The sequence below is a fragment of the Glandiceps talaboti genome, chromosome 13 (genome assembly GCF_964340395.1).
Source record: "Glandiceps talaboti chromosome 13, keGlaTala1.1, whole genome shotgun sequence".
Taxonomy (NCBI): Eukaryota; Metazoa; Hemichordata; class Enteropneusta; family Spengelidae; genus Glandiceps; species Glandiceps talaboti.
Genome location: NC_135561.1, coordinates 22,183,342 through 22,327,520, shown reverse-complemented (window position 1 = coordinate 22,327,520; position 144,179 = coordinate 22,183,342). Strand labels below are relative to the sequence as shown.

Here is a 144,179-nt window from a genome sequence, read left to right as displayed (position 1 = left end):
GATAACATGTAGTTCTATGATGGTAAGTTATTTCTGTATGATAACATGTAGTTCTATGATGGTTAGTTATTTCTGTATGATAACATGTAGTTCTATGATGGTTAGTTATTTCTGTATGATAACATGTAGTTCTATGATGGTAAGTTATTTCTGTATGATAACATGTAGTTCTATGATGGTAAGGTATTTCTGTATGATAACATGTTCTGTGATGGTAAGTTATTTCTGTATGATAACATGTAGTTCTATGATGGTAAGTTATTTCTGTATGATAACATGTAGTTCTATGATGGTAAGTTATTTCTGTATGATAACATGTAGTTCTATGATGGTAAGTTATTTCTGTATGATAACATGTAGTTCTATGATGGTAAGTTATTTCTGTATGATAACATGTAGTTCTATGATGGTAAGTTATTTCTGTATGATAACATGTAGTTCTATGATGGTAAGTTATTTCTGTATGATAACATGTAGTTCTATGATGGTTAGTTATTTCTGTATGATAACATGTAGTTCTATGATGGTAAGTTATTTCTGTATGATAACATGCAGTTCTGTGATGGTAAGTTATTTCTGTATGATAACATGTAGTTCTATGATGGTAAGTTATTTCTGTATGATAACATGTAGTTCTATGATGGTTAGTTATTTCTGTATGATAACATGTAGTTCTATGATGGTAAGTTATTTCTGTATGATAACATGTAGTTCTATGATGGTAAGTTATTTCTGTATGATAACATATAGTTCTATGATGGTAAGTTATATAAAATAAATTCTGTCCGGTCCCTTATCCATATTTATATAAATAATCAGATATCGATCTGTAGAATATCCTAGAGGCATACAATCAATTTGTGTCAGGATGGGTGAAACTTGAAAGAAGTGTTTACGTTAGTATGTCCACAATGAACTACGACTCGTACTCGGAATATTCTTCTATCATCATCCACTCTCAGCAGTACAAGGCTTCGGATATATACTATGACGACATAGACCAGGGTTAGCAGCACAACACACGGAGAACCAGTATCCATCTTTGTTTATCGTTTGCTGGAGTCGCAAAGACAGTTTGAAAATGTATCACGCGTCATTTATATACCCAACCCAAGATGTTAGATTCCTGTCGAGAACCATGAACCAATCAGACCTAGAGGATCAAAATTTTCCTCTACCCCTCCAGGTGCACTTTAAAGGTGGTGGCAGGGAAAACTATTGTGTTTGTAAGACTAGTTGGTGTTGTTTGTTTCAAATTGGTCAATCATTTGACAAGGAGTACACGTGTTACATTTGACAGACAACCAATCAAAAGTCCAGAGTTGATTTCTCCACATTCTTTTATTTTACAGGAATACAAACTTATGTAACGTACACAGGGGTTGCACACTGTGCAATGAAGGTATAGACTGTAGCGTTCCTCGCTAAATGCGTGCAATGACGGATAAGCACTGGTATTGTTGATGAATTATGAATGTATGTGTCGACCCCCGTTTGAATGAAAGTGTAATGTATAAAATTATGTGAAAACCAGGACGTGGTGACGGGGGCTATTGTCTTGGAATAAGGTGTTGCATTTTGTTACCAATTACTCAACTTGTTGACATATAGTTTATTCATTTATTTCACGGAAGGCCGGCAAGTCCCATTTACAGGCTCCTAAAAATGCAAAATTCAAGAATACAAAACACAAGCATATCAAACAAACAAAACTAACTTAATGCACATTAAAAACACATTACGAGGCAAATATATAAAATCAATATTGTCAGGTGGACAATCTGGAAAATTCAATTTGATACATTAAAGTCAATATTCAAAATACTACAACAAAGACCACTATACGTTGTTATACATGTACATCTGTGAACGGCACAGTGTTTAAAAACATTAAATGTACTGGCATCAGGTTTGTAAACTTTCTAGTTCTCTGATCCGGCCTCTGTGGAACTTTAAAATGTAACTTGAAGAGAATATACGGACTATCATAAACATTACTTACACACTTGTATAAGAATACCATATCTAAGAACATCCTCCGCTGAGAGTGGATTGGCAAGTGCATATTATGACGGTTAAAAATGATTCCGTTCAATGAATTTTCCAGAACCCTTTCAATGCTAGCCGGTGGTTTATTTTGGCAAGGTGACCAAATGATTGAGCCCTATTCCAGAATACTCTCCATGGGTGATCAAGGGATGCTGTTCCTGCGCCAAACCACAATTGAATGGGGTTGGCTAAGTATCTCAAGTATAGATTACGATCCAACCTCTCCTTGCAAATCCCACACTTATTTGTAAAGAAATCTCTTATTATGTATGAACACTGAAGTCGATTACCACTGTTATTTTATACTTTAGTTACTAGTGTATCATACATTTGTACATCTCCAGAATACGGGAAGTATGCCATATAACTGCACAAATGAAAATCAGCGACAACGTTTTTTTTTTGTGAGCTTGAAGGGAAGAGGGAACTGGGAAACAATTTGTACAAAATATTTTCTCATCAGCCCCCACCCCTTCCCTAAGTTCTGTTCGTTCCCTCGGTTTGCATTTGCGCGGAAATGTAATTCAGGCCAGATATACTCTCTGTCTAAAATAGGTGGAACAACATTATCCACATATTAGGTCAAGAAATGGCAAGACAACTAGTTTATTAACTGTGGAAAGCTTAATAAGACAGTTGATTTCTCGGGATTCAATCACGATATGAGCAGTGAAATTTTTGGTCGCTTCTTTCTGTCTGTGAGGAGGATTTAATTTAGAAGTGTTTAAGACGATTTTTATGAAGATAGCACACTCGAGTAAACATATAACTATCAATCCAACAATATACCAATGACAACTGTCTGTCAAACGTGTCACATGAACTGATTGCTTTGTTAAATGAAAATATAATTTCATTGAGACACTGACCCGCCCCTGTGTATGGTGTCCAATCCATGACAAAATTACAACTCCTCATTTTGCTATTCTTATTTCAATTTTACAACTCAAATATCTATTTTTCTGTTCTATATTCCATTTTACAATTCGTCATTCCAAAACTGAATGCAATTAAACAACTGAACTTTCATTTCTGAATGAAATTTTACAACTCAACTTTCCATTTTTTAATTTTATATTCTATTTTCCATGTTTAATTCTGTATTCTATTGTACAGTTCGACATTCGATTACTCTGCTTCCTGTTTCATTCGACTACTCATTCTTCTAAACCCAATTTCACAGTTACACATTTGATTTCAGGGTTCCACTATTCGACATTCTATTTCTCAGTTCAACATTGCATTTCACAGTTCAACATTCTATTTCTCAGCGCATTTCGAAGATCCAAATTCAAATTTGTTATGTTAATTGTGAAATCAAATTTAGAACACTAAGATTGAAGGTAGTGATGTTGATTTGTAAGATAAAATGTTGAATCGTAGACCCGTGAAATCAAAATGTTGAACTGCCGTCAGGGTTAATATCTAATTAAGCAATAACCGCCCACCGAAGGCGGGTATACACGAGATTTTGTTACAATTCGCGAGTGGCGAGTGCTATATGGAGCGAATTGTACCAAATTCGAGTGTATACCCGCCTTCGGTGGGCGGTTATTGCTTAATTAGATATTAACCCTGACGCACTTGACTGATGGTTAAAAGTTAAATTGATGTAAGTTGCTTGATTCAACGAGAGCAGGACGCTGAGACGGCTCGTTGTACTATTCATATGCTAGTTTAGGGGCCCATTTTACCACTGCCAGCCGTGGTAAAATGGGATTTTACCACAGTTATTATCCAATCAGAATGGCACATAGTAGCATGATATAATATAATCAGTATTTTAGTAACCTGCTAACAAAACATCTATTTATTTTAGGTCCTGGATTGTCAGCACTTGATAAAGAAACCACTGAATCCATGAGTGATTGTTGAGATTGGTGGAAAGATAGTAGCAGCTCACTGATTACATGGCTGGTCTTGGTGAATGCTTTGCTCATGGTGTTAAACAAGCCTTAGATGAACCAAAATAAGAATTGAAGAGTCCTTTCCTGTGTATTTTAGACACATCACTATAAAGCTGATATGTGTGTATGCTTTTCTTAAGTGCAATCATACCGTTTCCATGCTATAAACAGTCTAGCATGTTCAAGGTAGTGGTAATCTGCTGTATTCAAAGAATTCTATAAGAATTGAACCTATGGAAATCAAGATGGTGGATAATTTGAATTCATATGATTTATCCTCAGTATATTAGTGTGAGCAGCACATTCTGCATTGTTGTTACAGTACGGGTACTTTACTCGAGGATCTGTAGACTGAAAGATCCAGTCTAAACTCCTTCATTACATCTGAATGGAATATTGAGTTGCTGCCCTGCAGCTTTATATCCTGAGAATTTAACATGTGTTACTGTTGTTGACTGTGAATGATCATGTAAAATTCTGATGTAATACTTACCTTATTGGGTATGCAAGTTTTTTATATTAAAATATAATTTTCAATTTGATTTATTTCATGTTTCTATACATTATGTAATGTAATGTAATGTAATGTAATGTACTGTACTGTACTGTACTGTACTGTACTGTAATGTTATGTACTGTAATGTAATGTAATGTAATGTAATGTAATGTAATGTAATGTAATGTAATGTATGGATGGATGGATGTACATAGGGATGTAGCTAATTTTAAATGTTATAGCCAGTAAAATGTGAAACATAGGCAGTACTGTATTATCTAAGAGTGAGACTCTTAAATCAGCCCAATGATGGAAATATGCTGGTTGAAACAATGATTTTGTAGAAATCCTTCAAAAAGGAGAATAGTAACCATGCATCCACCTATGGACACATGTTCATATGTATAACTGTGTGTACATGTAAGTTAAGACAATGGGACACAAGTGAAAATAGAAAGTTAAAAGGAGATAATGAGGGGTTATTTAGAATAACAACTACAACTGTGATTAACTAGAAATATTTATTTATAAGATGAACACCTGGTTACTTACATTTCAGCTTATTACGTCTGCATACTGATGTGATAGGTGTTTAGTACTTTAGCCTCGTATATTTCAAAACAACACAAATTAATAGGTATGCCCAATTTTATTCTAATATTGCGACCCATAGTTGACTCTAATTACTAAATGTGGGTCTCAAAATACAGTGGACACAGGCATAGGTGGCCATTACTTATAAATTCCCAAAGATTTTTTAATTCTTCATTCAGCCACAGAGAATACAAGTAAGTGAGGGGTTTTCAGTAGGAGTCATTACACAAGTAATGAAAACAACCTCTAAGGGCACGAGTGTCATCAGTCAGCCTGAAGAAGCATCCATGAAAGGATACAAAACTGAAGTGCGGTAGGATGAAACAGGATACTTTGCCACAAACGATTCTAATTATGCTTTAAGCTAATTAAAAATTCAAGCCAAGTTTTGTCATTGCCAACAATACTTATTGAAATTTAGTAAATACTGTACATGTACCTTTCAACCAGACTGAATATAATACAGTCATTATTGTCGTGAAATTTAAGTCAGTATAAAACTTCACCTTTTCATTATTAGCATCAATGGTTTAGTAAAAACAGTAAACTGTTCCTGATTCTGTTGAGTCCGTCTCGGTGCATTTCTCAAATTGTTAATCTCTATATATAAAGTTTCATTATCTCTGCATGAGAAATATCTGTACCACTGCACTGTCTGTGTTGAAATGGTGCGATGTCCCTCTTTTAAAGTCTTGGTGTCTATTAAACTCGCTACTGAATCAGCTGGTTTAATTTTAATGCTGGAAAATATGTAGAAGGAACCTCTCTGATGTCTACTGAGTTTTTTTTCTGACCTCTGCATGGTTTGTTCATATCTGTGTCTGTGGATGGGGATTGTGACACTGTATGTCTCATGTGTAGGGAAGGAACTCTGTCTGGATTTGTCGAGTAATACAACTTTGAAGGCTGACCTGTCAACATAAAACATCAAACAGAACAATGTTGAATCATCATTTTTAATCTCAAAATGAACATGAATAAAACACTCAACATAGGAACCAATAGTTGAAATTGGTGACAGAATAGCTATGTAATAGAACCCTAAGAAATTATAAGGTGGTGGGGGGGGGGGGGGGGGACTCTTTCCAAATGGGTCCTCAGGGAGGGCCATATTTTAGAATATTGAAATTGGTTTGAGGAGCAGTGTGGGTCTCACAGTAGTAATGGGGGAACAACATTACAAGGTATTGGTAATAATGTGGTGGAGTTGAGATGTTGACCAATCAGCCCTGGGGTTGTCAGTTGTGCATTCCATCTAGGCTTTGGTAGTTCTGGCCTTCAGCTCAGCCAATAGATAAAAACACAGGCTTTGATACAAACACAAACTCACTGTGATGCCTTTAAAAATTTATAAATGTGGTGGGATCGTACTACAGAAAAATAATCTGTTTCTAGTGGGATTGAACCCAGGACCTCCTAACTACTAATCTTGAGCTGTAACAACTATGCCACAGGGAGGCAGTTAAAAATGTTTTCATTACAATCTTTTTACAGGGCATGGTCATTTGTTTAATAGAGAAAGAAAATTGATGGAGGGTCACTTTTTACACCCCCCCCCCCCCAACTTAAAAAAAAAACATAAGTAGAATTACATGTTTCTCAATTTGACAACTTTCAGTTTGGATATTATTGCTTGCATTACCTGCAATGAATGTAAAACATTTTGGAATTGAAAAATGAAAATAAACACTACTACAACTTTACACTCAAAATGGAATGGGAAATAACAACTCCAAATAACAACATTGGCATTTATCACTCATCATCATCATGTCCCTGTAAACAGATTCACTTGGCAGCTCAGTATCGCATGTATTAATCTCGTTACATTGACCTTAAAAGTTCAAAAGGGTCAAGACAAAATTATTGGTTTCATGTATTAAAACTGAGTAAACGAAAAAATAAAAACTTCCAAACACTATTTCACTTTCAGTCACTGATGACATTTATCATAATAATTTGTGTTATTTATCACTCAAACGTTTGCCACTATTGCACTCTGTACTGAGCCTTAGTATAATACTCGTGTAACTACACTAAAGTATTTGCAGACTTTTCAACCAGTTACCTTGATATCTCACCCAAAACATTTTGAACAATTATGGGGAAATTGTTGGGGCTGACAACTAACAGTTAAACAAATCACACAATTTAGTCGACATCAGGAATATATATATATATATAATTGACTGGATGTAGATAAAACCACATAAAAGTGCTCAATACGGGTAGTAGAGCGAATTATATACAGGTTTTGAAAATTTGAACCAAATTATACGCTATAGACCCTACAGAACTGTTTCGTGAGGTGCGTAGTCCTCACTCATCAGGGGTAGAATGGAATATAGTATCTGCGTATCCTTACCGTTAAATTCTATTATTCTAATGTTCCTAACAGGGAATATCTACCTAGTAACATAGCGCATTAGCATAGTTAATTGTTCTGCAATAATGATTTATGTCTATGCCTACACGACGACACAAGTTCATTCCGTTTATTTAGAGTACAACGATGAGGTTGACAAATTATAATATACTTTTCAGTTATGCAGAGATTACATCTCTGACTGGAGCTGTTATATGGTCGCGCGCGTGCGATAATTTTCCATGTGATGTCGTAATCAATTTCTTTATCCTTAAGAAACCATACATACTTACTACATCTTAAACGCAGATACTATATTCCATTCTACCCCTGATGAGTGAGGAATACGCACCTCACGAAACAGTTCTGTAGGGTCTATAGCATATAATTTGGTTCAAATTTTCAAAACCTGTATATATATATATATATATATATATATATATATATATATATATATATATATATATATATATATATATATATATATATATATATATATATATATATATATATATATATATATATATATATATATATATATATAACTCGGTGAGTATCAATCTGCTAAGACAGTGCTCTATACCGCAGTGGCAGAGCGTAATAGTTTTGTTAAAACTATATATATATATATATATATATATATATATATATATATATATATATATATATATATGATATTCACATGACAGGTATTTTTTGATCATGACTCAGTGTGGACTCCTTGACTGTCTTGCATCTACTTTAATATAAGATCCTGGGTTAGCACTATCATAATTATAATTATTGACTACACAGGGTAAATATATTCCAAAAGGAGTTTAATAGCATTGTGACAGTGAAAGGTATGGGAAAGCTTGAGCAGGAAATATGTATATCTCTTATGGGGGTCCTATGGGGTCTCCCCCTATAAGCCTTGGAGGTTTTTTACTCTGAAAAGTCAATTTTGAGACTATTCAGGCCCTTTCAGACAATAATTTCCAAGCTTTACAAGACAACACCAACATGTAAAAAGCAACTACACAGGGTTGAAATACTTTTGAAATATACTTTGATAGCATCTTGACAGTAAGAGGGGAAGAGCTTGAGACTAGGATATGTCCATCTCATGTGGGGGGTACAAGGGGGTCTCCCTATAGAAGCCCTGGAGGATTTTTACTCTTAAAGCCATTTTTTAGGCTATTCAGACCCTTTCAAGCAATAACTTAATCCATGCTTTACAAGACAGCACCATCAAGTATCAGAAACTATTCTTTATAACTTACATAGGGTTGAAATATGTTCTTAAAGTTAAACAGTTAAATGGCATCATTAAATAAATGTAGTAAAGGTCAAGACATCAACTGGTAGTATAGTTGGTAGGAGAGATTTGGAGTTTAAGGCAATGTTAGACTACCTTGGCAAACATTTCACATCTTAAAAGACAATATCATCTCAAATTAGAATTGGGTGAAAATATTTAAGAAAAGTTCAATACCATTATGACAGTAAAAAGGTTGTTGGTGCATCTGATTGTTGGTTGAATGCATGAGTGACCTCTGGGGGTGAGGGAGTCCTTGGGGTTTTCCCCTGGCAGATCTGCAGTTTTGGGCTTCTATTAAGGCAATGTTTAGGTTATTCATAGCTTAGCCTTTGAGGTAATATTTCCAAGCTTCGAATAGCTAAAGTAAATGTAAGTTTTAAATGAGTTTCCCATGTCACATAAAAATTGCCCTGTAACATTGGTATAGTGGCATTAATATTGCATGTATAGTAAAGTCACTGGTATGTTAGAGAACTTTAGGAATTGTAATACCGAGTGTATAATAGAAACTGGAATCTGATGAGATGTGGTGATTTGTAGTGTCAATAACATGTAGTGTCCAAAATAGAAAGTGTATTAATCCCTTCTGACAAGTTCAGAGTGACAAGTAGGGAACATTTTAGATTAACATCTTTTATAAACTATCTATGAAGATTGCCATTACAAAACCTTCAAGTTCACTTTTGCCCCAAAGTGCAATATAAGTGAAGCACTGATTGTGAAACAGCCAAGCATTTACATGACATGTTCTGTAACTAGTGTGGTAGCTAGGTAATAAATGTATATGTATATTTATAGTTATGCTTGAACTAAGGGGTAGACCATTCGATATCCTGGGGGGGGGGGGGCTTGGAAGATTGGTGGAGAGTCATTATTTTTTTTCCCACCTGCTTGCCTGAGAATTATTTTTTTTCTCCTTCGCCTATGCTGGCAACTTTTTTTTTTCTTTGCTTCTTAGAGATATCCAGATTTTTTTAAGTCAATGTTGAACACCTACATTTGTTGCCACAATTTTCTGTTTGGTTTTCGCACAGGGTAATACAGAGAGTAAAAAGATGCTGTTTTATCACACACAGATTTTATTTAGAAAACTACATATTTCATACATGTTTGATTTTCAATTAAATAAACATATTTGACAGTTTTTATGCCATGGTATGATGACACACTGAAAATACAAATCGAAAACTTGACTGGTGAGCTCAGACATTCAGATAGACCGGTCAGTTTCTCCCGCTTAGGGGGTGGGGGGGGGGGTGTCAGTGTTTTTTTCCATTGGGTCAACAAAAAGTCACTGACCCCTGTGAATAAAGTTTCATAGCATCTGACAGTAATCTGTAGAGGGAAGAGCTTTGAAACTGGGATATTTCTACCTCTTGTGTGAGTGTGTGTGAATGGGGGGGGGGGGGGGGTTCTAGGGGGTCTCCCCTAGAAGCCTGGAGGTTTTTACTGCTAAAGGCAATGTTTAGGCTATTCACAGACACTTTCAGACAATAATTTGCAAGCTTTACAAGACAGCTCTAACATGTAAAAAGCAACTACATAAGGTTGAAACATTTTTGAAATAAAGTTCCATAGCATCTTGACAGTAAGAGGTGGAGGAAAGAACTTTGATTAGAGACTGGAACATGTCTACCTCTTATGTCGTCGGTGGGTTCTAGGGGGTCTCCCCTAGAAGCTTTTCAAGTTTTTTTAACCAATTTTGGTGAATCTTATTGTTGGTTTAACGAATGAGTGGCCTCTGGGGTGATGGAGTCCAAGGCCCCCCTCTCCCCCTCCCCCCGCCAAATCTGTAGTTTTTTGTTTCTATTTAGGCAATTTTTAGGTTATTCATAGCCTCTGAGATATATATTGCCAAGCATCGAAAAGCTAAAGTAAATATAACCTTTTTAAATAAGTTTTCCATGTTATAAAAGTGGGCCTGTAACATTGGCATAGGGGCATTGATATTGCATGCATAGTAACGTTACCGATGTGTGAGAGCACTTTAGGAGGTCATACCTAGTGTACAATAGAAACTTGAATTTGAGTTGTGGTGTCGATGTGTAGTGTCAGAAATAGGAAGCATATCATCCCTTCTGACAAATTCATACTGAAGAGACGAGAACAATTTAGATTAAGTTCTTTTATAAACTATCCAATAGTATGAAGATTACCATTACAAAACCTTCAAGTTCACTTTTGCCCCAAAGTGCAAGATAAGTGAAGCACTGATTGTGAAACAGCCAAACACTTACATGGCATGTTCTGTAACTAGTGTGGTAGCTAGGTAATACATGTATTATATGTATAATTTTATGTATAGTTATGTTTGAACCCTTACATGAAGTAATATTTAAACCATTTATGAAAGAAACAGAGACAAGAACAAATATATATACTAGTATGTACCACAGGCTAACGAAACTGACTGGTCCCTGACATGTGTTTGAAACTGTTTGTCATGATTTGACAAGTGTCCTGGTTGGAGAGGTACGAGCAGGTTGAACAGTATACTCGATCCTGTGCATCATTTCCCTGCCAAGATATTTTTTTTCTAGCAGCAGTGGTCCATCTTTTTTTTTCCATCACCCACTCATATCCGGATTTTTTTTTTAAGCAAATCCAATTGGCATCTTTTTTCCCCCCGAAATCTTCAAACCCCCCCCCCCCCCAGGATATCAAATGGTCCAATAAGGAATATTAAAGAATTCATGTAAGAAACAGGGACAAGAACAAATATTGACATTTACCACATTTCAGACAAGGCTATATGCCATTGTAGAAAAAGGATTTTTTCTTCCATCACAATCCAAAACACAATGACCCCCTGTCCACAATTTTGAAAACAGCATGACCCCCCTACTGCCAATTTCAAAAACAGGGTGACCCCCCTCCCAATCCACCCCCACTCCCAGGCCGAAGGAACTGACCGGTCCCTTAATCCTATTCAAGAATGGTGATGGGTCATAAGTAATGGTGTTATTTGGTATTTACAATATTCAAAACTATCATCAATGCTGACGGTATATTTTGAATATGACGATGCTTGAATAGAACTATTAGCTCACAAGTGACACTGACAGTGTTGTGTCACCGTGAATGTACACGGAACGATCGTCAGACAGTAATAATTTAATGGACAAGATCACAACAAATACATTAAATAATAAATTGAATATTTAGATAAAGTTTAAATTTCTGTACCTGTGACAAAGTAAATGTAATCTCCACAAACTACGTATCCGATACTTTGTTGTTTCCTTCTCGAGATAAAGCGGTAAGCCATCATGTCCTCTCTCCTCTCGGACAGCTCTGTTTTGATCTCTTTCTCCAACATATTTAGAACGTATACTTTGGTTATAACATTTGCTTCCGCGTTTCCGGGGTCAACATTGTGAGAAACCATCAGTCACTCTTCAAAAAACTACACAAAACTTTGATGATGCTCTTTGACGTAACAGCAGATTTTGTATGACGCGAAGTGACTTTTGCGCAAGAGAGCACATATTTACTGAAGGGGAGCTAGGGATGCTAAAATGTTGCGTACAAGAGAACGTCATACATGTTGACTTCAATAAGTTATGGAGGAGCCAAAGAAGTTGTCGAGGCGGGTCAAATAAGTTATCGAGGAGCCAAAGAAGTTGTCGAGGCAAAGAAGTTAGCGAGGAGCCAAAGAAGTTGTTGAGACGAGTCAAATAAGTTATCGAGGAGCCAAATAAGTTGTTGAGACGAATCAAATAAGATGTCGAGGTGCCAAATAAGTTGTTGAGACGAATCAAATAAGATGTCGAGTTGCCAAATAAGTTGTTGAGACGAATCAAATAAGTTGTACATAATAATGGCCCCAATAATGCACCATAGGTATGTTAAGATAAACATGAGCCTCCCCCATTCTCCATTTGTAAAATGTGACCCTCCCCATTGTCACATTTTGTAAAACATGACCCTCCCCATGACAATTTGCATATACTGAACGTTAATCAATATTCCCATTATATGTATACATACAAATTCAATGATTTTGACTGTGTTAGAAAGCAATATTTGTGCATATAAAGTGATAAACAGTAAGAAAGACTGACTAGTTACCTTTCTCTTATAATCATATACAATCTAGTTAGTATCTAAAACGTGCTTTCCAGGTTGCGCATACTCTGTCTGATCTGGTCACTCGTAAAAATTCCCTGCTATCATCATCATCATCATCATCATCATCATCATCATCATCATCATCATCATCATCATCATCACCTTCAGTATTGCCATTATCAGTGTCACTCTGGTCTGACTCACTGGTACTACTTGAGTCAGTACATGTATCACTGTCCGTGTTCTCTATGACATTCAAAACTAAATCATCACCACCACCACCACCACCACCACCACCACCACCACCATCATCATCATCATCATCATCATCATCATCATCATCATATTTTAACAACAACAGTGACAGTGTGAGTGATAAGGTGATATGGTATACTCAACAAAATGCATCGTTTTATTAAACAATTTTCTTACAATATATGTATTTTGTATTTTTGTATTTTGGCATGTTAAGTACTCGTAAAAATAAATGTTGAGTGCTCACCTCACTTTTACATCTCAAAACACAAAACAAATTGACTATAATTGAATCTTTAATTTGGTCACAAAACTACGGATTGTAAAATATGACCCTCCTCCAAACATTGTTATGCAAAATATGACCCTCCCCCAAGAACAGGTTTGTAAAATATGGCCCTGAATTTGTAAACAGAGCTGTACCTTCGAAATCAAAATCCAAACTTCAATTTTTCATTATAATGATCCACTGAGACACTGAGTTCTCCGTAGGGCCGTAACAGTTTTGGGAAAGACAGAAAAAAATATGTTCAAAGAAATGTTAGTTCTACTCCCCGTTGTACCTGCACAGATTGTAAGGCAAATAGCTGTGTGTGTGTGTGTGTGTGTGTGTGTGTGAACAACTTAAAGTCAAATATTGCTGGACCGATTGCTTTGATATTTGGTGGTTATATTACTTTGGGTATCTAGTTTGGAAATTGTTCAAAACAAAATGATCGCATCAGAGATGTGCGTTTTGGGTCAAAAGATGCGATTTTTGGTCAAAAAACTTAAACTCCAAAACTGTTAGGCAGATTCGCTTGAAATTTGGTGGGAACATCCTTAGGGGTGAGTAAATTAAGATTTATTCATGACATGATGATTCCATCAGTAATGTGCAAATTGGGGCTAAAAATGTGTCTTTTTGGTCAAAAATCGTTAATTCCAAAACTACTCAGCAGCGCTGAAATTTATGGGGATGCATCTGTGGGTGTATATATGAAGAAATATTAAACATGTAATGATCTCATAATATAATATGCAAATTAGGTGTAACAATGTGAATTTTGGTCAAAAATTTATATCTCAAAAAGTACTTGGTCAGTGAGAAACTTGGTGAGATGTTTCTAGAAGTGTTATTATGCAGATTTTCTTGCAAACATTTTGACCCAGTTGGTCCTTGCAACCGTGACCACGCCCTCAGCAACAACCAAACGGCAGTATATTTTGGTCAAATAACAGCATTATCTTGTAGGCAAGTGAGCAAACATTTTAAAACTGTATGCAAATATCCCTAGCAACCATAATAACGCCCATAGCAACAGTAAAACGATGGTGTGTTTCAAAAAGATAACAGGAATTAATAAACAAGTGAATAAACATTCCAAACGTGTATGTAAATTTGCTTAGCAACAAGACCACAGCCATAGCAACAGCGAAATGATCACGTTTATTGCAAAGATAACAATAGGATTAATAGACAAATAAACATTCACAAAATGTATGTAAATGTGCTTAGCAACAAGATCACGCCCATAGCAACAGCCAAATGATCACTAATATTGCAAAATAACAACAGAGATTAATAGACAAATTAATAAACATTTTAAAAATGTATGCAAATATACCTAAAAACAAGACCGTGCCAAAGGCAATAACCAAATTATCACTTATATTGCAAAAGTACCATCAGGGATTCATAGACAAGTAAACAAACATTCAAAAAATGTATGCAAATATGTCTAGCAACATGATCACACCATAGCAACAGTCAAATGATCACGTATATTGCAAAGATAACAGGGTTAGATAGGCAACAGGATAGTCATTCAGCAAATGAACACAAACCTAGCATGGATCACATGTGGATAAACATTTTAAAAACTGTACAGTTATGCTACAATACCATTGGCGCTATTTTTTTACGAAAAATCCTCCAACCCCCCCCCCCCCCCCCCCCGATCAAATGGTGTACTCCTTACTGCTAATTTAATACTCCTTCATCTCTATTCTGATTGGTTGCTAGCTAACTTACGTCGATATTAGCTGATGACAATTTTGTAAATTGGCATATATATTTATCACACAAAACAGCAGAATTCGGATATTTACAAATTTAATGTCGCTTTCGGACGCTTGTTAGTCTTTTGTTATAACTGTAGTTTTGGTTTACATGAATGTTAGTTGATACCAATTAATCGTGACAATAATTATGGGCAATCTATAACAAATATATACTGTTCTTGATGGGTGTATACCGTAGACTAGATCTCTGGTATCACCTATAACAAATCTTTGACTTTGTTGGTTATCCAAAACAACAATTTATACCAGTTTTTATTTGTATGTCTGTACTGTCGATCTGGTTGTTTTACTAACATAAACTAAACTAAGCTAAACTAAACTAAACTAAATCTACACTGATTTTGGTGTATACCGTAGACTAGATCTCTGGTATCATCTATAACAAATCTATACCGGTCTTGATGTATGTTGACTGACATGTCATTTATGTTGGAATTCAGCCAGTAGTGCAAAATATGTGACTCCTAAACCAGCCATCTGTGTAGAGATAAAAGCAGGGTTTAAATCACAGTGAACAGATAGAACAATGACATTGGTTTGTTTGAGAATGTCGTAAGACAACTCTCCAGTGAAAGACTTACTTGCCATGTGTGTTATTCTCTATTCTTAGCTGCATTGGGCCTAACCAACATATCTACAACTTATTTTCTAAAATCACTTTAGACTATAGATCATGAATTGCTCTTTTCTGAAATAGGCGTATACGATTACTACCTGACTTGTTTGCAACGGTTATTTACTACAATACTGGCCTTGGGGTCAAGTACGAAATTGGGATTCTAAGCTTCCTGCATTCATCTTAGCAACTTTAGAAAATCCAATGACTATGAAATCAATTGAAAACTGCTTACCGTCAGGATGAAGGGTTTGGTTAAAGTGACAAGGTCAATGACCGTATATCCAACTGGATGACCATTCAATCTAGACAAAAACATGTTCATCTGAAAACAATCACACGTACACTTCACAAAGATATCAACATTCAGAGACTTAAAGGAAATAATTAGAATGTATGTCAGTGGTGAATGAGGAGAAAATAGAAAGCATAAATTGAGGATAGAATTGTACATACAAGTATTAAACTCTCTGTGTAGTGATCGGGATCGGGGGAGGAGGGGAGGGGGGCATACAAGTATTAAACTCTCTGTGTAGTGATCGGGATCGGGGGAGGAGGGGAGGGGGGACATACAAGTATTAAACTTTCTGTGTAGTGATCTACTGAAGGGGAGCTAGGGATGCTAAAATGTTGCGTACAAGAGAACGTCATACATGTTGACTTCAATAAGTTATGGAGGAGCCAAAGAAGTTGTCGAGGCGGGTCAAATAAGTTATCGAGGAGCCAAAGAAGTTGTCGAGGCAAAGAAGTTAGCGAGGAGCCAAAGAAGTTGTTGAGACGAGTCTCTCTAAATGACCATTCAATCTAGACAAAAACATGTTCATCTGAAAACAATCACACGTACACTTCACAAAGATATCAACATTCAGAGACTTAAAGGAAATAATTAGAATGTATGTCAGTGGTGAATGAGGAGAAAATAGAAAGCATAAATTGAGGATAGAATTGTACATACAAGTATTAAACTCTCTGTGTAGTGATCGGGATCGGGGGAGGAGGGGAGGGGGGCATACAAGTATTAAACTCTCTGTGTAGTGATCGGGATCGGGGGAGGAGGGGAGGGGGGACATACAAGTATTAAACTTTCTGTGTAGTGATCGGGATCGGGGGAGGAGGGGAGGGGGGACATACAAGTATTAAACTTTCTGTGTAGTGATCGGGATCGGGGGAGGAGGGGAGGGGGGGCATACAAGTATTAAACTTTCTGTGTAGTGATCGGGATCGGGGGAGGAGGGGAGGGGGGCATACAAGTATTAAACTTTCTGTGTAGTGATCGGGATCGGGGGAGGAGGGGAGGGGGGACATACAAGTATTAAACTTTCTGTGTAGTATTCGGGATCGGGGGAGGAGGGGAGGGGGGCATACAAGTATTAAACTTTCTGTGTAGTGATCGGGATCGGGGGAGGAGGGGAGGGGGGACATACAAGTATTAAACTTTCTGTGTAGTGATCGGGATCGGGGGAGGAGGGGAGGGGGACATACAAGTATTAAACTTTCTGTGTAGTGATCGGGATCGGGGGAGGAGGGGAGGGGGGGGCATACAAGTATTAAACTTTCTGTGTAGTGATCGGGATCGGGGGAGGAGGGGAGGGGGGACATACACGTATTAAACTTTCTGTGTAGTATTCGGGATCGGGGGAGGAGGGGAGGGGGGACATACAAGTATTAAACTTTCTGTGTAGTGATCGGGATCGGGGGAGGAGGGGAGGGGGGACATACAAGTATTAAACTTTCTGTGTAGTGATCGGGATCGGGGGAGGAGGGGAGGGGGGCATACAAGTATTAAACTTTCTGTGTAGTGATCGGGATCGGGGGAGGAGGGGAGGGGGGACATACAAGTATTAAACTTTCTGTGTTGTGATCAGGATCGGGGGAGGAGGGGAGGGGGAACATACAACTGTACATAAAAAATCTCTATATATCTTAAAGGCTGCACAAAATAATTTTGACCAAAATAATTGTTGTCACAGCCGCCCTTCCCTCTAATATCTACTCGTTCCCTAATTGAATGCTTATGATAGTACTAGCATAAACTAGATGATATGGACATTTCTATTTTTCATCACAAGTCATGGTATTAAAGTCTCCGTCCGTCTGTCCGTCTGTCTATCTGTCTGTATGTCTGTCTGTCTGTCTGTCTGTCTGTCTGTCTGACTGTCTGTCTGTCTGTCTGTCTGTCTGTCTGTCTGTGTGTGAGTGTGTATGTGTGTGTGTATGTATGTATGTATGTATGTATGTATGTATGTATGTATGTATGTATGTATGTAGGTGTGTGTGTGTGTATTACACTGACTATCAATATCACCCATACCCATGACGTCACACTTATCATTGATATGATACTTACCATCATTTGATCATCGTTTCCTATTGACTTAACACGTACATTGTATATTAGGTTAATACACTCATGTGCCTGTAAGAAATAATCATGTCTGTCAAATTAAACGTTATTGTGAAAAACTTAGTTGTGCTGTCAGTGAAATGAAATGAAATTAGTCTTGTATATCGTTCCAAATCTCTCTCTCTCTCTCTCTCTCTCTCTCTCTCTCTCTCTCTCTCTCTCTCTCTCTCTCTCTCTCTCTCTCTCTCTCTCTCTCTCTCTCTCTCTCTCTCTCTCTCTCTCTCTCTCTCTCTCTCTCTCTCTCTCTCTCTCTCTCTCTCTCTCTCTCTCTCTCTCTCTCTCTCTCTCTCTCTCTCTAACTGTGTAGAGTTATTGGGAAACTTCATCCGAGAAAGATCACAACGATCCAGAAACTAAATGACTGATGTGAACAAATGGAAATCAAAACTCTGTGGATACGAGTTGTAAATATTTATAACTAAGGTTTCAAATACATATATTTATTAGTGGAAAAAGTAAGTCGTGTGACTTGTGTATGTCTTGACATTTGTCTTCAGCAATTCATTCTTTGCTTATATTGACGCGTATACGTACGTCATTCTTACATCATGTTGACGATTACATCAATATTAACCTATGTTTCGGTTACGTCATTCTCAGCCTATGTTTCGGTTACGTCATTCTCGGCCTATGTTGAGAATTTACGTCATTCTCAGCCTATGTTGCCAATTTACGTCATTCTCAGTCTATGTTGACGCTTAGTCATTCCATAGACAATGGAGAAGAAATTTCTTCTCTACTGTCTATGCTTCATTCTTACTTCATGTTAACAATTACGTCATTCTCAGCCTATGTTGCCAATTACGTAATTCTTACGTCATGTTGACGTTACGTCAATCTAAACCTATGTTGACGCTTACGTCATTCTTACTTCGCGTTAACGATTATGTCATTCTTAGCCTATGTTGACCAATGTGTAAATGGCAATTTTTACTTGCAATACTGTCGTCATCGGTTAGTTTCATGATCAGACCTTTAAATTCAAACTAGCGATAGTATCAGTTATGTCTATTTCAGGAATTGATAAGGTTTCTGGTGATGGAGATCGATTGAGATTGAAGGAGGATGAAATCATTTCCCTCTCGGAATGCTGGAACCCCATGGAATTAATAGATTATTTACATCATTCCCTGAGATCTAACTACGCTTATTCTATCATTTAAGCGTATTCTGGGTTTATTTTTTGGTTCGCGTGACTTTTACATTTTTCTTTGTATTTTACCGTTTATTAGAACTTGTGGTGTTTCATCACCGTGTCATAACACATAGATATAATGTTAGGTGGTAAGCTACTTATATCTTGTCTTGGTATCCTTTGTTAAAGAATATTCATTCGAAACGCCAGGATTGAATTTATTTATTAGGACTGTTCTACTCATTACTTTTGCACTCCCGGTAGCGATAACAATATTTGGTTTTAAGCGTTGGTGTCACAAGTTGATTTCTGTAATAAAATAACATGGCAATACATATAATTTGTGTGTATCAGATACTTACCCTTGTATTAACAATTGCTGCGATCCACGACACCACGGGTACGTTGATAAATATAGATACCAGCCAAACCACGTACATTAATAATGCTGACATATTTCCACGGTGTGTATCAGCGAATAATAGTTGATAGAGAAGAAAGCAGGCCAGGGGTAACATAGTGCCGTATGCGATTGCGTTGATGTACGTGAACAGGCCTTTATTAGAATGCTCAACAGCAAGGCATAATTCCTGGTGCTGATACCGACAACGTTCAAAATTCAATGGCAAGCCTTTCTTTGAGTATACTTTCAGAATAGCGTTGTCAAATCTCTTGGTGAAATCTCCAAATCGGTTACCTATTATCATACATATCTGGATGAAATAGAAAATGGGGAAAATCCAGGCGGCAAAGTCATAGACATCAACTAGTAGAATTAGAAGATGAAGAACTGGGTTGTCGGGAAATGGTGCTACAAATACTTGTGATGCATTACGAATAGACTCAATAGGCCCAAATACACTGAAGCCTTGGTTGAGGAAATGAAATACTACAAATAGAACTGCTTGTGTGGTGAATATGATGGACCAGCGTCTTACGAATTTAAGACTGACAGCAGTCTCAGAAGATGACTGGATCCGATCCTCCCAATGGTGATAAAATCTTGGCATGTTATGCATCTTTTCCGATGCAACAAACAGAGCAGTTGCGTTGCAGGCACATTGGAAGGTGAACAGTAGATATATCACTTTGAAGAAAAGTCTTTCCGGCACCATTGCTTGGTCTGGACCAGTTACGAATGCCGGCACAAAACGGATAAAGTTCAACCACAGTAAACTTGTAACAACTATGCCGTAGTTCCTCAGATTGAATATTTTCCTGATTTTAGATTTACGTTTGGTTTCTAAATGTTGAAAGTCAGATTTGTAATATTTAGCCTCGACTTGATGTTCATGCCACAATCCAAAGATTTTCATAGCTTTGATAATTGGACCCATGGCCTCGTATAATGTCAATCTTTCTGGTATGGTATAATGTAACAGTTTTTCATCTCTATGTCTCACGAATTCCTCATCTCTTACTCTTTCATCTCCATGGTTACTCAAATAACTGTCTTGGTGTACTGTTGATTTGTTTTCGCTGACAATCACGTCGTTTCCACCGTTGCTTATTTTGTCCTCGTTATTTGACCCTGTCTTCATTCCATACACACCAGTGTTGTCAGTCAGTTCCACGGTCTCAAAGCCATTGTTTGACATGTCTACTTTAACACTCTTGTCATCATTGGAGACTTTCATATCACCACCAATGGGTGCTACTGCATTTGCTCGACGAAATTTGACGTCCATCATTCCTGTAATCGGAAGTATAGGATACATTGTTTTGCATTTGTACTCATTTAAAAACGTGTTGTTCGTACATGTATGACATAGTCTATAATCGTATGTCATTTGAGATCATTACTTTGTCTAAAAACTTGTCTTACATCTGTATATCTTCATATTAATCTTACTATCAAATATAGTGAATCATGATTGACTTCTGTTATAGCGCCCTCTCCTGGTATTTAGATGTATTGGTTACCAAACTATTACTTGATTTGATAGGTGTACATGCATGGCAGGAGACTAACCAATGGGAAGTAGTGTATACACAGTATTATTTAAGACTGATAAGAACCTTTTATGACCCACAACGTGAATGAAACTGATATGTAGGGTGTGTGGTATGAAGACGAAAGTTGTTAGACAATAAAAGAAAGTTACATGTATATGTATTTGGTAAACAAACGTAAAATAGTGAAACAAACAAGTTACAACATATTTATGTTTTAGCTGTATTATCCACGATTGTGGTGTACCATTCAAAGAAATAAAGATGATAAACACAGTACGGTAAATACACACTTCAAACTGGAAAGTTACAGTCTTCATTGCTTTGTCAGGAATAGTCATGGACAAACAACGTGGAGAGCCCCAGGATACATATAGATTGTACTCAATAATCAATGTGAAAAGAATAAAAGATCAATGAACTCTTTTGAACTGTAACACGGCGTGAAGGTCTTCATACATTTGCATAAGGTTGTTTTATTTGACTTGAAAGAGGATTCTTTGTACAGACAATACTATGAAATAGGTAATCCGTTGGTTAATTGTAAACAAATGGAACCAATTAGAATGATTACAGTGTCGAGACTGTGTCATCACTCCTCATTAGGCTGTACTCAAAATTTACGGCGGGGGGGGTGAATAGAGGGCCATGAAAAAACAGGGGGTGCGAAATGGGGGGCATGAAGATTCTGATAGTCTGAAAGTGGGGCCGCGAAATTTTTGCTCGCGAATTGAACCAAATCGAACCTCAGGAGAGGTCGTTTACCGAGTGCATTTGAAAATATCTTGCGGTGGGTGATGAGGTGGGGGACTGCCATGCTCTCTCTCTCTCTCTCTCTCTCTCTCTCTCTCTCTCTCTCTCTCTCTCTCTCTCTCTCTCTCTCTCTCTCTCTCTCTCTCTCTCTCTCTCTCTCTCTCTCTCTCTCTCTCTCGTACAAATGACTTTTCAGACATAGCCATACAGTTGTATGATCTAAGTAAATTTTTTAAAGTAAAACTGGGGTATTGAAGACAATAATGGCTTTCAACAACATGTTTGATTTGAAATTTTATGCAGGCCCACTAAATGGCCTCCTACATGTAATTTCCAACAAAAGTGCTCATAGAGGGAGGGGGTGTCATGGGGGGGGGGTTTCTTCCCAAATCAAGATTGAAATTCTTGCTGGCTATTAAGTATCTCTTGGTACAGGTTACAGCCAAATGGAGACATTTGATGCAAAAAGCACATCTATTTGTAAAGAAATCTCTTATTATATGTGGACGCTGAAATTGACTGCCACTGTTATTTTATTGTTACTGTACCATGCAATTGCACATCGCTAGAACGCGGGAAGTGAGTGTGTGTGTGTGTGTGTGTGGGGGGGGGGGGGGGGTTATTGTATATTTACATATATCAAATTATGTATAACCTGGGGGGCTACGAAAATTCTGGGGTTCATTTCGGAGGGGGCATGAAAATGTTTGAAAGTGCGGGGGGGGGGGGGGCTGTGAGAAAAGTTTTGACCAAAATATTTTCTCGCCCTACCGTAAATTCTAATTCTTTAATAGAGAGAGCGCGCGCGCGCACACACACACACACACACACACACACACACACACACACACACACACACACACACACTAGCAGTTCATGGTGACATTAGCGGTTCACATGGAACTATTGACAATGCTAGATTCTAATATTGCTGCACTACATGACCAGTGACAACCACTGTTATATCTGGTATGAAAACTTACGAATAGCTATTGTTAAGGTTAACTATAGACAGTGTGCGTGTATGAATGTTCTCATAATCCAGACCTGAAGTTAATAATTAAATGATTACAATCTTAAAACAACAATATTAGTCCAGTAGCATACATATCATGAAAACAGTAATTACTTCATCATAGACAGTGTCTCTTTATGGGTTAACTTGAAATCTCAAACAAAATTCCTTCGTTTAAATCAAACCCCTCCCCTCCCCTCCCCTCCTTAATAGGTAATTCACAAGTGTGACATTTGAATGTCTGGGGGCAATTTATTTCGCTATAGTTATCTATCAAATGCTGATGAAAAACCACATACAAACATAAAATCACGATCGCGATGTTCCTCTTCCGCAACTGGCTAGGGAGCTCGATGGTTGTTACAGACGATTCTTGTGCCTATTTAACCGTTCTGATATTTATGCATTTGTGGGCTTATCATATTCATTTCTTTTCTACGTATCTCATCTTCTTTCTTTCTTGTTTGTTAAATGTTAAATGTATGTAATTTATAATGTTTCTTTGTCCAGATTTGTAAAGTCTATATATATCTCCAGTAAACAGTTGGGAGTATGAGTTACATGGTAAAATGGAAAATCAAGTACATTTGAATAAATCTTGAATAAATTGACGTTTCGTATTGTACAGCTTATTGGCTTTCCATTTCGTCCATTTCTGTAATATATTATTGTCTAAATACCTGTCTGTACTTCAAGGTACACTGTGGTTTTACTCGTCAAATAGTTTGCAAGTGAAAAATGAAGAAACAAAGGAACTCCCTAAACCCGTTTCGTTGTTTGTTATCACTAGTAAATATCTCGGCTCTCATTTTGTCCTTTGAAGTATATTTTGTGATAAAAAGTGTGAAAGTGGAAGAAGAAGAATCGAATATCGTAATGTTGTAATGAAGTTCAGCAATCGAAATGAACCAAAACCCCCACCCCCACCCCAACCCCAACCCCAACCAAAACGAAGGCACGTTGTTTCCTGTGCTTATATGACATTCTTGGATCGTCCCTAAAGGGTATAATATGTTCGTGCAAAAATCGTTGGTCGTTTTGGAAATCCTTGTTATCGTCCCTTTTTCAAGACATGTGTAAAAGATGGAAGGTTTAAACATTGAATAAACTCACCACTGCCGTGTATAGCTACATGTAAGGTATTGTAGAGCAGTCGGTAACGATATCCATACGTTTCGTCAACACCCTCTTTTGTGTTTCAACTGGCAAGGAAAATGGCGATTTGTTGCTCGATACGATATTGATTCCTTTCAAGATGGATCAAAGATCTGACGTCTTGAATGTTCTCCAACTTCCAATTCCGAAAAAGTTAACAAAATGTACCAAGCCTGCAAAACAGATTGTAAATACTTTTCAGCTAGAAGCTCTCTCGGGCTACAGAGTGATGTTATGGTAAAGGAGTGCAATTAAGATGGTGTCACTTCTATGTCTAACCGTGGGTTATACTTCCATGGTCTAACGAAGGTAAAGCACAGACAGATACAATATCTATTGTTTATTGGTCGGCACCGTTACCTGGGCTTGGGATTTGTTCATCGATTGCGTAACAGATCAGAATGTGGACTGTTTTGTATCATGTCACCAGACGTGAGCTTTGATAGGGGTTATAAGTCACCAAGTGTGTGCATATATAAACAACAGATCAAATCTTAGACCTCGTTCACTTATGATTTACAAACGAAATGTAAGCTGATATAACTTATTCTTGATACCAGCAGCTACTGACTACATGGACGATAGATGATGTAAGCTGACGTCATATTGTTGACTGCTCGTCTTCTGCATAACATGATCACAATAAAAGCAGTTATTACGTCATAAAAAGAAACGTTGCTTTGGGAGATTGCCATGTGACAGGAACGCTTTCTCTCATTTCCCTGTTGAATGGGCCTGTCATTTTTCACTGGATGGGGAGGGGTGATTTGGTGTGTGTGTGTGGGGGGGTCATTTTGGAAAACACTCTCGAGGTGGGAGTGCAAATTAGCAAACAACACTGCAAGTGGGGTAGGGGAGGTGTCACTTTCCTCTCAGTAATTTTTATAGCAAGTACTAGTAAAACAAGAAGGGAATATCACTCCAGGAAATAAATGTATTTTCATAATCGTTTCGTTCCACAGTCACATTTCTGATTTCACATCACATAATTTCGCTTGGATGAAAAGAAACACCGAATAGAAAGTCTCCTTCACCTTCTATTTTTCTACATCAGGTCTACTTTTTAATGTGATTTAGCAGGCAGCCATATGTATTAGATGAATAAGGTATATCCGTGATTCCTAAATGCCTCAGATAAAAGTCGAGTAGTAAATCAAGCGTGTTTATATAGTCATTATCAATTACTAATTGTTTGACACAAGATGGAGGCAAGATAATCGTGGGCGAACTACGACGAAAACATGTGTAAGACAAAGGTACACCGAAAAATGTTTTAAAAAACCCAGCAATGTATGTACGTACGTACGTACGTACGTACGTACGTACATACATACATACATACATACATACATACATACATACATACATACATACATACATACATACATACATACTTCCTTCGGGAAACAGATTTTTACAAGCTACACTTTAGCTTTTCCCTGTTTTCCGGTCATAGAACTCTCAATTGTATTCTATACAGATGTGTTGTGCAATTTCTCTAGTTTGTCAATTTCTGTATATGTGTGGCATACTGTGACAAATTCATTCTTTCTATGGCAAATAAACGGTTACCACATACATACATACATACATACATACATACATACATACATACATACATACATACATACATACATACATACATACATACATACATACATGTATTACATACATACATACATACATACATACATACATTACATACATACATACATACATACATACATACATACATACATACATACATACATACATACATGCATGCATATTTTTTCATGTTTTTGGCCCTAAGAACAGTGTGCCTGTTACGGGTAGATTTGCTTGTATTAGTACTATAATGTAGCGTATTGCATTACATACCAGAAATGTGGTTTTTTTATATAGGTTCGATTGTCCGTCGTCTTGGTGATCGTTTCGTGGAACATCTTCACCTGACCAGACAAAAGAATCGTAACTATCCTGTATCTATGCATTTTATTACCAACGATCACAGTGTATCAGATCTGTCTATTTCAGGAATTTGTAAGGTTTCTGGTGATGAGAAAGTATTGAGGTTGAAGGAAGAGGAAATCATTTTCCGTCTCGGAACGCTGGAACCCCTTGGAATTAATCGATTATTCTCGTCATTTCCAGTCTAATCAGGTTTTTTTTTAAATTTCAGGCCTGTTCTATTGGGTTCTATTTGGTGCGTGCGAATATTACTAATATTATTAGAACTTTTCACACGTATAACCGTTAATCACGCGCGGTTGTCGTTCTGTTCCATAACGTTTAGATATATTCAGGTGTTTAACTAATATGTTCTGAAAGTTGCCGATAAATACCTTGATAAAGAATATTTATTCGAAACGTTGGATTACATCTATTTATACGGACTGTCTCACAAGTACCTTATGCATTTCTATGTATGTATGTATGTATGTATGTATGTATGTATGTATGTATGTATGTATGTATGTATGTATGTATGTATGTATGTATGTATGTATGTATGTATGTATGTCTGTCTGTCTGTCTGTCTGTCTGTCTGTCTGTCTGTCTGTCTGTCTGCCTGCCTGCCTGCCTGCCTGCCTGCCTGCCTGTCTGTCTGTCTATCTATTTATTTATTTACCCATTTTTATTTATCCATCTTCATTCATTCATTCATTCATTCATTCATTCATTCATTCATTCATTCATTCATTCATTCATTCATTCATTCATTCATTCATTCATTCATTTATTTATTTATTTATTTATTTATTGTTTATTTTGTTTACTTGTTTGTTTGTGTGTTTTCGTAAACATAACTAACTATGCCTGAGTGCCCTATGGTCTTACATAGCTCAGTACAGTACAGTACAGGTTCTTCTTTGAATAAATGTTGAGTGCTCATCTCACTTTTACATTTCAAACACACAAAACAAATTGACAATAATTGAATCTTCAATTTGGTCACAAAACTGCGGATTGTAGAAATGTGACCCTCCCCAAACATTATTGTAATGCAAAATATGACCCTCCCCAAGGACAGGTTTGTAAAATGTGACTCCCCCCCCCATCGATTCCTCCGGCCCTTCCCCTGTAAATACTGAAGGCTCCCTTAATAGCAACTACATAGGGGGTGGTGGGGGTGGTGGTGAAATATTTCTAGTTAATAGTTCAGTGTCATTTTATAGTACACACATCACTACCGCTGTTGAGCGAAACTTGGAATTGTGGGTAGGGTTGGGACCTGTAAGCACTGAAATCACAGATAATGTATCGGCATATACATATGTCAGTCCAAACACGTTCATAAATACCGTGTTTCATCTCTTGTGTGTTTTAGAAGATGAATTGACAAAATGGGTGTTGGTGAAGTGTATTTGTGTAGAATATCCATCATATTACAATAACATACCAGCTCGAATACACTTAACATGAACTTCCGGTTGACCAATCATGGACAGTGGCTGTTCCAGTTATTAGGAATGTACCCGACATGTTAAGGATAGTGAATGCAAAAATAGAACAACATTTTCAAAAACTATGGGTGATTATAGTATATTAGATATAAGGCATAGTATAGGAAATGTTTGCACCATGTGTCAACCTCTCAATGTTATTTATCGTAGATAACGATACATAATTATTCAAACAAACAATCTGTCGGTTGGGGGGAAAACATTTATGTTAATCAGCTGTAGTAATGGACGGCGCTTTGTATCCTATATGCTGAGGAATACTTGAAAATGTCTAAATTTCCACAGTTTTTACGCTGAAATTGACGACGAAATAGTAGCAATCTTCACTAAATGGTATTAGTCCAATCTGCAGCATACTTATCAATGTTTATGGATGAAGACTACAGTGTAAAATAAGGTAAACGGTAAGATGTGTAGCCACATTCCTCTACCTTGTTCGTCTGTACGTACTTGCCGTTTGTGTGAAATGCAATCATACTAAGTACTACTAGAGTGCAATGTAGATTGGACATACATCAATATTATTCTAATTTACTAAAGATGTAAATATGAAATGTAATGTGAATGTTGGTATGAAATCTGTACAAAGGTCTAGCAAACAAGAGTTACTGAAGTCACCAAGAACAGTGCACCGTTGGTTTTTGAAATTAGATCAATCTGTGAACCCTTTCCACAACGTCGTTCTTCTTGAGTTGAACAAAGCACCTCGGCGTTCACACGGAGTGTTTTCACAAACTGTCTATTCATTCTATTCCAGGTTTGACCTGTTTTACGGAGTGTTTGGCAAAATAACAAAACTGTTTTCCTCTGACTGTGGCAATCAGTAGCGGTGAAGAACAGAAGCCGACCACAGCTCTCGATGTCACGACACATTGCGTCTACTTTCCGCGTAAAATATCCAGTAAGGGCGTAGGTGAACTGTCTTGGTCAAACCCTGTGTAACCGTCATCAGTCAGAGCCCACGTTTCGTATGTCGTGAGAATAAAGTAAATAGGACAGGTTTATGAAGGAAGATCTCATTCTACATCCGAATTTGACAGACTTTCTACAGTGTTTGCCGTATTGAACCCGTGTGTTATGTGTTATTATTACCGAGGTACGTACAGCGGAAGCCATTTTGATTGATTCGACACGAGGTCAAGTTGTTAAACTCGACAAGCGATTGTTGGATCTACTGGTGTATTTCAGTCAGGTATGTATATTGAAGAGCTATTTGTCTGGTGTGATTGTGTGTGTGTTTGATATTTACAAAGAATGTATTTGACGAATAGCCAGTAAAGATCGTCCGTGTGCTATTGAATGAAGGTCAGTGTAATGAAACCATACAATATATTAATGGTGGTGATATGTGTATGACCTCGGCTACTGTGAGTGTTACAAGGTTGGTAAAGAGGTATCACATTTGTTCCATTTAGCCATGCATGCATGTATGTCGTTTCTGTGTGTAATTCTCTCTCATATTGACATTTAATTGTAAAGATAAGTCAGCATACTACTTTTCATTCCAAAGTGACCTGTATATCAATGTAGAGATGCCATAACCATAACACGGATTTATACTTATCTCAGATGGACACAACAGTGACTCAAAGTGTAATATTCGTTTTAAATATTCAATCTTTATTGCATAACAACATGCCATAGTCAGCATAGTATTAATATTACAACTACAGTGTTTTTAATAGTTATCAAAGTCTGATTGAAAATGTAATTCTTATGATAGACACCCCCTCCCATCCCATAACAAACCAAAGAAATTTTGAAAAATTCAGCTTGAGCAGTTTTACAGTTTTGTGGCTTTGAATGTCTTGCATAATGCTTAATAACTTGATGAAAGTCAGTGTAATACACTTCATTTGGCCAAACAGTGTCTTTCCTACACCACTTCCTGGCAATGGGTAGGGTGGCAATTTGTCACTGTTGTTCCATTGGGAGCAGCTATCATATGAATGAGTTTATTCGTAATTGTTTGTGACGAATAAAACAGATTTTTCTGTAGATGTTTACCTTCCCAATGCCAATTTTTCTCACATTTTGCAATTTTGCAAGTAAACAGTTGAAATTCAAATGTTGCTTGACAGTACAGATCTAGTGACGTGTGAAGCAAGGGAGAGTGGAACAACAAATGAGTTGACATCATTTTGTCTGTGTTGTGAATGTAAAGGAATTGTTTAGGGTTGGTGGTTTATTTGAATTCTAAGGTAACTGAAAACATGATTTATTTTGTTTTGTTTTAACAGCAAATTTATTAATCAAATGTCCTCATTTTCTTTCAATAAAAGTTTCAAATGATACGATAACTCCAAAGCTGTTAGTTTATAAAATAATATTAGGAAGTCAAACAGTTTTTTCAAATCGGGTACTCTCTTTGTATCAACAATACTTTGCCATTTCAGAATAAGACTTTGATGCTACACTGTATTTTGTTTATATAATACATATACAATCAGTACAATCAGTACTTGCTCTGCAGTAGAACTGTGTTGGTCATGTCTTGATACTTACCTTGATGTTAAGATTGTAGGTTGTGTCTTGATACTTACCTTGATGTTAAGATTGTAGGTTGTGTCTTGATACTTACCTTGATGTTAAGATTGTAGGTTGTGTCTTGATACTTACCTTGATGTTAAGATTGTAGGTCATGTCTTGATACTTACCTTGATGTTAAGATTGTAGGTTGTGTCTTGATACTTACCTTGATGTTAAGATTGTAGGTTGTGTCCTGATACTTACCTTGATGTTAAGATTGTAGGTCATGTCTTGATACTTACCTTGATGTTAAGATTGTAGGTTGTGTCTTGATACTTACCTAGATGTTAAGATTGTAGGTTGTGTCTTGATACTTACCTAGATGTTAAGATTGTAGGTTGTGTCTTGATACTTACCTAGATGTTAAGATTGTAGGTTGTGTCTTGATACTTACCTTGATGTTAAGATTGTAGGTTGTGTCTTGATACTTACCTTGATGTTAAGATTGTAGGTCATGTCTTGATACTTACCTTGATGTTAAGATTGTAGGTTGTGTCTTGATACTTACCTAGATGTTAAGATTGTAGGTTGTGTCTTGATACTTACCTTGATGTTAAGATTGTAGGTTGTGTCTTGATACTTACCTAGATGTTAAGATTGTAGGTTGTGTCTTGATACTTACCTAGATGTTAAGATTGTAGGTTGTGTCTTGATACTTACCTTGATGTTACGATTGTAGGTCATGTCTTGATACTTACCTTGATGTTAAGATTGTAGGTCATGTCTTGATACTTACCTTGATGTTAAGATTGTAGGTCATGTCTTGATACTTACCTTGATGTTAAGATTGTAGGTTGTGTCTTGATACTTACCTTGATGTTAAGATTGTAGGTCATGTCTTGATACTTACCTTGATGTTAAGATTGTAGGTCATGTCTTGATACTTACCTTGATGTCAAGGTTGTAGGTTGTGTCTTGATACTTACCTTGATGTTAAGGTTGTAGGTTGTGTCTTGATACTTACCTAGATGTTAAGATTGTAGGTTGTGTCTTGATACTTACCTTGATGTTAAGATTGTAGGTTGTGTCTTGATACTTACCTTGATGTTAAGATTGTAGGTTGTGTCTTGATACTTACCTTGATGTTAAGATTGTAGGTCATGTCTTGATACTTACCTTGATGTTAAGATTGTAGGTTGTGTCTTGATACTTACCTTGATGTTAAGATTGTAGGTTGTGTCTTGATACTTACCTTGATGTTAAGATTGTAGGTTGTGTCTTGATACTTACCTTGATGTTAAGATTGTAGGTTATGTCTTGATACTTACCTTGATATTAAGATTGTAGGTTGTGTTTTGATACTTACCTAGATGTCAAGGTTGTAGGTTGTGTCCTGATACTTACCTTGATGTTAAGATTGTAGGTTGTGTCTTGATACTTACCTTGATGTTAAGATTGTAGGTCATGTCTTGATACTTACCTTGATGTTAAGATTGTAGGTCATGTCTTGATACTTACCTTGATGTTAAGATTGTAGGTTGTGTCTTGATACTTACCTAGATGTTAAGATTGTAGGTTGTGTCTTGATACTTACCTTGATGTTAAGATTGTAGGTCATGTCTTGATACTTACCTTGATGTTAAGATTGTAGGTTGTGTCTTGATACTTACCTTGATGTTAAGATTGTAGGTTGTGTCTTGATACTTACCTTGATGTTAAGATTGTAGGTTGTGTCTTGATACTTACCTTGATGTTAAGATTGTAGGTCATGTCTTGATACTTACCTTGATGTTAAGATTGTAGGTTGTGTCTTGATACTTACCTTGATGTTAAGATTGTAGGTTGTGTCTTGATACTTACCTTGATGTTAAGATTGTAGGTTGTGTCTTGATACTTACCTTGATGTTAAGATTGTAGGTTGTGTCTTGATACTTACCTTGATGTTAAGATTGTAGGTTGTGTCTTGATACTTACCTTGATGTTAAGATTGTAGGTTGTGTCTTGATACTTACCTTGATGTTAAGATTGTAGGTTGTGTCTTGATACTTACCTTGATGTTAAGATTGTAGGTCATGTCTTGATACTTACCTTGATGTCAAGGTTGTAGGTTGTGTCTTGATACTTACCTTGATGTCAAGGTTGTAGGTTGTGTCTTGATACTTACCTAGATGTTAAGATTGTAGGTTGTGTCTTGATACTTACCTTGATGTCAAGATTGTAGGTTGTGTCTTGATACTTACCTTGATGTTAAGATTGTAGGTTGTGTCTTGATACTTACCTTGATGTTAAGATTGTAGGTTGTGTCTTGATACTTACCTTGATGTTAAGATTGTAGGTTGTGTCTTGATACTTACCTTGATGTTAAGATTGTAGGTTGTGTCTTGATACTTACCTTGATGTTAAGATTGTAGGTTGTGTCTTGATACTTACCTTGATGTTAAGATTGTAGGTTGTGTCTTGATACTTACCTTGATGTTAAGATTGTAGGTCATGTCTTGATACTTACCTTGATGTTAAGATTGTAGGTTGTGTCTTGATACTTACCTTGATGTCAAGGTTGTAGGTTGTGTCTTGATACTTACCTTGATGTTAAGATTGTAGGTTGTGTCTTGATACTTACCTTGATGTTAAGATTGTAGGTCATGTCTTGATACTTACCTTGATGTTAAGATTGTAGGTTGTGTCTTGATACTTACCCTGATGTTAAGATTGTAGGTCATGTCTTGATACTTACCTTGATGTTAAGATTGTAGGTCATGTCTTGATACTTACCTTGATGTCAAGGTTGTAGGTTGTGTCTTGATACTTACCTTGATGTTAAGGTTGTAGGTTGTGTCTTGATACTTACCTAGATGTTAAGATTGTAGGTTGTGTCTTGATACTTACCTTGATGTTAAGATTGTAGGTTGTGTCTTGATACTTACCTTGATGTTAAGATTGTAGGTTGTGTCTTGATACTTACCTTGATGTTAAGATTGTAGGTTGTGTCTTGATACTTACCTTGATGTTAAGATTGTAGGTTGTGTCTTGATACTTACCTTGATGTTAAGATTGTAGGTTATGTCTTGATACTTACCTTGATGTTAAGATTGTAGGTTGTGTCTTGATACTTACCTAGATGTCAAGGTTGTAGGTTGTGTCCTGATACTTACCTTGATGTTAAGATTGTAGGTTGTGTCTTGATACTTACCTTGATGTTAAGATTGTAGGTCATGTCTTGATACTTACCTTGATGTTAAGATTGTAGGTCATGTCTTGATACTTACCTTGATGTTAAGATTGTAGGTTGTGTCTTGATACTTACCTAGATGTTAAGATTGTAGGTTGTGTCTTGATACTTACCTTGATGTTAAGATTGTAGGTCATGTCTTGATACTTACCTTGATGTTAAGATTGTAGGTTGTGTCTTGATACTTACCTTGATGTTAAGATTGTAGGTTGTGTCTTGATACTTACCTTGATGTTAAGATTGTAGGTTGTGTCTTGATACTTACCTTGATGTTAAGATTGTAGGTCATGTCTTGATACTTACCTTGATGTTAAGATTGTAGGTTGTGTCTTGATACTTACCTAGATGTTAAGATTGTAGGTTGTGTCTTGATACTTACCTTGATGTTAAGATTGTAGGTTGTGTCTTGATACTTACCTTGATGTTAAGATTGTAGGTTGTGTCTTGATACTTACCTTGATGTTAAGATTGTAGGTTGTGTCTTGATACTTACCTTGATGTTAAGATTGTAGGTTGTGTCTTGATACTTACCTTGATGTTAAGATTGTAGGTTGTGTCTTGATACTTACCTTGATGTTAAGATTGTAGGTTGTGTCTTGATACTTACCTTGATGTTAAGATTGTAGGTCATGTCTTGATACTTACCTTGATGTCAAGGTTGTAGGTTGTGTCTTGATACTTACCTTGATGTCAAGGTTGTAGGTTGTGTCTTGATACTTACCTAGATGTTAAGATTGTAGGTTGTGTCTTGATACTTACCTTGATGTCAAGATTGTAGGTTGTGTCTTGATACTTACCTTGATGTTAAGATTGTAGGTTGTGTCTTGATACTTACCTTGATGTTAAGATTGTAGGTTGTGTCTTGATACTTACCTTGATGTTAAGATTGTAGGTTGTGTCTTGATACTTACCTTGATGTTAAGATTGTAGGTTGTGTCTTGATACTTACCTTGATGTTAAGATTGTAGGTCATGTCTTGATACTTACCTTGATGTTAAGATTGTAGGTTGTGTCTTGATACTTACCTTGATGTCAAGATTGTAGGTTGTGTCTTGATACTTACCTTGATGTTAAGATTGTAGGTCATGTCTTGATACTTACCTTGATGTTAAGATTGTAGGTTGTGTCTTGATACTTACCTTGATGTCAAGGTTGTAGGTTGTGTCTTGATACTTACCTTGATGTTAAGATTGTAGGTTGTGTCTTGATACTTACCTTGATGTTAAGATTGTAGGTCATGTCTTGATACTTACCTTGATGTTAAGATTGTAGGTTGTGTCTTGATACTTACCCTGATGTTAAGATTGTAGGTCATGTCTTGATACTTACCTTGATGTTAAGATTGTAGGTTGTGTCTTGATACTTACCTTGATGTTAAGATTGTAGGTTGTGTCTTGATACTTACCTAGATGTTAAGATTGTAGGTCATGTCTTGATACTTACCTTGATGTTAAGATTGTAGATTATGTCTTGATACTTACCTTGATGTTAAGATTGTAGGTTGTGTCTTGATACTTACCTAGATGTCAAGATTGTAGGTTGTGTCTTGATACTTACCTTGATGTTAAGATTGTAGGTTGTGTCTTGATACTTACCTTGATGTTAAGATTGTAGATTATGTCTTGATACTTACCTTGATGTCAAGGTTGTAGGTTGTGTCTTGATACTTACTTAGATGTCAAGATTGTAGGTCATGTCTTGATACTTACCTTGATGTTAAGATTGTAGATTATGTCTTGATACTTACCTTGATGTTAAGATTGTAGGTTGTGTCTTGATACTTACCTTGATGTTAAGATTGTAGGTTGTGTCTTGATACTTACCTAGATGTTAAGATTGTAGGCTGTGTCTTGATACTTACCTTGATGTTAAGATTGCAGGTTATGTCTTGATACTTACCTTGATGTTAAGATTGCAGGTTATGACACAACCATAGAATTGATTCCACTGTACATAGGTAGTGCCAGTCATATGAAAACAATCAATGTCAGACAGAAAACAAGATCATGGTTTGACCATATGATCCCTTATGTCTTTCTTACCAGACCATAATAATTTGAGAGCACTCCTAACTTTGCAGCAGCTCTGTGTTTTGGTCAGTCATAGCTATTTGAACCCCAGTCTGTCTGTAGTAACGTATTCTCCAAACTGATGTACCAATATGTAGAAATATCAATGTGGGTTATCCATTCAGGTACATGTATGTTTCTCGACCTGACTGACCTTATATTTCATAAATATCACTTAGAAAAGAAAAAAAAGGTGACACCCGCTATAGTTGAATTGATTTGAATAAAAAAAACCAACAGATTACTATCATTACTGATAATAAGATTGTAATACAATGAGTATGGATAATGTGGATGAGATCAGATCAGATTATATAGTGTTATAAATCCAATTGTTCATAGTATCTGTTTCACTTTAACTGTCATTTTAAAGACTGTTGCAGTCGTTACACTTGTGGGTCAGCCGACCATCTAGTTTCACTAACATATTAAACCATTTTCTGAAACTTTTAGAGAGCTTACTCTAATACCAATATTGTATATTTTTAATAATTATGGAAAGTTACACCGAAATCTGATAAAAATTGACGATGGTCGGAGCAGGTTGAGAAGGGTCAGCAAACTATGTACATGTGAATGTCACCTGATAACAGGTCACATGACACACGAAGCACAGTCTGCATAGCAAGCCGTGCTCCTTTTATTTTTTGTATTTTTGTCAATTTGTTTCATGATACGATCCAATATGGCCACCTAGCTGCCATTTTGTTTGCAAATTTTCCCTGTCTAAAGCCATAACTCAGACATGCTTGAACAGATCTCATTCAAAGTTGGTATTAGGACAGTGTTCTATGGCATATATGTGCATATTCATTGTTGTCATGATACGATCCAATATGGCCGCCTGGCAGCCATTTTGTTTGTGAATTTTCATGTCCAAAGCCATAACTCAGACATGTTTGAACAGATCTCATTCAAAGTTGGTATTAGGACAGTGTTCTATGACATACATGTGCATATCCATTTTCATTGTGATACGATCCAATATGGCTGCCTGGCAGCCATTTTGTTTGCGATTTTTCTATGTCCAAAGCCATAACTCAGACGTGCTTGAACAGATCTCATTCAAAGTTGGTATTAGGACAGTGTTCTATGACATACATGTGCATATTCATTGTTGTTGTAATACGATCCAATATGGCTGCCTGGCAGCCATTTTGTTTGCGATTTTTCAATGTCCAAAGCCATAACTCGGACATGCTTGAACAGATCACATTCAAAGTTGGTATTAGGACAGTATTCTATGACATACATGTGCATATCCATTTTCATCGTGATATGATCCCCCATACCCGACCAATCCGTTATTGTTTTAGGCATGTTCCATGTCCAACAAGCAGACACAACATATCTAAGTCTGTTTGATTTAGGTTCACAAGTGTTGTTGCGTGATCAGAGTAGTGATAATTCCTTAAAACCCAATCATAGCGGGGACTATGTCATTCTCAATGACTTGTTTGTTCTTGGAAATATAGCCATCATAACATTTATAACTGAATGACAAAGTTAATGTGTTCTGACAAAACTATTCCATTTAATAATTAGATGTAATACTTGCACGTACTTGTTACATGGTGTTTATAAAAATAACTTTATACTTTATAGGACACATTTTGTTGGCATGAAAGCTAATTAGTGGATATAATACATGACTACTATTACAGTACTAATTAGTGTTTACTACAAATCAAAATGTACAACATTGAATTAAAAACAAACAGAACAAGTAGTTCTTTGAGTTAAAGGTCATTATCAACTTATCTAAGGCATACATGGGTAGCAGTCTTACCATTTGCATGTCAATTTGTCATGCCATTGATACGTTTTATGGTCACACACACATAATCAGAGGGTGTATGGCAGGGTCACACAGACACAGGATGTATTGTAGGGTCACACAGACACAGACATAATCAGAGGGTGTATGGCAGGGTCCCACACTGACATCTTCAACAACAGGGTGTATGGCAGGGTCACATACTGACAAGGCTGCAACCACAGGGTGTATGACAGGGTCACACACTGATCGACACAACCTCAATTTTAACCTAAGGGTGTGTGGCACTGGTAGGGTCACAAGCCGACATGGCCACAACCACAGCGTGTATGGCAGGTTCACAAGCCGACATGGCCACAACCACAGGGTGTATGGCAGGGTCACACACTGACATGGCCACAACCAAAGGGTGTGTGGTAGGGTCACACACTGACATGGCCACAACCACAGGATGTATGGCAGGGTCACACACTGACACAGCCTCAACCAAAGGGTGTGTGGTAGGGTCACACACGGACATGGCCACAACCACAGGGTGTATGGCAGGGTCACACACTGACAAGGCTGCAACCACAGAGTGTAATGTAGGGTCACACACTCAGAAGGTCAGACTGAAACAGCTGGAGGGTGTATCATACAGTATAATATGGTAGAGTCACACACTGTAAAAGTGTCTTTTTTGTGACTTGCTGGACATCAAGTACTAGTAAAAGAATCAGTTTCGTCTTGTTCATTTTTGAACACAGGGTTGTGGTTCATGGTCACAGGATGTACATGTATTCAGTATTGTAGGGTCACATATCCACACTTTAATTTGCAATACAACATACAGTGTGACTTCAGTGTATGGTATTATCACAGGATGTGTATAATTATTTTGTCAAAAGAATTGGTTTGTCATGTTACACAGTAAATTGAGAGAATACAGTGAATAGTAAATTAGTGAATAGAGCCATTACTGTGATGACTCATCTCATCTCATCTTAGTTGTATTGAGAATTCAAGACAAGTGATAACTAGATGACTAATACATTTGTACAGTTGCCATTTTAGCATATTGTCTTCTTCTATCAATCTGTGGTCAATTGATTCCAACCATCAGTCATCACCACTTCTATTCTATACATCCAGGTTCCTTTCCTGATCAATACACTTTGTTCCTATCTGTGTAATGTTGTACATGTACATGTATACAATGTAGCATATTGTTATAGCTAATTTGCATTTGTACTGAAAACTACATGTATGTACAATGTAGCATATTGTTACAGCTAATTTGCATTTGTACTATTTAAAAAAATGATATGCATCACATTTGTATGGTAAGAGATGTTGAGTGTAGTATTTATACCGTCTTACATTTTTGCACAGCTGAACTGAGATTCAGTTATCACTTGTGCTTTAGGCATGGTGAAATGTATGTGTGTGTGTGTGTGTGTGTGTGTGTGTGTGTGTGTGTGTGTGTGTGTGTGTGTGTGTGTTTTAGTGTGTATGATTGTGTGAGTATGTTTTAGTGTGTATGATTGTGTGAGTACATGTATGTACAAGTGTGTGAGTATGTATGAGTGTGTATACATGTGTGAGTGTATACATGTGCATTTATGCATGTTTAAATGACTTGAAGTACTGCCAGACTGAGTGCACAGAGGCCCTTGGGGGAACATTACTATGGACATGTAGATGGGAAAGTTTTAAAATGAAGATTATTGCATCACAGATACATGATAAAAACACTGATTTGGATAAAAAAAAGGTGATTTTAAAAAACAACTTAAGTTAAATTAAAAACTGTTGGTCAAAGGGAGATGGGGTGTCTACAAAACCCCAACTTTGAAAGTACTTAATGCAGATTTTACATGTAATCAGGATGTAGCAAGGATTACTGAACAATAATTTGTAAGCTACACACATGGATGATGTTTTTGTGTCATTCTGTCAAATAGACGTGTGTGTACCTTCAAGTGAAATGAATGGTGCTTTGTATGCAAACCCTGATGAAATGACCAATGGAAGCAACTCAAAATACAGATCAGTACACTTATTGACTGACTGGGGTTATTGTAATTTCTACGTCAATAATGACTGTATTTTCATGGTTTTAGAAGACAAATGTGTCGATCTTTGACCTAAATACCCGTAGATATTGCTTTAGGGGGAATAGTCAACAAGATGTTGGTTATTGTATCATAGCATGAGATAGTTATCTCGTTTGGTATACTTATACTTTCGTGACTAATCCTGATCAGTATAGCAATGGCTACAGGTACATTTTGTATTTTGACCAAAAACCGACATATAATCTGTCTTCTAAAATCATGAAAACACCATAGTTATTGATGCAAAAATTTATTCACCTGTGCAAAAAGTTTGTAATTATGTCATCGCCATGCATGAGCTCTTAAGAGAATGTTCAGGTACACACATGACGAAAAATTCACATGAGGTCAAAAATATCAAACATGCTAGCTCATGGCCTCAAATAAACAAATTCTCATTAAAAGTTGTCCGCGCTTGAGAGAAATCAGCGTGAGGACAGTGTTTTATTTAAGGGCGGTAAGTAGGTAAAATCTACCGGGGTTCCCACATCATTTTACCGGGGTTCCCCACCTAAACTATGATACATTGCATGGGAAGCACTACCAGTTTTACCTCTTTCCCCTTTTCTGTTACCGGGGTTCCCAAACCTTAGCAAAAACACTGGAGGAAATAGCCTTGAGTGAAATTTTGCTCTGCTGATTCCTGTATAGTGTGCAACTGGATGTGCTAAATGTGGCAATGTCCTAGGGATAGCATGGTAAACTAATGTTGGCTTTATCAATGGAGATGTGGGGTAACATTTTGAATTAGACTTGGCTATACATTACATAATGTATTATGGGCAAGCTGTGATTACATGCAAAGCTAACCTTGTCATTTCATTTGTGTAAAGTTACTAAATACATGTAACATTGATTTATTTGATTAGATGGTAATACTTTGGTAAAACATGGACAGTGATTCAGGACATTCAAGAAGCAGTCACCACTCCTCACATTCCCACCGAAGTCGGCGTAAAGATAAACATCGCGACAGATCCAGGGACCGAGAAACTGACAGGGAGTCAGACAGGGAACATGGTCGAAGAAGATCAAGGTCACGGGATCGTGACAAGCATCGTGATCGAGACCGTGATCATGATCGAGATCGTGGACACGAGAGTGATGTGAGTCATCGAAGTCATAAAGTGAGAGGTGACCGATCGGTTACGATACGAACACCACCTATGACAACAGATGAGGAAAGAGCTGAAGATGAGGTCAGTATATGTTTTGTTAGTACATAAATTTACCTTTACATAGTGTCAGATATAAAGTTTGTATATATATTTTATTAGTTAGTTTCCCCCCATCACCCCCCCCCCCTCCCCCCCACCCCACCAAATGACGGCTGAAGGAAGGAGGTGGGTATTATAATATTAATGTATAGATCGATCTATACGTTTTCATTGCAGAACAGTAACATGCTGGAAGGGCCATATGCACAACACTTTATGTCGTGCCATATGCAAATTTGACCGATGGCAGCCATATTTGTAGCCTAGTCACTATATATACTGAATAACTCAAAAACTGATAAACACAGAGGTTCCATTCAAGTGCACACCCCATACACCCATACATTACTTTCTGTTGTGACTTTGAATTACAGATTAACAGTAAATTGTTTGAAGCCCATTTTTGCATATTTTCCTACCAATATTTCTACAAGGTAGACATTGAATCGTATGTGTGTATAAAACTATTAGCACAGGCTTTGGTGAAGCTTTGTGTGAGACAGGAAAATTAAATGAAAAAAACATAGTAGGAAGTGAGCGTGTAGTAGTGCGTGGTCTTTGCTATAGTCTTTGAGTGGGTGAAGAGCATGGGTGGGGATTATTTTGTAGTTCGTAATGATTCTTTATTCACTACTATGTACTGGGTGGACGCAAAGACCACACTCTACTATGTACTGGGTGGACGCAAAGCCCCCACTCTACTATGTACTGGGTGGACGCAAAGCCCCCACTCTACTATGTACTGGGTGGACGCAAAGCCCCACTCTACTATGTACTGGGTGGACACAAAGACCACACACTACTATGTACTGGGTGGACACAAAGACCACACACTACTATGTACTGGGTGGACACAAAGACCACACACTACTATGTACTGGGTGGACGCAAAGCCCCACTCTACTATGTACTGGGTGGACGCAAAGCCCCACTCTACTATGTACTGGGTGGACGCAAAGACCACACACTACTATGTACTGTGTATACTATGTATACTTTTCATTGAATTCTTGCGTCCCACACAAAGCTTAACCAAAGCCCCATGGTATTAACAAGTAAAACATCACATTTTTAAATTTGTTTTTCCCTTCAAGTGGAATGATTTGTTTTATGCAATGTCAACCTTAGTGTAGAGTAAATGACAACTTAGGGAGTCATAGACTTACCAATATTAATATGGCTTAGAGGTCCTTAAGTTTGTGGACTTTATTATTGATGTTACAGTTACATTGTACAACATGATATCCCGTTCTTGAATATCTTTTAGATTAACTTACTTGATTGAAATAGATTTGCAAATTGAAATGGCATATCGTGATGATATGATGTCTTGTATTTACAGGTGATTGAAGTCCAGATTTTACCCCAGGATGATAATTGGGGTGAGAATACTACAGTCATAACAGGTGGTACATCAGAATACAGTATCTCCAATGAAGACTTGTCTCAGTTTGCTAAAGATATGGAAGCCAGTGTAGGCTTTGACTGTAGTCGTTATATTGGAGGCATTATAGCTCTACTCCTGGCACTCCTGGCTTTCCTGACACCGATAGCATTTATCATAATTCCATTGATTGCATGGGAGAAACATGAATGTCCACCTGTCTGCCAAGGACTTCTCATCAGTTTTTCATTCAAACTTGTCATCCTTCTCATAGGCAGTGTTGCGCTGTTTTTTCGAAAACCGAAAGCTACCATGCCACGTGTCTTCTGGCTCCGTGCCCTTGTGATGCTGTTAATCCTTGTCTTCGTGGTCTCCTATTGGTTGTTTTATGGATTCCGCATTGCTAATTCTGGTAGTGTGGAGAGTACAGCGGGTAATCCTGACCAATCATCAACACAGACAGAATACTATGAAGATTATCAAAGTGTGGTTGCGTATTCATTGTCATTAGTTGATGCATTACTGTTCATTCATTATCTAGCCATTGTATTACTGGAGATCAGACAAATTACAACCCAATTCACCCTCAAAGTCATACGAACAAATGATGGTGAGAGTCGCTTCTATTGCATTGGACAATTAAGTATTCAACGTGCGGCCGTCTGGGTGTTGGAGCAGTACTATCGTGAATTCCCAACGTACAATCCATTCCTACAGCAACTTCCATCATCACGAGCATCAAAACATATTTCAAGTTTCAAATTTTATGATGTTGATGGCGGTGTTAATACAACTGTTACTGGACGCTCACGGGCTATTCTTGCAGCAAATGCAAGGAGAAGAGATGCCAGTCATAATGACAGGTTTTATGAAGAACAGGAATATGACCGTCGTGTAAAGAAACGCAAAGCTCGTTTGATTGTTGCTGCAGAGGAAGCATTTACTCATATTCGGCGTATGGGTGAAGAGCATGGGCCGGCCAATCCTATGGATCCGTATGAAGCTGCTCAAGCTATCTTTCCCTCTATGGCTAGAGCATTGCAAAAATACCTACGCATCACAAGACAACAACCAAGATGGACAATGGAATCAGTTCTCAATCACCTTGCAAATTGCGTTGGTCACAATTTCACTCCCAAAGCATTTCTCGAACAATTTTTTAATCCAGGGCCACCCATTTTGGAACATATCAGGGATGGGAGAGAAAGTCAACAATGGGAATTAATTTGTGATCAAATGGCAAACTGGCCACTGAAAACAAATACATCATTCATGCTACGTCAGGGTGATGTTGGTTTGTTTGTCTATATTATGGGAATACCTCATTTCCAAGTATCAGAAGAGGCTTTTGATCACAAAAATAACAAATTTGTGTTGCGTCTACAATCAGAAACATCTGTGTAAGGTGTAAGTATGTATCTATCATGCCCAGTGTATATGTAATTTATTGTTACTATGGAAATTTTATGTTTTAGAAGTATTGTTCATAGGCTGGGTTTGTGACTGCAAGGTGGATTTGTAATGTTTGTGTCAAAAGTAGCATTGTAATAGACTTCTGGTCCAAATATACACTGACCTCAAAAAAAAAAAAAGATGTGATGGAATAGAATGAATCTGAAAATTGTGGCGATATATTGTAAAGATATGTTGAAGTGTTAGTAAAATGTTATAAACAGCATTATAAGATTGTTAGCTGAGTGAATTGTGTTGTAAATACAATCACTATTATGAATAATAACAATGTACATGTCTACAAATTACAATACTAATCTTAACTATTACAGTAGATTAGAAAATAAAAAAAAAACATTGTTTGTGAATCTGAGTAGATACCAGATTTTATTAATGTATGGTACAATTTTTTTTTAATTTTAAAAATGAAAGTAAGAAATAATGTTTGAGACAGTCATGATACTTTGTCATACTGTTTTGTCAAATTTAAGATGTTGATGAAATAAGATATTAATTAATTACTGTTGTACTTACATGAAATTCAAGTTATTGTAATACAGTATTTTTGTGCTGTTAGACAATTGACAACTTCCATATTCAAGTTGTACTGCCCTCAAACACCTGTGTACTCAAGCCACACACAAAGTCTGTGTACCTGAGCTACATCCACTTTTGAAATTTCTTATTGTTGAGGAGAGTAAATATTTTGTATAGTTTATCTTGTGCTCATGTTCAAGATGGAATCTTTTGTCAAAACTTAAAGTCATGTACCAGGAATATTGCTAAAGTAATCCAAGTTGAATTCATTAAAACCAAAAACAATGCTGGAAGTCTTTATAAGTCAACAACAAATCAATTGTTGATTGATATTAAGAAACTTATCATTTTTGAATACAATGCTGTTGTCAAAGTGTTTGATGACATTTAACACAACTACAGTTGGTCCCGAGATACATTGAATGAGATAACATTGTTAATTCTGAGATACATTGCATGAGATAACATTGTTAATTCTGAGATACATTGCATGAGATAACATTGTTAATTCTGAGATACATCACATGAGATAACATTGTTAATTCTGAGATACATTGAATGAGATAACATTGTTAATTCTGAGATACATTGCATGAGATAACATTGTTAATTCTGAGATACATTGAATGAGATAACATTGTTAATTCTGAGATACATTGCATGAGATAACATTGTTAATTCTGAGATACATTGCATGAGATAACATTGTTAATTCTGAGATACATTGAATGAGATAACATTGTTAATTCTGAGATACATCACATGAGATAACATTGTTAATTCTAAGATACATTGAATGAGATAACATTGTTAATTCTGAGATACATCACATGAGATAACATTGTTAATTCTAAGATACATTGAATGAGATAACATTGTTAATTCTGAGATACATTGAATGAGATAACATTGTTAATTCTGAAATACATTGAATGAGATAACATTGTTAATTCTGAAATACATTGAATGAGATAACATTGTTAATTCTGAAATACATTGAATGAGATAACATTGTTAATTCTGAGATACATCACATGAGATAACATTGTTAATTCTGAGATACATCACATGAGATAACATTGTTAATTCTAAGATACATTGAATGAGATAACATTGTTAATTCTGAGATACATTGAATGAGATAACATTGTTAATTCTGAGATACATTGAATGAGATAACATTGTTAATTCTGAGATACATCACATGAGATAACATTGTTAATTCTGAGATACATTGAATGAGATAACATTGTTAATTCTGAGATACATTGAATGAGATAACATTGTTAATTCTGAGATACATCGCATGAGATAACATTGTTAATTCTGAGATACATTGCATGAGATAACATTGTTAATTCTGAGATACATTGCATGAGATAACATTGTTAATTCTGAGATACATTGCATGAGATAACATTGTTAATTCTGAGATACATCGCATGAGATAACATTGTTAATTCTGAGGTACATTGAATGAGATAACATTGTTAATTCTGAGATACATTGCATGAGATAACATTGTTAATTCTGAGATACATCGCATGAGATAACAGGAACCAGAATAAATGGCATTGTATTGGTAGACTTGCAGTGCATCTTGGAACCAGCAAAAAGTGTATTGGGCTTGGTGTTGATGAATTCAAAATCATTTAGTTGAATAATAACATTGTACTTGACTTTGTGATGATTGTAGATTTTGAGGACCCAGGTACCTTGAAGTCTTCACTTCCATTTCCTAAATCAGTCCACCAGGGACTGGACTGAGAAGGTTATAGAAAACATCCACAATTATGGATTCATGTTTCAAGGCACAATAGGAATTCATTCACACAATTCATCATTTGACCTTTGACCTCTCAATAACTGGTCTATTTCTATAGGTGTAATGTAGTGTATATTATATATCAAACACACCAACTCACTACTTCTAAAAAGTAAGTTGACACTTTGAAGTCTTGCATCCAACTGAAAATCCAAGTCTCTTCAGTTTTGTTGGTGGTAACAAGGCTAGTCCATGCATTCTCTGTTAGTGCAAGCAAGGAACAAAAGATCCTTTTTATGATGGATGGATGGATGGATGGATGGATGTTATGTTAACAAAGTAATATAGCTTTAAGTATACAATGTCACTGACTACATTACCACACTGTGTTTAAATATACCGAGTAATTAGTTCCATCAACAGATGTGTATTTCTTTACTTGCAATTTGTAACTGTGGGTGCTAAGCTCCAGTGAAATTGTAGGGTAACAATTTGTAACTAAATATTGTCATCTCACTACATTTTCAAATTCTCTCTAAATGTAATTTCAAATATTTCATCTTTGCTTTAAGTAGAAATGTTGTTCACTAATTCGTCATTTTGTCACTCTTGTAGCCTTGGTCAGCTGTAAAACTATAGATTTGCAAGTTGTTTTATCCCTATGTCTAAAGATTGTGTAGCATTTTGTTCAAAATAGCCTAATTTTAACGATCCTTCGGTTGGTACACTAGTGGGTGGTGTGTACAGAAGTCCTGTGTTTGTACACACTGTGTACAGAAGTCCTTTGTTTTGTATGCACTGTGTACATCAGTCCTGTGTTTTGTACACGTTGTGTACCACACTCCTGTGTTTTGTACATGTGTGCAGCAGTCCTGTGCTTTGTACGCAAGAAACCAGTCTTGGAGTGTTGTCTTAGCAGCATCCATCTAAGCTTAATGACCTTGCAAAAGATTTGTAAACTGTTTGTTATTTTATCTTTCTCTGTATCATTGTCTTTCTCAATGGTAAGTGTTAGTATCGTCTAGTTTTATAAAATGTTAAATGAGTACTTCCACCGCAGATTGGGTGATGTTGAACTCTGTAGGCCTCACAAGATGGTCAATATTGCTGTTGTAGTTGTTAACAGTTGTACAGTAGTAGTTTTACATAGATTGTGGACATTGAAAACATTTCTTAGTCACTTTAAACTAAGTGATGATTATCTCTAATAGTAAATGTAATGTGATCTGTCAATGTTTTTTTTGGATTGTTATAATACTGTTTTCAATCCCTACAAACTGGACGGTCAATAGTAAACATACTGACAAGGTAATTTCAGCCAAGTAAGCATCAATGTAGATTTTAATATTGAAGTGTTCAGTATGGTAATTGCAAGTTGCCACTGTAGTGTGATATGTTCTGCTGTATTGTAAACTTCTCATCCTTATACACTGGTATTCCCTCTCTTATATCTGATAAATTTGCATATCCTAAGCTTGATAGTTTGGGTAGTTGACATAGCTTGCATCAAGTGAATAGTATGACCTAAGCTGAGTACATAATGCACTGCACAATTTTAGCTAAGAGCCCCCCCTCCCCCCTGCACCCAGCACCCCCAGCACAGCCTGGAGGGTTATAGGAATAACTGTAACCCATGTCTGTTTATGCATTCATTTATTTGTTACCATCCCTGAAAGTCTATGAAAGCTAATATGGATGATTTTAATGTAGAGAAAGAGTTATTGATGACACACTGATCCAGTTACCACGTCACTTATTGTAGTGGGGTGTTACTTTTTTGAGCTAGTCAATGGATCGTTCAAAAATAAGGTGATAGAATTTTGGGGAATTTTGGTAAAGAGGAAATGGAGTTATGTAAACACTGACTTTCTTAAGAGAGTTCAAGTGTTTACAAAACTTTTAAAGTACTTGATGAGAAGGCATGTCATTAAACCATTACTATCATAGCTTATAGAAGTTATCATCATACTGCCTCTCAATGTAAGTTTAGGTTAATATATAATTTCCTGTAAGTATGCTAATTACTTTGCCAACTTTCAATCACATATATAGTTGGACTACAATGTCATTGGCACTATTTTTTGTTTAAAATCTGACCTTACACCTTAACCTTCAAACTTTAGGCTCACATAGTACTTTACCTGATAGAAATTCAAGTTATTTCATCAAGACCATTCAAGTATTTATCAACATCCGTATTATCAAAAACTGTGTTGTCAAACTGACCTTGTTTCATATAACAGTGTCTTATGTACACTTGATGTCCATATCCTGTAGTTTACCATGGTTAGTTTAATAACATCATATATGTTATGAGTTGGGGGGTGGGGGTGGGTGGGTGGGTTGGTGGGGGGGGGTATATGTCTTTATACATAGAAAAGACTTGTTTAAATTATATTCATGAATGTTGTGATATTTATCTTTAATTACTGACAAGTTACCAGTACATGATATTTCATGTCCTCTTGTATCATTAGGTAAGCCATGTCATTTGCCTGAGTTCAGTCAAATAATGGTGCTTGTCTTCAGCCCTTTAGACTAAGATACATAGTGTTACTCAACCCTCACTGGCCTCCTCTCTCTGGATTGGTTGACCGATGTGTGAGGGCGCCCTGTCATGGTGTACCTTACAGACTATCAGCCATAGAGCTTCTCTAGATTCTCATCCACATTGAATTAAATGTAGTTCTCTACCTTCCAAGCTATTCTTCTTCCAAGCTATTCTTCTTCCAAGCTATCCTTTTTCCAAGCTGTCCATCTTCCAAGCTATTCTTCCAAGCTATTCTTCTTCCAAGCTATCCATCTTCCAAGCTATCCACCTTCCAAGCTGTCCATCTTCCAAGCTATTCTTCCAAGCTATTCTTCTTCCAAGCTATTCATCTTCCAAGCTATCCATCTTCCAAGCTATCCATCTTCCAAGCTATCCTTTTTCCAAACTGTCCTTTTTCCAAGCTATCTTCGACCAAAAAGCTTCCGTAAGACCTCTTTACTGACCTCACATTGTATACACAGTCCTTTCCCAAACTTCCATTGAAATAAGTGTATATGTTCCAATCCTTATTATTTCCTCCAGTAATTTATACCTTGAACTAAACCATTTTTTGTAATAATGTATTTGTCAGCTTACCATTATGACTATATAGGGATGAGAAGTTAGTTTCATAAGGAGTTTTTTTTTCAGCACCAATTTTCTTCAGTATTTTGTAATATAATAATTTTACTATTGTACTGCATTTTCTGCTTACTTTTGTCATAATAAATGGTAACAGCTTACATGTAATAGTGTTTGTGTCAATGTGTTTATTTTGGTAGTTTCTATATTCATCACAAACTATTCAGACCAGACTAGTCTGTACTTTGAATATGTACAAACTATTCAGACCAGACTAGTCTGTACTTTGAATATGTACAAACTATTCCCACAGCAATATATCCCATAATTTCTATATCCCCAAACTATTCAACAAGAATATCCCATCATTTTATATCTGAAAACTATTCCCATGAGATTATCTCATTATAATCACATGGAGCTCAGTAAACATGTTACAAACAAACAAACAAACAAACAAACTGAACTAGACAAATGAAATATACATGAGTATTCTTGAAAAGTCCATTTTAATTTTTATAAAGACTTAAATAATCTATACAGGTAAAAGATAAGCCTGTACAGTTTTGAAATAATGTTTTTATATATATTTATCCATACAAAAACCACTTCATTGTTTTAATAGAAGACAGGCCTTTGTATACCTTTATAATAAAGATCAGTTCTTCATTTACTTTGTAACACAGTTTTTTGGGCTCCTGCATGGTCTAGTCTTGATTAGTGTAATGTAAGGATGACCCTATTTTTTCTCTCTCATTACCTGACCGACCCAGATTTTCAGCTCTGACATCAAAATAAAAAAATTGATTTATTTTCGTTTATGAAAGTGTGTCCCAACAATTAAGCAAGTGTCTGGACTATCAATGTTATCTACAGTCATGGCAGTGACGACGACACTTGTTCACGAACAGAGCATTTATTCAATGACAGAAGTTTAATATTCAAGTGTGAGGGGGTGGGCTGAGAACATGTCAATTGTGTAGAGAATTAGAAGTGGGGAAAGGGCTTTTTTACCAGGAATTCAATAAAAAGAAGATAGAGAGGAGGAAAGGGAGACGTAGAGAAACATGAAGATGATTGTTTATTTTTCTTAACTTTCTAAATTTTTAATCGACCGACCGACCGATCCATACTTACAATTAAAAAGTAACGAGACACAAAAAAAGATAGGGGCATCTTAACACCACTCCCCCCTCCCCCCAACACACACACACACACACACACACAGATTCCATATCTGGACTTGTCTATGAATAGTATATAGTCTGTGTATCCCTTGACGAACTTGATGTGGGGAAGATTGTGATACAGGCATGGCTGATGTGGGGAAGAGTGTGATACAGGCATGGCTGATGTAGCAGTGCAGTGGTATCCATCATGTAGACTCCTTTTTTCGTGATAGACATAATTTTTGGACAAATACCGACGCATGCGCATATCATACAAATGGAAATTTTGTCGTAATGGATTCTTTGCGTGTGACACCGTTTCGCGTTATGGGTTATCAACTTCCGGCGTCTGGTAAAAAGGTATTATGGGTAAATTCAATGGAGCAGATTACGGTTGTGTGTTATGATCTGATCTCTGTTTGAGTCAAACCGCCTGCACAGAGAACACAATTACAAGGTTGTTGACGTCCCTGCGTTACGTAGTACGCCAAACAGAAGTAGCTGGACCTGCCCAAGAAAAGCCAAGACACCACTAATGTTAAGGTACATATGAATTTTTGGTACACTCGTCATGTTTATTTTGAAATTGTCCACGCATCTATCGACTGATAATAATATTGTATCGTAGATTCGTACAGTGACTAGTCACATTGAATGTACTAACTACCTAGTTTACATGTAACATTACATGAATTAGGTCCTACTATTATTGTCGGAGACAAAATTATACTGCTCAATGTAAAACCAGGGGTTAAACTACACTAATTGATTACATTGATAGTAATATTAATAACCTGCCTGTGATAAAAACACAATAATTCGAGCCCAATAGTTATGGTATTTTTAGTCCCGTTCAACTTGTTGTGCAGACTTATTATTATTATTTTATTATTATTTCTTTAATTCAGGCCACCAAGATGTCCCATAAAAATATAAAAAACATACAGACACAAAGAAAGAGACAGATAAAATAATGTTAAACTAGCAACTATCTTGTAGTATACATGACAATCCTATACTTTCTCCAAAAGTTTGAATGAAAGTATGCATCAGAGTCTATGCAGGGTGTTACTCTGCAAATTTTTAGATGGGTCGGGTGAGTGACACAAGTTCAAAACATCTACATGTTTATAATCCAAAGAACAAACCCATTGTTTGGATTTCCAGTCACAATCATCTGTTTAATTTGATTTATTCTGATGCTGGGAAGGTATTAATTAATGAACATATGTTTCCTATGTTATCAACCACATGGTTAGGGAATTGTCAGATGAAAAAGTGATCCTCAGGCAATAATTAGTAGGACTACTGGAGCTGATGGATGTACACAAAATGATTATCATAGCATAATTCCTTTAGAACAAGGTACATGTAAATGTAGATAAAATGTAAAAAGTTAGTATAAAGGAATATAGTACTGTATTATAGTAGTTGTCAAGTCCATGCTTTCTAATTTCAAACTGACTCATTTACCAAATCATGGTTTTTATTAATTTTTGTAAATTATCAATTCAGGCAATAATTTCTATCTTCCTTTTTGATAAATATAAATGAGACAAATCTCTTCTGTAACTGCATAGCCACTTGTAATGTTGTTTTATTTTGTCTATGCATTTACATTGTGTATAGTACACTGTACATATTTTTCATAGGTTTGTAGGCAAGCATTTCTGCACATTTTTATTCCTGCATAGGCAAGTTTGTACATTGCTAAAAGAGCTGTTACATAGCAGTAGCAGTAATAATATATATGGTATGATGACTAGCGTTCCTGTACTTATCTTTGTAGATTTAAATACTGGTATGTACGTATACACATATCAAAGTTATTTATAGAGTTAAGAAAAAACTGACAATCAGACAAAAGTATGATATAAAAATCCAGTTATAATCACTTGTATATAGGTGACATACACAATGTACATGTAGTGGTATTTATATATTCAGCTGTTACACAGAAAGGTATTAATAACAGTTGCACTGAATGTGTATTGTTTGCTGGATTTAAAACACAGACAACTTAGACAAGTTTATATTTTCTTTGTCTATGTTAACAAGAAGTATTAGCACTAAAAGTGAGTGTCTTATTTCCCTTTGTACTGTCAATTAATTCACCAAAATTTTGCCAAATGCTTATCGTGAATGCTTTTGATTAGTTTCAACATAAATTATTAGAATACCAAATTCTGAGCTACTGTAGATGTACTACAGTAATAATCCCATTCATTCGGTCATTTATAATTACGATTTTTGTGGTTGAATTACTGAAAATTAATTTGCAATTTTGTCAGTTGAATGGCAAGACACGAGTAAGTCAAACATTCTAATCAGTTTTCTTCTTTGACAGTCATTTTTAATTTCTTCGGTTTTATTTAGAATTTGAAAAAATATGTTCCCCATCGATGGTTATATTTGGTTGTTAAAATAAAAATATAAAAATAAATGCATTGATTTTGTTGTGGTTGAAATGCAAGAATTAGAAAAATAATTACATTTCCGGACTCTGTGGGTGGTTGATTTAAAATTGTTGAAATGACGGAATTATTATGGTAATACACAAATGTGATATATCCCTTACTTGGACAATTTCATTAGTTATGCAGATGACTCATAAAACCAAAAAGTGTATATCACCAAGCTTTTAATAAACATTTTTGTTATCATCAATGCATTTACAAAATTATATGATATGTGAAACTTGCATCTTTATTTTAAGATAGTGACGATTTACAAAAAGCATGCAAATTAAGTATGCAAATTAGGTATGCAAATTAAGTATGCAAATTAAGTATGCAAATGACTCAAACTAGTCACAGTTTTAAGCTACATCTACATTCACAAGGTTTATAATGAGACACTTGCTTTTTAGTATCAATTATTAATGTATACATGTACACCAAATTACATACATTATATTTAAATTGTACATTCCAAAGATATTGCCAAATTAGGGAGAACACCACTCCAGGAAATATACACATTTCTATATACCTTTCTGTCTAGCAGTTTGATAAATTAGACGTGTCCAATCATGTAAAGCTACTTTTTCCTAATCCTAAATTGTTTCCTGGTATGTGGAAACTGCAGTGTTTCCTAGTACATGTATGTGGAAACTGAAGTGTTTCCTAGTATGTGGAAACTGCTGTGTTTCCTAGTATGTGGAAACTACTGTGTTTCCTAGTATGTGGAAACTGCTGTGTTTCCTAGTTCATGTATGTGGAAACTGCTGTGTTTCCTAGTATGTGGAAACTGCTGTGTTTCCTAGTACATGTATGTGGAAACTGCAGTGTTTCCTAGTACATGTATGTGGAAACTGCTGTGTTTCCTATTACATGTATGTGGAAACTGCAGTGTTTCCTGGTATGTGGAAACTGCTGTGTTTCCTAGTATGTGGAAACTGCTGTGTTTCCTAGTATGTGGAAACTGCTGTGTTTCCTAGTACATGTATGTGGAAACTGCAGTGTTTCCTAGTATGTGGAAACTGCTGTGTTTCCTGGTATGTGGAAACTGCTGTGTTTCCTAGTACATGTATGTGGAAACTGCAGTGTTGCCTAGTATGTGGAAACTGCTGTGTTTCCTAGTACATGTATGTGGAAACTGCAGTGTTTCCTAGTATGTGGAAACTGCTGTGTTTCCTAGTACATGTATGTGGAAACTGCAGTGTTTCCTAGTATGTGGAAACTGTTGTGTTTCCTGGTATGTGGAAACTGCAGTGTTTCCTAGTATGTGGAAACTGCTGTGTTTCCTAGTATGTGGAAACTGCTGTGTTTCCTAGTACATGTATGTGGAAACTGCAGTGTTTCCTAGTATGTGGAAACTGCTGTGTTTCCTGGTATGTGGAAACTGCTGTGTTTCCTAGTACATGTATGTGGAAACTGCAGTGTTTCCTAGTATGTGGAAACTGCTGTGCTTCCTAGTACATGTATGTGGAAACTGCAGTGTTTCCTAGTATGTGGAAACTGCTGTGTTTCCTAGTACATGTATGTGGAAACTGCAGTGTTTCCTAGTATGTGGAAACTGCTGTGTTTCCTGGTATGTGGAAACTGCTGTGTTTCCTAGTACATGTATGTGGAAACTGCAGTGTTTCCTAGTATGTGGAAACTGCTGTGTTTCCTAGTACGTATGTGGAAACTGCAGTGTTTCTTAGTATGTGTAAACTGCAGTGTTTCCTAGTATGTGGAAACTGCAGTGTTTCCTAGTACATGTATGTGGAAACTGCTGTGTTTCCTAGTATGTGGAAACTGCAGTGTTTCCTAGTATGTGGAAACTGCAGTGTTTCCCAGTATGTGGAAACTGCAGTGTTTCACAGTATGTGGAAACTGCAGTGTTTCCTGGCATGTGGAAACTGCAGTGTTTCCTGGTATGTGGAAACTGCAGTGTTTCCTAGTATGTGGAAACTGCAGTATTTCCTAGTATGTGGAAACTGCAGTGTTTCCCAGTATGTGGAAACTGCAGTGTTTCCTGGTATGTGGAAACTGCAGTGTTTCCTGGTATGTGGAAACTGCAGTGTTTCCTGGTATGTGGAAACTGCAGTATTTCCTAGTATGTGGAAACTGCAGTGTTTCCTGGCATGTGGAAACTGCAGTGTTTCCTAGTATGTGGAAACTGCAGTGTTTCCTGGTATGTGGAAACTGCAGTGTTTCCTGGTATGTGGAAACTGCAGTGTTTCCTGGTATGTAGAAACAGTGTTTCTATTTGTAATTAAGGATTATAAAATACAAACTCAAAAACTACAAGAAACTGGAAATCGATTGAAGGATTAAAATAAGTACAAAGAAAAAAATGTTTGATTGTTTTCAAAATTGTCTTACTGTAGTTCATATTTATACTAGGTACGTGTACATTGTATGTTTGATATTATCATTTGAAATCACTAGAAGAACACATGTACATGTACTTGCAATACATGTACATATGGACATGTATGTCATATGGGACGACTGTGTCCTAGCTTCACATGATTGATACATTTTTAAAATTGCTCATATGGGAAGCCATTCCATACATGTACATGTATATGACCAGATGACAGTTATCTATTTTTGTGTATACATATTTTGTGACAATGTTTGTTAAATACTTCCTTCCATTCTGAATAATGTTTCTTTTTATGTTGTGAATTTGAGTTTGTTTTCCAAAATGACCTGTCTCAGTCATATCAACATATTTATACAGTTACTCTTTACATGTAAAGAGTAATAAAACCAACATGTAGTACTTGGCTTTCAGTGAAACAGTATTCATTAATTATGCATGACATGTCCACTATGCCTATACATTGTAGCAAAAGACTGTGACTAATTTGTAACAGCTGTGTTTATGATGCATACTGAAATGTAAGGGTACTGGATATAAATATTATAACATATCATTCTATATAAGATGTACATGTATTCCTAAACCCTCTACTACAAATCTAAGATCAAATTCTTCTATTTTTAGCCCAACTCAACAGAACTGTAGTAGTGCTATAGGCATGTTGAAGTGTGTTTGTGTGTGTGTGTGTGTGTGTATGTGTGTGTGTGTGTGTGTGTGTGTGTGTGTGTGTGTGTGTGTGTGTGTGTGTGTGCGCGCGCGCGTGTGCGTATGTGTGTTGTATCTACATGTACATGTATGTCACATTGTGTAAACACCTTACCGGTAATGTAAAAACTGCCTCACCAATTGGTTCTCTGTTTGGTGGGTGGGTGGGGGGGGGGGGGGGGTGAAGGAAAGAAGGAAGAAATAGTGTGTACATGTAGATGTTAAATTGATTAAATGAAAATGATTGCAACATACTAAATTAAGTTACTAAGTACATGTATATGGTTTGGGTCAAAAATGTGTTTTTAGCACAACTGAACGTGGGTTAAGTAGTGCTAATGGCATGGTGAAATGTCCATGTGTATACATGCCAGTGTACATGTATGTATATGTATGTATGTATGTATGTATGTATGTATGTATGTGTGTGTGTGTGTGTGTGTGTGTGTGTGTGTGTGTGTGTATGTTTGTATGTATGTATGTATGTATGTATGTATGTATGTATGTATGTATGTATGTATGTATGTATGAGATGTAGGTACTATAACAACCAGATATCAAGTGAACGTTTGTCATAAGTGACCAAGAGAAACTCGTTCACTAGTCAGTATGATTTTCTGCAAGGTATTGTGTATGTTCATGTATTAAAGTTGGAATTAAAAGAATTTGATATGTATGTATGTATGTATGTATGTATGTATGTATGTATGTATGTATGTATGTATGTATGTACATGTATGTATGTATGTATGTATATTATACACGTATGTATGTATATATGTATGTACATCTATATTGATTCTATATAGTACTAGTCTGTATTGGTAGTATTAATTTGTCACTGTAGTCTAGTGATTCTATGCAGTACTAGTCTGTGTTTGTATTCTAGTATTAATTTGTCACTGTAGTCTATAGTGATTCTATATAGTACTAGTCTGTATTGGTATTCTAGTTGTGATATTTCACTGTAGTCTATAGTGATTCTATACAGTACTAGTCTATATTGGTATTCTAGTTGTGATATTTCACTGTAGTCTATAGTGATTCTATACAGTACTAGTCTATATTGGTATAATTCTAGTTGTGATATTTTACTGTATAGTGATTCTATACAGTACTAGTGTGTATTGGTATTCTAGTTGTGATATTTCACTGTAGTCTATAGTGATTCTATACAGTACTAGTCTGTATTGGTATTCTAGTTGTGATATTTCACTGTAGTCTATAGTGATTCTATACAGTACTACCGGTAGTCTATATTGGTATTGTAGTTGTGATATTTCACTGTATAGTGATTCTACACAGTACCAATTTATTGCCTATATTTGTTGATGATTTTAAAACTAAGGGCACACTTTTTCTCTAACGAGGTATATGTATTTCATTCAGGTCTTTTGGGAGATGTTAATTGTTCTTGAAATCTAAATAATGATGTTTGGTGTATATGTGTATCATCCACTGATATATTTGCAACTTATTTGGGCAATTTTTCTCTCAGGTAAGTTCAAAGTTGTATTTCATCAATTGTAATATTTTACTTTTGAAAGGTTACAACTTACAGTGTAGATTTTGGTATTATTTGAAATTATTTGTAAGTTTAATTGTGGATTAGAAAGTGATGGAAAACATGATATATATCTGTATTAGTAATAATTACAATAAGATAATATAGGGTGTAGACAATGTATCTGTATTAGTAATAATTACATTCAGATAATATAGGGTGTAGACAATATATCTGTATTAGTAATAATTACATTCAGATAACATAGGGTGTAGACAATATATCTGTATTAGTAATAATTACATTCAGATAATATAGGGTATAGACAATGTAGCTGTATTAGTAATAATTACATTCAGATAACATAGGGTATAGACAATATATCTGTATTAGTAATAATTACATTCAGATAATATAGGGTGTAGACAATGTAGCTGTATTAGTAATAATTACATTCAGATAATATAGGGTGTAGACAATGTATCTGTATTAGTAATAATTACATTCAGATAATATAGGGTGTAGACAATGTATCTGTATTAGTAATAATTACAATCAGATGATATAGGGTATAGACAATGTATCTGTATTAGTAATAATTACAATCAGATAATATAGGGTGTAGACAATGTATCTGTATTAGTAATAATTACATTCAGATAACATAGCTTATAGACAATGTAGCTGTATTAGTAATAATTACAATCAGATAATATAGGGTATAGACAATGTATCTGTATTTGTAATAATTACATTCAGATAATATAGGGTGTAGACAATGTATCTGTATTAGTAATAATTACATTCAGACAATATAGGGTGTAGACAATGTATCTGTATTAGTAATAATTACATTCAGATAATATAGGGTGTAGACAATGTATCTGTATTAGTAATAATTACATTCAGATAATATAGGGTATAGACAATGTATCTGTATTAGTAATAATTACATTCAGATAATATAGGGTATAGACAATGTATCTGTATTAGTAATAATTACAATCAGATAATATAGGGTATAGACAATGTATCTGTATTAGTAATAATTACATTCAGATAATATAGGGTATAGACAATGTAGCTGTATTAGTAATAATTACATTCAGATAATATAGGGTATAGACAATGTAGCTGTATTAGTAATAATTACATTCAGATAACATAGGGTATAGACAATGTATCTGTATTAGTAATAATTACATTCAGATAACATAGGGTATAGACAATGTATCTGTATTAGTAATAATTACATTCAGATAATATAGGGTATAGACAATGTAGCTGTATTAGTAATAATTACAATCAGATGATATAGGGTGTAGACAATGTAGCTGTATTAGTAATAATTACAATCAGATGATATAGGGTATAGACAATGTAGCTGTATTAGTAATAATTACAATCAGATAATATAGGGTGTAGACAATATATCTGTATTAGTAATAATTACAATAAGATAATATAGGGTGTAGACAATGTATCTGTATTAGTAATAATTACATTCAGATAATATAGGGTGTAGACAATATATCTGTATTAGTAATAATTACAATAAGATGATATAGGGTATAGACAATGTATCTGTATTAGTAATAATTACATCCAGATAATATAGGGTGTAGACAATGTAGCTGTATTAGTAATAATTACAATCAGATAATATAGGGTATAGACAATGTATCTGTATTAGTAATAATTACATCCAGATAATATAGGGTGTAGACAATGTAGCTGTATTAGTAATAATTACATTCAGATAATATAGGGTATAGACAATGTATCTGTATTAGTAATAATGACAATAAGATGATATAGGGTATAGACAATGTATCTGTATTAGTAATAATTACATTCAGATAATATAGGGTGTAGACAATATATCTGTATTAGTAATAATTACAATAAGATGATATAGGGTATAGACAATGTATCTGTATTAGTAATAATTACAATCAGATAATATAGGGTGTAGACAATGTAGCTGTATTAGTAATAATTACAATCAGATAATATAGGGTATAGACAATGTATCTGTATTAGTAATAATTACATTCAGATGATATAGGGTATAGACAATGTAGCTGTATTAGTAATAATTACATTCAGATAATATAGGGTATAGACAATGTAGCTGTATTAGTAATAATTACATTCAGATAATATAGGGTGTAGACAATGTATCTGTATTAGTAATAATTACAATCAGATAATATAGGGTGTAGACAATGTATCTGTATTAGTAATAATTACAATCAGATAACATAGGGTATAGACAATGTAGCTGTATTAGTAATAATTACATTCAGATAATATAGGGTGTAGACAATGTATCTGTATTAGTAATAATTACATTCAGATAATATAGGGTGTAGACAATGTAGCTGTATTAGTAATAATTACATTCAGATAATATAGGGTGTAGACAATGTATCTGTATTAGTAATAATTACAATCAGATAATATAGGGTGTAGACAATGTATCTGTATTAGTAATAATTACATTCAGATAACATAGGGTATAGACAATGTAGCTGTATTAGTAATAATTACAATCAGATAATATAGGGTATAGACAATGTAGCTGTATTAGTAATAATGACAATCAGATAATATAGGGTGTAGACAATGTATCTGTATTAGTAATAATTACAATCAGATAATATAGGGTATAGACAATGTAGCTGTATTAGTAATAATGACAATCAGATAATATAGGGTATAGACAATGTAGCTGTATTAGTAATAATGACAATCAGATAATATAGGGTGTAGACAATGTATCTGTATTAGTAATAATTACAATCAGATAATATAGGGTGTAGACAATGTAGCTGTATTAGTAATAATTACATTCAGATAATATAGGGTGTAGACAATGTAGCTGTATTAGTAATAATTACAATCAGATAATATAGGGTGTAGACAATGTATCTGTATTAGTAATAATTACATTCAGATAACATAGGGTGTAGACAATGTAGCTGTATTAGTAATAATGACAATCAGATGATATAGGGTATAGACAATGTAGCTGTATTAGTAATAATTACATTCAGATAATATAGGGTATAGACAATATATCTGTATTAGTAATAATTACATTCAGATAATATAGGGTGTAGACAATGTATCTGTATTAGTAATAATGACAATCAGATAATATAGGGTATAGACAATGTATCTGTATTAGTAATAATTACATTCAGATAATATAGGGTGTAGACAATGTATCTGTATTAGTAATAATTACATTCAGATAACATAGGGTATAGACAATGTAGCTGTATTAGTAATAATGACAATCAGATAATATAGGGTGTAGACAATGTATCTGTATTAGTAATAATTACAATCAGATAATATAGGGTGTAGACAATGTAGCTGTATTAGTAATAATTACATTCAGATAATATAGGGTATAGACAATGTATCTGTATTAGTAATAATTACATTCAGATAATATAGGGTGTAGACAATGTAGCTGTATTAGTAATAATTACAATCAGATAATATAGGGTGTAGACAATGTATCTGTATTAGTAATAATTACATTCAGATAACATAGGGTGTAGACAATGTAGCTGTATTAGTAATAATGACAATCAGATGATATAGGGTATAGACAATGTAGCTGTATTAGTAATAATTACATTCAGATAATATAGGGTGTAGACAATGTAGCTGTATTAGTAATAATTACAATCAGATGATATAGGGTATAGACAATGTAGCTGTATTAGTAATAATTACATTCAGATAATATAGGGTGTAGACAATGTATCTGTATTAGTAATAATTACATTCAGATAACATAGGGTGTAGACAATGTAGCTGTATTAGTAATAATTACAATCAGATGATATAGGGTATAGACAATGTAGCTGTATTAGTAATAATTACATTCAGATAATATAGGGTGTAGACAATGTAGCTGTATTAGTAATAATGACAATCAGATAATATAGGGTATAGACAATGTATCTGTATTAGTAATAATTACATTCAGATAATATAGGGTATAGACAATGTAGCTGTATTAGTAATAATTACATTCAGATAATATAGGGTATAGACAATGTATCTGTATTAGTAATAATTACATTCAGATAATATAGGGTATAGACAATGTATCTGTATTAGTAATAATTACATTCAGATAATATAGGGTATAGACAATGTATCTGTATTAGTAATAATGACAATCAGATAATATAGGGTATAGACAATGTATCTGTATTAGTAATAATTACATTCAGATAATATAGGGTATAGACAATGTAGCTGTATTAGTAATAATGACAATCAGATAATATAGGGTGTAGACAATGTATCTGTATTAGTAATAATTACATTCAGATAATATAGGGTGTAGACAATGTATCTGTATTAGTAATAATTACATTCAGATAATATAGGGTGTAGACAATGTATCTGTATTAGTAATAATTACATTCAGATAATATAGGGTGTAGACAATGTATCTGTATTAGTAATAATTACATTCAGATAATATAGGGTATAGACAATGTAGCTGTATTAGTAATAATTACATTCAGATAATATAGGGTGTAGACAATGTAGCTGTATTAGTAATAATTACATTCAGATAATATAGGGTGTAGACAATGTATCTGTATTAGTAATAATTACAATCAGATAATATAGGGTGTAGACAATGTAGCTGTATTAGTAATAATTACATTCAGATAATATAGGGTGTAGACAATGTATCTGTATTAGTAATAATTACATTCAGATAATATAGGGTGTAGACAATGTATCTGTATTAGTAATAATTACAATCTTATAATATAGGGTGTAGACAATATATCTGTATTAGTAATAATTACATTCAGATAATATAGGGTGTAGACAATGTAGCTGTATTAGTAATAATTACATTCAGACAATATAGGGTGTAGACAATGTATCTGTATTAGTAATAATTACATTCAGATAATATAGGGTGTAGACAATGTACTTTCCAATCACTTTAACTGTTAGATCATTGTCGAGGGCTTCATCATTAATTCATAGTGTTTGTTTGTTTGTTTCATAATACTTTATGCGTAGGCATTGTGAAGTGTTTGCTTGTGTTTACATGTAGGTGTGTGTTTGAATGTTTTCTGTATTCTCCCCAGGATAGATATGACTCTGATTCCCTAATTTACATAATGATTTGCATACTTGTGCTGTTGAGGGAATTCAAAGCCTTAACCTGTGAAGTTCAAGTTGTAACAAATGCAGTCCAAAAACAACATGCCACATACATGTAGGTGCTAGATGCAATTGAAGCAATTTCAAAATACATTGATTTTATTAATTAATTCATCACCTAGTAGAGTCAACCAAGTCCTGCTCTATTGGTCCAGCTGAGGTCATGCTAATAACTTCAGTTGATAACATCATAATATAATGTCTGTAGGAACATATTTGATGAAAGTCATGTTTTAGATTAACCAACTAAACTGACATTGCCTGTTTTGTCCCTGCAGGAACACTCTGTATTGAATTCATCTCACAGCCAACCAGTCACATCACAGCAGAACTTACTCCCACCTGGTTTCATTGTTCCGTAAGAGGAGCAGCATCTGTTACATACACCTGGTATTTCAATATTGAACCAATAAGTGGAGATAATTTTCATGTCTATGAAAATGGCACTCTCCTCATTAAACAGGCAAATCAAGGAAATGTTGGATCATATCATTGTGAAGTGACCAGCACAACAGAAAATATTGTCAGCCATGAAGCTGTCTTAACTCTTGCCTGTAAGTATTTACTCATATTTATTAGTCCCCAACGAGCACAACTCGGAGGGGACTCATACATGTACATTGAGTTCTGTTCATCCATCCGTGCATGCATGCGTGTTTTCACCTGTACATCTCTGGTATGCACCAACTGATTTCACCCAAATCTTGTAGAAAGGTATCATACTATGTGATACATATGAATGCCACTTTGTTTTACAGCCAAATTAATAATGTCCGAATGACAGCCATGTTTGTTGTTAAATTTCACAGCATGCACCATAACTTTGAGGTATAATACATAGTGACTTTTATTTAAGTGCCTACACCCATATTATCAAGTACCAGCTTTATTTTATTTTCAAGGTCAAATCACCAAACTTGGGTTATCTTGCACAATAACTTTGCCATAAAACACAGAAGTTGGGACTATGTTTTCAATGGAAGACTTGTTTATCCACATGGCCACTAAATACCCCTTTGTGATCCATATGGCCACTAAATACCCCTTTGTGATCCATATGGCCACTAAAATACCCCTTTGTGATCCATATGGCCACTAAAATACCCCTTTGTGATCCACATGGCCACTAAAATACCCCTTTGTGATCCATATGACCACTAAAATACCCCTTTGTGATCCACATGGCCACTAAATACCCCTTTGTGATCCACATGGCCACTAAAATACCCCTTTGTGATCCATATGGCCACTAAAATACCCCTTTGTGATCCATATGGCCACTAAAATACCTCCTTGTGATCCATATGACCACCAAATACCCCTTTGTGATCCACATGGCCACTAAAATACCCCTTTGTGATCCATATGGCCACTAAAATACCCCTTTGTGATCCATATGGCCACTAAAAATACCTCTGCTAATCACTATCTGTTTGACAAGATTTTAACTTTTTTCCTTCAAAATAGATATCGCTGAAAGTTTTTCAGTGAATCCAACATCTCATGTCAAACACATTGGAGACGACGTACAACTACAATGTAATATTTACAGTTCACCACCACCAGAAATACAGTGGTATTTCAATGGACAACCATTCTCAGATGGTATGGTTACCCTGGCAACAACACTGAGTGTGTTAACAGTTACTCCAGTACAACATCATCATATGGGTGTGTATACTTGCGTAGCTAATAATCCATTAATATCAAATGAAGAAAGGACGAGTGAATCAGCTGTTGTAACAGTTATAGGTGAGTTGTCTAAAAATTGCAAAACGTACTGTACTTGACTATATTATATTGCATTGCATTTATAGTGCTGTGCTGTTCACTATTACATGTACATTACCTTACATTGCAGTGTTATCCACTGTGCTGTTCACTTTTACATTACTTTACATTGCAGTGTTATCCACTGTGCTGTTCACTTTTACATTACTTTACATTGCAGTGTTATCCACTGTGCTGTTCACTTCTACATTGCATTACATTGCAGTGTTATCCACTGTGCTGTTCACTACTTTGCGTTGCAGTGTTATTCAGTATACTATTCACTTCTACATTACATTACATTGTAATCATTGTATGTATGTATGTATGTATGTATGTATATATGTATGTATGTATGTATGTATGTATGTATGTATGTATGTACAATGTATGTATGTATGTATGTATGTATGTATGTATGTGTATATGTGTGTGTGTGTGTGCATGCATGCGTGCGTGCCTGTATGCATGCATGCATGCATGCATGTATGTATGTATGTATGTATGTATGTATGTATGTATGTATGTATGTATGTATGTATGTATGTATGTATGTATGTATGTATGTATGCATGCATGCATGTATGTATGTATGTATGTATGTATTATCTGTGATGGTGTTGATATTATGTTTGGTATACAGGTCGTCCTGGATTCATTACCACCCCTTCCCCAGAGACTGTGCCAGTAGGTTCTGTTGTGGAGTTCCAGTGTGAGAGTATCTCTATACCAACAGCCACAGTTGATTGGTTGGATCCACATCAGAATGTTATCGTGGTATGTGACTTAATTTATGTAAATAATTAATATTTTTTAATTAATAATTTATTATGACTGACCCGCATGTGATCTGTTCTGCTTACAGGGGAATGCCACTCCAGGAAATAAACTTTAAGGTATTTCATAAACTTTGGGTTCTGGCGAGTCATTTCATGATTTCAAACCTCATACATTTCATGTGATTGCCAAGAAACACCAAATGGAATCTCTATGACACCTTCATTGTTCTAGTAATGGTACCTTTGTTGCATCATGGGAGTTTTCAGTTATGCATATGTATTTGATGAGCAAGGAATATTCATGACTCATAAGTGGCTGTCAAATACTGTTGTCTCCGTATGCACATCACTGTCTTCTGTGATATTCATGAAAATGACCAAATGAAAACTTATTTTACAACAGCCCAGGAACGATAAGACCATAGATTACAGCAAGTGCCCATATAGCCATATGATGAGATTTGATCTGTGTATGGGTTTTATTGTATTTGACCATGACTTTGATCTGTGTATGGGTTTTATTGTATTTGAGTATGACCATCACAGTCAAATATCTAAAAACAACCCATTTCATCCATTAGACATGCTTAAAGTCTATATCAACACACAATTGAGAGGTATTTAATATTGGTCAATGTAAGTCAGTCAACATTTGAAACACTGTCAATCCTATTATAATTGTAGGACTCTGAAAGATTTCATATTTCACTGAAGAAGTTGACGATAACCAGTGTAATCAAATCTGACGAAGGATATTATACTTGTAGAGCCACCAATGAATGGGGTGAAAATACTGCATTAGTGTTACTAACTGTAGAAGGTAAGTTAGTTATGAATGGGGTGAAAATACTGCATTAGTGTTACTAACTGTAGAAGGTAATTTAGTTATGAATGGGGTGAAAATACTGCATTAGTGTTACTAACTGGAGAAGGTAATTTAGTTATGAATGGGGTGAAAATACTGCATCAGTGTTACTAACTGTAGAAGGTAAGTTAGTTATGAATGAGGTGAAATTGGGGTGCTACTAAAATGGGCGCCATCTGTGTGTCTGTGCATTTGTGCATGTGTGTATGCGTCCATAATATGTCATTTCTACGAACTACAATGACCAATTTGTTTTAAAACTTACACAAAATTGTCGTATCATATGGAACATATGCACATCATTTTATTTTGGAATATACTAGTATGCAAATTTGACTGAATGGTGACCATCTTTACCGTAGTATTTACATAATAATTTATTGCCAATTTCTATTCAATCTTGCTTACAACTTATTTTGAAGAAAAGAACTATACACAAACATTGTTTTTGGTGCTCACATCACAATTACGGAGTGGCAGCCATATTTGTAGTTAAAAATCATTATCTACTGCATAACTCAAAAAGTGTAATACATAGAGACTCCATTCACATGTCTATACCTCCATATTATCAGATGCAAGCTATCTTTTGAGACCTTTGACCTTTGATCTTTTTGATCAATTTCCTGCATTTTCAGACACTTTGCAGTATTTTTTAGTTGCCACTAATTTTTTTAAAATCATGTCTCCATTCAGTCACATAGAAGTAATGTATTTGAGGGGGGAGACTTGTTTGCATATATCATGAGCTGTAACCTCTTATGACACAAAATAATATTAGTGTAGTCTTATCAGCCAGCTGTACTATTTCAGTGTTTCAAATTTTGACAACATGTCTTCAATCTTGCAAGTTGAATGTGCAATGCAATACATTGGCCATGATAATTTAGTACTGAATGAGTATCAGCAGAGAGTGATCGACTGTGACAAAAGTGGGGATGATGTCTTCATATGTGCTCACACTGGCAGCAGTAAGTCGCTAACATATGGACTCAACACTTTTTGTGTTGATTTCAAACACACCACAGCAAGCACCCTGGGTCAAACATACCACAGCAAGCACCCTGGGTGAACAACACCACACCACAGCGATCACCCTGGGTCAACCACACCACGGCGAGCACCCTGGGTCAACCATACCACACCACAGCGAGCACCCTGGGTCAACCACACCACAGCGAGCTCCCTGGGTCAACAACACCACAGCAAGCACCCTGGGTCAACAACACCACACCACAGCGGCTTATAGATTGCATAGAGATTTACACTTATAAAGTAGGGTGAAAATAAAGTTAACGTGGCTTATAGATTGCATAGAGATTTACACTTATAAAGTAGGGTGAAAATAAAGTTAACGTGGCTTATAGACTGCATAGAGATTTACACTTATAAAGTAGGGTGAAAATAAAGTTAACGTGGCTTATAGACTGCATAGAGATTTACACTTATAAAGTAGGGTGAAAATAAAGTTAACGTGGCTTATAGACTGCATAGAGATTTACACTTATAAAGTAGGGTGAAAATAAAGTTAACGTGGCTTATAGATTGCATAGAGATTTACACTTATATAGTAGGGTGAAAATAAAGTTAACGTGGCTTATAGATTGCATAGAGATTTACACTTATATAGTAGGGTGAAAATAAAGTTAACGTGGCTTATAGACTGCATAGAGATTTACACTTATAAAGTAGGGTGAAAATAAAGTTAACGTGGCTTATAGGTTGCATAGAGATTTATACTTATATAGTAGGGTGAAAATAAAGTTAACGTGGCTTATAGATTGCATAGAGATTTACACTTATATAGTAGGGTGAAAATAAAGTTAACGTGGCTTATAGACTGCATAGAGATTTACACTTATAAAGTAGGGTGAAAATAAAGTTAACGTGGCTTATAGATTGCATAGAGATTTACACTTATATAGTAGGGTGAAAATAAAGTTAACGTGGCTTATAGACTGCATAGAGATTTACACTTATATAGTAGGGTGAAAATAAAGTTAACGTGGCTTATAGACTGCATAGAGATTTACACTTATAAAGTAGGGTGAAAATAAAGTTAACGTGGCTTATAGACTGCATAGAGATTTACACTTATAAAGTAGGGTGAAAATAAAGTTAACGTGGCTTATAGATTGCATAGAGATTTACACTTATATAGTAGGGTGAAAATAAAGTTAACGTGGCTTATAGACTGCATAGAGATTTACACTTATAAAGTAGGGTGAAAATAAAGTTAACATGGCTTATAGACTGCATAGAGATTTACACTTATATAGTAGGGTGAAAATAAAGTTAACGTGGCTTATAGACTGCATAGAGATTTACACTTATATAGTAGGGTGAAAATAAAGTTAACGTGGCTTATAGATTGCATAGAGATTTACACTTATAAAGTAGGGTGAAAATAAAGTTAACGTGGCTTATAGATTGCATAGAGATTTATACTTATATAGTAGGGTGAAAATAAAGTTAACGTGGCTTTTAGATTGCATAGAGATTTACACTTATAAAGTAGGGTGAAAATAAAGTTAACGTGGCTTATACACTGCATAGAGATTTACACTTATAAAGTAGGGTGAAAATAAAGTTAACGTGGCTTATAGACTGCATAGAGATTTATACTTATAAAGTAGGGTGAAAATAAAGTTAACGTGGCTTATAGACTGCATAGAGATTTACACTTATAAAGTAGGGTGAAAATAAAGTTAACGTGGCTTATAGGTTGCATAGAGATTTATACTTATATAGTAGGGTGAAAATAAAGTTAACGTGGCTTATAGATTGCATAGAGCTTTACACTTATATAGTAGGGTGAAAATAAAGTTAACGTGGCTTATAGATTGCATAGAGATTTACACTTATATAGTAGGGTGAAAATAAAGTTAACCTGGCTTATAGACTGCATAGAGATTTACACTTATAAAGTAGGGTGAAAATAAAGTTAACGTGGCTTATAGACTGCATAGATATTTACACTTATATAGTAGGGTGAAAATAAAGTTAACGTGGCTTATAGACTGCATAGAGATTGACACTTATAAAGTAGGGTGAAAATAAAGTTAACATGGCTTTATATAGACTGCATAGAGATTTACACTTATAAAGTAGGGTGAAAATAAAGTTAACGTGGCTTATAGGTTGCATAGATATTTACACTTATATAGTAGGGTGAAAATAAAGTTAACGTGGCTTATAGGTTGCATAGATATTTACACTTATAAAGTAGGGTGAAAATAAAGTTAACGTGGCTTATAGACTGCATAGAGATTTACACTTATAAAGTAGGGTGAAAATAAAGTTAACGTGGCTTATAGACTGCATAGAGATTTACACTTATAAAGTAGGGTGAAAATAAAGTTAACGTGGCTTATAGACTGCATAGAGATTTACACTTATAAAGTAGGGTGAAAATAAAGTTAACGTGGCTTATAGGTTGCATAGAGATTTATACTTATAAAGTAGGGTGAAAATAAAGTTAACGTGGCTTATAGACTGCATAGAGATTTACACTTGTAAAGTAGGGTGAAAATAAAGTTAACGTGGCTTATAGATTGCATAGAGATTTACACTTATAAAGTAGGGTGAAAATAAAGTTAACGTGGCTTATAGACTGCATAGAGATTTATACTTATATAGTAGGGTGAAAATAAAGTTAACGTGGCTTTTAGATTGCATAGAGATTTACACTTATATAGTAGGGTGAAAATAAAGTTAACGTGGCTTATAGATTGCATAGAGATTTACACTTATATAGTAGGGTGAAAATAAAGTTAACGTGGCTTATAGATTGCATAGAGATTTACACTTATATAGTAGGGTGAAAATAAAGTTAACGTGGCTTATAGATTGCATAGAGATTTACACTTATAAAGTAGGGTGAAAATAAAGTTAACGTGGCTTATAGACTGCATAGAGATTTATACTTATATAGTAGGGTGAAAATAAAGTTAACGTGGCTTTTAGATTGCATAGAGATTTACACTTATATAGTAGGGTGAAAATAAAGTTAACGTGGCTTATAGATTGCATAGAGATTTACACTTATATAGTAGGGTGAAAATAAAGTTAACGTGGCTTATAGACTGCATAGAGATTTACACTTATAAAGTAGGGTGAAAATAAAGTTAACGTGGCTTTTAGATTGCATAGAGATTTACACTTATAAAAGGTTATGAAGAGTTCAATGTTGTGTGTGTATGCTTTCAGAAAATGAAAAAAAGAAGAGTTATCTTGATCTCAAATTAAAAAATCTGGAGATAACTTCTCATTTTCCAGCAGGAAAAAAAGGACATCTTGAGATCTCAAGAAAACTAGTGACACATTGCAATAAAACCAATGGTGGATGGTGGCTTAATAAACTTGAAAAAGAAAAAAAAAGAAAGTAGTAAACCTAGTTTTTGGGGATGTATTGCATTTGTTGGAACACAAGAACTCTCTTATCAATATGTCGGCAAATATTAATCAGGTAAAAGGTACTCAGTTTAGTAAATTGACACTTACACTCATAACATTTTGTAATGTACCTTGGCAGTGAAAGAATTTAGGGAAAGTCTGGGAAATATGTGTGGATTAAAATTGGTACAACAAAACAGTTTTTGAAATGAAATATAAGGCTACACATAAAAACCTACAAAATGTAAACAAGCCATATCACTTCTTATTTTATATCAATGATGCCCGAACGATATTTTCTTATCCTGGTATAGAAGACAGACATTGTAACTCTCCACACAGTGGGTATGATCCTTCCACTGTAAGATTACGATATTCAGACGTCAAAAGAAGGCTATTTACCTCTTGTTGACAATTGATTGTGCCAAATTGTACATTGCAAACAGACACATATTTCATTCTTACAAGAAGCATTAATTTAGACTTGGCCAATATCAGTTTTTTTGTCTTGTTATGCCAAGCTACAATCTTGTAGTAGAGGTGGTGGTAGTGGTAGTGTTGGTAGTAGTAGTAGCAGTAGCAGCAGCAGCAGCAGCAGCAGTAGTAGTGGTAGTAGTAGTAGTAGTAGTAGTAGTAGTAGTAGTAGTAGTAGTAGTAGTAGTAAGATTGGTGCTATATGCAACTTAAGTTTATATAATGTTCAGGAGACTTATACATCGTTGTTGACTGTATGAAGTTTGATAGTAGGGTTACTGTCTGTTTACTCCGTATAACTCTAAATGTTGGCTCATAGTCTGGTTCCTGTCGACACTGGCTCATAGTCTGGTTCCTGTCGACACTGTGACTGCTCATTGCAGTTAGCATGGTTATTCAAAAGTAACAGAAAGTTCATTGTAGAAGAGTGAATTTATGTTCTCAAGACGTGTCATAATTTGATGATGAATAAAAGATAACTAACCTGGAAATGGTTGGTTATGTTGTCCAAGTATTGCACACCTGCCACCTTGCCTGGGCACCCCCCCCCCTCCCATTAATGAACTGACGACACCGTTTCATTGTCCAAAAACAGTGAGTTTTTACTGATGCAGCTAAATAAAAAGAAGACAAATAAACTCATTGAAAAAAAGACATGCAAACAATAATTGTTTATGTTCCTTGTAATCGTTTCTTTCCAAAAGAAATAATACATTTGTACCTGCTCTTACTTCTATTTTCATGTTCGGATAGATACGTTATCTATCTGAACATGAAAATAGAAGTGCGCATGTATATCACAATTTACAACAGAAATCGCAATGAGATGGAAGTGGAGTGAACTTCTCTGCATTTACATGCCATGCAAGACAACAGGTGTACATGTATTGTATTGTAAACTCTAATAAACCTTTATCAGACAGGTCTGCATGCCAGGTCCTGCCATCATTTCTGCAGCTCCCACTTGTTAGTTTTTTTGCCTGCTTTCCAATTTGCTTCGTTACTAAATGATGAAGGGAAAAAAAGAGCAGAGTAATTTTGCATTGTTGATGCCATATACGGAGTAGAATTGCCAGTGTATGATATGATGTCAGAATTCATTACTTACCATGCCTTACCATTCTCATAGGAACTGATGGTGTCATGCCTTGTGTCTCTCAGAAATTTTTTTCACAGACGCATTCCTGTCATGGGTATGGATTAATATTGGAATGTCCAAAAAAAAAAAATGAACAATTAGTTCACCAAGAGTCGAAAGATTATGAAAACCACACCAAGCACTTTGACATCAGACTTTACCTATATTAATATAAACTATACTGAGAATAAATCATGCACAGTGTATAAACTGACAATAGTATAAGTATACATCATTACATGTACACTATCACATGCCCTTACATCGACAACTATACTATCAAAGGTGCACATGTTCGCCAAAACCAAATCAATAATAGATATATTGATCTCATCACTTACTTTTGTCGTCGGCCCATTGGTAGAAATGCCTCACACCCTGCATCTCATGCCATTGGCTACAAGTATTATCAACTTTAGTGATGCACTCTTTGTGGGTACATTTGTCGGCCCATTGGTAGAAATGCCTCACACCCTGCATCTCATGCCATTGGCTACAAGTATTATCATCTTTAGTGGTGCACTCTTTGTGGATACATTTGTCGGCCCATTGGTAAAATGTCTCACACCCTGCATCTCATGCCATTGGCTACAAGTATTATCAACTTTAGTGATGCACTCTTTGTGGGTGCACATAACATGTTTTTCTGCCATTCTCTGCTCTCAGCTAGTCTGCAATCACTGAAGCCTTCATTTTGAATTCACTCACATTGTTTTCCTTGGAGATATGTAAGTACAGTTATCTCCCATTTGACAAATACTCCATTTTCATTTTATAATCATTTCGGATAATGTATAGGAGAATACATAGTTTAGCAGAACATGATTTGTGTTTGTAATGGGTATCATTGTTAATTTTTCCATACCTCATTTAAAGCATAAAGGATTCCGCTGTTAATAGTGTAACGACTGGATTGGCCAATCGAACTGTTACAAATAGGGAAACAACAATTGTTACTCTAAACATCTAATGTATCACCAATACAATAAATATACTCCAATTACACACATGTACAAGTTCTCAGATAGCAAATACTTACACAATTTTCTATAACTTATTTGCATGGAACCCATGGCAGCAGTCTCACACGGGACACTGTATTGTTCTTCTCTTAGACCACCAGTTGATACTGTGTGCATCATTCTGTGTAATGAAAGGGACTAATTTATTTTATCATTTGGAAAAATAAATATACGACAAATTCTTAGAGTGTGAAAGTAGAACATCATGAATTTCAATGACTGAGGTATTTTCTTGTAATGGTAATTATTGAATTCAATTCAAATCAAAGAAAAGTGCTTACCGGTAATTCACCAACATCTTTCCATTTGGCAAATATGGTGACGAATGCCATGATGAGCATGGACTTCCTCACAGTAGTCAGCTGTGGGCATTTATCTAAACTAGCAAGCACTAAAAAAAACTGCTGTCTGCTACAAAACATTCTATTGTTCTTGGACATTACTAAGTGCATAATATAAATACTAATACTAACACAATAAGCTGGCCTGAAGTCCTTCTATAGACACCTGTGGGTATACAAGTGAAAGTCATATTATGGTAGTGAAATATATTTATTACTTTAGTTGCTGTAAAGGTCTGAGTGAATACAGATCACTACGACGGGATGGCTTTGGATAAGTCCCTGCCTTGAGCTTGAATTGTCCCAGGAAAATACTTCGTCCCAAGTTAATATCCCAAGACTTATGTCCCAAGTTATCCTAAGATATGCAGTGTCCTGAGGTATAGAATCTTCTCAGGGCAGGTTCCCAGGACTTCTCAGTAAACTTGTCTGAAGGCTTCAGGCTTCATCCAATTCTGACTATTTATTACTTATTACTGGTGGCTTTTTTGGACCCCCTATCTCAGCCTTTTTGCATACGGCTCAAGGCCATAGTTGAGGGCGCTGCCCTAATTTCACTACACTCCTCCCCGTTTTATTAAAGGGGACCAGATACCCCTTTATTTTTGTGAAGGGTGGGTAGAGAAATCCGGACAACTCCCTCCTGAGCCAAACCAAAATGAAGAGACAATAAACAAGAACTATGTACATTTTATTTAGAACCATCCGAGATAGGTCGGTTCCTTAATTTTAAGGGGGGGGGGGGCAACCATCAGAGATAGGTTTGGTTCCTTAACATTAGGGGGGGGGGGCAACCATCCCCCAGATAGGTTTGGTTCTTTAATGTTCAGGGGGGGGGGGCAACCATCAGAGATAGGTTTATTCTTGCTAGGCCTACTCTATACCTAATGTTACTGGTTCTAAGTGAAGCCATAGAGGTGCCAAGTATTGGCAACTGTAGACTCTAGCAACCTGACAAGCTCCCCTTGTTCCACAGATATGGAGGATCAAAGGTTTCTTGACAGTGCACACTTCCAGTGCTCACTGCAAGAGTTGTTTGTGCTGGCCAGTTCTTGGGATCATGACAGGGAGATTCCCAACTGGCTCCACTATGTAGTCTGGCATTGGTTGTTGCATGATGAAGTGTTTTTGGTAAATTTGTTAGAAAATTGAAATTCGAATTGTTTATTTTAGATCCTTAGTTTATTTCATTCATCATTAAAATTTTCCAGGGTTAAAGCTGTAAGACACTGGAATTATTTATAGCCAACCTCAAAAGTCTTTGTGTACATGTGTGTGTGTGTGTGTGTGTGTGTGTGTGTGTGTGTGTGTGTGTGTGCATTTCCCAGTCATTATTTTTCTGAGATTTTATGTAATTTTCATAACAGTAGATTTTTTTAATAAAATGGTGACTGTGGTATAAAAGTACAATATTTTACCAACTTTCTGTGTAAAATGTGTTTTATAGTGAGACATCATATGACACCACTAACCACTTTATTTCATCGCTTCCAAAATAAAAACTAAAAAGAACAGCAGAGCTATTCTGACCGATAGGTCGCTTGTATTCCTTATACACTTCTCATAAATCTAATGATTATGGCGGGTACTTGCTGTTCTTTCTTCTTGGAAAGACGGTGGCATATGTCGATGTCACTTTCCAATACTGGTACTCCTACTACATTTGCTACCCTCGTTACAATTTCATCTGTGTTTTCATTTTTTGCTCCCTTGTGGGAGGTAATGTCGTGGCGATGTCTGTCTGTCTGTCTGTCTGTGTGTCTGTGCAGAAATATTGTTCCACTAATATCTCAAAGTACTGAAGCAAATGTTTTGCAATTTACTGTACTGCGCTGATTAGTTTTTGGTGGGCATGGCTTGCATAATTAATGATAATTTCTATAATTAATTACACATAGTGAAGCCCTATTAATAGTAGGCACCCAGCCAGGCCGTAATCAGTCTTTGTATCCCACTTGTATTTGATCTTGAGGCAGACTTTGGACTTGAAGGAAATGACACCATGTGTGTGTAGATCCAGCTAGGAAGTCAACTGCTTATTTTATTACATACTCATACAGGTTTTTTGTACTCCCAAATATTGATATTTCCTTTCCAAAAGTATGGGAAGGCATACTAAAGATTCAAATTCGTTATTTTATATGTCTTGGCTTGTTTCATTGTGATGTTTTTCAATGTTGCTACACACAGTAAAGCCCTTTAATAGTAGGCACCCAGCCTGGTCGTAATCAGTCTCTGTAATACCCTACTTGTATTTGATCTTGAGGCAGACATTGAACTTGAAGGAAATGACGCTATTATGTAATAGTTAGTGTAGATCCAGCCAACTCCATGATACACTTCGCCTACAGAATGTGAATATACAGGTTCACTACAAATACCCCAGGAAAATGCTAAAATGATATCTCTGAACAGGAGCGTTTTTAGTTTACTTCTAGTGACTGACTGGTATACCATGTATTTCCAGGTTGTTTCTGCGGGTATACCGTTGCATGTCTTCAATTTTGTTTTCTGCCTGTTTGAGTTTGTCTTCTGCCATGTCCAACTTCTTATGTAATGTTTTATTTTCTGATAGGAGGTCTTGTATATGTGATATGATAGGAGGTATATGTGATATGATAGGAGGTATATGTGATATGATAGGAGGTATATGTGATATGATAGGAGGTATATGTGATATGATAGGAGGTATATGTGAAATGATATCTGATATATGTTAGTGAGTCATTTTATGCAGTGCCATGTGATGTTAATGAATCATTTTATGCAATGCAATGCCATGTGATTTCTATGTGAAAATGTTGAATTCCTTGTTTATAGCAAGAAAATATTGTGTTTTTTGTTTTAAATAGACTCAGTCATTGTGACATTCACAAGAAGACCATCAGACCAAACTGTATCTATTGGCAGCAGAGTTACCTTTCCTTGTGAAGCATCTGGCAATCCCAATCCAGTTATTACATGGTCCAAGGTAAACACAAAGAAAAATATCATACTGAGGCAATGTGTAGACATAAGATATATCAAACTGTAGACAAATATATATCAAACTAAGGCAATGTATAGACATAATACTGTGGAAGACTTTATAAACGCTGGAGTCTATTTTCGCTTAGTTACTAAAACTGACAGGTTGGCCTGAATTAATTTTCGCTCAACCCACTTCTATTCCTATTGTTCATCTCGGTAAAGAATGGAGCGATCATCAACTCCACTTGTCAGTCATCATTAGCCTGCATAATTTGGTCACACGGTCACAAATTTGAATAAACACAATGGTGATTTACGCTATCAATCAAGTCGGCAAAGTCTTTGATACTGTTGTTTTCATGGTGTCATGTAAGGAAGTGTGAATGTTGTGATATTGTCGGGCGAATCTACAAAGTACATTGTACAAAGAACGGGTAAAGGTGGTAATTTTGACGGTTTTAGTAAATTTATCCTTTATTTTCTTACCTTAGCGGCAAAATTTTGTGTTAAATGTTTGAAACTTACACTCAATGTTCAAAACATTCTAAAGGAATATTAACAGCTTGCCGCATTGATCAAACGAATTTCATGCTTATAAACCCATGGATTACAACGTTTTTTTACCATAGTACTCGTTGTCTTCAACGTAAAAACATGTCGCTGTATCGCTGGTTAAAACAAGCAAATCCTCCACGCACTCCAGGTTTACCTGATCCCAGACTTTGTATGACCGAAGAAGAGGCAATTTTGACTGAAGCTGCAAATAACGAAGTTGAAAAGGTGATCGCCGATGTCGTGAATCCAAGGAAGAGAAAGCGTGGTGACTACAAATTCTACACTGATGAGCAACGAATCATCGATGCTACGATACGTTCAGAAAGTCGTCATTCCGTACATCACAAATCAACGCCAACGGCTCGGCCTGTCAACTGATCAGAAGGCACTCGCACTGTTCGACATTTACAAGGCTCATCGTGGAGAAGAACTTAGGAAGCTGCTTGACGAAAACAACATCAAAATCGTCTACATCCCAGCCTGTTGCACAGACAAGTTACAGCCACTAGATTTATCTGTTAATAAAGAGTACAAGAATCTCCTGAAGTCAAACTTCAATTCCTGGTATGCAGAGAGAGTAATGGAATCACTACCCAACGATGACACTGACACTGATGACGGGAACGCATTACCCGCACCACATATCGATATGAGGACATCCGCCCTAAAACCAGTCCATGCCAGATGGCTGATCAAGTGCCATGACGACATTGCCCAGCGAATCGATTTGCTTCGTGATGGTTTTCATCAAGCTGGACTTTTGTAGATGAAAAGTGAGCACATATTGTGAGTGTGTACTTCAAGGTTTTTGATTTCAAGACGCTATTCTAATTTTCATTTACTAGCAGCTAGTACTTTAAATTTTGTTATCGAACTTTATATGACGAACACTTGAGTTATCATTTTAATTTATTGACATTACTAGTATGACAAGCAACTAAGATTTTTTAAAAGTTATTTCTGTAAAATTTCAATTTGTCTTTATGTCAATACAAGTACATACAACTGTGATTTTTTGCAATGAATCTGTGTGTTTAAAATTGCAATAAAGACGACAAGTATTTTTTCAATGAAACTTTATTCATGGAATATTTTGTTTATAAGTTTGTTTGCGTGTGTGCCCGTGATTGTGTGTGTTGAACATTTGTTGAATGTTTAGACGTTGAATTTCCGTTGAGAACGATGGAACAAAGATAAGGAAACTGTAATGAGAGGTCAAGTAGAAGTAGGTCATAGTGACGTCCCATACTTCACACACCATTCCGCTGTAATGAATTTTCGCGTATTTTTTCCTCCAGCGAAATAAGCCAAAATAAATTCCCAGCGTTTAAAAAGTATACCACAGTAGCTATCAAAAATTAAAGTCAATGTATAGACATAATACATATCAAAGTGTCTATTGAGATATAATCATAGTATTAAACTACCTGTATATTGATTTTGTAGCAAAGTGGCAGGTTACCTGAAGATAGGGTTGAAGAACCAGCCTATGGTTGGCTAAGGATAGTTGATATTCAGAAAGAAGATGAAGATATATATACCTGTACAGCTAGTAATAGTCAGGGGTTTATTACAGCCACTGTACAACTCAATGTGCAAGGTAAGAAACATGTTAATTTGTTACAGGAACACCATGTTTGGTTTGCTAACAAAAGTAAGGCAATGTCAGTGATTGGCTAACAAAATTAAAGCAATGTCAGTGATTGGCCAACAAAAGTAAGACAATGCTGGTGATTGGCTAACAAAAGTAAGGCAATGTCAGTGATTGGCTAACAAAAGTAAGGCAATATCAGTGATTGACGAACAAAAGTGGAATTATATCACTGGATTAGCTAATAAAGGTAAGACATGTATGATGTACATGATTCACTAACGAGTTAAAGGTGATTCAAAATGCTCACATTCACTATTGCTATTTAGCTAGACGACATGTGTGCTCTCAGAGTCCATACGTACATGCACTACTTCAGCTTTGATCGGCGGAAATATCCTCCTTATATTGCTGCAGCCGCGGTGACTGCCTGCGAAACGAAACTTGACAACACTACCCTCCTACCGATAATTAAATATATAATAATCACCTGTACACCGTGATAAAAACACGCAATAATTCGAGTCCCCAACAAGTTGATGAGACCTACTTCTGTTCAGTCCGAATGCAAGTTTTTGAGGTTTTACATGGGTCTCAGACTCGGACTAGAGTATCGTGCCCTAGGCCCTAGACAGCCCTGGCAGAAAATAATATTATGTAAACTTGCGTTCATAAGCGAAACATGTGACAATACAAGACCACAACGAAAACTTTGAAACATTTACAGGTAACTCTCATTTTATATATGGACAACACAATTAGGTCAGCCTCATTTTTTGTTTCGCCAAGGAAGTCAAAGGCCTCTACTGCAAAACCACTGAACTTTAGTAGCAATAAACATCTGCGACTGGAAAGAATCAACAATCGAAACATTATACTTGATTAAAATTATTACTAGTCAGTACATTCTGGTTTATATCATTAGAGGCATTTTGATATTGACTTGTAACAGCTCCTAGTTTTATCGAGGGCTGAATAGGCAATCAACTTGAACCCTGTATACTCTCCAACACCACACCAGCATTTTCACTATTGTTGCTAATATCGTAGGACATGACACCTACATAACAAGCCAGATCAATCTATTGAACATTGTAAAATCATCATTGCCAGAAGATTCATCACTCTGAGATTAATTCTGACAAGTATCAAAGTCAAAATTACTATTGTCTGCCATTGCTTACTATACTAACTGAGTATCAAAGTCAAAATTACTATTGTCTACCATTGCTTACTATACTATTAACTGAGTATCAAAGTCAAAATTACTATTGTCTGCCATTGCTTACTATACTAACTGAGTATCAAAGTCAAAATTACTATTGTCTACCATTGCTTACTATACTATTAACTGAGTATCAAAGTCAGAATTACTATTGTCTACCATTGCTTACTATACTATTAACTGAGTATCAAAGTCAGAATTACTATTGTCTACCATTGCTTACTATACTATTAACTGAGTATCAAAGTCAAAATTACTATTGTCTACCATTGCTTACTATACTATTAACTGAGTATCAAAGTCAGAATTACTATTGTCTGCCATTGCTTACTATACTATTAACTGAGTATCAAAGTCAGAATTACTATTGTCTGCCATTGCTTACTATACTATTAACTGAGTATCAAAGTCAAAATTACTATTGTCTGCCATTGCTTACTATACTAACTGAGACGAAACGGTTCTCTCTATGACATCATAATCCCCCAAAGGGAGAACAATAGGCAGTGTAACTGCAAGTTCATGGCTGTTTGGGTCACCGCTGATCGCCAATTTTAACACTTTTTTTCTCACTTATCATGCAATATTGAATAGTCAGCTTTGCATTTACTGGTTATAAGACGTATAAAGAACATTTTTCAAGGTTGTGGTATAGAGCATTTTGAATCACCTTTAAGCCCTGTCTGTGATTTGCCAACAAAGAGAAGCAATGTTGGTGATTGGCTAACAAATTTAAGTACGACAATGTCAGTGATTGGCCAATGAAAATATTGTCTGTGATTGGCTACTAACAAAGTAGAGTAATGTCACTGGATTGGCTATTAATGTAGCCATGTGGATGATTAGGTAACAAGAGTTAAGACATGTCTGTGATTGGTCTACAAAGGGAAGCAATGTTGGTGATCGGCTAACAAAACAAAGGTCATATTGGTGATTAGCTAACAAGAGTTAAGCCATGCTGTTATTTGCTAACAAAACTAACACCTTATTGGTGATTGGCTAACAAAACTAAGGCCATATTGGTGATTGGCTAACAAAACTAAGGCCATATTGGTGATTGGCTAACAAAACTAAGGCCATATTGGTGATTGGCTAACAAAACTAAGACCATATTGGTGATTGGCTAACAAAACTAAGACCATATTGGTGATTGACTAACAAAACTAAGACCATATTGGTGATTGGCTAACAAAACTAAGGCCATATTGGTGATTGGCTAACAAAACTAAGACCATATTGGTGATTGACTAACAAAACTAAGACCATATTGGTGATTGGCTAACAAAACTAAGACCATATTGGTGATTGGCTAACAAAACTAAGACCATAGTGGTGATTGACTAACAAAACTAAGACCATAGTGGTGATTGGCTAACAAAACTAAGAACATAGTGGTGATTGGCTAACAAAACTAAGACCATATTGGTGATTGGCTAACAAAACTAAGACCTTATTGGTGATTGGCTAACAAAACTAAGACCATAGTGGTGATTGACTAACAAAACTAAGACCATAGTGGTGATTGGCTAACAAAACTAAGAACATAGTGGTGATTGGCTAACAAAACTAAGACCATATTGGTGATTGGCTAACAAAACTAAGACCTTATTGGTGATTGGCTAACAAAACTAAGACCATAGTGGTGATCGGCTAACAAAACTAAGACCATATTGGTGATTGACTAACAAAACTAAGACCATAGTGGTGATTGGCTAACAAAACTAAGACCATATTGGTGATTGGCTAACAAAACTAAGACCATAGTGGTGATTGGCTAACAAAACTAAGACCATATTGGTGATTGGCTAACAAAACTAAGACCATAGTGGTGATTGGCTAACAAAACTAAGACCTTATTCGTGATTGGCTAACAAAAGAGAATTATTTGATTAAAGAAATAATAGCATTATAAGAATTGAACAGAAATATTTTCACTTTGTTTTGAGGGATGCTACAAGTATTGTGTGAAATTTTGTATAATCAGTGACACATTAACATAATGTGTTATATTTGTTTATAGACTGTAAGATATGTCGTGTCATTCTGCCCTCACCAGTCTCCTCTTACTGACTGAATCAGTCTGAAAAAGGGTAACGGAAACTTCAAAAGATTTAGGCCCTACCCTGAACTAGTGACTAGAAGGTTATACAGAGGTCGTCATGTAGATTAGAAAGCATATATGTAGAATAGCTACGTAAATAAACACACACACGTGTTGAACTTCTTGTAGGTTTAAATATATGAAAATGTTTACAATTTTTCTTATGTCAAAGTAAGCATTCAACATCTTTATTTGTCCTGCGCACGTATCCATACTACAAGATTACAGGGCTTACATTTGAAATAAGGTTCCCATTACCATTACCATGGTAGAAATATACCACCATGCAATAATGTTACCATTACCATTACCATGGTAGAAATATACCACCATGCAATAAGGTTACCATTACCATTACCATGGTAGAAATATACCACCATGCAATAAGGTTACCATTACCATTACCATGGTAGAAATATACCACCATGCAATAAGGTTACCATTACCATTACCATGGTAGAAATATACCACCATGCAATAAGGTTACCATTACCATTACCATGGTAGAAATATACCACCATGCAATAAGGTTACCATTACCATTACCATGGTAGAAATATACCACCATGCAATAAGGTTACCATTACCATTACCGTGGTAGAAATATACCACCATGCAATAAGGTTACCATTACCATTACCATGGTAGAAATATACCACCATGCAATAAGGTTACCATTACCATTACCATGGTAGAAATATGCCACCATGCAATAAGGTTACCATTACCATTACCATAGTAGAAATATACCACCATGCAATAAGGTTACCATTACCATTACCATGGTAGAAATATACCACCATGCAATAAGGTTACCATTACCATTACCATGGTAGAAATATACCACCATGCAATAAGGTTACCATTACCATTACCATGGTAGAAATATACCACCATGCAATAAGGTTACCATTACCATTACCATGGTAGAAATATACCACCATGCAATAAGGTTACCATTACTATGGTAGAAATATACCACAATGCAATAAGGTTACCATTACCATTACCATGGTAGAAATATACCACCATGCAATAAGGTTACCATTACCATGGTAGAAATATACCACCATGCAATAAGGTTACCATTACCATAGTAGAAATATACCGCCATGCAATAAGGTTACCATTACCATTACCATGGTAGAAATATACCACCATGCAATAAGGTTACCATTACCATTACCATGGTAGAAATATACCACCATGCTATAAGGTTACCATTACCATTACCATGGTAGAAATATACCACCATGCAATTAGGTTACCATTACCATGGTAGAAATATACCACCATGCAATAAGGTTACCATTACCATTACCATGGTAGAAATATACCACCATGCAATAAGGTTACCATTACCATGGTAGAAATATACCACCATGCAATAAGGTTACCATTACCATTACCATGGTAGAAATATACCACCATGCAATAAGGTTACCATTACCATTACCATGGTAGAAATATACCACCAAGGAATTACTTATAAATGTATGTTACTGAAGTCACATTTTATTAGAGAGTATTTTTTAACAGTTACTTGACTTTGTAACCCTTTTTATAGGAAATGGTGACATTTGTTGTGGAACTGCATACACAAACTGTACAGTAGACATCGACAGTGTGTTTTACATGTATCGCAATGTGTGGTTTGCCAGTTGTAAGGCAATTTTAATTCATGTCACAAAATATATGAGTTCAGAGAGCACTTGCCTTGCACTACAAAATTCATCGGGATCTGATCAAAAATTTTTACAGACCCTACACGTGCATTTAGCAGAGAAATATAAAACTTTTTTTTTTCAAGTTTCAAAAGTTCTATCATTTTCGACCATGTGCTGGCATTAAAAGTGGGATCATTTCGTGTTCTGTGAGTGAACATCCGCTCTGACAGTCTGGTGATAACAACGTGCAACTTAGCTTTTGTACATGTCATGTGTTGGGTTAACTTGGTTGACTTACGTGACCGATTACCAATTTTTGCCATCATTACCGATTAAATCAAGTCACATTTGTAAAGATATTGAATGGTAACAAAACACAAGACAGTGTGTAGATTTCAGGTTACGCAGCCCAGGGAAGTGGAATTTAAAGGTAACTAAAAGCGTCTAACCACTTTCACCACATCAGATTTTAATGAGATTGGTTGAAGGCCAGCCAACTGGTCTGACTTGTGAAAATAGGATAATTGTAGACAGTGTCTATTTTAAAAAGTGACACAAACTAAAATGTATTCCAATGTATGTCGCCAACATGTCCAATGTCTATGCATGGAGGTAAGAAGGATTGCTACCTCCATGGTCTATAAACATACTTGGTCTGAGAACATACTTGATACTATACTACTTGTATGTTTGTATACAAGTGTGAACAGATTACTACATTAGGGTAGATCGCACGATGTCACACAAGCTCAATTAGCAAACTTCATTCATTTAGATTACTACATTAGAGTAGATCACACAATGTCTTACAAGCTCATTAAGCAAACTTCATTCATTTAGATTACTACATTAGAGTAGATCACACAATGTCTTACAAGCTCATTAAGCAAACTTCATTCATTTAGGGGGAGGGGGTCTGGCTTCAATGCAATTACTGAACTTCATTTTCACACTTCTAACCAAATGTGGACAGAAAATTTTCACTCCTTCAATGATAACACCTTTTGTATTTACTATTGAGTGTTAATAAATTGATAAAAAATTTACTTCTGATGTGAGATATGGTGCTTGGTTTCTGGTAGTATTTTAATGTGTTTACAATCATGTTTTTACATTACATCGATCGTAGTGGTGTGACCGCTTCAGTTTACTTCATATATAAATGTTTGATGTCACACTTGTGAATGTTCAATTAGGTAGAGGGGGAAGTGGGTTTTGACCTAATCAATGTTTGTTTGTTGAGCTCGTGTGACATTGTGGGATCATCCCCTTTTTACATATGATAAGATACAAGACGGTGAATTGTGAGTGGAACGTATGTTACCACCAATGATGCAATGTCTGGTTATGTCGTTAGGGAAATCAAACTAAAGTTTGACATCATGGTCATTTCAATGCCTTTTATCATGTACATTTCTGTGATTGTATGCAACCAGCTGTGGTTGGAATATGCTGGAAAGAGCCCAGTTTGATACAGATGTGGGGGGGGGGGGGGGGTGTTGTGTGAGGGCACCCCATCACGGCATACTTTACAGGCTAATTTGTTTACTACTTAGTACTAAAATCACTGTGGATCTAGGTGTACTAAAATCACTGTGGATCTAGGTGTACTAAAATCACTGTGGATCTAGGTGCATAATATGTGTGATTGTATTTTCATTAACCCATCATGTAATACCAAGTTACACTATGTTTCATGTTCTGTGAGTTGGTGTACATGTAAGCCAGTGTTAAGTTTGTAAAAGTTTGAACATTTGTTTGCACATAGCTATTAATGATGTGTTCTGTGATTCATTTCCCCTGAAACATATAAGCTGCACAAATGGGGCGAGGTACAGTATGATTTCTTCATTGTGGTTGACCAGCATGGCTTTGGTACTACATATTGTACTTGTAGTTGACTTTCTTACTTCCCTTTCTAATGTATGTCATGTTTACAATATTCCAAAGGATAATCATAAAGCTATGAACACATGGACCTTTGACTAGAGTAGACTATCTGGCTCTATAGACTGTCATGGTGAATTAGATGTCTTTCCTTTCTGTGGTAATGTCTGCCTTCATCACAGCAATGTTTGAGTGGCATGCAAGGAGACAATTGGTATATTTCTAGTCAGTGGATGTATATAACCATGATTGGTATATATTACTAGTTAGTGAATGCCTATAACCATTGGTATATTTCTAGTCAGTGAATGTCTATAACCATTGGTATATTTCTCGTCAGTGAATGTCTATAACCACTGGTATATTTTTAGTTAGTGAATGTCTATAACCATTGGTATATTTCTAGTCAATGAATGTCTATAACCATTGGTATATTTCTCGTCAGTGAATGTCTATAACCACTGGTATATTTCTAGTCAGTGGAGTCTATATCCATGATTGGTATGTTTCTAGTCAGTGAATGTCTATAACCATTGGTATATTTCTAGTCAGTGGAGTCTATAACCATTCGTATATTTCTAGTCAGTGAATGTCTATGACCATTGGTATATTTCTAGTCAGTGGAGTCTATAACCATTGGTATATTTCTAGTCAGTGGAGTCTATAACCATTGGTATATTTCTAGTCAGTGAATGTCTATGACCATTGGTATATTTCTAGTCAGTGAAAGTCTATAACCATTGGTATATTTCTAGTCAGTGAATGTCTATAACCATTGGTATATTTCTAGTCAGTGGAGTCTATAACCATTGGTATATTTCTAGTCAGTGAATGTCTATAACCATTGGTATATTTCTAGTTAGTGGATGTCTATAACCATTGGTATATTTCTAGTTAGTGGATGTCTATAACCATTGGTATATTTCTAGTTAGTGGATGTCTATAACCATTGGTATATTTCTAGTTAGTGGATGTCTATAACCATTGGTATATTTCTAGTTAGTGGATGTCTATAACCATTGGTATATTTCTAGTTAGTAAATGTCTATAACCATTGGTATATTTCTAGTTAGTGGATGTCTATAACCATTGGTATATTTCTAGTTAGTGGATGTCTATAACCATTGGTATATTTCTAGTTAGTAAATGTCTATAACCATTGGTATATTTCTAGTTAGTGGATGTCTATAACCATTGGTATATTTCTAGTCAATGGATGTCTATAACCATTGGTATATATCTAGTTAGTGAATGTCTATAACCATGATTGGTATATTTCTAGTTAGTGAATGTCTATAACCATAGGTATATTTCTAGTTAGTAAATGTCTATAACCATTGGTATATTTCTAGTCAGTGGAGTCTATATCCATGATTGGTATGTTTCTAGTCAGTGGATGTCTATAACCATTGGTATATTTCTAGTCAGTGGAGTCTATAACCATGATTGGTATATTTCTAGTCAGTGGATGTCTATAACCATTGGTATATTTCTAGTCAGTGGAGTCTATAACCATGATTGGTATATTTCTAGTCAGTGGATGTCTATAACCATGATTGGTATATTTCTAGTCAGTGGAGTCTATAACCATGATTGGTATATTTCTAGTCAGTGGATGTCTATAACCATTGGTATATTTCTAGTCAGTGGAGTCTATAACCATGATTGGTATATTTCTAGTCAGTGGATGTCTATAACCATTGGTATATTTCTAGTCAGTGGAGTCTATAACCATGATTGGTATATTTCTAGTCAGTGGATGTCTATAACCATTGGTATATTTCTAGTTAGTGGATGTCTATAACCATTGGTATATTTCTAGTTAGTGAATGTCTATAACCATTGGTATATTTCTAGTCAATGGATGTCTATAACCATGATTGGTATATTTCTAGTCAGTGGATGTCTATATTAACCATTGGTATATTTCTAGTCAGTGGATGTCTATAACCATTGGTATATTTCTAGTTAGTGAATGTCTATAACCATTGGTATATTTCTAGTCAGTGAATGTCTATAACCATTGGTATATATCTAGTTAGTGGATGTCTATAACCATGATTGGTATATTTCTAGTCAGTGGATGTCTATAACCATTGGTATATTTCTAGTTAGTGAATGTCTATAACCATTGGTATATTTCTAGTCAGTGAATGTCTATAACCATTGGTATATATCTAGTTAGTGGATGTCTATAACCATTGGTATATTTCTAGTTAGTGAATGTCTATAACCATTGGTATATTTTTAGTTAGTGAATGTCTATAACCATTGGTATATTTCTAGTCAGTGGATGTCTATATTAACCATTTTTATATTTCTAGTTAGTGGATGTCTATAACCATTTTTATATTTCTAGTTAGTGGATGTCTATAACCATTGGTATATTTCTAGTCAGTGGATGTCTATATTAACCATTGGTATATTTCTAGTCAGTGGAGTCTATAACCATTGGTATATTTCTAGTTAGTGGATGTCTATATTAACCATTGGTATATTTCTAGTCAGTGGAGTCTATAACCATTGGTATATTTCTAGTTAGTGGATGTCTATATTAACCATTGGTATATTTCTAGTCAGTGGAGTCTATAACCATTGGTATATTTCTAGTTAGTGGATGTCTATATTAACCATTGGTATTTTTCTAGTTAGTGGATGTCTATATTAACCATTGGTATATTTCTAGTTAGTGGATGTCTATAACCATTGGTATATTTCTAGTTAGTGGATGTCTATAACCATTTTTATATTTCTAGTCAGTGAATGTCTATAACCATTGGTATATATCTAGTTAGTGGATGTCTATAACCATTTTTATATTTCTAGTCAGTGAATGTCTATGACCATTGGTATATTTCTAGTCAGTGAATGTCTATAACCATTGGTATATTTCTAGTCAGTGGATGTCTATAACCATTGGTATATATCTAGTTAGTGGATGTCTATAACCATTGGTATATATCTAGTTAGTGAATGTCTATGACCATTGGTATATTTCTAGTTAGTAAATGTCTATAACCATTGGTATATTTCTAGTCAGTGGAGTCTATAACCATTGGTATATTTCTAGTCAATGGATGTCTATAACCATTGGTATATTTCTAGTCAGTGGATGTCTATAACCATTGGTATATATCTAGTTAGTGGATGTCTATAACCATTGGTATATATCTAGTTAGTGAATGTCTATGACCATTGGTATGTTTCTAGTCAGTGAATGTCTATAACCATTGGTATATATCTAGTTAGTGGATGTCTATAACCATTTTTATATTTCTAGTCAGTGAATGTCTATGACCATTGGTATATTTCTAGTTAGTGGATGTCTATAACCATTTTTATATTTCTAGTCAGTGAATGTCTATAACCATTGGTATATATCTAGTTAGTGGATGTCTATAACCATTGGTATGTTTCTAGTTAGTAAATGTCTATAACCATTGGTATATTTCTAGTCAGTGGAGTCTATAACCATGATTGGTATATTTCTAGTTAGTGGATGTCTATAACCATTGGTATATTACTCATTTGGGGATGTCTATAACCATTGGTATATTACTCATTTGGGGATGTCTATAACCATTGGTATATTACTCATTTGGGGATGTCTATAACCATTGGTATATTACTCATTTGGGGATGTCTATAACCATTGGTATATTACTCATTTGGGGATGTCTATAACCATTGGTATATTACTCATTTGGGGATGTCTATAACCATTGGTATATTACTCATTTGGGGATGTCTATAACCATTGGTATATTACTCATTTGAGGATGTCTATAACCATTGGTATATTACTCATTTGGGGATGTCTATAACTATTGGTATATTTCTAGTTAGTGAATGTCTATAACTATTGGTATATTTCTAGATAGTGGATGCCTATAACCGTTGACTTGTTATTTCTAGTTAGTGAATGTCAGTAACCAATTGGTATATATTTGTAGGTGTTTCTAATTGTCTGCAGTTTTATATTTTAGTGGGACCAAGTTTTATCATTGAACCCAGTGACCAGACAGTTGCTGCTGATGAAGAGGTGACTTTCCAGTGTGAGGCTGATGGGGACCCTTCTCCATTCATGACATGGACAACACCAAATTACGGTGGGTTTACTAACCCAACACTTGACTAGAAGTTAACAATACCAAATTTACTAACCTTACATTTGACTATAACAATACCAAATTACAGTTAATTTACTAACCTTACACTTGACTATAACAATACCAAATTACAGTTAATTTACTAACCTTACATTTGACTATAACAATACCAAATTGCAGTTCATTTACTAACCTTACACTTGACTATAACAATACCAAATTACAGTTAATTTACAAACCTTACACTTGACTATAACAATACCAAATTACAGTTAATTTACTAACCTTACACTTGACTATAACAATACCAAATTACAGTTAATTTACTAACCTTACATTTGACTATAACAATACCAAATTACAGTTAATTTACTAACCTTACATTTGACTATAACAATACCAAATTACAGTTAATTTACTAACCTTACATTTGACTATAACAATACCAAATTACAGTTAATTTACTAACCTTACATTTGACTATAACAATACCAAATTACAGTTAATTTACTAACCTTACATTTGGCTATAACAGTACCAAATTACAGTTAATTTACTAACCTTACATTTGACTATAACAATACCAAATTACAGTTAATTTACTAACCTTACATTTGACTATAACAATACCAAATTACAGTTAATTTACTAACCTTACATTTGACTATAACAATACCAAATTACAGTTAATTTACTAACCTTACATTTGACTATAACAATACCAAATTACAGTTAATTTACTAACCTTACATTTGACTATAACAATACCAAATTACAGTTAATTTACTGGTGACGGATCAACTCGTCCCAATTTCAACTCGTCCCATTCCAACTCGTCCCACTCAACTCGTCCAATTTTCAACTCGCCCCAATTTCAACTCGCCCCATTTTCAACTCGCCCCAACTCTTGCAATATAATTTACCTGTGCATATATGAAATCGAAGCTAGTAGTACTCAGTTTGAAGGGTCTGTGGTATCTCGTATTCCACTAATGAAGTACCTACCACTTGCGCTGTAAACACATACTACAGTACTTAGTTGCGTTAACTAGGGAGAGGAGACACGTCTCCAAAACCCGTACGCGCGGAAGTCGTAAGCGTGTCAGTCACTAATATTCTCCCTGGTTATTATCATTATTATTTCTTATTTGGGTTGTAAACATTAAGTCCTAATGTGAAAAGTGATATTCCATGACTGAGGAAATTTAAAGTTGTTGTGCTAGTATAAGTTCTAGATCTACCAAACACTTAGCCAAAACCCACACCACTTTCTGCTACGAAATGTTACATTTGCTACGCTTCGACTGCCTACGTAGGTAAAATCATGTAAATGTTTCGGTCTCCGTACTTCGAGTCCATGTATCGTTTAGATTTATAAACGTTTCCTAGTGTTGTTGGGGCGAGTTGAAAATGGGACGAGTTAAAAATGGGGCGAGTTGAAAATGGGGCGAGTTGAAATTGGGGCGAGTTGAAATGGGACGAGTTGAAAATGGGACGAAGTGAATCGCAATCAATTTACTAACCTTACATTTGACTATAACAATACCAAATTACAGTTAATTTACTAACCTTACATTTGACTATAACAATACCAAATTACAGTTAATTTACTAACCTTACATTTGACTATAACAATACCAAATTACAGTTAATTTACTAACCTTACATTTGACTATAACAATACCAAATTACAGTTAATTTACTAACCTTACACTTGACTATAACAATACCAAATTACAGTTAATTTACTATCTTACACTTGACTATAACAATACCAAATTACAGTTAATTTACTAACCTTACATTTGACTATAACAATACCAAATTACAGTTAATTTACTATCTTACACTTGACTATAACAATACCAAATTACAGTTAATTTACTAACCTTACACTTGACTATAACAATACCAAATTACAGTTAATTTACTAACCTTACATTTGACTATAACAATACCAAATTACAGTTAATTTACTAACCTTACATTTGACTATAACAATACCAAATTACAGTTAATTTACTATCTTACACTTCGCTATAACAATACAAAATCATATTGATGTTCACTCATACAAAATCAAATGGCCAACTGTAAATTAAAAATTAGTGGGTAACTGAATGTAATGTTGCTCTTTCTGATCAATTTTAGGTGTTTATGAAGTCCCTAGTGGTGAACGACAAGGTGTAATAGTTAATGTTAATGGTAGTCTACATATCACTAGTGTGCAGTTAGAAGATGCTGGTGTTTATACATGTACTGCTACTAATGTAGTTACTACAGTGTATTCAAGTGTTACTCTACAAGTACTTAGTAAGTCTTGCCTGCTTGTATTGTTAATCTTTTTTTTCAATCTTACATGTTCAGAGTTCAGTCCACATTTTATACCAGGGATGTGAGTTAGAGTCACATCCCTGGTCAAAGAGAAGAATTTTATATTCTCTAAATTATCAATTTTGAAATGAAAGTAAAAAAAACCAGTGATACTGAAAATATTATCTTGTGTACAATATATGAATTGGAATAATGAATCAGTTTAAGCAGCAAAGATGGGTCCACCCAAATAGCAGAACTATGTACCACTAGTTCCTACAACTACATACCACTAGTTCCTACAACTACATACCACTAGTTCCTACAACTACATACCACTAGTTCCTACAACTACATACCACTAGTTCCTACAACTACATACCACTAGTTCCTACAACTACATACCACTACTTCCTACAACTACATACCACTACTTCCTACAACTACATACCACTAGTTCCTACAACTACATACCACTAGTTCCTACAGCTACATACCACTAGTTCCTACAACTACATACCACTAGTTCCTACAACTACATACCACTAGTTCCTACAACTACATACCACTAGTTCCTACAACTACATTCCACTAGTTCCTACAACTACATACCACTAGTTCCTACAACTACACTACAACTACATACCACTAGTTCCTACAACTACATACCACTAGTTCCTACAACTACATACCACTAGTTCCTACAACTACATACCACTAGTTCCTACAACTACATACTGTACCACTAGTTCCTACAACTACATACCACTAGTTCCTACAACTACATACCACTAGTTCCTACAACTACATACCACTAGTTCCTACAACTACATACCACTAGTTCCTACAACTACATACCACTAGTTCCTACAGCTACATACCTCTAGTTCCTACAACTACATACCACTAGTTCCTACAACTACATACCACTAGTTCCTACAACTACATACCACTAGTTCCTACAACTACATACCACTAGTTCCTACAACTACATACCATTACTTCCTACAACTACATACCACTAGTTCCTACAACTACATACCACTAGTTCCTACAACTACATACCACTAGTTCCTACAACTACATACCACTACTTCCTACAACTACATACCACTAGTTCCTACAACTACATACCTCTAGTTCCTACAGCTACATACCACTAGTTCCTACAACTACATACCACTAGTTCCTACAACTACATACTGTACCACTAGTTCCTACAACTACATACCACTAGTTCCTACAACTACATACCACTAGTTCCTACAACTACATACCACTAGTTCCTACAACTACGTACCACTAGTTCCTACAACTACATACCACTAGTTCCTACAACTACATACCACTACTTCCTACAACTACATACCACTAGTTCCTACAACTACATACCACTAGTTCCTACAACTACATACCACTAGTTCCTACAACTACATACCACTAGTTCCTACAACTACATTCCACTAGTTCCTACAACTACATACCACTAGTTCCTACAACTACACTACAACTACATACCACTAGTTCCTACAACTACATACCACTAGTTCCTACAACTACATACCACTAGTTCCTACAACTACATACCACTAGTTCCTACAACTACATACTGTACCACTAGTTCCTACAACTACATACCACTAGTTCCTACAACTACATACCACTAGTTCCTACAACTACATACCACTAGTTCCTACAACTACATACCACTAGTTCCTACAGCTACATACCACTAGTTCCTACAACTACATACCACTAGTTCCTACAACTACATACCACTAGTTCCTACAACTACATACCATTACTTCCTACAACTACATACCACTAGTTCCTACAACTACATACCACTAGTTCCTACAACTACATACCACTAGTTCCTACAACTACATACCACTACTTCCTACAACTACATACCACTAGTTCCTACAACTACATACCTCTAGTTCCTACAGCTACATACCACTAGTTCCTACAACTACATACCACTAGTTCCTACAACTACATACTGTACCACTAGTTCCTACAACTACATACCACTAGTTCCTACAACTACATACCACTAGTTCCTACAACTACATACCACTAGTTCCTACAACTACGTACCACTAGTTCCTACAACTACATACCACTAGTTCCTACAACTACATACCACTACTTCCTACAACTACATACCACTAGTTCCTACAACTACATACCACTAGTTCCTACAACTACATACCACTAGTTCCTACAACTACATACCACTAGTTCCTACAACTACATTCCACTAGTTCCTACAACTACATACCACTAGTTCCTACAACTACACTACAACTACATACCACTAGTTCCTACAACTACATACCACTAGTTCCTACAACTACATACCACTAGTTCCTACAACTACATACCACTAGTTCCTACAACTACATACTGTACCACTAGTTCCTACAACTACATACCACTAGTTCCTACAACTACATACCACTAGTTCCTACAACTACATACCACTAGTTCCTACAACTACATACCACTACTTCCTACAACTACATACCATTAGTTCCTACAACTACATACCACTAGTTCCTACAACTACATTCCACTAGTTCCTACAACTACATACCACTAGTTCCTACAACTACATACCACTAGTTCCTACAACTACATACCACTAGTTCCTACAACTACATACCACTAGTTCCTACAACTACATACCACTACTTTCTACAACTACATACCACTAGTTCCTACAACTACATTCCACTAGTTCCTACAACTACATACCACTAGTTCCTACAACTACATACCACTAGTTCCTACAACTACATACCACTAGTTCCTATTGGATTATGTCACAAAAGTATATAATTGAAATACTAATAGTAAACATTGTATTTAAGGGCAGATTTGTTCATAAACAATACAAATATGATTAACCATTTCTGCTTTGCAATATATCTGTATCAATAGAATAATATTTTGGAAGATGTGTAAAGGAACACTGGTGGCTGGTTGACATACCAACTACTAAATTTATATATATAATTATATGTTTTATGTTAAATATGCATTTTCAAAAAAGTAGCAAACGTGTGACATAAACTCTGCCATTGAAGGCAGCGATGTATATCACTGATGCGTAGGAGCATGCTACATACATTGTATATACCAGTGAGGGTGGTTTTATTAGGTTGACACAGCCATGGCATCAATATATTAAAATACATTTGACATAGAATTTAGATTCCATTAATATCTTTACATAGGTAAACCTAAGTTTGTCCAAACTCAAGAAAACTTGCGAGTAGTGGAGGGTGATAGTCCATACCTACATTGTCAAGCCAGTGGAAACCCTACACCACTGATGACATGGTATTTTAATGGTGTACAATTGATGACTTCACCACGACAAGATGTCTACAGTACTGGTGATGTACAGCTTCATAATATTGAAAAGAATCAAGAAGGGGTGTATGTGTGCAAAGGAGAGAATTCCCTTGGTTTTATACAACATGCTGTCTTTGTCATTATTCTTGGTAAGTATAGAGACTAACTTATTGGCACATGTCTACTCTAACTGTTGCCCCATTTTCATCTTTTAAACCTGCACTTGCCTCAATACCTATATGTGGTAGACTGCAATATCAAGCCACAAGTTAGATCATACACTATCAGACAACAATCTCCATATATTATTTGATGACATATCACACAGCAATCTCCATATATTATTTGATGACATATCACACAGCAATCACCATATATTATTTGATGACATATCACACAGCAATCACCATATATTATTTGATGACATATCACACGGCAATGACCATATATTATTTGATGACATATCACACAGCAATCGCCATATATTATTTGATGACATATCACACAGCAATCACCATATATTATTTGATGACATATCACACAGCAATCACCATATATTATTTGATGACATATCACACGACAATGACCATATATTATTTGATGACATATCACACAGCAATCGCCATATATTATTTGATGACATATCACACAGCAATCTCCATATATTATTTGATGACATATCACACGGCAATGACCATATATTATTTGATGACATATCACACAGCAATCGCCATATATTATTTGATGACATATCACACAGCAATCACTATATATTATTTGATGACATATCACACAGCAATCGCCATATATTATTTGATGACATATCACACAGCAATGACCATATATTATTTGATGACATATCACACAGCAATCACCATATATTATTTGATGACATATCACACAGCAATCACCATATATTATTTGATGACATATCACACAGCAATCACCATATATTATTTGATGACATATCACACAGCAATCACCATATATTATTTGATGACATATCACACAGCAATCACTATATATTATTTGATGACATATCACACAGCAATCACCATATATTAATTTGATGACATATCACACAACAATCACTATATATTATTTGATGACATATCACACAGCAATCACCATATATTATTTGATGACATATCACACAGCAATCACCATATATTATTTGATGACATATCACACAGCAATCACCATATATTATTTGATGACATATCACACAGCAATCACTATATATTATTTGATGACATATCACACAGCAATCACCATATATTATTTGATGACATATCACACAACAATCACTATATATTATTTGATGACATATCACACAACAATCACCATATATTATTTGATGACATATCACACAGCAATCACTATATATTATTTGATGACATATCACACATGAATCGCTATATATTATTTGATGACATATCACACAGCAATCGCCATATATTATTTGATGACATATCACACAGCAATCGCCATATATTATTTGATGACATATCACACAGCAATCACTATATATTATTTGATGACATATCACACAACAATCACTATATATTATTTGATGACATATCACACAGCAATGACCATATATTATTTGATGACATATCACACAGCAATCACCATATATTATTTGATGACATATCACACAGCAATCACTATATATTATTTGATGACATCACACAACAATTGCCATATATTATTTGATGACATATCACACAGCAATCACCATATATTATTTGATGACATATCACACAGCAATCACTATATATTATTTGATGACATATCACACAGCAATCGCCATATATTATTTGATGACATATCACACAGCAATCGCCATATATTATTTGATGACATATCACACAGCAATCGCCATATATTATTTGATTACATATCACACAAACCTTGTAAAACTTGTGTAGGAACAAATCAGTATGAACACTGTGATAGAGTTGGATGAGTACATGTATGTATAGAGAGGTTTGGTATCAGGTTTTTAGTACAACTGAGCTTCTTGAAGAAATTTCATTAGTGCTATAGGCATGGCAACGTTTCTGTCATTATGTTTTATTAGACTTAAAGTCAAAAACCACTGAACCGATTGCCATGATATGTTAGGTATATTACCTTGGGTGTCTGGTTTGGAAATTGTTCAAATCAAGATGATCTGAAATTTGATGGGAACGTTCTTAGAGGTGTTTACATTAAGAATTGTTCCTGACACGCTGATCCCATCAGTGATATGAAAATTGAGAATAAAACATGTATTTTTTGGTCAGAAACCTTTAATATCAAACTTGTTAGTCACTATGTTGCTGCTAGTCATTATGTTGCTGCTAGTCATTATGTTGCTGCATCATTACGTAGCTGCTTTGCTGCTAGTCATGTTGCTGCTAGTCATTACATTGTTGCATCATTGCGTAGCTGCTAGTCACTACTTTGCTGATAGTCATTATGTTGTTGCTAGTCTATTAGTAGCTGCTAGCCATTACTTTCCTGTTAGTCAGTATGTTGTTGCTAGTCACTACTTTGTAGTCATTACGTAGCTGCTATTCATTACGTAGCTGCTAGTCATTACGTAGCTGCTATTCATTACGTAGCTGCTAGTCATTACGTAGCTGCTAGTCATTACGTAGCTGCTAGTCATTACGTAGCTGCTATTCATTACGTAGCTGCTAGTCATTATGTTGTAGCAAGTCACTAGTTTTGCCAGCATTAAATAATGACAACATAGAATTCAGTATGTCTTGTAAAACCGATCATGCCAATTAAAACTATTTTCACTTTTTCCTCATGTTAGAAATACTTCTGTAAATTTTCAATATGTAAGTTTTTTTTATATATTAACTTATACTTGTTGTTTTTCAGTTCCTCCAAAATTTACATTACATCCTTCTGATACAATAGTTGAAATTGGCAGTCATGTAACTCTGTCTTGTGCTGCTGATGGATTTCCAGCACCTACATTACAATGGACGAAAGATGGCCAACCGTTGGCCTTTGGTAAGTTGTTATCTATTTCATACCCAATCATTGGCCTTTCATAAGTTGATGTCTATTTCATAACCAATCATTGGCCTTTCATAAGTTGATATCTATTTCATAACCAATCATTGGCCTTTCATAAGTTGATATCTATTTCATAACCAATCATTGGCCTTTCATAAGTTGATGTCTATTTCATAACCAATCATTGGTCTTTAGTGCCGCTGTCAGCAAAAGCTGCACAGAGCTTAAGGGTTAGGTTCAGTGTTGCAAGCCAGCCTTTTGAAAGAGTGGGACATGGTGTCCCGAGACTTTCATTTTTCTGGGTCATCATAAATTTTTGGGGGACATTATAAAAAATGCGCCAATGGGGTTTTAGCGCAACTGTACAGGTTTTAAAAATATTTACCCATATGCTGATCCATGCTAGATATTTGCTGAATGATTATGCAGTTGCCTGCCCAACCTTGTTGTTATCTATGCAATACAAAGTATACGTGATCATTTGGCTAGTGCTATAGGTGTGGTCATGTTGCTAAACATATTTGCATACAATTATAGTGTGGGTCATCTATGACCCGTCACTTCCAAAATTGTGGGTCAGTTCCAAAAAATGTGTGGCAAATGACCCAAAAACCCCCTCTGGCTGCAACACTGAGGTTGATTATCCATTGGCGTCTGTTGTTCACTGTCTGTCATCTGTCAACTAGCTGCTAAGCGAAGCTTAAGGGTTAGCTTGATTCTCCATCTTTGTTCATCGTCCATATGTCAACTTTTTATATTTTCATCTCCTTCTACAAAACTGACAGTCAGAATACTTTAATATTTGGTGTTCATGTTGCTTGGCAGGAGGCTATTTATATTTGTTCATGCCAAGTTGATCTGTGCCATTTTCAGGGTTTTCTGCATTTTTGTCAAAAATGATTTTTTCAATTTAAAAACCCCCACAAAAACTGAAGAAAAACCCCTCAAAATCACAACAAACGCTAACATTATTGCAGCTATGCTGGTCTGTGTAGGTTGACGATCCTGTGAATACCCCCAAAAACTGTTGTTTATCTAAAAGATCTCGAACAAAGTTTGGTAGGTTGAGTTGTAACACTGTTCCAACAGTGTTTGGAGTGTAGGAATGTTTATTTAATTGTTTTAATTTGAATCAAAATGTCACAAATAACAGAATTTATGATCATATGGTGTTATCATGAATATGTATTCAATCATAGACAGTCTGTGATTCCATGTAGCCTGTAGGTTGACATTGTAAGGTTGATAGACAGTCTATGATTCCATGTAGCCTGTAGGTTGACATTGTAATGTACAGTTGATAGACAGTCTATGATTCCATGTAGCCTGTAGGTTGACATTGTAATGTACAGTTGATAGACAGTCTGTGATTCCATGTAGCCTGTAGGTTGACATTGTAATGTACAGTTGATAGACAGTCTGTGATTCCATGTAGCCTGTAGGTTGACATTGTAATGTACAGTTGATAGACAGTCTGTGATTCCATATAGCCTGTAGGTTGACATTGTAACATACAGTTGATAGATAGACAGTCTATGATTCCATGTAGCCTGTAGGTTGACATTGTAATGTCCAGTTGGTAGACAGTCTATGATTCCATGTAGCCTGTAGGTTGACATTGTAATGTACAGTTGATAGACAGTGTATGATTCCATGTAGCCTGTAGGTTAACATTGTAATGTACAGTTGATAGACAGTCTGTGATTCCATGTAGCCTGTAGGTTAACATTGTAACATACAGTTGATAGACAGTCTATGATTCCATGTAGCCTGTAGGTTGACATTGTAACGTACAGTTGATAGACAGTCTATGATTCCATGTAGCCTGTAGGTTAACATTGTAATGTACAGTTGATAGACAGTGTATGATTCCGTGTAGCCTGTAGGTTAACATTGTAATGTACAGTTGATAGACAGTCTATGATTCCATGTAGCCTGTAGGTTAACATTGTAATGTACAGTTGATAGACAGTCTGTGATTCCATGTAGCCTGTAGGTTAACATTGTAATGTACAGTTGATAGACAGTCTATGATTCCATGTAGCCTGTAGGTTAACATTGTAATGTACAGTTGATAGACAGTGTATGATTCCATGTAGCCTGTAGGTTAACATTGTAATGTACAGTTGATATACAGTCTGTGATTCCATGTAGCCTGTAGGTTAACATTGTAATGTACAGTTGATAGACAGTCTATGATTCCATGTAGCCTGTAGGTTAACATTGTAATGTACAGTTGATAGACAGTGTATGATTCCATGTAGCTTGTAGGTTAACATTGTAATGTACAGTTGATAGACAGTCTATGATTCCATGTAGCTTGTAGGTTGACATTGTAATGTACAGTTGATAGACAGTCTATGATTCCATGTAGCCTGTAGGTTGACATTGTAATGTACAGTTGATAGACAGTCTATGATTCCATGTAGCCTGTAGGTTAACATTGTAATGTCCAGTTGATAGACAGTCTATGATTCCGTGTAGCCTGTAGGTTAACATTGTAATGTACAGTTGATAGACAGTCTATGATTCCATGTAGCCTGTAGGTTGACATTGTAACATACAGTTGATAGACAGTCTATGATTCCATGTAGCCTGTAGGTTGACATTGTAATGTCCAGTTGATAGACAGTCTATGATTCCATGTAGCCTGTAGGTTAACATTGTAATGTACAGTTGATAGACAGTCTATGATTCCATGTAGCCTGTAGGTTAACATTGTAATGTACAGTTGATAGACAGTCTATGATTCCATGTAGCCTGTAGGTTGACATTGTAATGTACAGTTGATAGACAGTCTATGATTCCATGTAGCCTGTAGGTTAACATTGTAATGTACAGTTGATAGACAGTCTATGATTCCATGTAGCCTGTAGGTTAACATTGTAATGTACAGTTGATAGACAGTCTGTGATTCCATGTAGCCTGTAGGTTAACATTGTAATGTACAGTTGATAGACAGTCTATGATTCCATGATCACTTCCCTCCCTGGCTGTCCAAACATTACTGTAAGTTTGTACTTTGTTTCATTGCAAATCAAGTTTGTGATTGATAATTCTGTTTGTTATTTCAGACATGAATGTGATAGTATTTTCCAACTACACTATCCTTATCAGCAGTATATTAACCAGCAATCTAGGCTCCTATACTTGTATTGCAAGCAATGAAGCTGGGATCAACCAAGTCACAGGCAGTTTGTTAACTAGGGGTAAGTATCAACTAAGTCACAATTTGTTAACTAGGGGTAAGTATCAACTAAGTCACAATTTGTTAACTAGGGGTAAGTATCAACCAAGTCACAATCTGTTAACTAGGGGTAAGGATCAACCAAGTCACAGGCAGTCTGTTAACTAGGGGTAAGTATCAACCAAGTCACAATCTGTTAACTTGGGGTAAGTATCAACCAAGTCACAGGCAGTCTGTTAACTAGGGGTAAGTATCAACCAAGTCACAGGCAGTTTGTTAACTAGGGGTAAGTATCAACTAAGTCATAATCTGTTAACTTGGGGTAAGTATCAACCAAGTCACAGGCAGTCTGTTAACTAGGGGTAAGTATCAACCAAGTCACAGGCAGTTTGTTAACTAGGGGTAAGGATCAACCAAGTCACAATCTGTTAACTAGGGGTAAGTATCAACCAAGTCACAATCTGTTAACTAGGGGTAAGTATCAACCAAGTCACAGACAATCTGTTAACTAGGGGTAAGTATCAACTAAGTCACAATCTGTTAACTAGGGGTAAGTATCAACTAAGTCACAATCTGTTAACTAGGGGCAAGTATCAACCAAGTCACAGGCAGTCTGTTAACTAGGGGTAAGTATCAACCAAGTCACAATCTGTTAACTAGGGGTAAGTATCAACTAAGTCACAATCTGTTAACTAGGGGGTAAGTATCAACCAAGTCACAATCTGTTAACTTGGGGTAAGTATCAACTAAGTCACAGGCAGTCTGTTAACTAGGGGCAAGTATCAACCAAATCACAATCTGTTAACTAGGGGTAAGTATCAACTAAGTCACAATCTGTTAACTTGGGGTAAGTATCAACCAAGTCACAATCTGTTAACTAGGGGGTAAGTATCAACTAAGTCACAGGCAGTCTGTTAACTAGGGGCAAGTATCAACCAAGTCACAGACAGTCTGTTAACTAGGGGTAAGTATCAACCAAGTCACAATCTGTTAACTAGGGCTAAGTATCAACTAAGTCACAATCTGTTAACTTGGGGTAAGTATCAACCAAGTCACAATCTGTTAACTAGGGGTAAGTATCAACCAAGTCACAGGCAGTCTGTCAGCTAGGGGGTAAGTATCAACTAAGTCACAATCTGTTAACTTGGGGTAAGTATCAACCAAGTCACAATCTGTTAACTAGGGGTAAGTATCAACCAAGTCACAGGCAGTTTGTTAACTAGGGGTAAGTATCAACCAAGTCACAGGCAATTTGTTAACTTGGGGTAAGTATCAACCAAGTCACAATCTGTTAACTTGGGGGTAAGTATCAACCAAGTCACAGGCAGTCATGCAAGTGTTATCAGATTGGTCAATGTAAATGTTATCAGATTGCTATATGCAAGTGTTATCAAATATAAAGTTCCAATCTAATTTGTAAAAATTTCAGCTCTGAAATCTCTGTGGTAGCATCATTTTCTTCAGTGATCTAATGAAACTGTTTGTCAATTTTTTCCAGATATTCCAGTGTTTACAGTACAGCCATCAAATGTTACAGCCAATCTTAGTTATCCCATTTCATTACCATGTCAAGCAATGGCCAGAGAACCTCCAACTATAACATGGTATATCTCTGACTTTGATGGATCCAAAATATACCCAGTTGGTGATGGCAACACCCCATCTGACTTTCCAGGGGCCAACAGCTATATTTCTACAAGTGGACATTTATATATTTGGAATGTGAGACTGATTGATCAAACATGGTATGTTTGTGAAGCAGCCAACTCAGTCGGTGTCATAACAACTAATTTATACCTGTCAATCAACCAGCCACCAAACATATACTCATCACCATCGGTTCTTGCAACTGAAAACAATCATGCTATTCTACATTGTCATAGTTCAGGCAAACCCACTCCTACCATAACATGGCATGGACCACATGGTGAACAATTACAACAACAAACATATTATGTGTTTTATTCAAACAGTTTAGTCATTTCACCTGTATCAGTTGTTCGAGATACTGGAAATTATAGCTGCATTGCAACCAATCTACTTGGACAAGATGAGGCTACTGTACCACTAACAGTGCAAGGTATTAAAGATGCCGTTATATTATATTTTAGCCATGCCACAATGGGCTTTGTCTGTGCATGTGTGCATCCATGTGTGTGTTTATGTGTCTACATGTGATTGCATGTGTGTGTTTATGTGTCTACGTGTGATTGCATGTGTGTTCTATCATGTAATTGCATGTGTGTGTCGATCTGTGTGTTTATGTGTCCATCATGTGATTGCATGTGTGTGTCCATCTGTCCATAATATGTCGTTTCCCTGACATGCAATATTAAATTTCACACACACATACACACACACACACACACACACACACACACACACTCACACAAACCAATGCGCACATACACACACACACACACAAACCAATGCACACACACACACACACACACACACACACACACACACACACACACACACACACACACACAAACCAATGCACACAAGTACACAATCATATAAACACACAATCACATTGTAATTTAACATTGACACAAATACACCACACACAGACAATATTATATCAAATGTACCATAGATATTCACATTGTTACAAAAGTGTAAAATATATTTGTTTTGTTGACATTTCAGGGAAACCAGTACTAGTAGGAGTTGATATCAAACATGATTTTAATAAGACAACCATAGAATGTAAGTCCATTGGATCCCCCCAACCTATCACACAATGGCTCCTGAATGGAATACAAGTAGATACAAGTAATACAATACCAGGTCACTTTGTAACTCCAAATTATCAACTCATTATCTATGATGATGTTTCCATGGATGCATCTGTGTACAACTGTTGGTCAACCAATAAATTTGGTGATAGTCTTGACAGTTACACTCTCACAGGTATGTATATGTGTGTTTTATACTAGGTATATGTCTGTAATGTGTGTTTTATACCGGGTATGTGTCTGTATTTTTAGCTCCGCTGTCAACGAAAGCTGAAAGCATAGCTTTAGGTATAGGTTGTATTAAGGTATAGAGTATAGGTGGAATCATTGGTGTCCGTCAAACTTTTATATTTTAATCATCTTCTCCGAAAGTGACAGTCAGAATTCTTCAATATTTGGTGTGCATGTCCCCTTGGGGGAGGCTATTCAGATTTGTTCATGCCAAGTTGATCTCTGCCATTTTCAATTTTTTATGATTTTTTTTCAAAAAATGATATTTTCATCATCTCCTCGAATACTACTTATCAGATTGCTTTGATATCTGGTGTGTTGATGCACAGAGGGTAGCTTACTTAGATTTGTTAATTTCAAGTCAGCACGTCTTCATTTTTATTTTTTATGATTTTTTTTTTGGTAATTTGAAAAAAAAATGAATATGTTAATGAGCATTATGACCGCCACCATATTGGAAATCAGTCGACGAGACTTTAAGTAAACTGCCACTTTTCAAAAGACACTATTGACGTCAAACAAGCAATGTAATATGTGCTATAGTCATAATTCTACGTATTGGGCACCCAAATGACAAGCGTTTGTTCGAAACAGGGTTGTAAACTTCAAATCCAAATTCTGCACCCCTTCTACATAATCAGCCAGTCCGCAACGTCCTCATTTGCGTACTCTATCCTTCAGTTTGCGACTAGTGTTACATTTTGAATGGCTGCTCATGGGCCTTATTTTTTGGTATTTTCAACTCGCCATAACTTTCACTAGAGTCCAACATTTTAGATACTGTAAACGCCTAAACCTCAACTGACATCTCTTCTTTCGTACCAGCAACATAAATTTTGGAATTACATTTAGGAATACCAATTTTCCGACGAATTCGGGACACATACTTGAGGCCCTAGGTCCTGAAACCTCGACCCAGTTTTTCGCCCATACTACTACCCTAGTAGTTTACTTAATACAGACCGGGAAGTTTTACAAATTTCACAAAAAGGTGGATTTTTATGTGTTTTAAATAACTATGGCAAGTAAATTTAGTAGGATCGTTGTGTAACTCTCCGTTCAAGAATTTTTGGTAGAAAACAACTGATTTGACCAGAAGCTGAAGCTGACCTCATTTGACCGGGCGATTTTCCACCGCAAGTAACAACACAGGACGTTCTTGGTACTCACTAAAATCACACTTCAGACCCACTATAAAAGTGTGATGTTTTCAGATAACATGTAACTTATGATTAATTCTATATTGTCGTGCAATTTGGAGTGACAGTGAACCAGAATGAAGACAACTTGCGTAAGGAAGGCATGCGGTTGAAGTTATGCAAGAGCAGTGCAGTCTCACTGCCGACTGTGAATCGACCAAACTTTGTTTATTGGCCAACAGTTCACATGTAAAGTTAAACAACATGAACGTGTCTTGCCATTTCCAAAATGCAAATATTTGGCAAGGAAAAATAATTAAAATAATTACAACTTTAATTTGGCTTCAGACTTTGCATTATGTTTTGCATATCTTTCCCCGTTTTACACATAAATCCGAAAAGGTTCTCTCTAGTCATGTCAGTGATCATACCGGGGCTGCTTTGAGTACGAGCGAAGTGAGGCATGTTGAGGTATTTTGTTGAGAATTATAAATATTGCGAAATGTCAAGTACAAGGTTTAAATACAATGGAATGATGAAAAAAAAATTGGCAGAGTCTGCTGACAGGCGCTGGTCACAAGAAACTTCATAAATTAAAATATCAGACGATGTATGTATTAATCGCCATCCGCACGGCGACAATCCCAAGTACCTGGATGCACGAGGGACTAACCCGGAAGCAAGTCGTTGTAAGCCATACGTTACAGTGGTAACATCGTCCGAGAAATTGCTGTGTTCAGAGTGTCATTATTCACAGAATTGTTGTTTTCGAGTGAAAACCCATCTTGAATTGTATAACTCTAACAGATGAAGACATGTCAAGTTATATTTTGAAAGTTGTATCGCTAGTTTGAGACGATTTTCTCACGTACTAATAGTACTATCAAGGCTTACTTGGACTTGGACCTTACTCCAATTCATCGGGAAGTTTAGCCAGTCCGATAATTCTTTCTGGTTTAGTTTACAACACTTTTGATCACACAGATTTTGTTGTTGTGATGAAAAGAAATTAAAAAAAAGATCACTTCAACCATTTTCGTTGTGTTTTCTTAATGAAAGGTAACCGAACATGAACGAGTGTTACCACTGTAACGTGTGGCTGAGAATGACTCTCTTCCGGGTACTTGGGATTGTCGCCGCCGGTACGGAAACTAAGATGGTGATTAATACATTTCTTCCCTATATATATCTACTACAACTAGTACAAGTTGAATGTTGTTGACTTGGTAAATTTGTTAGAAAATTGAAATTCAAATTGCCTCAAAATTATTTTAGATCCCTAGTTTATTTCATTCATCATTAAAATTTTCCAGGGTTAAAGCTGTAAAACACTGGAATTATTTATAGCCAACCTCAAAATCCTCTTTTTTTCTTTTTCTTGTGTGCATTTCCCAGTCATTTTTTTTCTGAGATTTTGTGCAATTTTTCATAACAGTAGATTTTTGTTATAAAATGGTGACTATGGTATAAAAGTACAATACATTACCAACTTCTGTGTAAAATGTGTTTTATAGTGAGACATCATATGAAACCACTAACCACTTTATTACATCGCTAAAACAAAACTGCATAGTGAAGAGCTGAAGAACTGAACCACTTCTACATGTCACCAAAATAAAAAATAAAATTAAAAAAAAACAGTGGAGCTATTCTAACCGATAGGTCGCTTGTATGTTTATACCAGGTATATGTCTGAATATTTTTTTTTATGTGTATAACAGTATGATAACTTACATCATAGGATCCTTATAGGATATATCTTAATGCCAGGTTTGAGTTCAGTCATTTTTCAAGTGTTCATTGAGTGTGTTTCAGTGAGTACCTTTGAAATATGCAGCAAAAACTATGCCAAAATACATATAGACTCAGCTTGTGCCCCTTTAATATACTCTGTGAACAGATCAAGTCACTTATAAATATATTATAATGATGTGTAGCAAATAAATAGTGGTTCCTCTACAAGCAAGCATTTTGTATAATCAATCCGTTATGTTTTATTTCAGTTCCCATGATGCCAAGTAGTCCAGCTGTTCAAAACATAACAGCAAGTACAGTTGATATTACTTGGAGTGATATACCCACAGCAGAACCACTGTTAACACTCTTGTATAATCTTGAAGTTGATGAAAATAATGAAGGATTTTTTGAAGTGTTGGCAAGTGATATCAGAGACAGTTACTACACTGTGGATAAACTTAAACCATATACAAGTTATTCATTTCGAGTACAAGCTGTGAATGAACTAGGAGCTGGAAAATTTAGTATGTCGTCAAACATTATAACCAAACAAAGTGGTAAGTATACAAATTTATGTAGAATTATGAATCAACTTTAGAATACAAAATGTCATATGTATTTATAAACCACCAAATATTGTATGATATGAGATAGTATACATCACATAGTATCATATATAAACCACCAAATATTGTATGATATGGGATAGTATACATCACATAGTATCATATATAAACCACCAAATATTGTATGATATGGGATAGTATACATCACATAGTATCATATATAAACCACCAAATATTGTATGATATGGGATAGTATACATCACATAGTATCATATATAAACCACCAAATATTGTATGATATGGGATATTATATTATACCAGTATATTGATGGTGGAAATCGAGGGATCTGATTGGTCTAGACATCGAACTAGCGCGTCTAAAACGAGTGATAATGCACTGCTGGTACGATAATGCACTGCTGGCACGCGTCCAAATTTTGTTCGTCTACGAGCGTTGAGTTGTAGTCCGCCGTGATACTGATAGTGAACTCTTCGAATTGTCAGAGGAGGATTTTCTCTCAATGAGACAATATTTTATGAGAAATTATGAAGGAAATTTCGAAAGCAACCCAGTCATCGCGTATTTGTTCAAATCATCGCCTACTACATGTACTGAGGTCGAGGCGCTAGGCATGCACGAGATCGGTCGCGGTCCCAGCCTCGGCGCGGCCGGCTGGAGTGGAAACATTGGTGAGCTGTCCTGTCCTGTCATAAAAATGAAGCAAGTGAAAGAGGTTACACTGGCCGACTTACCATTAATCTAAATAGAAATTTGTCTGGGATCCTGTCCTAGAGTACCAGTCATCAATCCGAGAGGGAAATCCTCAAACCCGAAAATCTACTGACGTAACTTCCAGTAATATAAATACATTGTAAATATCAACCTGCCGCCATGCCTATCGTCTCACGCGATCACTTCACCGAGTCGCGAATTCGGCCGGGAACGATCGAAGCACGCTGTATTTAATAAACCACTTCAAGTTTATACCTTGAGTCAAACAGGTTGTTTATTCATCACTGTGCACTTTTAATGAGCCGATCAATGTACAGATTATCCCTAGAAACGACGAGCAGATAAAATAAATCCAGTCGCTGCATGACGTTCACATTGAGGCCAAGATCAGCTGTCTTGAAAAGCAGCGTTATTGTTATGCAAATTAGACACAGAGGCGCATATGAAACGAGAAAACGTTAGTTCTTATCTTGTTTCCGATATTTTCAATATACTGGTATAATATAATAGCGATAAACCACCCCCTGGGGAAGGTATACCACTCGGTTTTGACCAGTGAACTCAATATATGCACTCGCTATCGCTCGTGCATATATTTCTCTTGGTATACCATCCCCAGGGGGTGGTTTATTGCTTAAGTATACATCACATAGTATCATATATAAACCACCAAATATTGTATGATAGATAGTATACATCACATAGCATCATATGTAAACCACCAAATATTGTATGATATGAGATAGTATACATCACATAGCATCATATATAAACCACTAAATATTGTATGATATGGGATAGTATACATCACATAGTATCATATATAAACCACCAAATATTGTATGATATGGGATAGTATACATCACATAGTATCATATATAAACCACCAAATATTGTATGATATGGGATAGTATACATCACATAGTATCATATATAAACCACCAAATATTGTATGATATGGGATAGTATACATCACATAGTATCATATATAAACCACCAAATATTGTGTGATATGGGATAGTATACATCACATAGTATCATATATAAACCACCAAATATTGTATGATATGGGATAGTATACATCACATAGTATCATATATAAACCACTAAATATTGTATGATATGGGATAGTATACATCACATAGTATCATATATAAACCACCAAATATTGTATGATATGGGATAGTATACATCACATAGTATCATATATAAACCACTAAATATTGTATGATATGGGATAGTATACATCACATAGTATCATATATAAACCACCAAATATTGTATGATATGAGATAGTATACATCACATAGTATCATATATACCTAGGATGCCCATATAAACATGAAATCTTACATGTGATATTGTTACATATGACCAAACATCACAACTGTCATGTCAAACATAATTGGGAGTATGTTTCTGATACCACAAGACATGTCACTAATGGCTGTCGACAATTTTTCACAGCAATATGGGAAGTATGTGAGAAAAAAAATATTGTTTCACCTATGACTTATAATATATACAAAATGAGAGGGAATTCTCACAGCCAGCCTATTGGCTATAGAAATATCTCAAAACTCTCCTATGAGGAAAAAATGCCCTTAGGGTTGCAGGTGAAGTGTTGACATCCTAAATCATCACAGGATATACCAGCAAGAAAGTGAACTATGTCATTGTAACTATGTAAAGTAGTAAGCATATAGTCATGTGAGAAATAGTCTTTGTCTTTGTCTTTGGCACACAACTATCACATATAGCTAGCTTTGTGTCAGTGTCAGTATCAGGCAGAACTTACCAGTCCATTATCTACAGTAATAATTACACAAATAGAGTCATTGTCAGTACCAGGCAGAACTTACCAGTGCTTTATCTACAGTAATAATTACACAAATAGAGTCATTGTCAGTACCAGGCAGAACTTACCAGTCCATTATCTACAGCAATAATTACACAAATAGAGTCATTGTCAGTACCAGGCAGAACTTACCAGTGCATTATCTACAGTAATAATTACACAAATAGAGTCATTGTCAGTACCAGGCAGAACTTACCAGTGCATTATCTACAGTAATAATTACACAAATAGAGTCATTGTCAATACCAGGCAGAACTTACCAGTCCATTATCTACAGTAATAATTACACAAATAGAGTCATTGTCAGTACCAGGCAGAACTTACCAGTGCATTATCTACAGTAATAATTACACAAATAGAGTCATTGTCAGTACCAGGCAGAACTTACCAGTGTATTATCTACAGTAATAATTACACAAATAGAGTCATTGTCAATACCAGGCAGAACTTACCAGTGCGTTATCTACAGTAATAATTACACAAATAGAGTCATTGTCAGTACCAGGCAGAACTTACCAGTCCATTATCTACAGTAATAATTACACAAATAGAGTCATTGTCAGTACCAGGCAGAACTTACCAGTGTATTATCTACAGTAATAATTACACAAATAGAGTCATTGTCAGTACCAGGCAGAACTTACCAGTGCATTATCTACAGTAATAATTACACAAATAGAGTCATTGTCAGTACCAGGCAGAACTTACCAGTGCATTATCTACAGTAATAATTACACAAATAGAGTCATTGTCAGTACCAGGCAGAACTTACCAGTCCATTATCTACAGTAATAATTACACAAATAGAGTCATTGTCAGTACCAGGCAGAACTTACCAGTGTATTATCTACAGTAATAATTACAAATAGAGTCATTGTCAATACCAGGCAGAACTTACCAGTGTATTATCTACAGTAATAATTACAAATAGAGTCATTGTCAATACCAGGCAGAACTTACCAGTGCTTTATCTACAGTAATAATTACACAAATAGAGTCATTGTCAGTACCAGGCAGAACTTACCAGTGCTTTATCTACAGTAATAATTACACATTGTCAAATAGAGTCATTGTCAGTACCAGGCAGAACTTACCAGTCCATTATCTACAGTAATAATTACACAAATAGAGTCATTGTCAGTACCAGGCAGAACTTACCAGTGCGTTATCTACAGTAATAATTACACAAATAGAGTCATTGTCAATACCAGGCAGAACTTACCAGTGCTTTATCTACAGTTATAATTACACAAATAGAGTCATTGTCAGTACCAGGCAGAACTTACCAGTGCTTTATCTACAGTAATAATTACACAAATAGAGTCATTGTCAATACCAGGCAGAACTTACCAGTGCGTTATCTACAGTAATAATTACACAAATAGAGTCATTGTCAGTACCAGACAGAACTTACCAGTGCGTTATCTACAGTAATAATTACACAAATAGAGTCATTGTCAGTACCAGGCAGAACTTACCAGTGCGTTATCTACATTAATAATTACACAAATAGAGTCATTGTCAGTACCAGGCAGAACTTACCAGTGTGTTATCTACAGTAATAATTACACAAATAGAGTCATTGTCAGTACCAGGCAGAACTTACCAGTGCGTTATCTACATTAATAATTACACAAATAGAGTCATTGTCAATACCAGGCAGAACTTACCAGTGCGTTATCTACATTAATAATTACACAAATAGAGTCATTGTCAGTACCAGGCAGAACTTACCAGTGCGTTATCTACAGTAATAATTACACAAATAGAGTCATTGTCAGTACCAGGCAGAACTTACCAGTGCGTTATCTACATTAATAATTACACAAATAGAGTCATTGTCAGTACCAGGCAGAACTTACCAGTGCGTTATCTACAGTAATAATTACACAAATAGAGTCATTGTCAGTACCAGGCAGAACTTACCAGTGCGTTATCTACAGTAATAATTACACAAATAGAGTCATTGTCAATACCAGGCAGAACTTACCAGTGCGTTATCTACAGTAATAATTACACAAATAGAGTCATTGTCAATACCAGGCAGAACTTACCAGTGCGTTATCTACAGTAATAATTACACAAATAGAGTCATTGTCAATACCAGGCAGAACTTACCAGTGCGTTATCTACAGTAATAATTACACAAATAGAGTCATTGTCAATACCAGGCAGAACTTACCAGTGCGTTATCTACAGTAATAATTACACAAATAGAGTCATTGTCAATACCAGGCAGAACTTACCAGTGCGTTATCTACAGTAATAATTACACAAATAGAGTCATTGTCAATACCAGGCAGAACTTACCAGTGCGTTATCTACAGTAATAATTACACAAATAGAGTCATTGTCAATACCAGGCAGAACTTACCAGTGCGTTATCTACAGTAATAATTACACAAATAGAGTCATTGTCAGTACCAGGCAGAACTTACCAGTGCTTTATCTACAGTAATAATTACACAAATAGAGTCATTGTCAGTACCAGGCAGAACTTACCAGTGCGTTATCTACAGTAATAATTACACAAATAGAGTCATTGTCAGTACCAGGCAGAACTTACCAGTGCTTTATCTACAGTAATAATTACACAAATAGAGTCATTGTCAGTACCAGGCAGAACTTACCAGTGCGTTATCTACAGTAATAATTACACAAATAGAGTCATTGTCAATACCAGGCAGAACTTACCAGTGCGTTATCTACATTAATAATTACACAAATAGAGTCATTGTCAATACCAGGCAGAACTTACCAGTCCATTATCTACAGTAATAATTACACAAATAGAGTCATTGTCAGTACTAGGCAGAACTTACCAGTGTATTATCTACAGTAATAATTACACAAATAGAGTCATTGTCAATACCAGGCAGAACTTACCAGTGTATTATCTACAGTAATAATTACACAAATAGAGTCATTGTCAGTACCAGGCAGAACTTACCAGTGCGTTATCTACAGTAATAATTACACAAATAGAGTCATTGTCAGTACCAGGCAGAACTTACCAGTGCGTTATCTACATTGATAATTACACAAATAGAGTCATTGTCAGTACCAGGCAGAACTTACCAGTGCGTTATCTACAGTAATAATTACACAAATAGAGTCATTGTCAGTACCAGGCAGAACTTACCAGTGCGTTATCTACAGTTATAATTACACAAATAGAGTCATTGTCAATACCAGGCAGAACTTACCAGTGCATTATCTACAGTAATAATTACAAATAGAGTCATTGTCAATACCAGGCAGAACTTACCAGTGCTTTATCTACAGTAATAATTACACAAATAGAGTCATTGTCAGTACCAGGCAGAACTTGTCTTACCAGTGTATTATCTACAGTAATAATTACACAAATAGAGTCATTGTCAATACCAGGCAGAACTTACCAGTCCATTATCTACAGTAATAATTACACAAATAGAGTCATTGTCAATACCAGGCAGAACTTACCAGTCCATTATCTACAGTAATAATTACACAAATAGAGTCATTGTCAGTACCAGGCAGAACTTACCAGTGCATTATCTACAGTAATAATTACACAAATAGAGTCATTGTCAGTACCAGGCCGAACTTACCAGTCCATTATCTACAGCAATAATTACACAAATAGAGTCATTGTCAGTACCAGGCAGAACTTACCAGTGCATTATCTACAGTAATAATTACACAAATAGAGTCATTGTCAGTACCAGGCAGAACTTACCAGTATATTATCTACAGTAATAATTACACAAATAGAGTCATTGTCAATACCAGGCAGAACTTACCAGTGTATTATCTACAGTAGTAATTACACAAATAGAGTCATTGTCAGTACCAGGCAGAACTTACCAGTGCTTTATCTACAGTAATAATTACACAAATAGAGTCATTGTCAGTACCAGGCAGAACTTACCAGTGCTTTATCTACAGTAATAATTACACAAATAGAGTCATTGTCAGTACCAGGCAGAACTTACCAGTGCTTTATCTACAGTAATAATTACACAAATAGAGTCATTGTCAGTACCAGGCAGAACTTACCAGTGCATTATCTACAGTAATAATTACACAAATAGAGTCATTGTCAGTACCAGGCAGAACTTACCAGTGTATTATCTACAGTAATAATTACACAAATAGAGTCATTGTCAGTACCAGGCAGAACTTACCAGTGTATTATCTGCAGTAATAATTACACAAATAGAGTCATTGTCAATACCAGGCAGAACTTACCAGTGTATTATCTACAGTAATAATTACACAAATAGAGTCATTGTCAGTACCAGGCAGAACTTACCAGTGCTTTATCTACAGTAATAATTACACAAATAGAGTCATTGTCAATACCAGGCAGAACTTACCAGTGCTTTATCTACAGTAATAATTACACAAATAGAGTCATTGTCAGTACCAGGCAGAACTTACCAGTGTATTATCTACAGTAATAATTACACAAATAGTCATTGTCCATTTTGATATTTATAGCTCCCACAAAACCACTTGATGTGATAGCTAAAGTCACAGTTGACTACATCTTGTTGCAGTGGAGCCAACCAGAACCATTGAATGGCAAACCAGGTAAATATTTCATTTTCAGTATTTTAGTTTGTTCTTGTGTATTGGTATATTGGCTACCTTCCTTGGATTGAATAAAACAATGTGTTTGTTGTATATTTTTACCATAACTACAAAGGTAGTCCAGTATAAAACAATGTGTTTGTTGTATATTTTTACCATAACTACAGAGGCAGTCCAGTATGAAATCATCTACCATGATGTGAATTCTTCAACCACTAGACAAGTGTTCGTAAACTATCACCCTGGTGCATTACAAATTGAATTAATAGATGCCATATACAGTCATCATTACAACATATCAATCAGAGCTGTCAATGTTGATGTACATGAATCAAGTGATTATATCACTGTTATCAGTAAGATGGTAGATCCAGGTATGTTATCATCTTAGATGCTATCCTGTTATGTGTCAGATACCAAGGCATGTTAGCATGTTATGTGGCACATACCAAGGTATATTATCATGTTATGTGTTGTGTGTTACATACCAACTTATGTTACAATGCTGGGTCACTTACCAAGGTATGTTATCATGTTATGTGTCACATATCAACTTATGTTATCATGTTGGGTAACTTACCATGGTATGTTATCATGTTATATATCACATGATTACATATCTTGGTATGTGACTCATAACATGAAAAGCCAAAAAATGATACAGAATACACACAAGAAGCAGATAGTTTGCATGTAACATACAATGTTTAGTTTCATAATTGTGTCTGTATTCTTATACTGCTACCATTCTACAATCTTCTTCACTGTCTTTTACACTCTGTACGTAAACAAATCAACAATGATATTGTTTCCTATCACCTGTAAACAGCACCAGTAAACATGGTAGAAGGGTTAAAGGTCATACCCACTGATACAGATGCAGTCTTATTATCATGGCAGGTCAGTACATATCACATAGATCAATACATATCACATAGATTTCACCTATCAATAGATCAATACATATCACATAGATTTCACCTATCAATAAATCAATACATATCACATAGATTTCACCTATCAATAGATCAATACATATCACATAGATTTCACCTATCAATAGATCAATACATATCACATAGATTTCACCTATCAATAGATCAATACATATCACATAGATTTCACCTATCAATAGATCAATACATATCACATAGATTTCACCTATCAATAGATCAATACATATCACATAGATTTCACCTATCAATAAATCAATACATATCACATAGATTTCACTTATCAATAGATCAATACATATCACATAGATTTCACCTATCAATAGATCAATACATATCACATAGATTTCACCTATCAATAAATCAATACATATCACATAGATTTCACCTATCAATAGATCAATACATATCACATAGATTTCACCTATCAATAGATCAATACATATCACATAGATTTCACCTATCAATAGATCAATACATATCACATAGATTTCACCTATCAATAAATCAATACATATCACATAGATTTCACCTATCAATAGATCAATACATATCACATAGATTTCACCTATCAATAGATCAATACATATCACATAGATTTCACCTATCAATAGATCAATACATATCACATAGATTTCACCTATCAATAAATCAATACATATCACATAGATTTCACCTATCAATAGATCAATACATATCACATAGATTTCACCTATCAATAAATCAATACATATCACATAGATTTCACCTATCAATAGATCAATACATATCACATAGATTTCACCTATCAATAGATCAATACATATCACATAGATTTCACCTATCAATAAATCAATACATATCACATAGATTTCACCTGTCAATAGATCAATACATATCACATAGATTTCACCTATCAATAGATCAATACATATCACATAGATTTCACCTATCAATAGATCAATACACATCACATAGCCACCATTCGTCAATTATGATAGTTCTATTCACTTGTCGATAGTTGTTACGAAGAGTTAGTTTAATGTTGCATTGAATATAGTTTTTTAGCACAACTGAACTGATAAGGTTCAGTAGTGCTTATGGCATGGTGCATTGTCTGTCTATCTGTGTGTGTGTGTGTGTGTGTGTGTGTGTGTGTGTGTGTGTGTGTGTGTGTGTGTGTGTGTGTGTTTGTGCTCGACTCAAATTTAAAAAATGCTAGGCCAATTATTTGATATTTGGTGGGGACGTTCCCTTTGGTGTCTAGTTAAGAAATTGCTCAAAGCAAAATGATCATGTCACATCGCAGGCTGAAATTGAATGGGGATGCCTATGGAGATGTGTATATAGCAAACTATTTAGCATGTAATGATTTCATCAGTGATATGCAAACTGGGTGTATAATGTGCATTTTGGTCAAATTACATCTCAAAATGTACTCAGTTGATGGGGCTGAAATTTGGTGAGTCAGAGATGTTTCTAGACATGTCATTCTGCAGATGTTGTTTTAAAATGTTGAAAAAATTGGCCCTAGGAACCATGACCACACCCTTAGCAACAAACAAATGTCAGTATGATAAAGATAACAACAGGGCTGGATAGGCAATTGGATAAACATTCAACAAATGAAGTCTTATACCTAGTATGGATCAGCATGTGGATAATATTTTTAAAACTGTACAGTTGTGCTAAAAAACCATTGGAGGTATTTTTCAAATTTTCTTTTTACATTTCTGTTATGGAGAAAAATGATATTGAAAGTCACAAATGAACTGAGTCCAAATTATGTCATATATAAATTATATATGTAATCTCCTAACAATGATTTCAATGTGGGAAATTCTATACATATCAACAAAATTATTTGGAAATGTAGCTACAGTTTTTCTTTGTTGTACTCCATGTAGAAATGACATATCAATTAATATTTTTATTGACAGGTCGGAGATCTGAAGGATATAGATGGGTACATTGTAGCATATCGACAATCCAATGAAAGTTCCTATACTGTTATTGAACTACAAATAGTTAGTATAGACAGCTACAAATTGAATGGTTTACAGAAAAATACTAAATATTGGATAAAGATGGCTTACTCTAACAGTGGTGGAGTTGGACCATACACATCAGAGATCTTAGTCAAAACTCTACTAGGTTAGTTGTGTCTCTGTTCATCTATTCAAAACCCTACAAGTTAGATAGTAACACACCAATCAATCAAACACATTACAATCTACTAAAAATCATTAAAAATGTAAAGTGCTATTATAACTAAAACCAACAGTGACCTCTTTTAAGCTTTATAACAAATGACTACTTTGTGTTAATGTACCGTATGTACAAAATTATGTGAAATTTGGCACTTACAACCTTAAGATACTACCTAGTTACCAAACATCATTACCAGGTAATTAATATGCAAATGACACATTACAATTAAAATCTACATCAACATGCTGTTTAGAACTCTGACACTGACAATGCTGACTGACGGTAACCAATCAAATACTGACAATGCTGACTGACAGTAACCAATCAAACACTGACAATGCTGACTGAAGGCAACCAATCAAACACTAACAGTGCTGACTGACAGCAACCAATCAAATACTGACAATGCTGACTGACAGTAACCAATCAAATACTGACAATGCTGACTGAAGGCAACCAATCAAATACTGACAATGCTGACTGACGGTAACCAATCAAATACTGACAATGCTGAATGACGGTAACCAATCAAATACTGACAATGCTGACTGAAGGCAACCAATCAAATACTGACAATGCTGACTGACAGCAACCAATCAAATACTGACAATGCTGACTGAAGCGACCAATCAAATACTGACAATGCTGACTGACGGTAACCAATCAAATACTGACAATGCTGACTGACGGTAACCAATCAAATACTGACAATGCTGACTGACGGTAACCAATCAAATACTGACAATGCTGACTGACAGCAACCAATCAAATACTGACAATGCTGACTGACAGCAACAAATCAAACACTGACAATGCTGACTGAAGGCAACCAATCAAACACTGACAATGCTGACTGACAGCAACCAATCAAACACTGACAATGCTGACTGACAGCAACCAATCAAATACTGACAATGCTGACTGAAGGCAACCAATCAAACACTAACAGTGCTGACTGACGGTAACCAATCAAACACTGACAATGCTGACTGACAGCAACCAATCAAACACTGACAATGCTGACTGACGGTAACCAATCAAATACTGACAATGCTTATTACATAAGTTCACTTACTGTGATTTGATTTGTTTTGGTAGATCTGTTGGATCCTGAAGAGATGAATAGAACCAGTAATGATGATGACACTATCATCACACCAGGCATACTAGGGGCCATTGTTGGTGTTATGTTAGCATTGGCAATGCTGCTTTTGGTCTTAGCTATCTGTCTATGTCATAAACAAAGATCAACACATGGTCTACGTAAAGCTAGAAAAGATAAACTGTGGATTACAACAGGGTATGTCTTTCCAATAGATCATAAAATATGAGATCATTATAATTAATATTTGGATAATAAAAACAGTTGTCTGGTAGAACAGTAGAAAACTGTAATCCTATACAAAAGAGTTGATCTTTATTATTTCACTGATAAGATATGCATGATTGTATTCCATTGTCTCAATCCAGGGATCTAACCAGGTACATTGTAACAACACCATTTTAATAGTTTAGTCTTCAGTTAGAGTCCCAAAGCTTGTCACACTGAGCATACAGCTTGTATCACAATAAAGAATCAATCATACTGTTACACCTTCATTCATTCTAGACACAGTGAGTGAATGTGTTGGTATACAAACTCAGTATACACACTCAGGCATGCACGCACCCAATGAGCACCCTCCATGACTTACTTTTTAGCCCCTAACTGGTGAAGCCTGAGGGGGCTCCTATGTTAGGTCCCATCTGTCCATGCATCCAACCATGTGTGTATCCACAAGTATCTCGCTTATGCATAGGCCAATTTCAACCAAACTTTCAACAAATGTCAGATGCTATAGTCTGCAAATGTGCATCATTTTGTTTCATTACCTTTCGTGACCAAATAGTTGTCATTTTTTGTCATGAAAAATCACATTTGCCCATTAACACAGGAAGTTTAAAGGGGCCATCTGGAATAGACTTTCATTTCCAAAACAACTTTGGTATGTTTTTTTACTTGAAAAAATACCAAGTCCATGTTCGCAAGTTATGCAACTCAATAAATTGCAAAGAGATGTAAAAGGTTTGTTATTGTACATACAATAATAAACATTTACCCACTTTTTTAATGCTGTACAATTTATTGCATTATTTGGTATATGTTATTTCACATTGGTTTTTTATCAAGTAGAAAAAGTAGTAAATTTGTTTTATAAATTAAAAATCTAATTTATATTTACTGTATATATATATATACTAAAAATGAATACCCCAATTGTCATCCTTATGACTATTTGAATAGATAATACATGTAGACTTTATTTATGTGTTTACACCAGTGTTATCAATTGCAATCTTTCTAATAAGAACTTGACCTTTGAACTTGACCCTTATCTTGAAGGTCAAATATGCACAGTGTTCTTGATTACCAAAGTATCTTGTTGGTAACCAGGTGAACTTTTAATTTTACTAGGAACTTGTATGATGAGACTGGTTCTTTGTCTACGGGTGGACTGTCTGGTAGCCAGGGTCATGATAATATCACTTTTAGCTCCAATGAAAACTATCACCCTGATAGCAGTTATGATACATCAACTAACTCAACTCAGCTGTCATATGAAGCACAGCTAGGTCAAAGGTCAAAGAAAGGAAGATTGAACTTCCGTGCCAAATCATCTGATATGTATAACAAGTAAGTCTGAATACAGTCTTAATATAGTTTTATTTATTTTGTGTTGCTAAGTAAGTCTGTATATAGTTTTATTACCTCCCGTAAAGGTACGGGAGGTATTTAAAGGGGAATGTCTGTCTGTTTCTCTGTCTCTCTGTCTGTCTGTCTCTGTCTGTCTGTCCATGTGTGTGTCTGTGTCATCATTTTCTAAAAATCGGCTGGCTCAATTGTAATGAAATTTGGAATATATAATCTTTAGGGTAATGGCTAGACCTGATTAGGTTTTGAGCCAGATCTGTTAATGTTTAATTAGAGAAATTTGCATATTAATGAAATCAATGATTCTTGGTAATTAGACTATATCTTACGACTGCATACTTCAATTTCAATACAATTCAGTACATACATTAACCATAACAAATTGTGTATGTCCTATAAAGTTAGTTGATGTACCTTAATACAGTATTAATGAATAATTTGCATAATTAATGATTTTCGGTAATTAGGCTATATCTTAAGACTGCATACTTCAATTTCAATACAATTTAGTACATACGTTAAACATAACAGAGTGCATATCTCCTATAAAAGTTGTTTTCGTTTAAAGATTTAGTGAATAATTTGCATAATTAATTATTTCCGGTAATTAGGCTATATCATAAGACTGCATACTTGAATTTCAATATAATTTAGTACATATGTTAACCATAACAAAGCGGATATGTCCGATGAAATATTTGATGTAGCTTACAGTCAGTTTTAATGAAGCATTTGTATAATTAATGATTTTAGGTAACTAGGTTGTATCTTAAAAATGCAAGCTTCAAATTTCGTATAATATGGTACATATGTCAACCATAATAATAATAATGAAACATTTGTATAATTAATGACTTTAGGTAACTAGGTTGTATCTTAAAAATGCAAGCTTCAAATTTCGTATAATATGGTACATATATCAACCATAATAATACGCACCTGTCCTATGAAGTTTGTTCCTACAACTTTTACCTTTAATGAGTATTTTGAATAATGAACGATATTCAGTAATTAAGCAGTTTCATGCACTCTTCAAATTCCGTATAATTTGGCACATACATTAACCTAAGAAAGCACGCTTGTCCAAAAACAAAGCCTGTTACCATAGTTTTTTTAGTTTAATGAGTTATTTGCATAATTAGTGATTCCCTTAAGAGAGGCATTCAATTTAAATTTTGTTTATTCTGTGAAATAAATGAATGACTTTTGTACATGCAGACATATTGTGGACAGTAAGTGTTGACAAATGCATGCACTGAACGTGAACTATGCCTGGGGGAACTATGTAAACAGGCGATTCTAAGCCTGGGAATCAATGTAAACAGGCAATTCTAAGCGTGGGGAACTATGTAAACAGGCAATTCTAAGCGTGGGGAACTATGTAAATAGGTGATTCTAAGCCTGGGGAACTATGTAAACAGGTGATTCTAAGCCTGGGGAACTATGTAAACAGGCGATTCTAAGCCTGGGGAACTATGTAAATAGGTGATTCTAAGTCTGGGGAACTATGTAAATAGGCGATTCTAAGTCTGGGGAACTATGTAAACAGGCGATTCTAAGCCTGGGGAACTATGTAAATAGGCGATTCTAAGCCTGGGGAACTATGTAAATAGGCGATTCTAAGCCTGGGGAACTATGTAAACAGGCGATTCTAAGCCTGGGGAACTATGTAAATAGGCGATTCTAAGCCTGGGGAACTATGTAAATAGGTGATTCTAAGTCTGGGGAACTATGTAAACAGGCGATTCTAAGCCTGGGGAACTATGTAAACAGGCGATTCTAAGCCTGGGGAACTATGTAAACAGGCGATTCTAAGCCTGGGGAACTATGTAAATAGGTGATTCTAAGCCTGGGGAACTATGTAAACAGGCGATTCTAAGCCTGGGGAACTATGTAAATAGGCGATTCTAAGTCTGGGGAACTATGTAAATGGGCGATTCTAAGCTTGGGGAACTATGTAAATAGGCGATTCTAAGCCTGGGGAACTATGTAAATAGGCGATTCTAAGTCTGGGGAACTATGTAAACAGGCGATTCTAAGCGTGGGGAACTATGTAAACAGGCGATTCTAAGCGTGGGGAACTATGTAAACAAGCGATTCTAAGCGTGGGGAACTATGTAAACAGGCGATTCTAAGCCTGGGGAACTATGTAAACAAGCGATTCTAAGCGTGGGGAACTATGTAAACAGGCGATTCTAAGCCTGGTGAACTATGTAAACAAGCGATTCTAAGCGTGGGGAACTATGTAAACAGGTGATTCTAAGCCTGGGGAACTATGTAAACAGGCGATTCTAAGCGTGGGGAACTATGTAAACAGGCAATTCTAAGCGTGGGGAACTATGTAAACAAGCGATTCTAAGCGTGGGGAACTATGTAAACAGGCAATTCTAAGCATGGGGAACTATGTAAACAAGCGATTCTAAGCCTGGGGAACTATGTAAACAGGCGATTCTAAGCCTGGGGGAACTATGTAAATAGGTGATTCTAAGCGTGGGGAACTATGTAAACAAGCGATTCTAAGCCTGGGGAACTATGTAAACCGGTGATTCTAAGCCTGAGGAACTATGTAAACAAGCAATTCTAAGCCTGGGGAACTATGTAAACAAGCAATTCTAAGCCTAGGGAACTATGTAAATAGGTGATTCTAAGCCCGGGAACTATATAAACAGGTGATTCTAAAGGCTTGTGTAAAAGTTACTAGTCTCATTCAAAACCACTAGGATAACCAACATTTGAAGGAGTTAAAGAGTATAAAGCAAGAATGAAGGAAGATTCATTAAAAATTGTCAATTTAGTGCTGGTATACAGGCACTGCACTGAGTAGTATGGGGCACCATGAACACAATCCCTGAGTTCCAGAGTCGTGGTCCAGGAGAGCACACTGCTAAAAGGTCATACTTATTTGTAGCATACATGCCTTTTAGTGTTCAGCCCAGGTTCAGTTCCTTGTAAAATCAAGAAAAGTATTGTAATTAACACTTCAATAACTACAGGTTGTGAATGAAATTATCTCTTGCATGAACTGGCATGAATTGGCTGATCGCAGCTTGATTGGCTTTGCCCTTTGGGGGCTACTACTTTGGGCTCCCGTCTGTCCGCCTGTCCTTCCGCCCATCCTTCTGTCCATATCCACCTGTATCTCCAATATGCAATATGCATGTGCCAATTTCAACCAAACCTGGGACAAATATCAGATGTTGTAGAGGGTATATGCACATTACTTGGTTTTACAACCCTCGCGACAGTAGCAAAATGGCAGCCATATTTGTCGTAAATAATCACACTATGCAGACAGTACCATCTGGCATTTGTACCAGGTTTGGTCGAAATCAGTCCATGCATATAAGATATATATATATATACACTTTGACAATAATATGGCTATTTGACCTTGAAGATGGAGGTCAAGGTCAAAAGTCAATGTGCTATTAAAAAGCTCATGATTGATAACACAGGTGAAGAAACTTGAATGAGGTCTCTATCTGTTAAACTTCAAGAGTCATTGGGCAAAGTGTGATTATTTATGACAAATATGGCCGCCATTTTGCTACTGTAGCGAGGGTTGTGCCCACGATAATGGCAAAATGGTGGTCATATTTGTCATAAATAATCTCATTTTGGCCGATAACTGTTAACACTAGATAGAGACCCTATTCAAGTGCCTTCGTCATGGTTATAAATGATGAGCCTTCTAATGACACACTGACATTTGACCTTCATCTTCATCTTCAGGGTCAAATAGCTATGTCTTCCTATTTTGAAATCATGAAGATAATATAAATATTAATGCTAATATGCCTGAAATTGTCAAGGAGCTGTCGTTCTTCTTTGACCTACATTACCCCAGCAACCAATCATTATCTTTCTTCTTTGACCTACATTACCCCAGCAACCAATCATTATCTTTCTTCTTTGACCTACATTACCCGAGCAACCAATCATTATCGTTCTTCTTTGACCTACAGTACCCTAGCAACCAATCATTATCTTTCTTCTTTGACCTACATTACCCCAGCAACCAATCATTATCTTTCTTCTTTGACCTACATTACCCCAGCAACCAATCATTATCTTTCTTCTTTGACCTACAGTACCCCAGCAACCAATCGTTATCTTTCTTCTTTGACCTACAGTACCCTAGCAACCAATCATTATCTTTCTTCTTTGACCTACATTACCCCAGCAACCAATCATTATCTTTCTTCTTTGACCTACAGTACCCCAGCAACCAATCGTTATCTTTCTTCTTTGACCTACATTACCCCAGCAACCAATCATTATCTTTCTCAGTTCTTTGACCTACAGTACCCTAGCAACCAATCGTTATCTTTCTTCTTTGACCTACATTACCACAGCAACCAATCATTATCTTTCTTCTTTGACCTACATTACCCCAGCAACCAATCATTATCTTTCTTCTTTGACCTACATTACCCCAGCAACCAATCATTATCTGTCTTCTTTGACCTACATTACCCCAGCAACCAATCATTATCTTTCTTCTTTGACCTACATTACCCCAGCAACCAATCGTTATCTTTCTTCTTTGACCTACATTACCCCAGCAACCAATCATTATCGTTCTTCTTTGACCTACATTACCCCAGCAACCAATCATTATCTTTCTTCTTTGACATAGATTACCCCAGCAACCAATCATTATCTTTCTTCTTTCACCTACAGTACCCCAGCAACCAATCATTATCTTTCTTCTTTGACCTACATTACCCCAGCAACCAATCATTATCTTTCTCAGTTCTTTGACCTACAGTACCCTAGCAACCAATCATTATCTTTCTTCTTTGACCTACATTACCCCAGCAACCAATCATTATCGTTCTTCTTTGACCTACATTACCCCAGCAACCAATCATTATCGTTCTTCTTTGACCTACATTACCCCAGCAACCAATCATTATCTTTCTTCTTTGACATATATTACCCCAGCAACCAATCATTATCGTTCTTCTTTGACCTACATTACCCCAGCAACCAATCATTATCTTTCTTCTTTGACATATATTACCCCAGCAACCAATCATTATCGTTCTTCTTTGACCTACAGTACCCCAGCAACCATTCATTATCTTTCTTCTTTGACCTACATTACCCCAGCAACCAATCATTATCTTTCTTCTTTGACCTACAGTACCCCAGCAACCAATCATTATCTTTCTCAGTTCTTTGACCTACATTACCCCAGCAACCAATCATTATCTTTCTCAGTTCTTTGACCTACAGTACCCTAGCAACCAATCATTATCTTTCTTCTTTGACCTACATTACCCCAGCAACCAATCATTATCTTTCTTCTTTGACATATATTACCCCAGCAACCAATCATTATCGTTCTTCTTTGACCTACATTACCCCAGCAACCAATCATTATCTTTCTTCTTTGACCTACATTACCCCAGCAACCAATCATTATCTTTCTTCTTTGACCTACAGTACCCCAGCAACCAATCATTATCTTTCTCAGTTCTTTGACCTACATTACCCCAGCAACCAATCATTATCTTTCTCAGTTCTTTGACCTACAGTACCCTAGCAACCAATCATTATCTTTCTTCTTTGACCTACATTACCCCAGCAACCAATCATTATCTTTCTTCTTTGACCTACATTACCCCAGCAACCAATCATTATCGTTCTTCTTTGACCTACATTACCCCAGCAACCAATCATTATCTTTCTTCTTTGACCTACATTACCCCAGCAACCAATCATTATCGTTCTTCTTTGACCTACAGTACCCCAGCAACCAATCATTATCGTTCTTCTTTGACCTACATTACCCCAGCAACCAATCATTATCTTTCTTCTTTGACCTACATTACCCCAGCAACCAATCATTATCGTTCTTCTTTGACCTACATTACCCCAGCAACCAATCATTATCTTTCTTCTTTGACCTACATTACCCCAGCAACCAATCATTATCGTTCTTCTTTGACCTACATTACCCCAGCAACCAATCATTATCGTTCTTCTTTGACCTACATTACCCCAGCAACCAATCATTATCGTTCTTCTTTGACATATATTACCCCAGCAACCAATCATTATCTTTCTTCTTTGACCTACATTACCCCAGCAACCAATCATTATCGTTCTTCTTTGACATATATTACCCCAGCAACCAATCATTATCGTTCTTCTTTGACATATATTACCCCAGCAACCAATCATTATCTTTCTTCTTTGACCTACATTACCCCAGCAACCAATCATTATCTTTCTTCTTTGACCTACATTACCCCAGCAACCAATCATTATCTTTCTTCTTTGACCTACAGTACCCCAGCAACCAATCATTATCTTTCTTCTTTGACCTACAGTACCCCAGCAACCAATCATTATCTTTCTTCTTTGACCTACAGTACCCCAGCAACCAATCATTATCTTTCTTCTTTGACCTACAGTACCCCAGCAACCAATCATTATCTTTCTTCTTTGACCTACAGTACCCCAGCAACCAATCATTATCTTTCTTCTTTGACCTACAGTACCCCAGCAACCAATCATTATCTTTCTTCTTTGACCTACAGTACCCCAGCAACCAATCATTATCTTTCTTCTTTGACCTACAGTACCCCAGCAACCAATCATTATCTTTCTTCTTTGACCTACAGTACCCCAGCAACCAATCATTATCTTTCTTCTTTGACCTACAGTACCCCAGCAACCAATCATTATCTTTCTTCTTTGACCTACAGTACCCCAGCAACCAATCATTATCTTTCTTCTTTGACCTACAGTACCCCAGCAACCAATCATTATCTTTCTTCTTTGACCTACAGTACCCCAGCAACCAATCATTATCTTTCTTCTTTGACCTACAGTACCCCAGCAACCAATCATTATCTTTCTTCTTTGACCTACAGTACCCCAGCAACCAATGTGGTTCTAATGAGGCAATCTAATACACTAGATGATGACAGACAAGATGGTAAGTCTAGTGCTTATAATGGCTAATAGATATTTATAAACATTCCACCAAATCAACGGTAGTATTATATTATCATTGGATTTTATTCCCCAATATTTTTCTTCTCTCAGCCAAGGAAAATACAAGTGACATAAGGGGCCTTATCACTATGAGTCACTCCCTAGGTCACAAATATTTTCCAGCTGAATGAAGACAAATATTGGGGAATAATATAGTTATACCTAACATTAAGAAAAATAATGTGGTTATTGAGATGTTGAACAACCAGGGTATGTAATCCATATTTCTATTCAAAAACAGTATAATGGCTTGTGTGTGGTATAATGAGATGGGTATCATTTTTGAACAGATACACTATGGGAGCTTTAGGTGAGATGGTATATGGTGTACAGTCCATGAATTATATGGATACACCATGGAAGCCATAGGTGAGATGGTGTACAGTCCATGAGTTATATGGATACACCATGGAAGCCATATGTGAGATGGTGTACAGTCTATGAATTATATGGATACACCATGGAAGCCATAGGTGAGATGGTGTACAGTCCATGAATTATATGGATACACCATGGAAGCCATAGGTGAGATGGTATACAGTCCATGAATTATATGGATACACCATGGAAGCCATAGGTGAGATGGTGTACAGTCTATGAATTATATGGATACACCATGGAAGCCATAGGTGAGATGGTGTACAGTCCATGAATTATATGGATACACCATGGAAGCCATAGGTGAGATGGTGTACAGTCCATGAATTATATGGATACACCATAGAAGCCATAGGTGAGATGGTGTACAGTCTATGAATTATATGGATACACCATAGAAGCCATAGGTGAGATGGTGTACAGTCTATGAATTATATGGATACACTATGGAAGCCATAGGTGAGATGGTGTACAGACCATGAATTATATGGATACACCATGGAAGCCATAGGTGAGATGGTGTACAGTCCATGAATTATATGGATACACCATGGAAGCCATAGGTGAGATGGTGTAAAGTCTATGAATTATATGGATACACCATGGAAGCCATAGGTGAGATGGTATATGGTGTACAGTCTATGAATTATATGGATACACCATGGAAGCCATATGTGAGATGGTGTACAGTCCATGAATTATATGGATACACCATGGAAGCCATAGGTGAGATGGTGTACAGTCCATGAATTATATGGATACACTATGGAAGCCATAGGTGAGATGGTGTACAGTCCATGAATTATATGGATTCACTATGGAAGCCATAGGTGAGATGGTGTACAGTCCATGAATTATATGGATACACCATGGAAGCCATAGGTGAGATGGTGTACAGTCCATGAATTATATGGATACACCATGGAAGCCATAGGTGAGATGGTGTACAGTCCATGAATTATATGGATACACCATGGAAGCCATAGGTGAGATGGTGTACAGTCTATGAATTATATGGATACACCATAGAAGCCATAGGTGAGATGGTGTACAGTCTATGAATTATATGGATACACTATGGAAGCCATAGGTGAGATGGTGTACAGTCTATGAATTATATGGATACACCATAGAAGCCATAGGTGAGATGGTGTACAGTCTATGAATTATATGGATACACCATGGAAGCCATAGGTGAGATGGTGTACAGTCTATGAATTATATGGATACACCATAGAAGCCATAGGTGAGATGGTGTACAGTCTATGGATACACTATGGAAGCCATAGGTGAGATGGTGTACAGACCATGAATTATATGGATACACCATGGAAGCCATAGGTGAGATGGTGTACAGTCCATGAATTATATGGATACACCATGGAAGCCATAGGTGAGATGGTGTACAGTCTATGAATTATATGGATACACCATGGAAGCCATATGTGAGATGGTATACAGTCCATGAATTATATGGATACACCATGGAAGCCATAGGTGAGATGGTGTACAGTCCATGAATTATATGGATACACCATGGAAGCCACAGGTGAGATGGTATATGGTGTACAGTCTATGAATTATATGGATACACCATGGAAGCCATATGTAAGATGGTGTACAGTCCATGAATTATATGGATACACCATGGAAGCCATAGGTGAGATGGTGTACAGTCCATGAATTATATGGATACACCATGGAAGCCATAGGTGAGATGGTGTACAGTCCATGAATTATATGGATACACCATGGGAACTTTAGGTGAGATGGTGTGCATGAATTATACAATAGCCAAGATTGTGTAGCCTTGTAAGATATCAAATTGAATCTGAAACTTCAGTAAAATTTGTCTGAATATAGCCATGTTTGTATTCTGGGAATTTTGTATATTTGGAACTGAAGTTCAGAAGTTGGAAAAAATGTGTACACATGTCAACTTGAGTTGTGACTAAAGTCCATCATCTGTTGAGTGACATTTTAGATGGTATTCACCAATTTTTGTCTTCGTTTAGTCAAGGAAAATATGAATTACCTATTAAAGCTGTGTTTTGTCACTATGTATGAGTCAGTACATGAATAGTGACAACCCTTAGGTCATGAGTATTTCCCGGCTGATTGAAGAACAGCATTGGAGAATAATATCATTTTACCAGTGCCAGTAATATCAAAGAACATTTGGGGAAAGCAATGGAAGTTTTAAACAGTTTGACTCATATTTCAAACACAGCAGAACCAGTAGATTTATATTATTATCTTTATCTAATCAGGAGCTGATGATGTACAGCGTACCGTTGGTGGCAGGACCCATACTACTGATATCAAACATGTATATGAAGATGTTGATTCAACACCCTCAAGAGGTGAAATGAAGAGAGGTGATTCAGCAGAACACATCTATGCTAAGGTTAACAATGAGGCCAAGATAAATTCCAAAATCAAACAGGAACAAGAGAGACTAAAGAAAATTGGAAAGAAAGCAGAAGAAGACAGACACAGAGCCATTGAGAAAGCAAAAAAGAACATTGAAAAAGAAAGAAAAAGTGACAAGAAACATGGGAAAGTACAGGAAATGCAGCAAAGAAGCAGAGAAAATGCTGCCATGTACTAATACAGCTGACACATGAAGTTGTCAGCCATGCTAATAGTTGATAATCAGCTCTGCTAATAGTTGATAATCAGCTCTGATAATAGTTGATAATCAGCTCTGCTAATAGTTTATAATCAGCTCTGCTAATAGTTGATAATCAGCTCTGCTAATATTTGATAGTCAGCCATTCTAATTTTTGATAGTCAGCTGTGCTAATATTTGAGTCAGCCATGCTAATAGTTGATAGTCAGCTATGCCAATAGTAAACATGCCTCTATTAGCCTTAAGACATCTTCTCCACTTAAGGAAGGGGGTACATGTATCTAGCCAATCACCTTGAAGGAAGGGAGTATCTAGCCAATCACCTTGAAGGAAGAGAGTGTCTAGCCAATCACCTAGATGAAATCTAATTATGTTGTCACATTGCTACTAATCTGAGCGTGTGGGACAACAAGTGTTTGATGGATTTTATCCTACAATTTGTGTCAATTCACAAGTTAAATGACATTTTATATAGCTAGTGTCTTTAGTAATCAGTTGATGTGGGGTATATACATACATACACACAGCAGATGATAATGACATCAAAGCCATTTAATGGATTTGTTCTCCAATGACTGAGAAAACTTATCACAGTGGCACACTATAGTAAATTTGATAAATGGCATGTGACTTAGTACTGTTAATCACTCATGTCGGTTTGGTATTATTTTTATATTTCAAAATAAGTGGAAGGAAGACTTTAGTATATTTTGATGTGAAATAATGTAAATCAAATATGAAAATGACAGACTGATACTATTCATATTGATGTCTTCTTATCTGTCAATGGATGAAGCCTCAATAAGCATAGCCTATACAATGGCACCTGTGAATGTTAGACAATATGTCATACTTGTGTCTAACAGGTGAGTGTTAAACAATGTAGTCAGTATATCTGACCAGTCAGCATATCCTGTTACCATAGCAACAACCCACAATTTGTAACTCATTGCATCAGTATTCATCAGAAGGTCTTTTAAAAACCTTTTACTTTATATTTGATATTTGTTTTAATGTATCCATAGTTTGTACAAAGTGTCACAAATATTGATTTTAACAACTGCAGCATTCCAAACATATCAACTTTAATAACAAGTGATGTATACCCTATATCACTAATACAATGAATATTACTATGTAGTATACATCACTTGTTATTAAAGTTGATATGTTTGGAATGCTGCAGTTGTTAAAATCAATATTTGTGACACTTTGTACAAACTATGGATACATTGTATCAAGCAGAAGCCTCTAAAATAAAGTTGGGTTCTGGGATGAAATTAGCCTGAACAATTGAATTTGTCAAGACTGACACTTTATAATCAAAAGGTCTCACCTTATAAAATAATAATGTGTATTGGTTAAATTTTAGTACTAATGGAAATAGTATTTTGCTACTAAAATTTGTACTAAAGTCTTGTTTTATCTTAGTAAACATAAAGTCTTGTTTTATCTAAGTATGTAAACATAAAGTCTTGTTTTATCTTAGTAAACATAAAGTCTTGTTTTATCTAAGTATGTAAACATGAAGTCTTGTTTTATCTAAGTATGTAAACATAAAGTCTTGTTTTATCTTTAAACATAAAGTCTTGTTTTATCTAAGTATGTAAACATAAAGTCTTGTTTTATCTAAGTATGTAAACATAAAGTCTTGTTTTATCTAAGTATGTAAACATAAAGTCTTGTTTTATCTAAGTATGTAAACATAAAATCTTGTTTTATCTAAGTATGTAAACATATCAACAAGATTTCTATTTTATTAATTTTCAAATAAATATACTGCTGTGGTTTTGATGTATTAAATGGGAAGGTGTAGTTTTGTACTTTTATTTAATTATTCACTTCAGTTCAAAGAGTATAAAAATTATGCAGTATGGTTTTGAAATTGATCTGGTATGATGTTTATATTTTTATGTTATTATACATTATTTTAATATATTGTTAAGTATAATATTCTATGAGGTATACAGATAATCCATGTGGATTACCTGGTGGTATGTGTCTTTGAACTGTACTACCATATACATTATGGTGGTATGTGTCTTTGAACTGTACTACTATATACATCATAATTGTCTCATTAAATAACCTTTCTACACAGGAGTCAAATTATAGTGGTTTTTACATAACATTAATATGTCCAATGCATGTCTGTAGCCCCAACGGTCACTGCCCATAGAGGGTTATTAGCCCCAACGGTCACTGCCCATAGAGGGTTATTAGCCCCAACGGTCACTGCCCGTAGAGGGTTATTAGCCCCAATGGTCACTGCCCGTAGAGGGTTATTAGCCCCAACGGTCACTGCCCGTAGAGGGTTATTAACCCCAACGGTCACTGCCCATAGAGGGCTATTATCCCCAATGGTCACTGCTCGTAGAGGGTTATTAGCCCCAACGGTCATTGCTCGTAGAGGGTTATTAACCCCAATGGTCACTGCCCATAGAGGGTTATTATCCCCAACGGTCACTGCCCGTAGAGGGTTATTAGCCCCAACGGTCACTGCCCGTAGAGGGTTATTAGCCCCAACGGTCACTGCCCATAGAGGGTATTACATTGGTATTACATCAACAGAGTAGAGATTGTCTATAGATACTGAATATACATCAACAGAGTAGAGATTGTCTATAGATATTGAATATACATCAACAGAGTAGAGATTGTCTATAGATATTGAATATACATCAACAGAGTAGAGATTGTCTATAGATACTGAATATACATCAACAGAGTAGAGATTGTCTATAGATACTGAATATACATCAACAGAGTACCTGACCTAATTTAACCTGACTCTGAGCTGACATAACTTTGTTGTTGTTTTTTATGTCTGGATAAGATTAGAGCCGACTCGGAGTCAACATAACTATTAAAATGTGAACCCAATATATGTGGTACTATGCACAAATGTGACATTTTGTTATTAAATCTTATACGAATATTTATGAAGTATGTAAACTATATTTTCTTAATTTATGATGTGGAGTACTATTTTGTGAACCTAGACATATTTACTGGCATCTATACATATCAGTGTCTGTGCATGGACATAGTTCTGTTTTTTATTGAATGTATTTATTGTATTTTGAACCGTCCCATAGTTTGATAGATATGGTTTAAAAGTGACTGTCCGGTGTTAAAATCAATATATAGCAACTTCTAGAAATATTTTTATGAAAAGAGTACATTACACAGGACTGGTCTAGAAATGTTAATATAGAACCTGATAACAAATGTAAGGTAATAACTCTCATAATGTATGCAAAGTGTGTATGTTATCACATTATGTATGCAAAGTATGTATGTTATCATATTATGTATGCAAAGTACGTATGTTATCATATTATGTATGCAAAGTGTGTATGTTATCACATAATGTACGCAAAGTATTATGTTATCACATGTATGCAAAGTATGTTTGTTATCACATTATGTACGCAAAGTATTATGTTATCACATGTATGCAAAGTATGTTATCATATTATGTATTCAAAGTGTGTTTGTCATCACATTATGTATGCAAAGTATGTATGTTATCACATTATGTACGCAAAGTATTGTTATCACATGTATGCAAAGTATGTTTGTTATCACATTATGTATGCAAAGTATGTATGTTATCAAATTGTGTATGCAAAGTGTGTATGTAATCACATTATGTATGCAAAGTATGTATGTAATCACATTATTGACGCAAAGTATGTGTTATCACATTATGTATGCAAAGTGTATGCAAAGTATGTATGTTATCACATTATGTATGCAAAGCATGTATGTTATCACATTATGTATGCAAAGTATGTATGTTATCAAATTGTGTATGCAAAGTATGTATGTAATCACATTATGTACACAAAGTATGTATGTTATCACATTATGTACGCAAAGTATTATATTATCACATGTATGCAAAGTATGTTTGTTATCACATTATGTATGCAAAGTATGTATGTTATCAAATTGTGTATGCAAAGTATGTGTTATCACATGTATGCAAAGTATGTATGTTATCACATGTATGCAAAGTATGTATGTTGTCACATTATGTATGCAAAGTATGTATGTTATCACATTATGTATGCAAAGTATGTATGTTTAAAGTATGTTTGTTATCATATTATGTATGCAAAGCATGTATGTTAAAAGTATTTTTGTTATATTATGTATGCAAAGTATGTATGTTATCACATGTATGCAAAGTATTATGTTGTCACATTATGTATGCAAAGTATTATGTTGTCACATTATGTATGCAAAGTATGTATGTTTAAAGTATGTTTGTTATCATATTATGTATGCAAAGTATGTATGTTATCACATTATGTATGCAAAGTATGTATGTTTAAAGTATGTTTGTTATCATATGTATGCAAAGTGTTTGTTATCACATTATGTATGCAAAGTACGTATGTTATCATATGTATGCAAAGTGTGTATGTTATCACATTATGTATGCAAAGTATGTATGTTTAAAGTATGTTTTTTTATATTATGTATGCAAAGTGTTTGTTATCACATGTATGCAAAGTACGTGTTATCATATTATGTATGCAATGTACGTATGTTATCATATTATGTATGTAAAGTGTTTGTTATCACATTATGTATGCAAAATACGCATGTTATCATATTATGTATGCAAAGTATGTATGTTATGACATTATGTATGCAAAGTACGTATGTTATATTATGTATGCAAAGTGTGTATGTTATCATATTATGTATGCAAAGTATGTATGTTATGACATTATGTATGCAAAGTACGTATGTTATATTATGTATGCAAAGTGTGTATGTTATCACATTATGTATGCAAAGTATGTTTGTTATCACATTATGTATGCAAAGTATGTTTGTTATCACATGTATGCAAAGTACGTATGTTATCAAATTGTGTATGCAAAGTATGTATTATCACATTATGTATGCAAAGTATGTTTGTTATCACATTATGTATGCAAAGTGTGTATGTTATCACATGTATGCAAAGTATGTTTGTTATCACATTATGTATGCAAAGTATGTATGTTATCAAATTGTGTATGCAAAGTATGTGTTATCACATTATGTATGCAAAGTATGTATGTTATCACATTATGTATGCAAAGCATGTATGTTATCACATTATGTATGCAAAGTATTATGTTATCACATGTATGCAAAGCATGTATGTTATCACATTATGTATGCAAAGTATGTATGTTATCACATTATGTATGCAAAGCATGTATGTTATCACATTATGTATGCAAAGCATGTATGTTATCACATTATGTATGCAAAGTATGTATGTTATCACATTATGTATGCAAAGTGTGTATGTTATCACATTATGTATGCAAAGTACATATGTTATCACATCAGTCTAGTCATAATTATGTTTCATCAGTGTACTAAAACTGTACTAGCTGTAACTGGAGTGTTATTTATCAGTCAGACAACAACATTTTTGCACCATATCAGGTGTACTGGTGTAGAATGTTATGAGGAAGTCACTTTTATTTAACGAAACAGTTTTCAGTAATCGTTATAGTTGCAGCAAGTATAGCTTTAATTAATCAGAGGTTGCTACACTATTATTGTGTTCTGGTGATTAATTTTCTTTATTTTACCAACCACTTGTGTAATGTATTTTCTACAGCTCAACTTGGTATTGGTAACTTGGTTTTGATATTTAAGAAATTTGGAATAAACTAAGTCTTGTTTTATTCTAAATTGTCTATTGTAACTCATTTTTAGCACAACTGAACCTAAGAAGGTCAGTAGTACCATAGGCATGGCAAAGTGTCTGTCCAAAAAGTTGTCCAAATCAAAATTATCTTACCACTGGTGTGTGATTTGGGTAAAATAAAAATGTTCAGTAGTGCTATTGACATGGTGTGTGTGTGTGTGTGTGTGTGTGTGTGTGTGTGTATACAACTTAAACTCAAAACCACCAGACCGTTGAATACCATAAGCCAGGTCCAACGAAACGAAACAAAAAGAAATAAGGTCGCTGTGAATGAATGTGAATGAAAAGGTGGTAGGGCATATGTACCTACTGTGGTCTTCTCTGTTCTCCTCACATTTGTCTTTGGTAATTTGGAACTTAGATTAGTGTAACATATTTTGCTGAATACCATAAGCCATATCTCAGACCACTACATGTATAGTGGTCTGAGGCCATATGAACACCTCTTCAAGTTCTTGGCTCGCTGTTCTCCACTGGCTCCTTGATTTTCGACTTGGGTTTGGCATGCATTGTCATGTTTTTTTTTCCCTGAAAATCTCAATTTCAGTAGTGGTAGGGTATATAGAAGTTTGTAATAACTTCAAAGTAAAAGAACACTTTAGTAAAATTATTATGAGCAGTACAAGTCTAAACATTTCTCGTATTCTTCTGCAGCTTCAATGGTATGTTATCACAGCTCTCTCTCTCTCTCTCTCTCTCTCTCTCTCTCTCTCTCTCTCTCTCTCTCTCTCTCTCTCTCTCTCTCTCTCTCTCTCTCTCTCTCTCTCTCCCCCCCCCCACCACACACCACACAATCTACTAAAATGTCGACTACTTTGAGGTTTAGGGAGCCTTCACTACTTACAGGGGGAGAACTGGAGGAAATCACACATGGTCTGTGAAGTAAAACATGGCCCTCCCCATCCTCCATTTGTAAAAAGTGACCCTCCCCTTTGTCCCATTTTGTAAAACATGACCCTCCCCATGACATTTGCATATACTAAACGTTAATCAATATTCCCATTATATGTATACATACACTATATTAGAAAGCAATCACTGATTATTATTTATGACAGAATGAGATTCATATCATAGTGCAGAAATAATTGATATTTATTATTGTTTTATGCAGAGTTTAATTTTGCAACGATTCAGAGGGAGAATGCCAATGTGAAGTACAGATTTCAAAGGCTATACATTACACTTACATAAATCTCTCACTAGATTCTTGTCAGAATCTAGTAAGAATCCTTATAATAATCTATCACATATTTGTATGCAAATTAAAGAGAAAATAACAAGAATCTAGTAAGAATCTAAATAAGAATCTAGTAAATTATCTATTATAAACAGTGAAAATCCAGTAAGAATCTAGTGGGAATCTAGTAAGACTAGTGAGAATGTAGTGAGAATCTAGTAAGAATCTAGTGAGAATGTAGTGGGAATCTAGTAAGAATCTAGTGAGAATGTAGTGGGAATCTAGTAAGAATCTAGTGAGAATCTAGTAAGACTAGTGAGAATCTAGTGAGAATCTGGCAAGAATTTAGTAAGAATCTAGTGAGAATGTAGCATTAATCTGTTAATGATAATATATTGAAAATTAATGATAATACATTAGAGTCTGATAGATACTGATAAGAATCTATTCTATCAAAATCCTATTGGCTGTCCTCATTCCCTACAGAATGAAAATATTCTAAATAGTGTATTATGCAAAGAAAATTATTACCAGTGTGTGTATATACATTAAATGAAAATGTGTACATGAACATACAAGATAAGTAAATTATTTGAAGCTTGCCAATACATCTGTATGTCTGTTTAGGATGTAAATTACAGAGGGAGAATGTCAATGTGCAGTACTGATTTGAAAGTCTGTACATGACTTTTTCTTCAATTAAAGAGTGATAAACCTGGCACCAGTTACTATAACTATTAATTATATATATGTAGATATTTTAACGACAACATTCACAGGACAGTGTGAGTGATAAGGTGAGATGGTACACTCAATAAAATGCATCAAACAATTTTCTTACAATATATGTATTTGTACTTTGGCATGTAAAGTACTCTTAGAAATAAATGTTGAGTGCTCATCTCACTTTTACATCTCAATCATTGAATCTTCAATTTGGTCACAAAACTATGGATTGTAAATTATAAAATGTGACCCTCCCCAAAACATTATAATGCAAAATATGACCCTCCCCAAGAACAGGTTTGTAAAATGTGACTCACATCTGATTCCTCCACCCCCTGTAAATACTGAAGGTTCCCTAAGGTCCATGTGTTTGTTTTGACAGCATGCCTTCATTGCTTCAGCATTCATAATATTAGGAAGCGATCAGTTTTTACGGCTGGGGTAGGCCGGTGACTTCTTGTTCGTGTTGGTTGTACTTTAAAAAAGTGAACCCCCCCCCCCCCGCGATTCATCCCCAAAACAATCCAACGCCCCTCTGACAAATAAAAAAAACACAGACCCCCCCCCCCCCCTGTAGACAAGAAACATTCTTCTTGTACATGCAAAAGACACTCTAGATTCTCAAAGCACAATATAGCACACTGCATAGTTAATTTTACTTGTTACATTTACAGTAATTTTATGTGTATCTGGTAAATTACTATCCTAAATCCATTGCTTCACATGTATAAAGCTCTTTAGATAGGAACCCTATGAGAAGTATGATTGTCTGTTCATAGACATGCAAAATATTCATGGTTTAGTAACCAAACGTTCTAGGATATCTCTTAGATTGAGTGAACTATTACCATTATAGATTAATTCAGCTAATTGTAATGTACAATATTAGAAGTATTGTTAATACATAGACCCTTGGGTGGAGGGTCTATGGTTAATATAATTGTAAACCTAGGGGTTTCAGTGAGTTTCAAAGTAGGGAGAGAACTGGAAACAGTATGGGGAGAAGTGCACGGTATGCGCATGTGTGCCTGCTATACAAGGGGGGGGGGGGGGTCCCCCTCCCATAGAGCTTTTTGAGAAATGAACACCTTTTGGAGGCCATTTAGAGCACCATTCGAAGTAAAACACAACTTAGCTATATCATAAAAGTATCACTAATTCTAGGGTTTCAAAAGTTTAAATCATTTCAAGTAGTGCACCCGCCTGCTGTGCAGGCATTGGGGAGGGTTTAGATGGGTTGTTGTCCCTCCCATGGTAAGAGCTTTTTGGAAAATGAACACCCTTAGTTATATCATAAAAGTATCACTGATTTTAGGGTTTCAAAAGTTTAAATCATTTCAAGTCATATTGACACAAATAATAATAAAAAAAGATCAAGTAGAAAGTGAGAAAATTTGGAGAAAACAACACAGTGGAGGTCAGTTACCATTTAGAGATACAAATTCATTAAATTATTTGAAAGTGTGTCTCTATTGGCTATGTGTGTGTGCAATTCAACATGTTCAGGTCAATGGAGGCACAGATTTTAGAGTCAGTCCATCCAGTAAATTTCCAGGTATTTCATTTCTTATGTGTTATGTGTACAGCTACACATGCAAGTTTTTATACCACATGATGACACAATGCAACTAATGGCCTACAATATTGAAAAATAATTTCTAACAAAACTTGCTTAAAAGGTGCAATGTTATGACTCCATGTCATATGCTTGATTGGGATGTATCAAGAGACAAAGAGTTTCATGTTATATTTGAACGTATATTTATAGCCATTGTTTATGGTTTATTGTATGCACATATACATTTGTTGTATGGAAATTTAAGTACAGAAGGGTGGTTCATGATTTCGTTCAGTTGGGCCATAACAACTGTGCGTGATACACGAGCTGTTCATGTACAAGGTAATGTTTACAGTGATTTGTTTTTACCTGTCTTGTTTACAGAGTTTGATTACGTCTTGCCGACGCCTAACATGTCGGGTAGTTGCAGTAAATTAGTTTTAACAATGTTGCTTTCTGTCTAGTCATTGCTTTTAGTTATTTTGTAATCCAGCTTATTTGTTTAGGGTCAAGTTTTTGCCAATATTAGTTGTAAAATTTGTTTATCAAACCAAGGCGGAACAGACAGTACCGGGACAGTGTCTTACGCAACTTAAAGTTCATTGTCAAGTAATTACAAGTTCTGAAGCCATGAAGTGCAAGAAACGTTGCACTCTAGACTAGAGCATGTTCAGAAAATGTATCAGCTATATTTACTGGTTACTTCCGTGACACACAGAGAGTAATGTCTAGTATACTAGTCACTTAGGCCATTCTCATTTTCACGCCTTTTTTTCAAGTTTCCAGTCACGTAAAACACTTTGTATTTACTTGTTAGTTTGTAACAAAACTATTAATGGTTGCACTTTTTGTGTGCAACAGTACATTAATAGTACATACATAAGGTTCATTTTCGGTGGTTCTTTTCTTTGTCATACAATAAAACTGATAGACGAGTAAAGTAATGTTTGTATATCCACCAATAACACCCTGAAAGTTTCTTTCCCAGCAGTTTTTAACTTTAAGATGTATACATATACATACACAAACATAAACACATTCACATAGCCAGAATTATCTTCTCCATGCACAAGTTTATTTTGAAGTTGGTCTCAGCTTCCCAGTCAGATTCAGCTCAGATTCAGCCTCACAGTAATCTCAGATATGAAAAAAATGGTGACAACATCTAACACAAGCAGTCAAACAAGAAATGATACCATTGAGACTACAGGAATTGTTTCCCTAATTCACACCAACTTAATGGGAAAAACTGCCTGAAAATAAAGATGAAAGGAGGTTTGTTGAGAGATATATGGTAGGTCAAAGTTCAACTGATGGATGTTAATAGCCACTAATTCCAATAATAGATCATCTCTATTGCAACCATCTAGAAATAATTTGAGATATTTAAAAGTATAGAAGTATCATTTTATGGCGGCTGGGAAGTGGAACTATTTCTTGTATCATTTATTTTCTTCTTTGACTTCGTTTGGTGTCATCATGATTTTCTGTTCATGAGACTCGGAGTATAAGGCTGAATCTGAGGCTGAATCTGAGGCTCATATTGTCCTCCAATCTGTGAATCTGAGACCAACTTTACACGACTGTTCTCCATGTTAGCTCCGCCTACCTGTTGACTGTAATTTCACACCCTTTAACATATGAAAATGACCATGTACACTGGTATCATAGCCTTACAACTGAAAATCCCTACATCTAAATGGAAACACACACTATATGTAGTGTTGAGGTATGTAAAACACATTGTAATATGTTACGTTATTTCCAATACTGATGTACACTGCATACACAGATGACAGCTTAATTACACACACACACAGCAGACAGGATATTATAATTTAATAACTTGGTAATGAGAGACTACAGCATGTACAGCTTAATAACTTGATAATTACAGACTACAGCATGTACAGCTTAATAACTTGGTAATTACAGACTTACAGCATGTACAGCTTAATAACTTGGTAATTACAGACTACAGCATGTACAGCTTAATAACTTGGTAATTACAGACTACAGCATGTACAGCTTAATAACTTGATAATGAGAGACTACAGCATGTACAGCTTAATAACTTGGTAATTACAGACTACAGCATGTACAGCTTAATAACTTGGTAATTACAGACTACAGCATGTACAGCTTAATAACTTGATAATGAGAGACTACAGCATGTACAGCTTAATAACTTTGTAATGAGAGACTACAGCATGTACAGCTTAATAACTTTGTAATTACAGACTACAGCATGTACAGCTTAATAACTTGGTAATTACAGACTACAGCATGTACAGCTTAATAACTTGGTAAAACAGACTACAGCATGTACAGCTTAATAACTTGATAATTACAGACTACAGCATGTACAGCTTAATAACTTGGTAATTACAGACTACAGCATGTACAGCTTAATAACTTGGTAATTACAGACTACAGCATGTAGAGCTTAATAACTTGATAATTACAGACTACAGCATGTACAGCTTAATAACTTGGTAATTACAGACTACAGCATGTACAGCTTAATAACTTTGTAATTACAGACTTACAGCATGTACAGCTTAATAACTTTGTAATGAGAGACTACAGCATGTACAGCTTAATAACTTGGTAATGAGAGACTACAGCATGTACAGCTTAATAACTTGGTAATTACAGACTACAGCATGTACAGCTTAATAACTTGGTAATTACAGACTACAGCATGTACAGCTTAATAACTTGGTAATTACAGACTACAGCATGTACAGCTTAATAACTTGGTAATGAGAGACTACAGCATGTAGAGCATAATAACTTGGTAATTACAGACTACAGCATGTAGAGCTTAATAACTTGGTCATGAGAGACTACAGCATGTACAGCTTAATAACTTTGTAATGAGAGACTACAGCATGTACAGCTTAATAACTTGGTAATTACAGACTACAGCATGTACAGCTTAATAACTTGGTAATTACAGACTACAGCATGTACAGCTTAATAACTTTGTAATGAGAGACTACAGCATGTACAGCATAATAACTTTGTAATGAGAGACTACAGCATGTACAGCTTAATAACTTGGTAATTACAGACTACAGCATGTACAGCTTAATAACTTGGTAATTACAGACTACAGCATGTACAGCTTAATAACTTGGTAATTACAGACTACAGCATGTACAGCTTAATAATTTGGTAATGAGAGACTGCAGCATGTACAGCTTAATAACTTGGTAATTACAGACTACAGCATGTAGAGCTTAATAACTTGGTAATGAGAGACTACAGCATGTACAGCTTAATAACTTGGTAATGAGAGACTACAGCATGTAGAGCTTAATAACTTGGTAATTACAGACTACAGCATGTACAGCTTAATAACTTGGTAATGAGAGACTACAGCATGTAGAGCTTAATAACTTGGTAATTACAGACTACAGCATGTACAGCTTAATAACTTGGTAATTAGAGACTACAGCATGTACAGCTTAATAACTTGGTAATTACAGACTACAGCATGTACAGCTTAATAACTTGGTAATTACAGACTACAGCATGTACAGCTTAATAACTTGGTAAAACAGACTACAGCATGTACAGCTTAATAACTTGGTAATTAGAGACTACAGCATGTACAGCTTAATAACTTGGTAATTACAGACTACAGCATGTACAGCTTAATAACTTGGTAATTACAGACTACAGCATGTACAGCTTAATAACTTGGTAATGAGAGACTACAGCATGTACAGCTTAATAACTTGGTAATTAGAGACTACAGCATGTACAGCTTAATAACTTGGTAATTACAGACTACAGCATGTACAGCTTAATAACTTGGTAATTACAGACTACAGCATGTACAGCTTAATAACTTTGTAATGAGAGACTACAGCATGTACAGCTTAATAACTTGGTAATTAGAGACTACAGCATGTACAGCTTAATAACTTGGTAATGAGAGACTACAGCATGTACAGCTTAATAACTTGGTAATTACAGACTACAGCATGTACAGCTTAATAACTTGGTAATTACAGACTTACAGCATGTAGAGCTTAATAACTTGGTAATTACAGACTACAGCATGTACAGCTTAATAACTTGGAGACTACAGCATGTACAGCTTAATAACTTGGTAATTACAGACTACAGCATGTACAGCTTAATAACTTGGTAATTACAGACTACAGCATGTACAGCTTAATAACTTGGTAATTAGAGACTACAGCATGTACAGCTTAATAACTTGGTAATTACAGACTACAGCATGTACAGCTTATTAACTTGGTAATTAGAGACTACAGCATGTACAGCTTAATAACTTGGTAATTACAGACTGTATCTTGAAGGACTAATAGAAAACATTTACGTAAATGGTATTTTATAATTTGAAAGTGTTCTTCATTTTACAGATAATAGGCAATGTATACAAATATTTGAGGTGTGTACAATACCAACATTGTAAATTGTAAATGATAATATATTTTCTGACATTTCATCAATAATTCTTTGAAATCTAGAGATAAATTAAGAAAGTCATTGACTTCAAATTGTATATGTTTGATGTATTTTTTACAGTATCACCTCTTTAGGTGGTACTTGCATATCATTGTTTTCTGCCTCATTATCTTCAACTGTCCTATGTTGTTTGCTTTCTGTTGTCATGGATACTGGATCGTCTTCATC

General features: G+C 35.5%; 4 protein-coding genes across 7 annotated transcripts in view; 3 read left to right on the top strand and 1 right to left on the bottom strand.

Annotated features, from left to right (window-relative positions):
- Positions 1–3,941, top strand: part of LOC144444668 (RNA-binding protein 7-like) — a 16,963-nt gene extending 13,022 nt beyond the window's left edge. The window contains exon 3 of the transcript XR_013481861.1: positions 3,869–3,941. The gene's annotated coding sequence lies outside the window, so the exon portion shown is untranslated. The remainder of the gene's footprint in view (positions 1–3,868) is intronic.
- A 23,866-nt stretch (positions 3,942–27,807) lies between these two features.
- LOC144444685 (vang-like protein 2) lies at positions 27,808–44,318 on the top strand. Of its 2 annotated transcripts, none has more exons than XM_078134197.1 (4): positions 27,808–27,975; positions 28,336–28,770; positions 40,088–40,417; positions 41,778–44,318. In XM_078134197.1, the coding sequence occupies exons 3-4, from the start codon at positions 40,109–40,111 to the stop codon at positions 43,221–43,223; spliced, it is 1,755 nt and encodes a 584-aa protein (XP_077990323.1). In that variant the 5' UTR covers positions 27,808–27,975; positions 28,336–28,770; positions 40,088–40,108; the 3' UTR covers positions 43,224–44,318. The 2 variants fall into 2 exon arrangements, with proteins under 2 accessions (XP_077990323.1, XP_077990322.1); XM_078134196.1 differs by having other exon boundaries at positions 27,808–27,982.
- Positions 44,319–50,247: 5,929 nt separating this feature from the next.
- LOC144444615 (contactin-4-like) lies at positions 50,248–131,384 on the top strand. 3 transcript variants are annotated; one of them, XM_078134103.1, is made up of 26 exons: positions 50,248–50,397; positions 56,767–56,875; positions 62,380–62,655; positions 63,569–63,853; positions 64,515–64,648; positions 65,335–65,470; positions 75,738–75,856; positions 77,857–78,010; positions 84,809–84,826; positions 88,868–88,990; positions 91,142–91,303; positions 94,549–94,818; positions 97,547–97,681; positions 100,762–100,896; positions 102,373–102,619; positions 102,848–102,954; positions 103,527–103,790; positions 106,989–107,279; positions 114,365–114,457; positions 114,625–114,831; positions 115,287–115,357; positions 117,330–117,543; positions 118,699–118,900; positions 120,056–120,274; positions 127,180–127,244; positions 129,952–131,384. In XM_078134103.1, the coding sequence occupies exons 2-26, from the start codon at positions 56,806–56,808 to the stop codon at positions 130,290–130,292; spliced, it is 4,338 nt and encodes a 1,445-aa protein (XP_077990229.1). In that variant the 5' UTR covers positions 50,248–50,397; positions 56,767–56,805; the 3' UTR covers positions 130,293–131,384. The 3 variants fall into 3 exon arrangements, with proteins under 3 accessions (XP_077990229.1, XP_077990227.1, XP_077990228.1); XM_078134101.1 differs by having other exon boundaries at positions 102,373–102,954; XM_078134102.1 differs by lacking the exon at positions 84,809–84,826 and having other exon boundaries at positions 102,373–102,954.
- Positions 131,385–144,065: 12,681 nt separating this feature from the next.
- Positions 144,066–144,179, bottom strand: part of LOC144444409 (sushi domain-containing protein 2-like) — a 51,158-nt gene continuing 51,044 nt past the window's right edge. The window contains exon 20 of the mRNA XM_078133823.1: positions 144,066–144,179. This exon is cut by the window's right edge and continues 61 nt beyond it. Coding sequence (XP_077989949.1) covers positions 144,066–144,179 — 114 coding nt within the window.

Bases quoted from the DNA above. Each gene is read 5' to 3' on its own strand.
- LOC144444615 (XM_078134101.1), top strand. From the start codon at position 56,806: ATGATGTTTGGTGTATATGTGTATCATCCACTGATATATTTGCAACTT. The intron at 94,819-97,546 runs GTAAGTATAGAG...GTTGTTTTTCAG, and splicing joins TGTCTTTGTCATTATTCTTG to TTCCTCCAAAATTTACATTA. The intron at 118,901-120,055 runs GTATGTCTTTCC...TAATTTTACTAG, and splicing joins AAACTGTGGATTACAACAGG to GAACTTGTATGATGAGACTG.
- LOC144444685 (XM_078134197.1), top strand. From the start codon at position 40,109: ATGGACAGTGATTCAGGACATTCAAGAAGCAGTCACCACTCCTCACAT. The intron at 40,418-41,777 runs GTCAGTATATGT...TTGTATTTACAG, and splicing joins AGGAAAGAGCTGAAGATGAG to GTGATTGAAGTCCAGATTTT.